The sequence below is a fragment of the Brienomyrus brachyistius genome, chromosome 1 (genome assembly GCF_023856365.1).
Source record: "Brienomyrus brachyistius isolate T26 chromosome 1, BBRACH_0.4, whole genome shotgun sequence".
Lineage (NCBI taxonomy): Eukaryota > Metazoa > Chordata > Actinopteri > Osteoglossiformes > Mormyridae > Brienomyrus > Brienomyrus brachyistius.
The window spans coordinates 49,967,200-50,111,378 of record NC_064533.1 but is presented as its reverse complement, the minus strand read 5'-3'; the positions used below and the strand labels follow the sequence as shown (position 1 = coordinate 50,111,378).

Here is a 144,179-nt window from a genome sequence, read left to right as displayed (position 1 = left end):
TAAATAGGACATATTTTCCCAGAAATCCATTCATTTTGAGTCTACCTTGGGTTGAGGAGCATAATGGAAACTGTCACACTGCATTTATATCCACTTAGAGGTGTTGTAAAGTGCTCACTGAGCGCGGTTTTCAGCACTTGTTATTTAGGGGATATAAGTCACGGTAATTGATTTTACTTTGGATTTTACCAGTTTATCGGAACTACTGGTTCAGATTTATTTGAGGGAAATTAATTTCTTGGTATTAGCTGTTTCACATATTCTTGGAATGAGGAACATTTTTATTTTTTTTTGAAGACAACGACAAAGTACCCTTCACTGGAGTGTGCTGCCATAGAATGTTCCAGCAAGTCAGGATCTCTGTTCGAGGCCATTCTGAACTCTTTGACAGTTATTAGCAGATATTATGCATTTTCCTGGTGAAAATCTAATGCAGTCCCAAACATTAGGGATATTAATGATGATTACAATCTCCAATGACCTTTCAGGAAAGAACTTTAACAACTAAAAATGAGAAAGTTTTGTAGTCATGATATAGCACTAAAATTGTGATGCCTTTGCAGTTTAGTGGTACTTGAGTTGAAACTAGAATACTGTAGGTTCAAGGCCAACATTGACAGAAGTTTCTATGATGTATTGACAGATACAGGTCAAGACATTGTCCTGCTGAACAATATTTACTTTCTATGCATTAGTCAGTCAGATGCAGCTGTTGTTTTTGTGTTTGTAGTGAAAATACCCCGTGTTCCTTCTATCTCAAAATATACTAATTAATACTTTTGGACCAGGCGAAACCTTCAGCTTTTCAAGCTGTACCATGATTAACTTTTCAGGTAGCCAAATGGAAACATGGCATTTGTATCTAAACAGCAGCTGTTCTTTCAGTAGTTCCATGGCCATAGGATAACATTGGGCTGGAGCTTCGTTTGGTGCCATTTAGTTTTCCTTATTGGTTTGGATTCACTGTCATGTTGCCAAGGCTAATTGGTGGTCTGAATTTGACGGCGCTTACCGCATTTAACCTAGTGGCTCTTGGAAATTAGGGGCTTTTCCTCAGCATTTCATAACCTTTCAAAATGTCGTATGAAAATACTAAACTATAGCAGTAACACGCATTATTTTCTATACATATTTTGATTTGATTTATTCATTTAATAAGATCCTAATAAAGACATGGCTGTCATTAACTGCTATGAGTTTATTAAACAAACACATCATGTTTTTGCTTGTTTGGATTTAATTAGATCCAAATCTAACAGCGGCAGCACATTCGCTTTGTCCCAAATGCATCATTTTGATGGCAGCGCCAGTTTCATTTGCCTTGCCTTCGTGCATCTTTATTTGTGACCCTAAAGCTATTTGTGAAACACAGAGTCAAAAGGGGATTTAATTTGCTGAAATAACTCGCTAATAGAGTTTAATGAGCTGTGGTTTGGCATGATGATGTCTTCTGATGCTTGCTTGCAAAGTAAAGTGGTGACCCCCTCCCCCCATACCTCCCACCTGAACCAGCATGCTAGGTACTGATCCGAGAGAGGGAAACGATTGGGTGCATTGGACTATGGCTGCAAAATGTGAGATTGTAATGCTGGCAATGCAGGCCACATAAAGGGTAAGGGACAGCCATATTATCTACAAGCTTGGACACTATTATCACTGGGGGATGAACAAGGGTTAGATTATGCTTGAGTAATTTTCATTTTTAATCTGTATGTTTGTATGTGTGTATAATAAATGTGGGTAATGGAAATTTGCAATCACAGTGTGAATGTGCTCACAGCTTTAGCAAATTCCTCTGGTCAGATAAGGTGTCAAAAGTCAAAAGTCTGCTGAATCAGTTCTGCAGTGCTTGTGGAGAAGTTTAAATGAAGTCGATTGAAAGATTGATTTGTTTCAAATACACTTTTTATTATGTGATTTGTAATATTGCTATTCGGAGCATTTTGACGATAATCATTTTAATTGTTTTTTTTTTTTTTTTTTTCCTTTCCTAGCAGTGGCGTTAGATTAATTATTTGATGAATGTTTCACTTCATTACATATTTGAATTAATGTCTATGTGACTGGCTGTCTATGAATTGTTTGACACATTAAAATGTGTCGTACTTTATTTGTTAGGTGAACAAAAACTTTTCTTGTGTTCCCGTTTTTTTGCTTTTAACTTCACATTATCACTGGTTTTAGGTCCAATATGACGGACGAGGCATTTGTGTAGACGTGCTCAAAATTAACGCTCGATAATGTCGCCGTTATCTAAACATAGTTTATTTCATTGTATCAGTATTTCTAATCCAGACAGATCCTACCACGCCGTGTAATTCCCTGATAAATAAATCTATGATAAATCCACACCCCAATAATTTAGGAATATAGTTCAGAATTTAAAATCTTTTTTTTCACAATCATAGTACACCTGGCATGGCTAGTCACAGAGGACCTAGTTACGCGAGTCTCCATCAGCAAGCAAAATACCAAAGCTAACATCTTCTTCTAACATCAAAAGTGTAAGACAAGCATACAGTGTAAGACAAGCGTGCAATATTAGCAGCGTGCAGTGCACGCAAGGGAGCCAGGTCGATAAGCCTAGTCTCCGACTTGTTTTTGCCGAAACACCCATCTAGCCAGGATGCTGATAATAACAGACATTGCAGCTAGGTTGCACCCTGTAATTCTACTTGATGGAGGCTAATGACGTTGCGAGACTCCATCAGTGACATCTCAGTGTTAGCTTTATGGATCCTGTCTGCATCAGCGCACCATTATCGCCCGGCTGTCATCATTAACATGGTCCTGGAGATGGACAGCGGGCGTGCCCCATCCAAACACATCAGCCCGCCTGAATTATTTAGCCCTTGGTCTCCTCAGGATGTTTGGAAAATTGAACAAGGGGGGGTTTATGCTATGAGGAAGGGAGCGTCTGGGTGTACCTCAGGAACCTTTCCGGCTGAGCAAATAGTTTAAGGACACCGTCATGCCAGCTACTCAACAGCCTGTGTCTTGTTATTAAAAGCATCAGCGGGAGGGGGGGGGGGGGGGGGTGTGCGCGGGTCAGAGGAAGGTTAGGGGCATCTGTATGCAGAGCTTAACCTCTTTACAAGGAAGGAGATCAGTCCTGAGCATCGAAAAGACACAGTGGCACAAAGAGGCGACATGAAAAAAGGCTGCAGGATAGACAGCGGGTATCTAAACAGGTTGACTCTTCAGACGCGTTCATCTAGATCTGCAGGGCTCATGAATGGGAAGCACGGCCCACTGTCTTAGGAAAATAGGAATTTTATATATATACCGTGATGTGCATTTAATTTCTGGCTGCTCACGTCAGACATCAGGAACCACATTTTATTTTTGAAAGGCAATATCTAGAGAAAATCCTTCAGTAAAGGAAATACTTTGAGCATTGAAGTAAGAGATGTGTAATGAAGCATATTTGGCAGCTTTCCAAAGGTATAATATGGCACGAATTTGCGCCTGATTCGAGTTAGGAGTGGCCCAGGGTATTTTCACTTACCAAGGATCTGAGGAGCTCCCATCTGCCTTCCGGGTTGGGAAGAAGCTCACTGTGCCAGAGTGGGCTGTAGCGGCCGCTAGCACGGACCATACAAAGCTGGTTTGCAGCCAGCAGTGCCTGGCGTGGGCGTACAGGGGCCAGGATTATGGCCGCCGCATGCTGGGGAGAAGACCCCATGGTTTATAACTAAGGTGCAAGTCCTCTTGTAAATTCCACTACTGACCTAATAGAAGAGCTGGATACCCACAATGACCTTAAACGGCTAAACTGTTTAACTAGTAAACTGGGGAAATATGTTGATGTTGTCATATTGAGCTGCAGAGGTACAATGTAAAACTGAGCTGCAGAACAACAGCAATTAGCATGAAAGGCCAAGATTTTTTAAATCGCGATGTTCAAACTCCTTATATCCCTAGAGGCTGACCAGTTATGTTTCCAACATAAACAGATTTTAGACGTTAGAAAGGCATCTGTAACTAAATGAAAAATTATGAAAATTATGAAAATACTGCTTAGAAAATTTAGTCGTATCGAAATGGCTTCCAGCGGCACCATATTTTATATACAAAAGGAGGGAAAAAACCTTGAGAGAGAGAGAGATCTGAAGGCTGCAACACATACAGTTTAGTCTTCAAATGAGATTGTGTCTACACCTTTCCATACATCACCCTGATGGCCACAGCCATGACAGCGAGCAGCTTGGCATCTGCATCAGCTTCCAATAAAATGCTGTCCTGACCCCTGTCACCTTGCTTCGCATTTACACAGTGCGCAGGTGGGGGGGTGTGGCGGATCTGAGCGGCCGCCTGTCATCACCCCACCGTAATCGCTGCCTTATTTATGGTTCCTACCTACAGCCTCAATTGATGGCTGATTTCTCATCAGTCCAGTTTCCCTGCTTCTTGGGCATGCAGTACCGCGCAAGATCCTTCTGCCAAAATGTTTAAAGCTGTGCACATGAGTAGTAAGTGTATTTGCTGAGAAATATAAGACACAGTTTAACAATTTAGAACATATGCAAATTAAGCGTAACACAATAAACACTAACAGGTTCTCCAAAAGGTTGCTAATTTCTTGTCGGAGGTCTAGAAGGAGACTACTTCAGGTCCCAAAACACTTCCCAGGGGCACCCCAGTCATTCCATGTACTCTTACACCACCATCTACGTTTAAGCACCAGCTCAGTTAATTCACTTAATTAGTTAAATAATTCAATGAGGTATTGATTAGGCAAACAAGGGATGTGAATGGTCAAGTGAAGTACATCGGTGTACATGCAGTACCACAGTGACTTTCTGGGAGGGTTTGAAATGGTTAGACTGGCACAGTTTGACCGACATAATATCATAATTTCACATCAACATTAAGATCATTCGAGCATCATTTTCTTTGACTGCCTAAGACTTCTGCACAGTACTGTACACCTTACCTTCCGGGCCAAACTGTGTATCTCAATTATGAAACAGGAGCCTGAACATCTCAAATACGCAGAGAGACGGAGGTAGAGATGGAGAGATACATTATTCAGGTGATGTTTACACGTGATTTATTATTGTGGCTGGACTAATAATTTAATGGTTGTGCACATATATCAGCTTTAAAGTATTTCTGCCATGTTGTCATCTGCGAATGACACATGATTGATCATGGAAGTTGACGGTTTGGCCCCGGGGAGAGAAGTACTTTAAGGTCTTGCTTATAAAAACATTAATCACAGGACATTGCTCTGAAACAGAGATGTAAAGTGTCAGGTTTCACCTTCCAAAGCCTTCATTCTAGGTATGTTCTATTATTATCATGACTCTGAGAAGCCTGCAATTAAAAAAAAAAAAAAACAATTCGTAAGTCGTAATGAGGTTATTAGATTGTGCTGTGTGTGTTTGCATTTACAAGCTATGCTGGTAAATCACCCCTTCCTGCTTTTTGTAATAACGGCAGCCTGATGTGTACCACAGCGGGCGTGTTCATCTTTTACCCATCAGTGGTGATTTACCGCGTTCTGATCCAGCACGTCAGTGGGAGGAGACACTGTCCTCCTAGACCATGACAGTGGAGTTGATCATGAAATTAAGGCTGGCAAAATGGAATAACGACCATGTTGCCATAGCGTTAGTGTATTTGGTGGATTCTTTTTATCCAAAGCAGAGTACAATTGAAAGAGTCAGACAGTGTCTGGAGGTTAACAGCCTTGTTCAAGGGCCCAATGGAGAAACCTCTCTGCTGGCCACAGGACTTGAACCAATAACCTTTTGCTTACAAAAGTACAGCCAAACCTGCTGAGCCACACATCACCCCCAACAAACATATTCAAAATCACACAGCACTGGCATTAATGCTCCCCCCCAGACCCTGAGCTGAGGGGGCCCTGAGGGCCCCTTAAGTGCTCGTCTCCACCCTGTGGCTTCATTACTTACCACAAACACTTTCTATAAGCCACCCCCTGGAGCCTTGGGTCCTTTATAATGCAGTCAAACGCGGTCGGATTTGAGGATGAGCTGTCGGTTATCAGATGCAGCATCCCTGACTAAAACCAGATTCATTTTCCTCCTCGCAGTGGATCATAAACAGGTGACAATTGAAATGTGCATTAAATCAGATGCAGGGAAACGAGTCTGCCGATATTGTTTTCCTTTGGCCCTCTGGTTCAGGCTGGGCCAAACACAAACAGTCTAGCTTCCGCTGTGTATCTTCTGCATACTCCTTAATTTATGTGGCCGTCTGCCGTTTTTGCATTTAACCTCGCGAACCCATCTGGAATTGCTTCTCTAGGAATCCGCTGGCTCTAAATTATTTTTGTGAAATGTAAGCCCAGAGTAATCAAAACATAATTCTGAAAGAAAGTCTTTTTTTTTTGGTTTGTGAAGTGTCCCATGGAAGAATGGCAGCAAGTGAGGTGTGAAACTCGCACACTGCTGTGAAGGATTTTGCTGTACGAGTCGTCCAAAGCGAATGGGATTAAGCTACATAAAGGCTAAATGAAACGATCTCGTTATCTGGCTGATAATGTATCTTGACTTGTGGGTCATGGCAGTTTTGTACAATTTACACACGTCACCCATATCAGTGCAGGTAAATCTTCCCACTTGCATCGATTAATTGTGAATTGATGTGTCCCTGTAGCCTTGCTTAATCCACAATGGGCAAGAAACTGAGAATCAGTATCCTGAAAGTCAAGTCATTTTAAATAGGGTCATTAGTATGCAACGCTGTTTAAGAGAAGGTGAACACCTGATTCGGCAGAAGATTCAGCCACAAAACTACCTGTACCTTACTGCCAAAAGAAAAATACAAAGGGTTTGCAGTACACATTCCCAGGACTGGCTTGATATTAGAAAAGAGAGTTCAAGGTGCATATTAGAGAACTTACACATTGATATTGATAATTGTGTTTAAATCACCATATAATAAAGCATGTCTAGTAGATGGTTTATAATGGTTGTGTTGAGATGTTTAAATAAGCCACTAGGCAAACTGCCAGTTTGATTTCAGTGATAAGTGATGTGTAATGCAATATAACTCAACTTGGCATGAGAACAGTGCAAAGTCCTTGACAGTTTAATGAAACAGATGCTAAGTCAATAAGAGCAGTAGTATCACAGGTTTCCAGTATTAGCTTAAGTTTTTACTGATAGGTGTCACCAGTATAATAATTACAAAAAAAAATCATTTACTAAAATGTCAAGTGATCTCATTATGTTTCCATGGAAAGAGTTTACGCTAAGGCTTGCGCTAAAGCCTCCAGGACATGGTATGCCTGAGAGAGATAATATTTAGTTCATTAATTTTTCAGTGCTTGTTTTCATGTTACGGTTCATTAGTAACAGGGGCAAACACGCTAAATGGAAGGCGTCAGAGGAACTCCAGTCATCTAATTTGAAACATGGGCACATCCCATTAGCTTAATTAATCACCAAACTGCAGGCTGTCCTCAGGTACACCTTCTTAGCTGTTTCGTCTTCAGATGGATGTGATCACGCTCACACAGCCTCCTCTGTTATCAAATAAATGATCTCCTCCTGCCAGCATTGGGAATGTTGATGGTAAACTCCTAGCTTATTTTCCTGGCTCCCATTCGCATCATGTTAAAGGAAATTTGTGATTTAAGACGCTTGTCCAGGTAATTTCCAAGTTCAAATGAAATCCATTTATTGGTGATAAAGTGTAATTATGGTGAACTGAGAGTAATATGTGTTTTTTATATTCAGTGACTTCCAGGAAATTTTCAAAGTACAACATCGAACTCAATAAAGTGGAATTTCTGTAGGTAACTAGCTAAATGTGTTTTTAAATAACTCATTGGCTTCTGCAAGAGACTTTTACATGAGTAACGTTTTTTTTTTATACATATATATATATATTTTTTATAAGACGGACTACAAGGATGGAACTTTTTATTCGTGGTCTATCCTAAATGTCTTTAACATTTCTGAAATAAATCCATGTTACTAAAATTGTACATTTTTGCAAGTGTTTTCTTGGGAGAGCCACAGTCAGGAAAATGACGCATGATCTTTGATTGACACTTTATTAATGGGATCAGCGAGTTACAAGGCAGCCATTGATGCTGCATCTTTGACATCCAAACCAAGCATGTGCCGAAATGGCAGTAAGAAGGGAACCAACCTTAATATTTCAGTTAACCATTGGACCACTGGACTCCTCTGTTGCCAGTGTTGATAGGCAGATTTGACATACTTCGGAATCAGCCAATGGGCTTTGGGGCTTCTAACTACCAGGCTGCAGTATATGACAGTCACATTACGATTTTCCTACCATTTTGGAAATTACAGACGTAAATCTGTGTGCATGTATGTAATAACCTTACTATGCCCTCGTAGTCAGAGGTACCCAATTCCACTCCTTGTGGATTTTCATACCATCTAAGCACTTAAGCACGTGGCTGAACTAATTATTTCCCTAACTGAACTAATTTTGCCTTCTTTCCTACCACTGAGACAATTTAAACGGCTGACAAATCTGAACATATTCCGCCTCCCTCTCCCCCCTGCATCGTTCCGGGGCTACAGATGGGGGAATCCATGGTGCGTCTCGAAAACCAAAATGGATTTGCGCATTTGTATACGTGCAGTAAATGCTTTGCCTGGTAATACTTAGCCTCGACAACTACTCAGGATCTAAAAGGGTGGTATATTAATAATGTGATGGTTTAGACAATATATTTATTAGTCTTTGTAAAGGTTTAGGCTTAGGCATAGCTTGTTGACTTGATGACATTGCCTCCTGGTTCTGGGGGTGTAGATTTCAGTCCAGCTTCATAACTGAAAGAGTTCTGCTCCTCCTAGTATATTTGACTGTATTTGCCTTCTGGGTACATGAGTTACCTTTCACAAACTGGCGACCCCAAAACACCCTACAATGGACTGACACCTTAAGAAGCAGTTACGTCATAGAAATGTTTCTGCTTTGGTCATACTCATTCAAACATCCATCTTCTTGGATTCATGAGTATTGATGTGTGCTGTTAGTTTGTACATATCTTCCATTTTCGGTTTGAGCTTGCTGGTTTCCACTGTAATGTTCATTATTTCCCAAATGATAATTTTGTCAATACCGATAATTAAAAGTGAGTTAGATGAGTTAACTCAGAATATACACCAGCAAAACACGAAGCCCCTGACTGACTACTTTCTGATATACTGCTGTCATACTTTTCAGTCATTTTTCTTTACTTTGGATCTTTGATACAGCCGTACAAGCTTATTTTGATGATACAATGTATTTTTGTCACCCTACTTTACTCAACACAAAGACTCCGGAGAAAACTTTGGACAACTCCAGTCCTGACTAAGCCACTCCCTGTGGCAATCGTGACGTCTGAGTAAAATTCAGCTGGGAGCACTTGTCTCACATCCTCAGCCTTAATAAGAAAGAATTTCTGCTGTGTTAATTTAACAAATCACATTGACTCAATCAGATCAGAACGATGGGATACAATAGGGGAAAGAATAGTTAATTTACACAAAAATAACATTTCTGCTTGGTAAACTCACAGTTGATGCAGGAGATTTCTGAACTCAGTTGGCCTGACATTTTAAAAAAAGGCTTTAAAATTACAATTGAGCCGCGTGGTGCTGCATTCAGCCCAAATTGGCTTCATGGTGGCTTACTGTTTCCGAGGTTATCAGTGGCAGTATTATTCAAATGATTGGCTGCACACATATCTAATATAGAAGAATTCACTGCGTAGAGCATTTTCTTTATTTTTAGTTCCAAAACACCCACACTGTGTAAGTAAGTTTAGAGATGTACAGGGTTTAGGGTGGGAGGAGGGGTGTTAGATTTTGGAAGCAAGCTGCAGCCATAAGGAAAAACAATGGTGACCGCGCTAAACACGCATTCCGACACGTTCTTATCTGACATTGTCCACCCAGCTTCAGATTCAACGTACAGTGAGCATGACGTGCTTTCAGCTCAAGAAGACAAGATCGTTCTCTGGCAACTAGACTACGACTATGGTGGAGCATGTGAATAGAGACTTTCTTGAAATGGATATACATGCTGTTGTTTTTAAGTGGGTACATATGCGCTCTTTCGATTTACACTTTGGCTCGTACAGGATCAATGTGACGATAGCTACTCGTTTGGGCATGCTTCTGTTAGCCAACTCGACAGTTTTCAGGCCAAGAGGAACCCGACCTCGCTTCATGGGAATTACCTTGTTTCATTGTACTGCACAAGCCATAACGTAGAAAGCAAAAGAGGGGGCACTGCAATGTGTAATTAAATTTAACCCCCGGAAGGGGAGAGTGAGTTGTATGATGATGGCCCTTGCTAGGTTCCGTACAATCTACTGGTAGGATTTAATTTGCAGAGTCGACGTCGGCCGCAGTTAATGAAATATCGCCTGGTCGTAATAGCACTTGATTGCTGAAGCTTTTAGTATTTTGGCCTATTTAAAAATGTCGAATTTCAATTGGCGAGACGTGATTAACATCGCAGATGTATGGAAATATTGCCATTGATTGTGTTTGTCACTTGAGACGTCGGCCTGCATTTTGCTCTTTGTATGTAGCTCTAAAATTGGCCTCTAAATACATATTTACGAAAATCCACATGCAGAGATTTGTGCCGTAGACCTATAAATAATTGCATATTAAAAGCTGAGTGGTGAACTGCTTTGACTAGAAATTATCTAGGTAAATTTTTGCAATATGCATAAGAATAGTCTTCATATACATCAAATTTGCACTGGTAACGCTACAAATGAATATATGTCAGAGCTTAAAGAATATTTTGTTTGTCCTTACAGCAGGGGCGCCGCTAGCAATTTTGGGCCCTATGACAAAATATGAGGTTGGGCCCCCCTACCACACCCATTCAGATCTCTGGGGGCCCCTAAAGGGCATGGGCCCTTAGAATTGTCCCAACTTTCCCCCCCTTAGCGGTGCCCCTGCCTTACAGTATGGAGATGGACTGCATGCACAAATTATCTTTAAAGACTCTTTAACATTTTATGTATCTAGCAGACCCTTTTAGCCAAAGCATCGTGCATTTTCTGGGAAAGTCGGGCCTTTGGAGCAGTTGGAGGTTAAGAGTCCTGCTTAAGGCCCCAATGGGAAAATCCCTTTAGGGACCCTTGGGATACAAACCAGTGCCCTGACCCACTGATCCACACACAGGCTCAACCCTTGCTCTCCATGGTCCATCCTTTCCCATGCCTCAGGCTGGTACCACCAAGCCTGCTTTTATTGGTCAAAACAGCAGTGTTTCTCTAAACTATTTTCTTATTTTATTGCCTGTATGGACAGTTGATGATAAGCAGAAGAAAAAAGAAACTATGAACACCTAAATAAACATTAGCTCATTAATTTTCTGATTAATTTCCTTTTTTTTTTCTCTCAGACATGAAAAAGGGAATTATGGGTTTTTATTAGCTATTATGCTGGCTATTGTATGCTTAGTGCATCTCTTCCACAGTGAAGAATTATACCTTCAGCATTGTTCATAATCTGACCGAAACTAAAGTCCATACTGTAATTATGAACTCTCGTAAGGAAAAAAGATTAATATAAGTTTTTGTTTCACATGTTTCTCTGGAGATATGAGACATTTATCACTAGATGTGTAGCAATGGGATTTTGCCAAGTAAATACTTGAGAGATTCCATGAAAAGTTCCTGGTCAGCGCTGGAATGTTCTTGATACTTGGGCTTTATTTATACGGTATATACAACAAACAACGCAGTACTTTTTTGCTGAAAGCTTAAGTTTGACGTGATGAAGCCAAACATTTCAGCGCATTTTAAGTTGCTGCTCCTGAGATTCTGTGTAGAGAGAAAAAAAAACATGCTTTATTATTGCAAATTATCACTGTCTGGAGCATGCTTTAAAGCTGCACAAATGTGCAATCAGCATTAACGGATCTGGAGTGACGTTACACTCCGCATCTGGCGTTCTCGTTCGCGGGGCACCGCGGTTCATCAGTAACAGAGAAGGAGCGTGGTATCAGCTCTGCAAGCCGGCCTGAAACATTACTGGCATTATTCCTAAAGGCTAACACTTACGTCTCAGACTCACAGAATAATAATTCCCGTTCAGTTCTTCAAGGGAAAAATACACTTGCACGCATATTCCCTCCAGAGAAGGTTTTTAATCTAAGCTGAGCCAGACCCAGAACTTGTTTCCTTATCTCTGCATTGCAAAGATCAGGTTAAAAATGATTTAACACTCTGACTAACAAAAGACTCTACGTTCACTGAGACGTATTAAACTTACAATCGGCCAGCATTAGTACACTACAGGACGGAGGTTATAAGAAATTGGGAATACATATCACTGTAATTACACAGACAGAGGAGATGCTTACCTGCTCTATAAATCATTGTGATTTGCTCATAATAAGCTCTTAGCCAAGACTTTTGCAATTATCTTTTGTATTTAAGAGAAAAACTGATGGAATAACAAGCCACATATGCTAAAGCTAGATTTTGTATCGCAGTATTTTGAAGCATGCATGAATATAGCTGTATATTCTAAATTTTAATGCTGTACTTTAGCCTCTCTTTTGGCCATATTTGATTTCAGTAGAAGGTGGAAAGTTCCAGTAATGGTATATGTTTGTGTTTAAAGGGTTATAACAGGATTATGTATATGAAAGCTGTGTGGTCAGTAATGGGAGGTGTTAAATGCCAAAAATTTTTCCAGTGGTAAAATGGTAATTCTCTATCTGACATGCTACTTGTGTTTAAAGGGTGGATATCTCAGCAGGATTTTGTTTACAGACCGGGGGTGTCACTGGGGCTGTTTTGGGGAAACTGCATTTTCATTGCAATTATAAGCCCTAGTAAATGTGTAGCCCCCCCTTCTCACAAAGCTCTAGTGAAGCTCCTGGAAGACACTGTCTCAAGTCTGGATAGTTCTGAGTATCCTTTGCCCGAAAGACAGAATTTAAATGAATAATCGCTTCAGTAATCACCATTTAGCATTTTCAGCTAAAGTTCTACCTGGAGCAAATTACAATTTCAATTGTGACATCAGATAATCGTTAGTGTTCTAGAAGTCTCACATGTGTGTGTGTGTGTGTGTGTGTCTGTGTGTGTGTTTCACATTGCTGGCACTGCATTCTCCAGGATGGCCCCTCCCTCCCTGTTTATGAACACTGCATCATTCTCTTTAGTTGGCAGGTCAGGGGGAGTCCTCACATTATGGACCTTGATGACAACCACAGTGTGGGGGAAAAAAAGAGATCGGGGCAGTTAATTCAGATAAATGGCAGGCACCTCCTTTCCTCTACCCTCTGCTGCCAACTGGCTCGCGAATCGCTCTGAAAATAGGCTTGGGTGATGGAAACGCTGCTCTGCTGTTTTTACGCCCATGATAACGTTTTGACTAACTATCTCAAAACTGATTAGTAGCTCAGCGGTCGCAGCTGTGCTAAATCGATATTCCCAGGCCCGCTGCGAGGAAGGAAATCAATTATTGTTTAAATACTAGCCGGCTCCAAAACTCAGGAATCAATAGAGGAGATGTATTACATTGTAGAGATTCTCCACCCCCCTCTTGCTTTTTTATGAAGGAAGAAGAAATTGCCATCTGCCATGGACCATACTTGCGGACATACGACCTGTGGTGTGGTCGTGATGGTCCCCACCGGTAGGAGGGGTCTGCTCTCCATGTAATCGCGACAATTTGCCGTGTGGCACATCTACGGGTTACAGCATCCCTCAGCTGGTTTGTGGGCCATCGCAGGTTGACGTCTCGCCCCAGCGAGTTACAGTTGTGCTGAACTTGTCCAAGACCGGAAAGGCCTGCTCAATATGTGACCGTGTAGTTTTCACTCATGTTGTAACCACTGAAGGACTCAAGGCTAAAAAGCTGGTGGATAAAAAAATCAAAAGAATACAAGGATTTAATACGAGGCCATATGAGAGCTGAAAGTCAGAAGTTTTGTGGGCTTCGGTGATGATGTTACTGCTTTTCATTGGTGAGATTGTGATAATTAGTTTACTTCATTTAATTTGCTGGTATTTAATACATTTCACATGGAATTACACTTTTTTTTTTATTATAGACTGTGAGTTATAGTCACAAAGTTCAGGGAAAAATAGTCACACTGGATTTTTCAATCGTGTAATATTTGCCTTGAGTTCAGAGGTTCAGATGAAATGCTGTATTGTTTTGTTTTTGGATCAATGATGTACTCAAGCAATTTTTAAAAAAACACAGATCATGGCGGGGTCACGAAGCATTTTCCTGTGGACTAACTGTGTGTCTTGGGCCTTATCGTCTTGCTTTCTTTTAACTTTTCCTCTAGTCTGCTCCACTCCCGTACATAATCATCTGTTCAGCCTGTGAGACCTGCAGATGTTGAGGTTTCACAAGAATGATGAATGATCATTATCGATATTCCATCTTCTGCTCCGCTCAGCAGGGGCACCCATAAGGGGAGAGAAAGGATAAGATTGTCAGGGGCCCACACACTGCGGGGGGAATATAAGTGTGTGAAAATGGCTGACGGTTTGGGGGGGGGGGGGGGGTCAGCCATGTCTTTGTGCAGCCCTGCCACACAAAAACTCGCCGGCGAAACCTCGCTCCAACCAAAGCCCAACAATCAACAATCAACTCCTGTCGGCTCCAGGTGAAAATTCGCGGTCTAACACAACAGCAGGGCTATGTGGATAAATGACATACAGCCCAGTCACAGAGCTCAGTTTCACCAGTTAGCTTCTCTGCCCATTCGACATGTTCAATTGGCCAAAACGATGCCTACAGGGACCAACCGCGTCCGACTGTGTCACACACTCCAGCGCCACAGGCAGTTGCTGACTTTCGCCAACAGACCCCCAGCTTACGATGGCCCAAAAGTCTACTTGATGTGTTCCAGGCTTAAATAAATCCACATCCGCTCTGGAGAAGCAAAGGATATTAAATGAAAGGGATATTAATCGGAGCAAGCATGGAACTGGACAGGGCCACAAGGGCATCGCAGTAGGTAGATGGGATACGGGTGTACCCTGAGCAGATACTCCTCAATGTGCTCTGTTAATCTGTCCGTCCTCAACAACCCAGTAAAGTGAGGCTTAGTTTACTTTTAGCATCCCTGGTGCAGACTTCTGAAGAAGCATCCAGTAACATTGTGTGTGTTGTATAATGCAGTGCATTCATTTTTCCTGCCTTTTTTTCCCTCTCGGGAGGCTGGTTTTGAAGGATGCAGTGTCATGATAAAAATCACACGTAGGCTGAGCAGGGATAAGTGCATCTCTTGGTTAAGAGCAGAGAACTAATCAGTCTTTCAGTGCCTGGGAGTGCATTTACAGATCCTAACTGTATTTTCACTGCATGTATTTTCACTGAAAACACGGTTGTAGAGAAGCTATAATTTTATCTTAGTGTTTAGTGTTGTCACTTTCAGAAGGTTGTCTCAAATCAGCAAAGGTCCAATTGTTGATTGTCACTGTCATTAGCAGGACCATCCATCTTTTATTTACTTCGATGAATAACTGTGATCCATGATCAATGAATCATCGATGTGGGTGTTTTTCTTTAAAATAAGTATTAAATTAATATTTTTATTTCTTTGATACAAGGATATGGTGTGTCTTCCCCTGGTTTACTTATGTCTATATGCTACATTTTTGTGGACTTTTTAAAATTCTTATTAAAATACAGATGAACATCTGATTTACTTCTGGTTGGAATAGACTACATAGCTAAAATGACAAATCTAACGACAGTACTAATGTCAAAGAATCTCATTAAGCCTTTTATTATGATGCAAATAATGTCCCATGCAATTTCTCATTAAAATGCCCAAAAGATATTTTTTTACATGTGTATTAGTTAACCCATAATGACTGTAGCTCTGCCCCATATTCTTTGACCTCACCACTTATTTTGCGCCTGACGAAGTAACCGCTTAACAAAAAATAGAGTAGGAATTAACAACAACCTAAAACTGTCTATATATATGAAGGTACTAGAAGATAAACTCCATTTTGTGGCTGAAGAATATCTTTTTGGTAATTATAATGGTTATTGATGCAAATTCTTTGACTAATGAATGAAATCTTGAATTTTGGTGCATAGTTTTATCAGGAGGGAAAGTGGATTGTGGGGGGGTGGGGCGGGAGGGCAAATGATCAGGTGCCGAAATCTGTAGTCTGTAACTGTCGTCTAATGTAGTGCTATTTGTGTACTGAGACTCACTCCGGCGTTTCGTCTTCCCTGTAACTGGGCCCTGGTGCTGACAGACAGCCCCCCTGCATGAGGTCTAATGAGGTGGGCGTCGCCTGCAGGAGAGATACAGGCCTGCGGCAGCCTGTTCCCCTGCACCAATCACAGCCGGAAATGTAATGACAGAGACAGCAGGATCGCAGACAGGTCCGTCTTCTCCAAGAGGCGTGAGAGCATTTGGAGGGTGGCTTTACGGAGGCACCTTCACTCCAGCCAGAAGCTTCTCAGCTGAGCCTCAAATGGGAGGTTTGTTGGGGAAAAAAATGAATGTTAAAAATGAATGTTAAAAATGAATGCACCCTGATTATATTTAAATATATAAATGCATTTTTAATTACCTGCTTGTGTTTCTTTCACTTACCTGAAATAGTTTTCAGTTGATTAAAAATATACATATACTTTTAAATTATTTTCCTTTTAAAAGTACTGTAGGCCAGAATACATAACTGAATATTGCCTATTTCCTCTATAAGGATTTTTTACAAAATATAATTATACTTATACTATAGAATTATAATTTTACTTAACGTATTGCTCTGTTAAGCTGTTTTAATGTGGCTGTACTTAATACTTAATACAAATCTATTTTCCAAATAGTCCACCTCTCCTTATAAGGTTTTCACTGCAGTTTTAATGAACACTTCAAGCCACACAAACGCGTGGGTGGTCCAGTATAATACAACAACTGATATCTTAGTCATTTTTCAACAAAAATCTACATGCAGAGTTACCTTCAAGTGCAATGAATGCTGAATTATATGAACAAAAATGATATTTTGATACTAGAGAACCAGAATAATAATTGGCATTTGTATGCGGCGAGGCTATATGGGCTTTTATCACAGTAATTACCAAGCCAATCAAAGCCATTCAAAGTTCTGTACAGAGCTTGTCAGGCATTGGACTTAACACAATAACACTGGCTTGGTCATCATAGAGTTATGGGTCTATGATCAGGGTGCCTGAAGGGAGCTCATGATAAATGCTGATAAACGCTTGATTCTTTTGTTCTGTTTAACATTTGGTGATTGCATTTATAATAGAAAGAAAAAAAGTCCCACATTTTGTAATCTTTTATCAAGTTTTTATGGATCACTCTGCAGTAACTTCAAATATAGAGTAGATACAAAACAACTTAATTATATTTTTATTTTGTGCTTGAACTGCGTCTAACTCACCGTCACTGATACGTTGAGAAAATAAGCCGAACGCTTTGGACTGACTGATTAATACTGTCAATGACCAACTGTGTCTTTTTCTTAAGCCAGTTGTAACGTAGAGAGATTTTGCCTATAAAATCATATGTTAAGTGATGGCAAAGTAAAAAATTCTTGGTACACAAAATATCTACCTTGTAAGCATCTTGTGCGAAGTGAAGGTTCAGGGTTGATTTCGGTAATCGGAAGCGTATTGGAGCTCGCTGGGTTAAATTGTTCCAGTGTAAACAGTGGCCTCTGCACCTTACCACAAATATTCGGTTGTTTGGCAGCATTCTGCAGAGTCCAGCAGCAGGAAATCAAACTGGCGTCATTCCAGTGAGGGCTGAAGAGTTTAAAACAGCCAGGGAATGTGAGGATACCTTCTGTATGGATGTTCTTTCCTTGTCTGGCAGGTGCTTGTGACTTTATGATGAGGGTGGAGGTACCGTCAGCACACATCAATGTGCCTTCACATCCTGCCAGGACTAATGCTGAAAACTGCTGAAAGTGACCAGAATATTTGGGATGAAAAAGACTACAGACTTCACATTTTTCATGACAATATACACTTTTATCAGCTCTTTAATGTTTTATGTATTATTGATATTTCCTTCACCAAGCAGAGGTTAAGCGTTGTACTGATGCACCGTAATACCTGGTAGCTTGATAGAATTATACTATTAAAGTATAACAAGGGAGGCAAATTTAGAGGTGAGATCCTTCAATCATGTAGGCTTCCATCCTGCAGACATCCATCATGAAGGCTGGCATCAGATACTACAGCAAACTCTCAGTTGGTATCATTTACATCACCAAGAATTCCTGGCTTGACCTTTTCTGTCACCATTGTGAAGAATCCTTTAAAAACAATTATTACATTATTAAAACAATTTGTTGTGAAACTAAAACAATTTAAAGTAGAGGTTAATAAAAGCCTAGGTTAGCATTTCAAGTGGTGCCGTTTAGATTTACTTTGTTTTTTCCTCCTTCTTGTTCAGGTTTAGTCCTATTCAGTTTCTGAACATGGGCTGTGGATTAATTCGGTTCTCCAGTCGCAGGCCACGGCGGTGCACGGTTCCATTTCGCGGCTGCATCTACATTTTCACCTTCACAGCTGCCTTCCAGGTCAAGGGCCGGGAATGTCAGTGTTTATTAACAGGGTTTAAGATGGAGAATGACAGAAGGCCGCTCTTCCTGATGATGACGCCTTATTGCTTTTTGCGACCCACTCCACGCTCATGCATATTTATGACGCGGTGTCTGCACGTCAAGGTAAGAGTATCAGTCTGGGCTCAGGGCTGAGAAAGACAGACCTTCATTCTGCTCTGCTGTATGAAAAATTCCAGGAGAAGCACTACCCTTCATACTTGGAGGTGTACAGAAGGAATGATGTCACTGAAATGCGATTGTTAGAGAACAAGATGAAATGTAGGGAGTCACATAACACGTATATCCGTAACGTAGTTCTCCATGTCTTTGGCAAAATTTCCCATAATCCATAGAGTCTCATTACCACGTATTAGAGTAACTGGAAAGTGTGGTGTAATAAAACACTAATCAATTTGTAAGACTTGTACTTTTGCATGTATTAAATGCTAATAGTCAACAAATCCCCTAGAGTGGGCTGGGATTTTAAAGGGCAGAACAGACACGGTCATTTACATGATTAATTGTGGCCATTCAAGTGGACTGACCATTAGATGCTAAATTGATGCTAAATGCATTAATATTTGATGTACCGGGGTCAAGTGCCTGTCAACTATTGCCTTTTGGCGGTAATGGTAAATAGGAGAAGTTAAATATACATGTGCAATCGGAGACAGAACTGCTGTTTTGCTGTAAACGATCGATGAACACGAGCGTCCCAAACACACCTCTACGTAGCTGAACTAGAATCAACATGAAAGGTACGTCTGTGCCCCTCGCACTGTGCATTTAGGAAGTTAGCTGGTCTGTTTGGGGGCTGTTTGTCTGTATGCTTCGCAGGGGCTGTAGTCCCAGACTTTTTACACTAGGCTGCTGGTTCACATCCTTTGATCTCACTTGTAAATTCACATGCCCCCCACCCCCCCCACACACATTGTCCTTGCATTGTCATTCAGAGTGATGAGATGACCCCGTTATTATGCTGTTGAGGTACATTGATTTTGATTGCCCCCCCCCCCCAACACACACACACACATCGTACTGTAGATTGTTCTTTTGGGCCCCTTAAGATTCAGGATGTACCATAATTCCCAGAATTCATACACCGTGCCCTCCAGGCTGGCGATATTTGGTTTGTCAGATATTAGGATTAATTTAAGGCCTGGTGGCCAGAATGCATGCAAGCGCCTCTGTTTTGCATTATTTTCACTGTGGGATGTAATCTGTTAAATATACTGGAAACCCCCTCCCTCCCTTCAAAGCTGGAATGCAGGAATTAATCATCCTGGCTGCTCAGCTTTTGGAAGGGCTGATTATTCAGCTGTGAGGAGGGACACTCTAAGGTGAGAATTGTGGGTAAATCATTGTTTAAGAGCCGCCATAATACCATTGCAATATGCTCTTATTGAAATGATGTGCAGATTAGTATTATCCCGGATCTTGTTTCCATAATGAAATAGCACCATGCTGTTTTTTTTCTTTGTTCTTTAAAACCTTATTAAACTCTGACCGCTATGTGGAAAATGCCATTGGAGGTCTACAGTGCGAACCACATGCTGATAAATACAGGGAGTGTGATTTACAAGTAAGCAGATTTAACAGCATGGGCTAACCGGTTTAATCTAACGCCAGTGACTTGCTCTGGATTTTGCAAATGGCAATCTGAAGGAAACTTGCCCGTGTTTGTGGCTTATCCATCGTCCTGCCTGTTTAAAATGATCAGGCACACTAATAATGAATAGGAAAAATACGGAAAACAATATGATCAAACTTAGCAATTGAAACGGCAAACACAAAAACACATGAAAGCAGGGAGCTGGACTATCTAGCCATTTTCCTTTGGGGTTTAAATGCCAAACCATTATGTATATTTCTAGTGAAGGAAAGTTTTGGTCCAGTCAAGTCAAGTAGGTCTTTAATGTCATTTTAAACATAGACAGTTAAAAACGTAACAGTGTTTCTCTCGGACCACATAAATTAACACAAGATTAACACGTAACCTACCAACGGAGAGTGCATAGTGTGTAATCTGTGTAAAGATTGCAGGATAGTGCAAAAACATCAGGAGAGCTGACATCGATGAGTATGAACACTGCAGTAAATCCAGTACTGATAAGGTGCAATTAGGTTGGCCCATGAGGTAGCATTAAAATATATAAATAGTAAATGCAAATGGAAAATTGTAGAACTTGATTTTCAATTAAACCGGAATTCTTGTGCCAAGTTGTGATGTTCGGCTGCCAGAGTAGTATTTCCTACCCAATAAAATTGGTGCTTAGGATAGAGAAGGCTTGTCAATAGAGACGGATGCTCTCTCTGGTCTGGAGTTTAAAGCATGGCATGAATTAGGCCTCTCCTCTGTTCCTTTGTGATGCCCGCCTGTGATACAGGATCAGTGCACTGAGAGAAGTTTGTTAGAAGTTGTGTCCATTTATTTTTTTGTGACTTTTACATTTAACTTAAAATTAAATGGAACACTGGCTGAAACTCTTCGCAAGTGTAATTATGGAGGGTAGGTACATAGCTGTTATATGCTAGCACTGCTGAAGAACAAGATGAAGGATTTTAATTTATTCTGCTCTATAAACTCCTACTAAAAATAGCCAGCAAATTACTCACCTGCTGTTAAGGGGGGGGGGGGGGGAGGGGCGGACGCGTAGTAATAAAATAACTCTATTGGTTGGATTTAGATGTGATTCAGTCACTTTCATAGACATGTGTTTGGCACAGTGGGCCTCTCTTCCTGAGATTTTCCGGAACAGTCTTTTGTTTACAAACCTTGTGTTGAACAGAAGCTGTTTTCCTCTCAGCGGCCCTGAACTCTCTGAGAAGCATTTAGTACTGGAGGCAGTGAAAGATGTTCAACAAATAGGAAACAGCTATCCACTCAGGAAAAGGTACATATCAAACTAAAATTTCAATTCAATTTTCAGTTCAATTTTATTTGTATAGTGCATTTTCACAACATTACATTGTCTCAAAGCGCTTTACATTTTCCCTGCCTAAAGCCCCAAGTGAGCAAACCAAAGGTGACAGTGGCAAGGAAAAACTCCCTAGAAGGAAGAAACCTTGAGAGGAACCAGACTTAAAGGGGGAGCCCATCTTCCAGGGGCCAGCAGAGGAAGTCAAATGAACAAGATGGCGAAATCCTAATTTACAGAGTCAAGATTTTTAAGATTTGAGTTTCAATGCAGGGGGTAAGCAGGTGATGGCATGCAGATGCTGGTGCTGCTTCGGATGGCAGGATGAATGGTGATAAATGGTGGTACATCAGCAGGGCAGGCAGTAGAAACATCACAGGCAGAAGGATAGGCAAGCCTGAAGGACGTTACAGGTAGTAGGGACATCGCAAGCAGCAGGGTAAGCAGGATATCTTGATTTTTTTGGGTCTCCAGGCAGCACACCCCAGGAGGGGGATGGATAAAAAGTGCATTAGCCAAAGGAGGGGAGACTAGAGGTAGTGCAAACATTTAGGTGAGTGCAATATGTAAGCTCTTGCAGATATGGCTATGGCAGCATAAGTAGGAGGGAGAGGCAGGTGGGAACGCAGGCATGGGGAGTCCCTGAACGTCAGCACTCCAATTCCACAAGGGGGTGTGAAACTAGAGTGACAGCACTGACAGTTCAGTTCATTCAAAGCCAATGGCACTGATCCCCACCCAGCTCTACATCCCACGCTGCAGGTCTAACTGGGAGTGAGCAGTTAGCTAGAGTCCCTATAAGCTAGACTAAAGAAGTGTGCTTTTAGTCTACACTTGAATATTAAGAGTGAGCCTGAATTTCACACATCCGCTGGAAGACTATTTCACAACTGAGGAGCTCCGTAAGAGAACGTTCTGCAACCTTTCAGTTCTTTCTACTCTAGGTGCTGATAAATATCCCGCTGCTTGAGATCAAAGCAGGGGAGGAAGGTTGTAAGAGACATGCACAGCTAAGTCGAGCTACCGTTGTAGCTCGACTATGCTATTTAATCGGACTACTGTCCCAGTATACATGCACGGGAGTGGAATCAATTTATTGATGGAAGTATGTCTGATTCCACTACAATAGGTGATGATTTGGCTCCTTTAACTTTTCCGGTTGACCTATCAAGGCACAGACATAAAAAAATTATTAAATGAATAATAATAACAGTGGCATGGACAAATGATGTGATACAAGCTTTAATTGCGATCTGGACGAAAGAACAGATACAACAAGATCTGGGTAGCATAACAAGAAATAAAGTATTTTGTATGATATACTATGACAGCACGGTCCTGTCACATTTCAAATATTGCAATTTGTTTTTGTTTTAATAAATATTGGGGTATTTATTGATTATGATTGCCATGGAGAACGCGTGCAGCGCTCATTTAAAAGCAGCAGAGGTTAACGTTAAACTGATTTTTAAACATGTACTACATAATCTTGAAAAGGAATAATCATTAAAATTGCAAAACTTGCTACATTTTTTTTCCTGTGACAGAGTAATAATTTTTTTTGCAAGACTTAAACTGCCGGCTCTATAATATCCGTACCAAACTGAAGGTAAGAAAAAACCTGATCTTAATCTAGCTGACTAGTGATGTAAGAATTGCATGTCATAGTTCATAACATAGTTCCGCTACATTATGATGTCATTTGGCACCGGTACCGGTTTTCACTCCAGTGGAAAACCGATATCATGAAGTACCGTACTTTTGACACATTTTACTTATGTTAAATCAGTTAATTGGACAGTTTTACAGCGCTGTGATTTTATACATGATGTACGTCCTCTTCTATGTTCCAAGCTTCTTCTGTATACTGACTTCTGTTACTGCCGGTGTTCTGTCGAGTTGAGGTACTTTGTCGAGTTAGGATATCATAGTGCTAATCGATAGCCCTAACGCTAACCCCTCAAAAAACCCTAAAACCCTTACCCTAACCCGAACCCCTAAAACCTAACCCTAATCCCAAGATGGTGGAACTGCACATGCCCAGAAAGGCTCGATAGCAAGTCTAGGTAGGTAGCTCAATTGGTCAGAACACCAGTTCAATGCCCAGGGGGGAAACTATGGAGCATGTAGCCAGTTTTAGTCCGACTGAACGTATACATGTGAGAGTAAATCGACACCCAATCGTATTGGGTGTCTTAATCCGAGGTAGAGAAATTCGATTTAGTACAATTTCAATATATGTATTTTAAAAGTCCGGTTTTAGTCGGACTAACACAATACAGCGTAATCCGTTTATAGTGATCACGCCTGTCTGGATAAAATTGATCACTATAAGTGGATTATCGTTATAAACAATTCTTTTCCCTTTTTCTTTTTGTCTCAGGCAGATTACCATCTAATTGACATTTGTATATTTATTATATAAATATAAGGTAATAAAATGGACAGTGTTGCTATTTACAGAATTTTATTGACTCTTTCAAAAGGCTTTTCAAATTACGTAACTCTACAAATTAAATTGTTGAACTGTGTATAATTCAAATATGCTATAATACTGTAGCACCGGCAGGATCTGCATGTCCTGGCATGCCTCGCGAGCACATGTATATAGCCCCGTGTATGTCTTATATATAACCTCTGTTTGTATTTTTTAGTGTAGATACTTCTTATACTAAAGTATGTATCCGGTTGTTGCCTGTGCCTTTGACTGTGGTTGTATTTGGTTTGCGCCTCCTCCTCGCGTGTCTTAGCCATTGTTTGCATTGTGTGTGTGCATTACTATCTTTAGTGTCGCTTCCCCATGTTTCCATGTCATTGACGGCTTTCGCGTTATCGTTGCTTGTTGTGGGCTCCCTTTAAGGAGTAACATAAAGAACAACTTGGTGTCAGTCTGCCTCTAGTCGTTTTCATTCGCCGTTGCCTTGATTCCTCGGGCTACATCGGACGCTTCAATACAGTGCAATATTGTACAGAAAATATAGCTTATTACAGATTTGCTGCTGCATCTCGTTAGCTTGTTTTTGGTGGTTTATCATAAGCATTGATGAGTTTATTTTCCTCATTGGGAGAAAATTACTTTCTTTTTCTCGTCATGTTTTCTGTGCATGCAGCATTAAACTCAGGCAGCTATCCATAAGCAGACAGATTGCTGAAAGGCAAATGATTATGAAAGTAAAGTTATCAAAAAAAGGCTTATCGTACTTTTAATTTTTTTTCCGTATGTTGTCATTTATAAATAGACCCAAAATGAACACTGTAAGCAGACTACCTTATTACTATAAGCAAATGAACAGTATTTGTATAAGAATGATTCTGTCCAGAGCACTTTGATCCGTATAAGCAGTTGATCACTATAAGTGGGTTCCACTGTAATTAGATTTTCTTAGTGTGCATGTAAATGTACTGAGTGATGTGTTTTACTGAAATGCAAGACTGGAAGTTTGACTCAAGTTTTATTGTACACCAGTTGTTATTTTCATATATGTTTTGAAACTGCAAATAAAGGCCAGCAGAACAGAAAGTTTTTCTGCTCAAATTGAAATATTTCAGTTCTTGTGCATTTCACAGAGGAATTCACTTTACAGGCCTCTTTGAATTATTCTGAGAACTAAACATTTTATGAACAAGAAAGCAAGTATTAGGTTGCCCAGGAACCAGGAGAGAAGGGAGCCACTCTACATTTCAAACAATTTTCTATGTTAGGATAATGCACAAAGAGACACTGAAGAGTTATTTAATAATCATGCAATACGAGCAACAGGCTAATGGTCTTCAACTCATACTGTGTGTTCATATGTTTACTGCATAGTCTTATCACATGTCTAAGAAAATATCTGATTTGTGAGCAGTTCAAATCGATAATGTGCTTCTGAATATCTGGGTATGAGTCCAATGCATAATGAGGTATAGATTTAACATGGAAAGCACATAATTTAGTTCCTCTTTTGAGTGTTTTTTTAAAGCTCGTTTCCTGCCACATCCTGTTTCACTTTTTCATTTTTGTGCTCTTTGCTCTCCGATGTTGTTGATGATAGGGATGAGTCAGCGGCCACTCTAGGGTACAGACAGCAGCATATTACTACTAAGAAATGCACAAGCACAACACACATACACCTTAAAACCAAATTTCAGCCTCGAACAGTCTTTATAATGACCTCAGCCCTGCATTGTCTGCTGCCTTTGTTTCTTAAAACCTCAACGGAACAAAACCTTTTCATATAATACATATTAAGATGTTTTTAGAATTCTCATATTTCACATATTCTTTACATTTTTTGCAGTGCTGTGGTTATATATATATATATATATATATATATATATATATATATATATATATATATACAAAGTGTATATAAAAATATGACTGAAGTAGCATAAAAGAATAGTTTTGGTGCATATTTCTTATGGGAACGATGGCTGGAAGTCTTCAAAGTACCTACGTTGTGTCAGCATCACTTAGAAACGGGAACACGCTGTACCGTAGCTGACTTTGAGTAATAATACTCCAACACACACAAACTTAATTTGCCTTTGCTTTTGTTTTGTTTGGTGTCGTGTTTCCCCTGGGCTATTTGAAATGGGTCTAAGCTATCATTATAATTTAATCAGCCATTTATAGTCTTTGAGGTGTTTGTCTGGTGGGAACAAAAATAAAAAAGTAGATATTATGCTGGTGATTGGATGAAAAAAGTCAGCTAGGAAACTATAGTGTTGTAAGTATGGTTGGGGTTAAACCTGTAATACACCAGCGTGAGTCACAGCACTGATGAATAAACCTTAGCGCTGTGCCATCAATCAGTGATAAACAAACAAAATTGCACTAAGGTGCCGCAAATCAGATACGGGCTAGACGCTCTCTGTCGCGGCTGATACGTTTTTGCCCAACGTGTTCCGTTAACTCCCATGGGGAATTAGCAAAATAATCAAGACCTAGGATCTTAACGGTACCCTCATAAATAATGCAAATTTAGCGTTTAATGTGCCTGACAGGTGGTGCTAGCTCTGCAGAAAGCCGGCCCTTGGAAAGGATGTCCGATCATCAGCAGCATCCCTCCGGAGTGCCATAAATTGACAGGAGCGGGAGACGTCGCAGGATATATGACGTGATGGTGACGGACGATTGCGATTAATAATGTCTAGGCAGTGGCTCTAGCTGATAAGTAAATAAGTTAGTAAATTAACCTGCCATGCATGGGGACCTTCGTCAATACTGTGAAAATAATGTTGAGGCAGGAATAAACCATTTCCAATAAATACTTCATTTACTTTCCTTTTTTTGGGCTAGAATCTTTTGTGTCCAGATATATGCATTTCAGCAAAAATATGCAATGTTAATGATAGCAGAACTGCCTTCACTCACTTATTTTGTGGCATTACAGGATGTTTGTTATGCTCAAGCTGAATTTAAATATTATATCCCAAACTACATACCATATCCTAATATTCCTTCTGACCTGAAAAAATTAAATATTCTAAAGTGTTTGACCTTATTATAGGTGATGTTAATTCCCAGAACAAAATGTAGATACCTGCATTATAGGTACAAAAAACTGATAAGGTCTCCCTGCAGGTCTTACATGAAACACTGCATAAGGCTTCTCCCTCTTCCAAAGCTCTCTAGAAGATGTGCCATCTCACGGCACATGGAGGAGGAAGTCCTGGTGTCACCAACTACCAGGCCCATGTGACCAATATGACCAATCAGAGCGCTTCTCAAGTGCTGCATTGTTGCTAAAAAGCTCGCAGGTTGTACAGCTGAGACAGGTGTCGGGGCAGACTGTATTATTACTCTTGTTTTCCTGTCATGCAGAGCAATGATAACAAGCTATTAATGCCTCAAGCCTGAATAACCCAGTGTGGAAACAGGTCTGAGACTTCGGCAAGGATCCTGTCTTTGTGGAATTCTACATGCCGGAGTTATGCTGCTGTAGCCGAATGCCCCTGTCCCTTTAACACAGCGTTGCGAAAGATGGTTTATGTTTTATTTATGTTTTGTTGATTTTTATCTTCTGCAAACAAAAGGGCACACTCAGGTTTTCAATGTATTGCTTTGAAATTGAGTAGTGACTTTAAAATTGCTATCTCGGAATAAAATTTCCTTCTAGTCAGGGTGATTTTTGGTCCTTTCTACTTCACAGTGGCATGTGATGTGCAAATCTGCCAAATAGACTCTATTACATTGATTTTACAAAGTTCTTTAAATATGCCTTTATGGCTTTTTAATTGGTACAGATGCAGGACTACCATGATCAGTGTGAGTCCACATGGTATTGCTCAAGCTGTCAAATTATTTCATTTTGGCGGTATTTTAATATGGAAAACTCCTGTGATATGTTTAATTGTTCTTGAAAAATGGAACAGGACATAACACAGATTGATGACACAGAAATGGTGTATTATGGTATAATTTGTACAGTTTTTTACTATAGTAACATTGGAATCTGTAGTGGTAATGTCAGCCCAGGTCACGGCAGGGGCTTGGATGCCCTGTGGAATTCAGGGGGCCCAGCACTTTACAGGGGCCCTTGAATATGTAAAATTATAAAATTAACTAACTGGAGTGACCCAAGGTGACATTTTGTCAGTATGCCCATAATTTCTAGCTACGCCCAAAATATCAGCAGTTTACCTTATCAACAATCAATATTTTGTGGAAAATAGCTTACATGATGTGATTTATTAGACAATCATTTTTATATCAAAAATATAAAGACAAGATCCCATACCCTGACCAACTTGTTAAGGGACCAGAAAGTGGTTTTATTCAGGCAGAAAGGATATGTGTTAAAACCCCCTCTAAGCATGTTCTAGGTTCTGTGAAACTGAAAAAAGGAATGATCCTTCTTGAAACGATGGAATTCTTGGGTGTGGGATGTCCCCACAGGACTCCACTGTCACATGTGAGAACACCGAGATGTACAGTAATGCTCTTAAAGGCTGCCTTCTTCTTTGAGGAGCCTCATGCCTTTTCCTGCCACCGTATCACTCAACGCCTTGTTAAATTTGATACCTGGCATTTATTTTGGTTCCTTGTGGGTCTTTTCACAAATCTAGCCTCTCCTTCTGCAGCCGCTGTCCTGTAGACTCCTGACATAGGCTGAAGATGCGATTGAAGCGCTTGACTACTGTATTTTTATCACTACTCCGAAATGTTCTATATACCATATTGCTACTATACTTTTGGTATACGTAAGTTTGTTTAAAGCATGAACAATGGTTTTATATATTTACATAATTTAATTAAAATCTCTGAATATATTCATTTGGTAAGCGTGCCCCCCGCCGAGCTGTTTGTAGAGGACTCTAATTGATGCCTAGTTTGCATTTCTTGGATATTGGCAGCTGCATGATATTTTCTTTAACTAAATGGTTTACCCAGTTGTCTATTTGCATGAAATTATTTTTGAGAATAAACCTTATCCAAAGTATCCATTCATTTTTAATAACAGCTTAACTAGTTGAGGCTGCAGTGAGCCTATACCAGCACAAGATAGGATTTATCCCGGAGGAGAAGCCCATCTCCCACAGAGAAGTCATACAGGGAGGACAGAGCAGAGTAATTTATTCACATATGGGAGCAGAGCCGAGTACCACGCAAAATCCGGGGAACAGGAGGTGCATGCACGACTGCTAAGCCACCAGGGTCCCTTAAAAACAAGGGGAAAACAAGATGGACCTCAAAATATTGTTTGGTGGAAAAAAGGTACATAAACAGGGTTGGAAATTAATCTCACCCATTTGTAAGTACAAAAAAGTTAAACCTTAACCCGCTGTCTGATTTAAAAAATTGCAAGTTAGACTACATTGTCAAGGTCAGTGCCTGTCTGGCTGTCTCCCATCTGCCCTTTCCCTGTTTGCCCGTTTGTTCTCACCCTTGTGTGTTTTCTCTATTTCCTGGGTTGCTGCCAGGCTCTATGGGCTGAGCACATGGCTTGGAGGCTAGTGTCTTTTGTCGTGAGTTTGAGTCTAGTCTAATCTTTTGTTTCATTTTTGATTTTCCTAGCATCTGGGATTGTTTATCTAGGTCTTTACTTTGTGTTTCTGTTTTTGGTCAACCCTGCCCATGCCCTGTTTAGTCATATCCTGCTGTGTTCCTAGTGCAGTTAGCCCTCAATGTTTGATAAAGTTTTCCTAGTCTCCGCTGCTTGTTAATTGTAATATGCCCCACCTGTTCCTTGTTGCCCTTATGATTGGTTAATTGAGTTATGATTCCCACTTGTCCTGCATCATCATTTTCAGTTCCTTGTTAGTTCATTGTGGCTGATTCCCTTTGTTGCTTTAGCTGATACCCTGTGATGTTTTGCTGTTTCACTTTTAGCAGTATTCCATGTTAGTGTTCCCTGTTATGTATTGTAGTTTACCCGAGTACCTCCTTGCCTTTATTATTGTGTTCCTGGTGTTGCTCCCTGCCTTGATTTCTGTTTTATCCTTTATTTTCTGGTTAGCTCTTAGTTTAGCTAATACAACCCATTTGTTGGAGCCTCTTCGTGGATCATTCCCTTCTTTAAACATGCCCCACCATAACGTTATTTTTTTACTGAGTCAGATTAGTTAGCCAGTAGCAAAAATTCTTAAGAGCCACCCCTGAATCTAAACTTGTAAAAGTGTATTTACTTGACCTGTATTTATAGTGCCATGTCCAGTATTGCTGTTTGACTTTACAGATTGCTTGAGTCCCTGATTCTCAGGGACTTCCTTTACAGTAGAGCGATGATTTTGAAGAACTTCATTTAACCAGAAGGTTGATTATATGGGAGGATGGTGCCAGTCTAGAGCAAACCCTGTAAATCCCACCATATCGAGTTCAGGAGCAAATCAAGGTCTAAAATCAGTTTAATATTTTGTGCTAAAAATGTCCTTCGGTGGCTCCATGGTCCGCAGGAGGTGGGCTGGGGTTACCGGGCTGGTGCTCAGCTTGGTGGGGGGCAGTGAAAAAACAAAGCACTGGCCAAAGGCTGCCCCCCTGGCTCCCTCTTGGCCATGGCAGTGACAGAAAACAGGGATAAAGACTGTGCATTCTTCCCCTTTCACTGCTTGCGTGCCTGGGACGAGAAATCGATAGCGCGGATGTCAGTGGCTGCTTCACAGTCAGGGTGCCTCTCCGCTTAAATGTTTGTCTGTTTTACTCAATGACATTTGTCCACAAAACTATTACCTACCGGGAATGGGGACCGAGAGTGAAACTATTATCCACCGGGAATGGATTGCAAACACGAGATGAATGCACCGGCAGTCCCGGCATTGTTTACACTTACAGATGGATTTCTGATAGCGTGGAAATGCTTTTTCTGCTGTGTCAAAGGCACATCCATCGCTGCCAGGATCCGCACTTTTTTATTACCACATCTGATGCAAAGCTGGCTTTCACTCCATCTTGTTTTATCCCTCCATCTTTTCGACCGACCGCCGTTTTCGGGGGCACCTGGGAGAAGAGCCACCTCCTCCCATCCCTGTGATAAAGGAGTGCTTTCATGTCTGATACGTGGCAAAGGTTATCATGGCAGGGATGACATTGTTTATGACACGTGCCTGACAATAACAAAGCGGTCTGTCCTGAAACAGCAAGCAAATGTGAATCTCGCACCGGCCACATAGGGCGAGGTTTGATAGGGACGGCAAGTGGGTACGACCGCATGTGTTTTGCTTAGAGTCCGATCTTCCTGTGCTTATGTAAACTAAATAATATGCCATATTCTGAAGCCAGACAAACAGCTCATCACCTGCTCTAGCATTAGCGACACGCTAAATCTCATCTGCTGTCCCCAGACCTGCTGATGCGACGACAGCAGGAAAGCTAACAGGACAGAGAAGGCGAAGCCTGGTATAACGCAAAAGCCGTAACAAAGAGAAGACCCGTCATGTGATAAATGCTTTTAGTCACTGTTAACGTGTGTGAAAATTATTATTATAATGAGAAAATTAAACCGACGTTAAGTCTACAAAAGCTCAGTTTTTATGTTAATGTGCCGTGCATTTCAGAATGATGAGTTATTCTAATATTTAGCTGGGATTAATTAGACGGTTCCCAATTCTTACATTTCATAACAAAAACATCAGCGTATCCGGAGGTGGAGAAGACCCCAGCTCGTTTTTCGTGTTACAGCACCTTTTCCCACCATATGGCTTCTCGTTACAACGTGATTGTACATGAACCTCATCTTATCATATTCCATACATCTGTAGCATGTGCATTCGGTGTAAAACTGGCCTGGTTATTTGGGCTGTTGTTGTTGTTTTAAGCCGCCCCTGACCAATTACACAAATAGGCTGGATTATCTGGAATTTTCACCATCATTACTTTCAATATGACACATTTCAAAACCCTCTCATGTTCTCCTCCATGTCGATTCTTTTCTGTGTGTAATGATGCTTATGGAACCAGTCCATTACTCAAAGGCCTGGTTCTCTCTCTTATTTTTGAGTGGAGGGGCAAGAACAGAAGACTGCAGTTTAGCGGAGCGGACAGTCCGTAACTCAACATCACTCACCTGGTTTCAGGCAGGGTGTAAACAGAAATGAAAGCCTTCTCCTCCTCTGTAAATGTTCCCATGGATTTCTCTGTCTCCCCCATTACCTGTGTCACTACAAACCCCTCTGCTCGTCTCCCAAGGGACAACTGCTCCTCACGATATAACACTTCTGATTTTAACCCCCGATGAGCTCAGCCATTCCGCCTCGAGGCGCAGTGGGGACTAGCTAAGACCTCACCAAGTTGCGCTCGCTTTCTAAATTGCTACCTGTTCTTCTGCGCTGCCCAGATAATGCAACGTATTTAGTTTTTATTAGTGTGACATCTCTGATGTAAGGGAAGTGAATCAGACAATTATTTTGAATAATTATATGATAATTATTTCTGTGTAATTGCCTGATTATATGCATATTTTCTTTTTACCTTTGATTTCTGCCATTTTGTACTTTTTCTACTTTCTTTCTTTTTTTTTTGTCCTTGGTCACTTTGGGAGCACCAATAAAACACCGTTGCACAACAGTGCTTCTTGTGACTAAGCCGTTTGTGTTAGACAAGGGGTTCTAGCCAAGTCGCTCAGTCACCCCTAAGAATTAGTGATGACACTTCTACTTGGGCAATGCTGAAAGCTGTTTTTGGAAATTTAGCCTGCGCTAACTTTAGCTTGCATGTTTCATTTAATTCAAAACAGAGTGGATTGAAATGTATTACTAATAAAAATGTCTCATATGTGACGTACTGTATGGGTTAGTATGTACTGTATGGGTTAGTATGTACTGTATGGGTTAGTAGGTTCTGCTTCTGGAGTCTGGGGGCCCACTGTGAGAGGTCCTCCAAAGGCTAGCTGAAGTAATCTGGCAGTGAAGATGATTCGACCTTTTGAATATGCATTGCTGCGTAGACTTCTTTCAAGTTTGTCTTTTTTTCATGTTTACTAAACGATTGACGTAACTTCTGCTTGGCTAAGGTATGCAGGGTGGCCAGATATTTTACTCTGAAACACTGGGGGATGATTTGTGCTGTTTGGGTCCAGGTTATGGTGCTTGGCCAAAATCCTATTTGCAGTGAAGAATGATGTTGGATCCTTTTAATGGTCTTTCCTCAAATTTTTTCTATTAATGCCATTTCTGTTTGCCTGAATCCGTGCCAAATTAATCTGTCCTACAAATAATATTTATTACATCTGTTTACCTCCTGTATTGATGAGAAAAGTATGTATATGAAATAAGCCCCTCCCCCCAATAAGTGATCGCCATTCCTTAACTGAACCCATTCAAGTCTCTCTTGGACGTCTCGGGGATGCGTGTTTGGCAGACCCTCTTTGGCAAGCATCCTTTCAACAGCTGGAATCAAATAACTCGCAAGTGAAATCAAGGGATCTATAATGCAGCAGGTACTTAATGTTGAGGATTATCTTTAGTCCAATCCTCTATGTTTATTATTATCTAGCAAGTTAAATGATTGCTGGGTTTACAGGTTTAGTAAGGGCCTACTTTTTTTTATCAGGATAAATATATATGTATGTAACCCAACATACTCAAGGCACAATCAATCCCACATTTACTTAGCCAGAGTTTTTCAAAGTGGTCCTAGGGGCAACCCAAACGGTCCATGTTCTTTCTTCCCTCCCAGCGACTCACCGATGTTGAGAAACACTGGGGTTAGCTGAGATCATGCCCTGTGTCACTTTATTGGGTCAGCCAAGCTCTCACAGAAGATTACAGAGATCTGCAATGGAACAATCCTTCTGCATATTTGCATTTTATTTTATTTAGTAGATGCTGTCACCCAAAATGAAGGACATTTTACAAATGCAGGATCAGACTGTCTGTGGAGCATTTGGGGGGAGGGGGTTGGTGGTGGTGGTTATGGGCCTTGCATAGGGACCCAACAGTGGAATAACAGTGAAATAGTTGAGATTTGAACTAGTGACCCGTTGATCACAAGCACCAGACCCCAACACACTGAGCCAAACACATTGGTGGAAAGTTGGGTGTTTCCTGAAACTATTTACGATGTAAGGATTCCTTTGGCGTCCTCAGTGACCTTGTGCATAATCTCATTAGGTGGTTGCATTCTGCTCATATAATGGCTCCATCCTATTCACAAACTACATGATGTAGGAGACCATATTTCATTAGAATAGAGTCACTCCTAAATGATCCATCACAATAGATGGGAGTTGCATTTTATAGGCTGTAAGTTTCAAAGACATAGATCTCTTGTTCATTTTAAATTATTACCGAAACTTGCGGAACGATAAATAAAAGTGTTATGTTACACAGAGGAACTGCCATGACATTAAGAGAATTAATTTGTTTTCAATGGATCAAATGGATGTCTAGATTGACAGTCACCAATGTGTCAGCATGAATATAGAAAGTCTTATCATAGTGAAGCACACTAAGTGTAATAATCAGACCAGCACTTGGTATTCTGTAAATGAATAACAGTTTGTGCTGGTGCATTGTGGGTTGTTACCAAACTGCATTAAAGAAACCATGAGCGGATAAGCCAATGACCTGTGGAAAAAGTTTTTGAGTATGGGCCTCTTATAAGTCTAATCAGCTATTTCCAGAATTGCAGCAATATTAAAGTGTAAGAAACTAGAAGGACTGCATTGACTGTACAGGGATGACCTTATTTGTGCTTCCGTAAAGGGTCAGTAAGTGTGTTTGACAGTAGAAATTTACCAGTGGCTGCAGAGCAACGATAAACGAAAGTTGCAGGACGGCGTGTAGTTTAAAGCTTGCAGTCAGTCTCCGTGCACTTTAAGCATGATCCCAGGCCTCTCATTCTCTAATACCAATAGGAAAAGAAAGGTCAAAGTGTTTTTTTATAAGAAAAATAACTGTGAAAGCTGGCATAATCCCGAAATCTCTATAATGTGTTGTACCCCTGGGCGCCCGGTGCCATCAAAGAGAGGGGTGGTTAATGTTTCCATCTGAAAGTGGCTGCTGCTCAGACATGCCCAGCAGCTGCATCCTGTCCGGTCTTTCTCCCTATTCCTGAATGCTAGCATTTAATACGGGCTGCAAAGTGAAAATGAAGACCTAGCATCCACGGAGCTGGTTCTGGGGCTCCACTGAAAATATCACTCCTCCCCTCCAGCCCTCTTAAATAAATAGCTAGAAAGTAGAATCCAAAGATCATAGCTAACTAGGTGGTCAGAAAAGGATTACTATATTTGGTAAGACAAAAATGGGGAAGTGTCCTGGGATCAGAGTTTTAATGAGTTTTCACATTCACTGACCAATCAGGAAGTGATTCTTTCATGAATATTAATGAATTTTAGCATTCATCGGCCAATCAGTACACTGTCACGCCCACAGGGGCGGAACCCACCAGGTGCGTCGCAGCGATCCTCATTGACAAGCAGTCAAAAGACACAGACAAACCGGAGGACGCTGCGAAGTATTGTGCCAATGTCTTTGAGCCTTACTAAGCGTTTTCTTGTCTCTCGTCTCCCTGAATTCCTGTACCTGTTACGTCCGCCCTGTGTGTTTACCTTGCCTTCTCCTCACCCTCTTCCCAGACCCGTTCCCGAACCTGACCCGTCTCCTCTCCCGCTGAGTCCGGCACGTCCTGTTACCGCTTCCCCGTGTGCTCCTGTCCCGTGTCTCCGTGTTGGACGGATTCCCTGGCTTCTGACCCCTGCTTTCGGACCACGACCAATCTCTCAGCCTATTCCCTTTGGACCTGACGCTTCAGTGCTCTCATTAAATCTCGCTGCGATTCGCATTTCTAGATCCCTGTCCTTCTTCCTCGGCCGGTGTCACATACACCACCCTGTAAAATGAAAATCCACATCCGGGGAAACTCAGACGTATGATAGGTCAGCAGAACATGCCGCTCTAGCATTTCGTAACTTTTGTGTTTGTGTTTGTGTCCAACAGGAGGCCTTATGCAAAAGTAGTAAACATTTCTTTTCTGGGGAAAATGGCGTGAAGGGAAAGTTGTTGGCAGTTGGAAGCTGGCAAGCTTCAGTACTTAAAAAAATGATATTTTGAGATTGTATGATTTATTGTAGTTTTCTATCAGTGTATCACTTTCTACTGCTTTGCGGTCATTCTTCTGGCACTGTTTGTAGTTGTTATGTATGTAACAGACAAGCAACATGATGCATATGGTTGGAGAACCTCAAATAATATCCTACCTAGAACTCGTGCTAGTGCAATGAGTGGTGAAAAATTGCATGGTTAGTAATTCATTTTTATGGTGCACTGTATAACAATCATTTAACGGTGTTTAGTTAGATCTGAGTTCTTGAGTAAAGGGAAATCTGTATCATGGAAATAATGAGGCCATGATATTGATTTAAGTAATTAAGATGGCTTGAAGTATTGAATTATCAAAAGTGGGTAAACTGCAGCTAATGACCCAATACTGGTATCCGTAGAAACCATAGATTGCTGCTATCAAATACTATGTAAAGTTTATGTTCAAAATAACATAATGCATCAACTAGAGATAAGCCTGTCTTTTTACACTCAACTATAATCACCTAATGAGAGATTAATAAAGATAGGTTCATATTTCTCCCTTCTTCAAAGTAATAATTACTCTGTGGGGTAATGGACCTCAACTTTACGTTGATTTGACCCTTGGTTTAGAAAGAATAGAATTCCAGGAAAATTGTTCTGCAAATGTTCAGGAAGGTAGCTATTCACATGCCCCAATCAGCAGCTGGGGGATTAATATTCCCTTCTACTTATCGGGCTCTAGGGCTTTGACTTTTCCAATCGCAGGTTTCCTCGATGAAGGTCAGCCTTTCACTTGTGCCCCTCTGCAGTAGGTACCGATGAAGGTGTATGGAGATTATGAATTTAACAGCAGGGTTTATGACTCTTGGATTTTTATTCCTGGTTATACCTTTTACTGGGGGGAGTCACAGGAACCCTTGATTTTTGGAAAAGTGCACAAGAGACCGAGAATTGGAGGTGCGGTATTTTCAAGATTTTACAGTGCATTGTCATACGCATAGTAAACACTGAATGAAAACCTTACTCTGCGTGTCTTTCATTATTGTATGTATATAATTTTATGTTCAGGATGTTTTAAATGTAGAATACATGTCCCCAGTGCGCTATCTAGAAGGACATGTGAGAGGGAAAGTCCGCCCCTATTTTAAATCACCTTTTATGTTGATTTTTCTTTTCCCATATTTAGGTTTACAGCAGCTGTGAGATGATCTGTCGATGTGATCTTAAAAATTTCAAGCAGTGAATAGGAACAGCTTTGCTTCAGTATCCTTCCCCGCAGTGTGTCTGTCAAATTTTGCTGAGAGGTTAACGGCAAATAACATTCTCAATAGCCTTGGGGGGGGGGACAGACGGGGGGGACTGGATGAGCCTGCTTTATGCTGAGTGAAAAATCTTCATTCTCTGCAGCTCTCAGCCCCACGCGTGTGATTTTTTAACGGGCTGTCCGCTCTGTCCAGGTTAAACGCTTGACAGTGACCCGCTGATGAAAAATTACAATGAGTCCTTGTTTATCCCTGCACGTTTACGAGCACGTGTTGGCTATGGTGATACAGCACCAGTGTTACACCACTGCAGGGATCTCTCAGCTTCAGGCTTTGCTAAGGTTATACCCCGACCTCATTATTCCCTGCCTGGTGATTCTGACTTCTGTAGAGGCCAGCCGGGGGAGGGGGGGATAGGGGGTGGATCATGTAGTGCATAGAGGGTGAAAGGATCACTGATTACTGTACTCAACACAGGACAGGCTCTTTTCTCAGAGTGTCCTGAGTGAGCAGGTTTCTGCTTTTCTGGCCGGAAGGTGATTGGAGTCACATGGACACCGGGGGGTCGAATCAGTGCACCTTTCATGTCTTTGCGTATCTAATCAAGGCCCCAACAATCCGAGGGAAAATGCGCAGTGCAGGTCCAGAATGAGTAGTTGTACTGACCTTGCATCTTTACCATCCGGCTTGATTCCTGTCTCTTTCTGTCCCCTTGGGGTCGAAACGATTGCTATTGTTGCCTAATGGCATCTTCAGCTACCGATGCACCCTCCTTTGGTGGTGGTATATTTTTTGAACGTGAAGGACTTTTTTTTTTTCCACGACAGACATCGAAAACAAGAAAGTGCATTTGCATGCGATTTCCTCACAAAAACAGTGAGGTCGTCGTTTCTATGTCATCATCCTCCTGGTCATGATTCACTATTTCTTTTATGAGTAGTAATATATCACGTTCAAGGTGATCATCCTCTGTGGAAGTTTTTACTTGTCAGGCGTAACATTGGGGGATTTTGGCATACCACGTTATTTCAAATGTTCTTTTAAAAAAAAAAAAAAAAATATATATATATATATATATATATATATATATATATATATATATATTCCCTGCAGCATCCCCCCTTGGCGGAGGACTGCTTTATTTTTAATTTCCATTAAAAAAAAAAAACAAAGAAAAATAAAATGAAAATAATAATAATATAGAAATAAAACAATAATGACCGGGAACAACAAGAACAGTAACAGCAATAGCAACATAGATGACAACTGCAGCTGCAACCGTGATACGACAAAAACAATAGCAACATTGACCACAACATAATACAAATTATTATCAAGCATGTATGTATGCCCCTACCTTTGTATGTGTGCACTACTGGCTATGTGTGTGGGGTAGAGATTAGTGTGGATCTATACCTATATATGTATGTATTTATGCGTGTGTAATGATTTGTTATTTTAGAAATCAAGGCTCTAAGTATTACGATGCAATCTAATAATAATGTACATTAATATCACATTTGCTGGATTAGGCTTAAATGTGAAGCATGTTGAAAATATTTTGAACATTTATATGCTTATTAAAGAGGAATCTCTTTTTTAAGGTACCAAACTGTGACCCTGAGGAACCTTCATAACTTATGTCTGCATGAGGCTGAATGATACAAATTGGTTACACACACCATGTGTCACATTTGTGTGGCTGCAGAGTGCAGTGGGTGACATCGTGTTTAAAGACAAATACTTACAAACCAGTGGTTTAAAGCCAATTCAGATTCTTGCATTCGTAACCTTTAGCAGAAGACTTAACCTTCATTTGTCGAGTAAACATGTCTGGATACATGTTTAAAAATGGTATGTGGATTTGGGTAAAACTGTCAATAAGCAATCAAATTATAAGTGCTCATTTTAGCTTGAATGAATCCTTTAATTTATTTTGATTTGCTGAGGTCATTTTATCATGCAGTTTTGAAGGTGGTGAGAAAGGCGGTATGAAGCAAACAGCAAACAAGCCGTATTCTGCATTATATCTTGGCTTTTTTGAGGTACTTCCTGCCATTAACTTAAGATGCTGTTCAAGAAGGCTGATAAGTATAATAAATCCAGCTGAAACTGCCTGATTAGCTGGTGTTACGAAATGCAGTACGCAGTGAGCCACTGAAAGATGCGTGCTAAATATGTTAGTTTTCACTGGAACGTTCCCTTGTTCCGTGTCACAGTCCGAGACGTGTGGACTTTGGCACTTTATTGTATTATTGTTCTAGACACATTTTTGATTGCGCACGTGCTGTGCTGATAGAATATAGTATCTTTCATAATACTGTATTCATTCAAACTAATACTGTTTCTGCTTTTGTCGAATTCCCTGTATGTTGTCTTGCCCTGTAATGTTATATTGTGGCTCTTGTGTTCATCTTGCACTCTGTCCCTCTTTGCTTTCCTAGGACTCTGTATAGTTCAGTCCTGCCTTCACTTATGTAGTCTTGTGTTGCTTCTGTTTTTGTTCTTTGTGTAGCATTATAGTCCTGGAGGAACAATGATTCATTGCACTCTGTATTGTGCATATGGCTGAAATGACAATACACCTACTTGACTTGACTTGACTTGGAGAGAGGTTTAGATTCTGGGCACAGCCAAAAAGCTCATCTGTTTTTCGTGATCAGTCATTCTTTGGTGTAGTTAATGCTTCAGACAACAATGGATAAAGCAAGTGTGTGTGTTTTGAGAACATGTAGAATTTGAACTACCTGCAGAGTGTGGCTGTCTTCCAATATTGGTTTGTGGCTATTAGAAAGTGCTGGAAGGGGAAGCAGGTTGAAATTCTCCATTGTGAACATCTCCGTATCTAGAAAATTGTGCGTCTGTGTGTGCTTGAGTTTATCCTCTTAAATGCCCAATTTTTTTAACTGTTAGTTAAAGTCTATCAGTTCTGAGTGGAGGTCAAAGCAGACTATGTAAAGCTATCATGTAATAATTCTCCTTCCACACTGTGCATTTTGTGTGTTGGCGTAGGATTAGCTGCACATTTTAAAACTGCTTTAAACTGAAATGTAAGTTACTGTTTGTTGTTTTTTTTGCATGTAAATGTTTTCTACAGTAGTCATCAAAATCAAGAATTGCGTGGCTACAAGCTTTGCTCATTGTGGAATATATTTTTTGCATGAAGCTTTTACGTACAGTAAATCTGTAATCTGGTAACGAACAGAAAGCCCCATCATTAATTTATCGGTAATTCATTTTGTAATAACAGGAAATGTTGTTATTATCATATTAAATATGATATTATATATCATATTAAACTGATCATAATCAATGATATTGAAGGGTAATTGACAGAGGTTTCCCAGCTTCCTAACCCAATAATGGTTGCATCAAAGCATAAACCAACCATGTCGTAATCGGACGGACGAAAAACTCCAGCTCTTCTTCCAACTTATTGCTAAATTACTTGTGATAATTAGTGGAACAGACATTAAAAGAAATTGCTGATAATGCAACCTTAATAATCTCATGATGTGCTCTGTGCCTAATGTGCTTTATATTTCTAAGCATTGCATGAATGACCCTCTTCGAATCGCATATGTCACTTTCTGTTTTGTGAAACACACATCTTCAGCAGAGCGGACTTGTTTTTCTGTAAAGGTTGGCCTATTTTGAAATGTAGGATAGGAAATTCGCCAGCATGAACTGAGTTAAATGACAATGTCAACTGGAAACTTGGCTGTAGGCAACCTAGTTCCTGTTGCAGTAACACTTATTTCCAGCTGAGCTGCGGGGCTATAAGAAAAGTACCCTGGTGATTAGCGTGTCCACAGATTGTGAGGTCAGCTGTGTTTCTTTTAGATCGAGCAAGAGTTTGTCACTATGCAACATTTAATGACGCATCCAGACTGCCCAGGTTTTGCCGTTCCATGGCATGAAATGTGATGCCTCATACTCACTTATTTACTTCCACTCCTCTTTATCCCAGGGACATTTAAAAAGAATTTTTGACAGTACAGTTAACTATCTTAGAATATTCCCTTCTATACTGTACATTCAGCCAACCATTATGGGTCATTGTACTTGTTAAAGGCCTTGGGAAGGTCTTCTGTTTAAGGACTCAAGTTTTAGGAAACATCACTACTAATCTGTCTATTTAGTTTTGGTTTACGCCTACAGTCACTAATAACAATATGAAATGTGAGTATTAATGCACTTGAAATCGCAAAACTGAAGTTCTATTGTAATGTATTTATGTATTTCTATGTAGACAGATCAGCTAATTTGCAGTGATCGTTTGTATAGTCCTTTGTAAAATAAAATACAATAGCCATTGTGTTTTTCTGCTGTTTATAATCCATAGGACACATACTGATATAAAACCCATTTTCTGCATTTCATCTTTTTGTTAAAACACATTCTGTCTGAAATTTATTGTTGAAATCCATTGTATATACTTCCCGCTATTTATAAAAGCCTTTCATGCTTAATTATTGTTTGATTTCAATGATATAAGCAAACATTCAAAAAGTAAGGTACTGCAATGATTCAAATGTTCTCATACATTTTCATAAATTTTCTGTTATCCATTTTTCCCTTCAGTGATGTGACAGACTCATAGAGTCAAAGGAACCGGATCATAGTTTTTTAAATCATGTTTTGACATCTCTGAGATTTAGGGATCTGAAGTTTGGAGCAGTTTACTTGGCCTGTGGACAAACAGGTAGGCTGAGCGGATCTCTGTCTTGTTTTAATGACTGTTTCTCTTATCACTTTGATGTGACAGCCGTGAAACTCCTTAGCCATGCATTATAACTAAATTCTTATATTCCCTTTTGTTTTGGCTAAAGCCTGAAAAGAATACTGAACCTGTCATTTGCAAAATAAGGCCTTCGTGTTGGATTAGCTCACAAATGCTGAGGCAGTTTTCCAACCTGTGAAAAAGTCAGCCTAACTGACAAGTTATATGAAGTGGAGGGATGAACCTTAAGTCTACAGAGGTAACAATGGTAGCAGAGGACTCTACTGAGCTTTCAGTTTCCGTTTTTTGAAATCCATTGGCGTGCTTCCACTACCGGCCATGAGTTTGTTTGTCCTTTCAGAAATGCCGTCAAAAAAAATCAATGCTTCATCCAGAGTCACAAGGTTTGATGGAAGCTATGGCTTCCCTCAAAACAATAGGACTGAATAACTCCTTTTTGAATGTTCAAGATCCTTTTCTGTAGGACTTCAGTGAGCTATGTCAGTAACAGTGATGCTGATGCTAGTGACATACCATAGACTACGTGAAGGAATACGAAATAAAGCTGTAAACATTAATTGCTCAAAACCCACTTGGCTTGCATTATTGTGACTGATAGTAGACACTCGTTGTGGGTAACCCCCCACCCCCCCCTGGACCCGATAATCTAATGCATAGACACCAAACTTTGCAATTTTGTGTGTTTTGATTCTTTACCGTTGAGTCAGTCCTAGTGAGTAGCCCTGGAAAACTATTTTCAGACCTTTTCTAATGCTTTTTAGCCAGCTGAACATGAACTTCCACGCCCCTCAATGTCTGACCTCAGGCATGGCGGCGTGTGACTCCTTCAAGAACTACAAAGACTGACATCGGGTGCTTATCTGCAGCCAGAAGCCTGGTAAATGGCAGACATTTCAATCTCCCATATACGCTGGGCAGATCGCGCACACAATATGGTCAGATACAGTGAAATATGTCTTTTTCAAAAATCTGCCGTATTGAGCAGATTTATTATTCTTTATGTCAAGCCACTGAAGAACCTACTGACATTTTTGAATTCTGGTACCAATTGGTATAAATTTCTCACTTTCTACCCCTATTCTGGAGGATTAACGTAGGAAATACCTCTTCTATCAGTTATTGCGGCAAACTAAAGATGACTTTGGAAAAATGGCAAAAAGAAAGAAATCATCTTGGCATGGAGATCATTATGCCATGACAACTGAAGAGGCATTAACCTAAAACGCTGGTGATAAAATTGGATTTCGAAAAGTGCCGTGTCTTATGAGGGGTGTAAAAAATGACCAACTGGAAACAGACTGATTTTCATTAGTTGTGTCATTTAGTACCAGTGAACCGTGAAGATGGCTAAGTGATATTATGTTAACCTTCTGATTTACATCTAAAGTGAAGATTAAATACAATTTGAGGATTTGCATATGCTCTGAACTGTTTCTCGGTAGTTAGTGGCAGACAGGAACTGCTTGGAGACTGGTTCTGGACTGAATTCTTGTCAGTGATCTTCATGCTACATGATCAGGGGTGGCGCTAAGTGCGATCCACTTCTGAGATGGGAAATATATTACAATACCAAAATAAATCTTAAGCAGCACTTAAAATGGGATTCAATTTTGCACATCCATGCATGGGCTGTTGTCTCCAGTGTAAAAGCTGCAAAATTTCTGGCCTTCTGCAGATGTGATGTTTAATTTGAAGTCGACCTGAAGATTTCTGTCCTGTGACAGGTAAGAGTTTTCCTCACCAGGAAGTTGGGCGGGAAGGGTAATGTACCGCATGTGATTGACTCCCTACCAGTCAGTGGCCCATTCACAGACGCAAGACTTCTTCCTAATTTAGTTCTCCTTCTAATTAAGCATTATTATCCAACACAGCGGGCAGTACCTAGGAGATAATTGTCCACAGTGACAGCTAAATGCCCCAATCTGGAGCAGAATCTGGAGAAGCCGGTAAAGGTCAAGCATCATAATATATTCTGCTGATCTAATTAATGGTACCATTTGTCAAGAAATCTATTATTTTATGTCCCTGGAAAGTTATTTTACATCCATGGAAGTTTCAACAACCCCCCCACCCCACCCAGGATGAAATGGTTCTTTTTTATGGAAAAATATGCAGATGGCCGTTATCAGATTCAAAGGGCATTCTTGCCACTTCACTGGAAATCTAATTTTGTGATTTTTTTGTGTGTATGTCTATTATACGGTGAATGGAGGGATTTAACAAAAAATTCTGTAAAGGACACTTATCTGACGAAAGTAGTAACATATTGTTGGAATAGATTTTAGGACTTGCTCCTTTAACTTAACTTATAGATCCACTAATATTTAGCCTGATACTTCACGGTGTTTTCTGAAGTTCCTTATGTTGCAGCAAAGTGATGGTGGATTGTGCTAAAGAGACACAGAGTTTTTATGTATGGTTTGTTTAAAGGGGATGAAATAAATCTGTTGTGAAAAAATGAAAAAGCTATCGTTGGGGATAGGGTCACGGATCTTTAGAAAACCATTTCATTTCTGTGATAATCAATGTGCAGAGTGCATTTAATAAAACATTTCAGTTAGCTGAGTCTGCAAACTGGCTATTTTATGGGTAATTTGTAATAATACCCAGAAATACTGGCCTCCGAACCCAGGGCCATGTTTAACACAATTAACAAAACTTTTTTCATGACACAAGGAAAGCAACTGCTTACCAAAAAAGGATCACACTTTCTGTCCGAAGGAGAGATTAAAAAAATGAGAAATTCTAACACTGTGGCTCTGAATTATTAACCATTAAATGCAAGTGTCCTGTTTGAGATTCAGGCTGCTATTTCTTGAGAAGCTGCCATTCGTCCTCCTTTGTCTTTTTGTACTACTACAATTTCAGCTTGCTGGCGTTAGCAGCATGGAGCATACAGTGCATATGAAAACAGAGGCTTACTGTAGTCCATTAATACGTAATAAACAGTGTGAGTTTTATGTCACTACAACAATTTAACAGCCCCCCCCCCGACATGTCTGCTCCCATGGTTTGATTCCTGAAGTGACACTCAGTCAGAGGCTGAATTATTGATCCTCCCAGACTGATCAGCGTGCAGAGGATACCACAGACTGAGATGATTTATGCAAGCTGTAATGTATATTGGGACATAAACTGCTCCCGTGGGTCTGTGTTCTCCAGTCGTTACATCTTCTTGCCGCCATACATATGGAAGCCACCACAGAACTCATGCCTGTTCTTATCTTCTGTGCCCGAGAGCTGAATGCCTCCATGAACGTCTTCAGCATGACCTCCTTGCGACATTCCCATTTCGCTGTTTAATGCGATGCTGTGTATTGGGTTTCCCCAAAGTAAAACAGTGTCATCACATTTGAGGCCATTGTGATGCGATCGTATACATATGTATATATTTGGTCTCTTTGGGGTACAGGAACCTGTTTAAAATATAATAAGCAATATATTTAGCTCTTTATCACTCAGAACTTGCAGTCTTCATCCTGATCTCAAAAAGTGCAGCTCAGGCGTGATAGTTGTGATCTTGTGTCCTGATGGTACATGAAATGCTGAATAGAGGTGTGTGGTTATGGGGTAAGTAGAGGCCTCCTGTCACTCAAGTTTCAGTTTTTTTTGCTACATGTGTTCTGAGGAGGAATGCATGTGAGAGTGAATGGTGTGTGAGTGTGCCCTGCGATGGGCTGGTCCCCCATCCTGGGTTGTTCCCTGCCTCGTGCCCATTGCTTCCGGGATAGGCTCCGGACCCTCCGCGACCCAGTAGGACAAGTGGTTTGGAAAATGGATGGATGGATGTTCTGAGGATCACAGGGAAATTCCGGTGCCATAGCTGCAGGGTAGGGGGCTGGTGCATGGGGGCAGGGGCACTGTAAAGGGGGAGACAGTTTGGGCCCCAAAATATGATATATGCTTTCGTGGGCCCCAAAATATCTAACGACATCCGTGCATGGGGAGACAACAGGATAATCAGTAATGCAATACAAGACAGTGCAAGTGAAAATGGTGTGATATGTGAATGAGTAATCAGTACAGTAAGTAAGTCATTAATATTTGCAATGGGCATAATGTTTGATGCACTACTGTATAATACAGAAACACCACAGAACAGTACAGAAGCTTGCAGTTTCCGCAGCTCCTATTCGAGACATTTTCTTGTGCTTAAAATGGGCTCTACAAAATGAAACTATAAAATGGTCCAAGCCAGAAGACTATAAATCGCGGAGACAAATATTTGGGTTGTACATGGCTGGTATTCCGTGTGAAACATTTTCCCATGTTTTGTGTGTTGGAACAGTTCAAAATGCTGGGAAGGTTAGATGTCAGGTCAACATTGATATGTCAATAGATAAGTAAGTTTTCCCTCATGTTTTTGTGTTACTTGAGAGGCCGACTGTTACCGCTCAGATCCCAGACAGCATGTCTTTCGAAGACAGGATTCTAGCAACATTTGAAGACTTTATTTGGAGATGTGAAATCAGTAGCTAAGTCCCGCATTTAGAAAGGTTTTCCAATGTGAAATGCAACCACTTTCTGCTGATTGTTTTTCCTCTTCTACAACGTAAATAATAACAATTTCATTATTTATGGTTGATTATAACCTCCCAAACGACCAGTTATATTTTCACTGTCTATTTTTTTCTTTTAGTTGATCTTAATCCACTTTTTCCGCTGTCCACTTTCACGTCGCGTTAATGAACACAAGTGTTCTCCTCACGTTGTGGTCCACTGTCATTTCGTCTCATGTGGAAGGCACTGTAACTTCCACATGAACCCTGGATGGAATTTATTTTTTATAAAAGCAGCTTTTAGAATGAAAGTGTATTTATTATTTAGAAGAAACTCGTCGAAACTCCGCATGAGCGGTTTTGTCAAAAGAGGTTCAGCCGTGACATTTGAGTTTTTCTGGTTAAGAGGAAAAAGCTTTTCTTGCGATGAAGGATCTTATCGACAAAGGAGAAAGACAATTAGAAGAATGCAGGTAAACTACTGGTCTGAGTTGTGAAGGTTGTCTTCATTGTTGTGGCATGCTGCCGATTCCTTTTGCTGTGTGTGTGTTTCTTGGTGTGTAATTATATTTTAGATTTTAGATTAAAATTCAGTTTTCACTTTGAAAGCAACAGCCACGCTACCCTGCAAATGTACTTGAGTAAGTGCAGAAGACGAAGATGAGGTCAATAAAGAGAGCTGATTATATGGTCCATGTAACGTCTGTCACTTAATCAATATATTTCATTGAAATGGCTCCTTTTTAAATACGTTGTCAGGAAGGACAGAACAAAGTGCTGCAAAGAGAACGAGTGAAACCCATGGCCTCCTGTTGAGAAGGAAAGATATAAGGATGCATTTGACTATATGTCGTCTGCACGCAGGTTCTGCTAACTTAGCTATGATCTCCTGACTTTACTTACAAGCTAACTGCAGAATGGGGGTTGACGAGATGCCAGCAAGTAAGGACCAGCCAAGAGACGCTTGACATTCATCCTTTATGACCTCTATGTGGGAGGACGGCAGGAGAGGCAGAGAACAGTGGGATTTCCACACCTACGTAACTGTCAAATGAAATATTTAAATCTCTAGCCCGCGGCCCATCCGCAGGTTAGATATAAGTGGAAGGCGTCTTCAGGTAGGCTTTTAAAATGAGCACGGCTGTGGGGGGGGTATCTCCCCTGGAGATGTGGCAGAGTAGTCACTACACTTCTGGCACGCGCCTGAGCGAGAGGGCAGCAGGGGGCGCTGGAGTCGCGGGGGAGCAGTCACGCCGGCCAGACTTCACGAGGAGTCCGGCGTCCTCGTTAAAGGGCACCAGCATGTGGAAGCCCGCAGAGTCCGAGTGGCCAGGCCCGAGAAGGTAAGTAGAGGCCATCTTTCACAGTCAGAAGACAAAGGACACGTCTGCGGTCGCTGTGTTTGCTGCGTCACTATTCCCCAGTTGTTTAAATTTACATTTATTCATTAGACACTTTTGTCTAATGTGACGTACAAGTGAGGATAATAGCACATTATTAAGAGGAGTCAACTAGGCATAAGTGTGACTCAGTACAGTTGTAAGCAGCATTGGGGCAAGAGCTACATAAATACCACTAACAGTTGTTCACCTCAGACAGCAGGTCTGGCTAAGTGTCTGGGTGACAGAGCAAAGCTTTTCTCTCGTATATTTCTTCACCACATTAATGACAAAACAGAAACACCAGCAATGCACGATCCCATTTTGTAGGTCAATACAAGATCGCCTCAGTGAACCATCCTCTCGTTACCAAATGTATCGCGGCCCTTGGTAATTCCTATTGTATGAGATGTTGAATCCCTGTCCTCAGGGGGATCCTCTCTGGAGGGCCGTGATATTACCATCTCGAGTGATCTTCTGTGTGTGAGATGTTAAATCAGTCTGGAGTGATCACCGATCTCATCGTGCGACATTTGACCTGAGTATTGAACAATATGCTGCCGTCACATTCAAGAGGGATTCAGTAAATGGATTTTTAGGAGCTAAAAAAAAATACTCCATAGCCATTCTCAATCTCTATATCTTCCCCACACATTTCTTGCCTCTAGGTGCCGTCCGTGACATGCAAAGCATGACAGGCTCTGTCAGAACTCCTGACTCTGCCATTTGAATAAACAGAGAGGTGTGTTTACATGGCATTCATTCCTCTATTTCAGTGTTTCCCAACCCAGTCCTTGAGGACTTGCAGACAGTCCAAGTTTTTGCTCCTGGTAAGCAAAAACATGGACTGTGTAGAAGTCCCCGAGATCCACACTGGCAACCACCGCTCTACTCTTACAGTATTTAGCCTTTTTTCTTATTCTGACATATTTTAATTTAGTTCAAACACATAATGGAAAATTACACCAATTTATGTAATAAGCCAACTTATTAGTATTTTTTTCAGAGGGAAAACAACAGCATATTAATTTGCTGCTATTACACTAATGAAGAAAATGTAAATTAGAATTCATTAAAAAACATTATTTGCCATTCAGATTATGTGAGTTGATTTTATCTGCAACTCAAGGCGTTGAACAGGAAGCGATAAAAAAAAACTTGCTGCCTCATCGTTGGGGAGAGTTCAATTCAACACGGCGTGTCACGTTACATAAACGCAGACAGGGTGCTGCTTTCAGAAGACTTCTGCTTTCAGACCAAATCAGTGTAGGCTTTCACACCAAATGTGTGCCTGCATTCTCACAGATACCGATACCACAGAATCGCACATAAAGAAGCAAATCTGCCAAGTCGTTAGCATCTCGAAGGTGTCTGGGGCCGTAGTGAGAGGAGTAAGGCCGTATGAGTCAATCTGTGAAAGAGGGCTTTATGGACGCACTAAGTCAATGAGCGATTTAAGTTGTTGGAGTCATGGATTTGGAAGAGACCACGCAGGTGCTGTGACATGACAGGCAGGTAAAATTATGTGATATGAATCATGTTGAGCATCGTTCCGGGAGGTCTCTGTTCCCTGGTGCAGAGGAGGTTTGCAGAGCGAGACGTGACAGGATGCAAATTTTAGAAATGACATTTCCACGAGGACCTGCTTACCTGCACTGGCGGGATGACTCCCAGAGTTTTCCTTTCGGCCACATTCTCCTGAGGGAACTATTTGTGAAGTGTAAATATTGCTGAGAATTATGAAAAGGTCGTGTTTGTCCAGTACCGTTAGAAGGTAAAGTTCAGTCTTGACCTGCGTTCAGATGTTAGCTGAAGTAGCAGATCCTTTCCTGTGGTTTCTTCCTGTTCTGTTGTTGATTTATAACAGGAAGTATCCTGGTGGATAAGGTCACAGGCTTGTAAAGTTACGTTTGCTGGCTTGATCTTTAAAGTGGAGCCTTGCTGAAGGGCACTCGTGCAAGGTACTTAGCCTGAGTTGCCTAAGTGAGATACTGAGCTCCCATTTACTTATAAATGTATTTAAAACCAGTTCATTTGGAGAAAAACAAACTAGCACATAAGCAACAGGAAAGTCATTAAACTATTACAAATGTTCTCCCCATAGGCTTCCTACAGTCATTTGTCTGTTTACTGCTGACATAAAACATATTTTTAAGAGCAGTTCTCCACTTTGATGTGGATATCAGATCTCGTCGTGCTCTAGGAGATTCTTCAAACTTGATATTAACGTATCTAAGCACTTCTATTGTGGCTTGATGATGCCGTGTATGACCCAAATGTCCTTAGTCCTTGGAGCCGTGCTTTATGTCTGTATCTTTCATTCAAATAACGTTTATCTGGTTGGCTCTTGGCCCAGCAAGAATATTGAATATTCATTGTCAATAGCTTTTGTTCATTCCTTTGGGAGGACCGGGCCTATAAATTGGCTTTTGCAGCCCTTGTTCTCTCTTATTCTCCTCTGAATAGCCATTAACCTAAACGGTCACACTGATTGACAGTGGCCGCGCTCAACTTCTAAAATATGTCCATTTATGTTAAGGCACAAATGAGTTCAAGGGTCTTGTATTCTCACATTGGCTTGCAGACTTGATGTATTGAATGTTTTGTGCTTATTTCAGCTCCTAGCAACATGTAAAGCTGAGCAGGTGGAATACCTACGAGACAAAGCACGAGGGTTATTCAGAATCAAGGTCTTTAAAATGCAAGAGTTATACGAAAAGCGTTTCGTTTCATTTGTATTTGGTGAAATTCTGACGGTAAATTCTAAGTAAGGAAATTGTAGCTTAGCTGCTTATTCTTATCAGATATTTTCAAATTGTTTCAAGACAGGGTTACATAGAACATCTCATGCAATATAGGGCACAAGACGAGGGTAGATGCTGAACAGGATGCCGTCATACTGTATGACGTACAGGCACACACACACACACACACACACAATGGGAAATTTGGAGATGCCAGTTAGCCTCAAAGACTGTGGAAAAAATCCAGTGTGACACAAAAAAAACATGCAAACCCCACAGAGACAGAATAGAGGTGGGATTCGAACCTCGAGCCTTGGACGTGTGCATTAATAGGAATACTGGAGGGGCAGGGATACCCTGGCAGATTCATGGGGGTCTGTACTTTATAGGGGAAAATCTGTCTACCATGGGGACCAAACAGAGGACCCAGGCTGATATTTTGTCAGAAGCTCCAAAATTGCAGGCTCTGCCCTTTGCACTAACCGCAGAATGACTGGGCCACCCTCACCTGCTTTCAGAAACTCTCAGATGGTTATACTTATGTGTACATAGATATTTAATGGCTGTTTTGTGGAAAACAACTCAAAGGGAAAGGGAACAAAGTAAACAAATAGGCTATTGCTGCTTCCAGTGGATTCTGTCAAGCCCAAGAGTTTCCAATGATATTGCTTAAGGTCGGACATCCTGCTCATTTAAATATCAGTCTCTAGTCCTGCTTTACTCACATTATTGCTCTCCCTTGAGAAACACGTTTCTATTGCAAAATTTTCTTCTTTCAGTGCACCGAGTAAAATGTTAATATACGCACTCATTGGCCATTGATGACTGACAGAACTCTCTGATTGCAAAATTTTTCTTACCTAACTCTGAGATACAAAAAAAGGTAAAATGTTAACTAAAAAAGAAATTTAAAAACATTTTAAAAATTAAAACAGTAAAAAAAAAAAAAACCTGAAATTAAAAACATGAATTAAACATTCATTTGAAGACTGCAGTGTGGAAGAAAATGCTTGGTGTGATGTGTGATGCCACGTGGAGTGAATGACGTGTCCTGCGTGCTGCAGTCCTTGGTGCCTTTAATCCATTGCTCTGCCTCGCATTGAAACAATAACCCTTAATTGATGATGATGAGGGACAAAGAGTAGGCGGATGCTAGGGACAATATATAGAGTCATGGAGGCGGGGGGCAGGTTTTGCTGGAGCAGGATAGAAATCATGCCCACTATTCAGATAACTGGAGAGATGATGTACGTAATTTCATTCAAGACACTAAAGTGAGGAGCTTTTGAAACAGAGTGATTAAAGACGCAGTGCCAATCAGGGACATGAGCAGGCCACTGAAGTCCTGGTAGAACAATCCATTCATGTTCCTTTTGAAGCACCTGGTATCTTAAACGTAGACCGTGTTTATACTGTTAATGAAATTCCTTTCCTCGGATCACTCAGCCTCGATGAACCAATCCAGAGCCAGCTTGGTAATAACCGGGACAATTCATCATGTTTTCATCACAGGGTGGGAGGTAACTACGGAGCCAAATTGCAGGTGGTTCCAAATTCCAAAGCCGGCCCTTTACTGCTAGTGTTATGGAATCCATATTCTTCTGGAAATGGATTGGGGAAAATCTTAGGAATCATGTATATCTGCATCATAATTAATTTAAATTAAAAATGTGTTTACCATAATTACTAAACAAATACTGAATAAGACAAGATGTTTGCCTGTAAAGAATTAAATCAAAGCTGTTCTGAACTAAACAGAAGCTGAAAACTTAATCTGAAGCGACTCTGCACTGAATTCTTTGTATCTTTGTATTTTCATGTGGTTTTGATGTGGTTTTTGCTTGTGGGTACAGGGAAATTCAAATCAAGCTTGTTACTGAGATTCTGTTCAAGCAAGATGGCCCCAGTACTCCAGACAATAAAATGAAATGGTCTCTGTCATTGACATGAACTGTAATTTTCAGCTTTTCGTATGGATACTGATGCAGGTGATGCAAATTTGTGACATGCAGGTATCACCTCCAGTAGCTCGAATTTTGGCAGATGACTTGTCAAAGCCAGTTTACAGCAGTTAGAAAAAGCACTTAAGCACAGCTAAGAACTACCTAGACGTTGTGGGAAGGAGGGAGGGACATTGTTGAGCATACTGTAAAATGAGAAAATAATCACAATTCAGCCATTTCAATAATTATCTAATTTCCCACTTAGACCACATGCTGGTGTACTTTATATGACAGTGGCATAAAATATATATTTATTTATTCCTGGATTTGCAATATCAGTGCAATGTTGTTTTGCCTTCTGCAAGGTTGACTTTCCTGTGCAGTTATACCAGACATTATAGAAGTAATTGTTTTATTTAAATAAAAAGAGATGGTTATACAGTCATGCCTGCGGTTCACCTACGCAGTGGCCTACGAATAATTTGGTTCGCGACCAAAAAATTTGTGAAAAAAAAAATGCATTGGATCGCGTACAAAATTTGGTCGACAAATTCCTCGAACAGATTCATTTTCTATACCAATGTAGCACTGGCGGGCTGCATGTCCCAGCATGCCCCGCGTGCAATTCTAAATAGTCCTTGTCTTGTGTGTATTCGGCCCTCATCCTCGGGTATATTTAGCGGGTGTAAATCTTCCACTATGTGTGCATCTTGCAGTTTTGTGTCTGACAGCCTTGTGTTGCCCTTCTGTGTATTCAGTTCTGTGCTCGTTGGGTGCCTGTTGTGGTCATTTTAAGGACTGTTAATAATTAGTATGATTTCTCCATGAGTCTCCATGTCTCTCTGCTCCAGCGATGCCTCGGTCTGCCCGTCGACACACTATATCGTGTTTGTCTTTAAAATTTTTACTATAAAAACCAGGAAATTAATTAACAAAAAAATATTATTTGGTAGTCTTGTGAACGAATTAATCGAATTTCAATGCTTTCTTATGGTTACAATTACCTTGGTTCACGTACAAATTGATTCGCGACCACTTTCCTGGAACGAACTGTGTTCGTGAATCGCAGGCACCACTGTAACGGGAAAAAAACCGCTAAGATAAATTTTGTATGTTGTAATGATAATGATACAGCATTAGCTGCTGATTATATGTTGAACAAATTGTGCATATATGATTATCTAAAATGTGATCGGTCTGTAGATTTCAGCAGCTGAGATACCGCTTGGAAACTGACTTGTTCTAAAGCCTATAAGCGACTCACATCTCTGTCACTTAACCGTCGTCTTGATGTGTGAATGCGTCTCTGACGTCAGTCAACGGTATAACACCCACCTCAGTGCAGGCACTGAACCTATTTTCACGTTAATTTCCTCATCCATCTGCATTTTGATTTGCAGCTTCGAATGAATAAGGCTCAAAAGTGATTTTGTGATAATATGTCATCCAGGGAATTTTGTGGGTGCCACTGTTGCGAGCCTGTAGAGGTTGGGGTGTCCGATGCTACCCCTGAGATATTTTTGTGTGTGTGTTTGTGGGAGGGAGGGACTGCATGTTCTCCCCATGTTACATGGGCTTTTTGTGGGTGTTCCGGTTTTCTACAGCAGTCCAAAAGCATGGAATTACATAAATTGGCATCTCAAAATAGCCCGTGGTGTGAGCGTGTGTGTGCTCTGCAATGGGCTAGCTTCCCATCCACCTCATGGCAACCATGTAGCACATGAATGGACGGATGTATGTGTAGATGCAGGGGCCAATGGACAGCTGCCCAGGGTGGCATCTTCTGAAGGGGCACCAACCTCCTCGTCACTGCCAAAGGTCAGCAACTTTTACCCCCCCCCCCCCACCCCGGAAATAAACAACTTTTCCAAAGAGGCATCATCTACAGCAAAGTATACTTATACCTTATTATGTACGCTTATAAAAATTATTACACTTGAAAATGCCAAGAAAGGATCAACAGGCAGAAGCAATGACATTTTGAACATTTATTTTGAAATTGTCTAAATGATTTATTTTTTGGGGGGGAAAGAATTGGAACTTTATCCAATGTACATGTCTGTGCGATATGTTTTTCATTTCATTTGCTGTGAATTATGTTGTATATTGCTTACTGAGTTTTTAAAGGTGTTAGAAAGCCCAAGGCCAGTTAGTGACATTTAACTAAGCCAGCGCTAAATGCTAAATCTGTGTACACTGCAGAAAGAGATTATTTCGGTAGATGTGTGGACACAGTTCCACAGAGGAAGCCCAACAACGGGAACAAATACAAATATCCGCCGTGCAGCTCTAGAGTCGCATCTACAGCCTGAGGGTTTCTCTTTGTTTTCTCCTTGTTTTTGCCTTGCAGTAGATAACTGTTGTGGTGCGTTATGCATAATCTATATGAAAAATATAAAAATCTGTAGAATTAGATTATACTTAATTCTCTCAATGGAATTGCATAATGTCATATATTGTAACGTTTGATGACATCATTTAACTCCCCTCTTGATTCTCACCCCCCTCCATCCCCCCCACTCCTACCCCCAGCCCGGCCCACAAGAAAAGAAATATTACTGCTTCCACTGTCTTTCCGTAAACATTACAGCTGCCCCTGGGGATCACCTTTTAAAAGGATGAGTAGTCAATAGGAGTGCCCCCAGGAAGGGCTGTTCAGTGTGCATTATGCTCCTGGTGAAAATCAAACCTTGGGGTGACCCAAAATCTTACAGATTTTTAAAACACACACAAGCCAAAGCATATTTCTCGCTTTAACTCCTTGCAGGGTCTGGCAGTCAGTAGAAAGCCAGGGTGAGTAGGGGTGAGTGGGGCTTTAGGGTGAGTGGGGCTTTAGGGTGAGTCGGGCTTTAGGGTGAGTGGGGGTTTTAGGGTGAGTGGGGCTTTAGGGTGAGTGGGGCTTTAGGGTGAGTGGGGCTTTAGGGTGAGTCGGGCTTTAGGGTGAGTGGGGCTTTAGGGTGAGTCGGGCTTTAGGGTGAGTCGGGCTTTAGGGTGAGTGGGGCTTTAGGGTGAGTCGGGCTTTTAGGGTGAGTGGGGGTTTTAGGGTGAGTGGGGCTTTAGGGTGAGTGGGGCTTTAGGGTGAGTCGGGCTTTAGGGTGAGTCGGGCTTTAGGGTGAGTCGGGCTTTAACTTTCCATCATAAGCCAGGGCTCCATTTACAGAATGTTTATTTCCTCGTGTATATTCAGGTCTTGATTCACACTTTTATAAAAAGCCAAAATAAACAATATTCAGTCTGCCAGGTTTGTGAGTTTGTTTTTTTTTCCTGATTGTGGCATCACTACGAAATGTATCCAATTAAAAAGCTGCAATCTGTATACGCCATTTGCTTTTCAATCGATAACAGCGTTTTGTTTTCGAAATGCTTTCCCAGAGTTCCGAAACAGGTCTATTAGGAATAGGAGAGCACTTATAGCTGCTTCGCCGTTTTAATAAACTGCCCTTTGCTCACTCCAGTCCTATAGACAGCTACCTGTCATTTTCTGTGATGGCAGAGAATGGCTGTTTTTAATGGATTCGTATCACTCATCATACGTCATCTTTTCCAGAAAAAAAAAAATCTGCATTTATAAGCTTTTACCGCCTTAACAAGTGGCATCAGATGGATCACACGTACAGAGATGAGAAATTCACTTTTGAAATAACCTTCTGCATAAATGACCCCACCCCCATGTATCGAGCATGACTAATCCTAATGAGAGAATAAACTGTGTATTGGAACGAATCCTTTAATATTTTTTAGTGTATTTACAAAACTTTTTTTTTTTTTTGCTCACGGAATATACCGTATATGAGAATCGACACAGTAAGAGATTAGAATCAATATATTTATTTCAACACGTCCGGCATCATCTGCTTACAAATTAGGTGTCCACTAATTTAAATTCGAGCTGGAGCCTTGCTATGCTACCATTAATTCCTGATAAGAAAGGACCGTTGTAGTGCCATCCTTAATCTCTGACACATGCTTTTACGTGATCAATAGGCTTCTACTTTTTTATCCCACCCACCCCCCAAAAAAGAGGAGATTGATTGGTAAGAGTTGTCTGATACTCATTTCCAGTTCCCTCGCTCCTCATTATTGTTTCAATTAGTCACTCGCTGGGGATCAGGGTGCTTTGGGGAGGGGGGGGGGTGTAGATGTTAAGAATTACGACCACCTTTCTGCCAGGGTGGGAGGAGGGGAGTGGCTCGAACAAGTGAATTAACCGGCAACAGTTATATGGGAAGTGGTGGGACGAGGAGAAAGTTCTACCCCCCCCCCCCCCCCTTTTTCTTTCCCAGTGAGAAGGTAATATTCACAACGTTGCATGCTCATGAATTATTAAGCAGCCCCTCATCCACCCACTGCATGCTGGACCTGCGAGATGCTGTGTTTCCATGCGTGGGTCAGAAGACGCCTGTCTGTATTCCTTTGGACAGCTGTGCTGGTCCTGAAAAGCCAGGCTGCGCGTGCTGCTCGGAGAAGGTTCCGGAGGAGTGGCAGCAGAAGCGGCGGCATCTGTGTCCGGCCGTGGAGGAAGCAGCGGAATCATCCAGAGCACTGCTCCCACTCCTGCTCCTTTTTTTCTCTTCTCTCTCTCTCTCTCTCTCTCTCTCTCTCTCTCTCTCTTTCTCCCTCTCTCATCTCCCTCTCTCTTTCTGGAGTTGAGATTTGCTCCGGAGACAGACAAGCTGCGAGAGTGAGGGCACTCGCAGGAGCAGGGTTGGATCGCGGTTGTCACGGAGCGCAGACCTGGCTGCCCACATGCCGATCGAATTTGTGTGCAAGATCAAGTTTGCAGAGGAGGATGAGAAGCCGACGGGCAAGCAGGAGGGGGACAGGGAGAGTCTGATCGAGGAGAGCTGCAGCCCCCCGGTGAGGGACCTGGCTGGCTTCGCCAACTCCTGCTCCCTGCATGGGATTAACCACATCTTCGTCACCGGCCGTCTTGGCATCCGGCAGACCCTGTGGGCACTGGCCTTCCTCGTGTCGCTGGTCTTCTTCCTGTACCAATCAGCGAAGTGCGCCATCTCGTACCTGGAGCACCCGCATGTCACGGCGGTGAACGAGGAGGCGAGCCAGGAGATGGTGTTCCCCGCCGTCACCATCTGCAACATCAACCGCTTCCGATTCTCCGCGCTGACGGACGCCGACATCTACCACCTGGCCAGCCTGATGGGGCTGCCGCCCAAAAATAAGGAAGGCCACAAGCCCACAGACCTGAAGTACCCTGCCCCTGACATGCAGGACATCTTCAACAGGACGGGCCACCAGCTGGAGGAGATGCTCAAGAGCTGCAACTTCAGTGGACAGAACTGCTCCGTGAAGGACTTCACCGTGGTGAGTGTTGCCAAAGTAATTCAGACTTCTCCTCTGAGTTTTAACCAAGAGAGCTGTCAACATAACAAATAACTTTCACCAAGCATTTAAGAAGTAAATTTCAGCTTAATAATAAAACAACTTCAAAGTTTCCTTCTGTATAAACTGAATTCTGAAATTCCGCCAGGGAATTTCACAAGAGAAATCGAGTTCCTGTTCAAAAGCGCCAGGTCTCACATAAAGGCATTTATCTTGACGCGTCTCAGCAAAAGGATCTGCGTATTTTTGAAGATTTATGTGCTAAGATGGGGAAATTATAAGCCGTATTTGGGAAATCTTTAATAAGGTTGATGATGTAAAAGCAGCCGTGCGGAATAGCTGCTGCAGCAGATGAGGAAGGCAGAGTCGTGTTCACTTTTCCCAGGCAAACAGTGCTTTAATGCTGCCGTCAGTGTCAGGGGCTTGTAGAGTGTGTGGTGTTTAAAAAAAAATAAAATAATAACCACTTTCTAGCTATTTTCACAGAACCACAGCCCCGTTGAGCTGCCGCATGGTGTTATTCCGGGAAAAATGCTCTCCCATCACTGATTATGTTCTCCCCATTACTAGGATTAAAAAAAAAATAACTACCACAGGTCTCGAATTGGCCAAATAAACAACCTTCAACTCCGACGTGTCCAGACAGGAATGTCATGAGTGTCTTACATACTCTTTATCGGAAGGTGCAAGCCAAATCCACAGCTACATTTTCCCTACTTGAAACAGCACAAGACCGGAGGCAATTTGCATCGAGATAAGCCTCACCGTAAGACCTTTCTGAAAGTTGCCTCTGTAATCAGAATTATTAGGGGTAACTTTGATCAGCCATTTGCAACAGAAAAGAAAGAAAATTTGACTAATTTTTCTTTCCTTTTTGAATCTGTCAGACTTTTTTTTTTTTCCTCTGTAATCGCAGTTATCTTCAAAGCATCAGCAGCGAGGGGGAAAAAAGTGCTTTTCTGCACATCGTAACATTGTAATTTTTAATCCAACAACGACAAATGTCACCTACTACAGGGACATCAAACAATAGATGGCGAATGCGGCAGCTATTAAAATTTAATTATGCAAAGTTGTTTTGAAGCTAGAACAAAGCTTCCTTTTAATGAAAACTGTTTCTTCTGTCCTGACAGACAAGTTCTTTATTTGTGCGATAAATGATGAGCTCTAGAAATTGTTTGTCCCACGTTTGCTATTAAGCCTCATGTACTTCCTGGGGATCAGAAATAGCTTCATTATGGATTAAGATCTTCTGAAAGTCTTTCAGACCCCCCCCCCCCCCCCCCCCCCCACACACACACACACACACACACACACACACACAAACATTCCCCATTCCTCTCCTTTGGTATGTGATACTGTGGGATTGTCAATGTCCAACAAACGTCGAATCACGTCCCTTACCAAATCGTAATTTTCTTCACGACTGATGGTAGAGCAACTGAGGCCGGTTGGAGACGACGGAGGACGTGGGGAAGACGGTTCAGTCTGAACTTCACACCGCCCTCAGCGTTTTCCAAATGTTCAGAAAACCATAGGACTCTTCCACGGCTCAGTGTTACAGGATGACCATTAAACACCATGAGACGGAATGGCAACTGAATGTCAATTACAGTATAGACCAGACTGTAGATAGGCAGGTTGGCGATTTGACAGTGAACTGGTGGTTTGCAGACTGAATCAGCTATTGGCTACTTTTACTTTTTACTCTGAGGATGCAAACATGGATCTTGCATAAGTTTTCATCCAAAATGCGTTAATTACATTCAAATAGATGAGCAGTTCAACATTCCATATGATGTGAAGTTTTGTGTACTTTTAGTGTATTAGAGTGCTGATGTCGTTCATATGATGAAACGTTTTGGAGAAAACGTCCATCCATCCATTTTGTGTAAATGCTGGTCCTGTGCAGGGTCGCAGGGGGTCCGGAGCCTGTCCCAGAAGGTAAGGGGGGGCATGGCAGGGAACAACCCAGGATGGGGTGCCAACCCATCGCAGGGCACACTCACACACCATTCACTCACGCATGCACACTCACGGGCAATTTGGTGACTCCAGTCAGCAAGCTTTTGGACTGTGGGGGGTTAACCGGAGTACCGGGAGGAAACCCCACAATGACACGGGAAGAACATGCAAACTCCACACACAAAGAGCCATGGCATGAAGTAACGGTGTTACCCACTGTGCCACCCCTAGTAGAGAAGTTTTATCTTTTAATTAATGGTAATTGTAAAGGAATCTCTCCATCAGGCTAATTCATTATTGTGGTATTACACATACTATTGAACAAGCATAACCACATCCTCCAATCTGCTACAGAGTTCATTCTATTTTATAATAATACTGCTTGTGGTGGGAAAACAGTACTGTTCTATAAATGTAATCTATTTCATTGCCTGGTGTTTGCATGGGTGATTTCCCTCTCATTGCCACAAATACCTCAATCTAGGATGTGCTCACAATCTGCTGGATTCTCAGCACGCAGATGTTAGTGTCAGAGCATTTAGTGATATTTAAAGGCAGGCACCCTTTAAAAAGCCCCAATCATATCACGCAACCTTCCTCATTTACGTGTAGGCTGCACGCCTCTTGGGCAAGTTAATTGAGTGAAATTTGCATAAGAAATCATAAGGTTATTTCATTTTAAAATTGAATTAAGTTCTTGAAGCTGCGCTTGCTGGGTGGGATACTTTGTGTTATAGCCAGAAAATAAGCTGAATTGCTCTCCGGTAAAACAATTTTGCTTTAGGCTATAATTAAAAGTGCCAAGGTATTTTTGATGGCAATGAACAACTTGGTTACTAACTTAAATGAATAATTGCAAATTTCCCATTTTTAAATATTTGCATGTCATTCATTAGAGACCTTCGCTTCTCTGAATATTTGGGTAATTTGGCAATATTACGCGAAAAGGAGCATTTTGGGGCTGTTGGCTTATTAAGCAGATGTGTTTGCAGATGAATGAACATTTTTCTTTTAATGCGATCAGGCTTCCTTTTGCATAAATTCATGAGTTTAGCAAACAGAGGGAAAGAGACGGTGGAACCATCCATAAAATCCCGTTTAACTCTTGGATAAATGTTCCCGGCGTTGCGTCTTCTGTCAGCGTGTCCGGTCCTACTGCAGCTTTTGAGAAATTAACACCCCCTCCATCTTTTATAACCAGCGTGGGCTGCAGCTCCCAAAAACCCCCCCCCCCACCCGTGCCACATGCAAACAGGCAACCTAGTTTGTTTCACTACTGATAAGATTCCTGCCTAAAAAAGACTAAATAAATGAAAATATGACCTCTCTGCAACATCTCCATACCTTCAGCAGCCCTTTATTACCAGCTGTGTATGGGAAATGTATTTTAAGTGCTCTTAATTATCTATGTGTGTGTTCAGACTTTTGGAACATAATCCCTAAATGTTAAAGATCAGCAGATCTTGGGTGAGACTTGTTCTCCATGTGATCTGTAATTCTGACCGGAGGCCTTTGTTGTTTTGTGGTTGGGGATGCTCCCCTATGATTGTCACATGGGTATAGAAGGGTATGAATGACATCACCCCGCCCTCCCCCCGCAGAGCCCGCCCCCCCTAATTTCACCACCACCCCCACCTTCTCTTGACAGAGACGGAGGGCCTGAGACCGTGAAAGTGACTGCATTTCTGGGGGCCCGTCCAAAAAACTGGCTGTCAATTAACCTCGCAGTCCACCCTTCACCCCCCCCCCCCCACCCCACAGCATCAAGCCTCCTTGGTCCATCAGGCCACTGGACCGGTGACGCACTTGCGGCTGGCGCCCCCTGCTGTTCGGGCCACAAGTCTCAGCATGTCGCCATTCACGGTTGCTACGCAACCTTTCGTTTTCTACGCTATATCTGTGACTCAAACTCTCTCCCAGCCTGGCTGTTAACTTAGAGAAATGGGGGGTAAAAAAACATCTTTTCAAGCAACTCCCGAACTCAGAAAGGTTTGGCGTTCCGCATCGTCATTCCGAGCTCTCCGACTGAGATGATCGTCTGCACCCAAGTCCCAGCGTCTGATGAGACAGACTGGAGTGCACTTCCCCATTCCTCCTCCGCGTCGCCCTTTTCCTTAATAGCTGGCGCTACTGTGATGTGAATCACACTCGCACTATTACTCTGCGTCTCACAGAAGGAGCCTGTGCTGCTCAAGACTGCTTATTGTATTGAAAAGTGTGGGGGGTCTGTCTGGTTTATTTCCTTTGGTCACTGATGTCTTTAGCAACTGAGGAGCTGCTTCAAAATAGGCCCATTTAATGCACTGTGGCCATGCCGAGGTGGCTTCCCCAGCTGGCCCTCTGTATCCCCCCTGCAAGGGCCCCTGTGGCCCATCCTAAGATGCTTCTGCCATCGGAGTCACGTAGATTTCTGTCTGGTGAGAGTTACGCAAGGCTGCGAGTGTGTGCCATCGAGAAAGATGCCCGATAGGGGAATCAACTTTTTCTTTAACAAGCTCGTGCCCAGTTTCTGCTGAAATAGCTGCCGTTTGTTTTGCAAAGAGTAGCAAAGCAGTTTGGATTGTCAAGTAGTAGGTCTGCAATTCCTCAGAATGTGCTGTTTTTAAAAGCTCGATTTAAAAGTCAGCAAAGCCATTAAGGTTCCTCGTTAAGCCTGTTTAAATGCAGTCAATAGTATTTGCTGCAATTCTCCTGCAGTTAATGACACGTAATTTGGCTATTTGCTCTTTACTCTTTGTAGTAGATCACAATAGCTTGTCAGAGATCTTTCTGAATACATGATGATCATTAGAAAATAATACAATGATCGTTTGTCATTTTCTTATTGTTGATTTTTATATGCTGTTATTTAAGGATCCCCCGTTTTTCTGCTGAATATCTGAGCTGAGAAGATTTAAACTAAAAACACACGTAAAAAAACAAACCGTACTTGCTTTTAAAGCAAACCACGTAATGGACACGAGCTGTGTTTCCTGATCTGTGCTCCTATTTTTCCTTTACCTGCATCGGTTAATTATTTCGAAAGGTACGGCATGTTTACAATTTCAGAGGGATCACAAATGTACAAAAAATAATAATGGCCGCACTGCAATCTGCATTAAAATGAGACATAAATGTCATAGTCCATATCTACTTCCAGGAATTTTTGCATGAAGTCCTGTCCTACAGTATCTACTTGACTCTCTCCACTTTGCTTTTCATTGATCTTTTTAGGGAATTTCCATCCCTGCTGGAATTCTGGGCGTATGTGCATTATTATTATTATTGTTTTCCCATCTTCTGTTTGGAAATTTTGACATCGCTGTCATTTTGACACCATCAGCATCCTGCTTTCGACACAGCCGTGCTGTACTTCCAGTAAGCAGGGGATAAATTCAGAATCCGACCGACTTGCAGATTTATCGCAGACACGCGGATTAATTGGGCCATAGACAGTAAAAAGCCTTTAATTTAAGAATGTCACGGAATAGTAATGAGACCAAATTTACCGTGGTGGTGCTCGGTTTGTAAATCAATCAGGCAGACGTGCTGGGGTGCCCCATTCGGCGTACGTTTACTTTAGCTTGCGCTTTTATGAATCGTTGAAAAGGAAAATCAAAAATATGCACTTGGATTTCTGGCTGCCGCTTGCTGTTTGTGTTGTCCCTTGTTCCCCCGAATCCCCAGCGCCTATTCCATTATTGATGCGAGCAGTGACTGTATTAAATTGCCCTTTTGAGGATGCTTTTTCCCTCACTCGTTAATGTGGTTTTCCCCCCGTGGCCCCTCGCCAGAGCCCGGCGCCCGAGAAGCGGCCCGCGCCTCGCAGATGTTCCGCCCGCGGGAGGAGTGTTTACGTCCAACTGCACAACATTCGCCGCGGAAGCAGATCCTTAAAAACAGATTAGCAGACGGCAGGGGATTAGGGTACAGATTGCCTCGACGTGATTTTCCAGCCAGGTTGACTTACGTAGTCCATCTACCACTGCTAGAATTGTCTCCCACTTACCTGGAAGATTGTTTTGAGTCTCACTGATAAAAGTCTAGGGTGTTTTCCCACTCTTAAGTTCCAGTACATGTGGTTCATCACCAGTTTGTGTCAGCCTCCATCTGTGTGCATGAGTTCTTTAGCAACGGGCAATGGTGACTCTAGGATTTTTTAAAGTGGAAGGCATAATAAGAGCCATAATTCATATAGAGGTGCCAACCTTATTATTAGCCAATGATATGTTTTGAATCAATGAGTGATTAAGGGAGGACATTCCAGGGGCCAATCAGCTTTCAGCTGGGTCTAGTGTCCCTGTGGCCCCACCAGTGTTCTGTACTCCTCTGGCAACAGGATATAACTGACTTTAGGACACTGGAGAATGGGGATGAATGAATGAAAGTTACATTTATATTGTGCTTTTTAAGACATACAAACTTCAGTTTTACATCTCATCCAAAGGACAGCACCATTAGTACAGTACAGTGTCCCCATCACTGCACTGGGGCACTGGAATCTACACTGACCACAGGATGGGCCAACCTGTTGACCACACCAACACCTCTTACAGCACAACCCACTTTCCTAGTTGGTCTCCCACCCAAATATTGGCCAGGCCCAAACCTGCTTATCTCCAGGTGGATTATAGTAGTCTAAACTGCAAGAGGCTGATGTCACATGGGGGTGACTTGACTGTCCCTTGGCCAGCTTCCTTCCCCAATGTGAGGCTGTGATTGGCTATTCTGGTCCCATACAAGCTGACCTAGTACAGTGACCTAGGGCCAGACTAATAATTTAAACTTCAGGTAGAGGGGAAGGCTGCAAATAAAAAAATGCATGTTTAAATCCTGCTTTTGTCTGAAGGATTCATTTTTCATGGCTGTTTTATTAATTGCTATAAATTAGGGAGGAACTGGTCTCTGATTTTGTTGTAGAGCTGCAAGCGTCATTCTGCCTCGGCATTCAGCCGATATCAGCAGACCGCTTGACCTTTACTTTCAATCGAATAAATTTAAATATAATTTAAACCATCACACAGTACTTGATTACTCATCAAGCCGTTATGTCATCTAAGAACAGCGTTACTGTTATTAACACTTAAGCAGCAATGTATGCATTGGAGTCTAATGAAGAGCCTATTATTTTAACTTATATTGAAGTTCATTTGAGTACAGTAGCTTAATCATTTATCATATTGTAACGTCATATTCCACATAATTTCAAAAGTCACGTGTTTTTTCTTTCATTCCTCACATTTTAGTTTCGCTCCCTCAGAATCATGTCACAGCTACCTGCCGTGGGATCCGCCGTGATGAAACTGTTGTGAAACTGGCAGACAGCTTCCCAATGCTTTCGGAACTAAAGTACCTGGCCAGTGTTAGTCACGCTGTGTTCTGACCTGGGGAGCCAGCCGGGGTTGCATTCTGTGGAGAATCACCTTCAGCGCTGCGCCCCGTGCCTAAGCAAGTGTGCAGAGATGATGAAGGCATTTCCTTATCCCTTAACGAATGAAGATGAACAGACTTCTGCTGGCAGACTCGAGCCATCACACAGAGGTACGTTAAGCTGCGTACTGTATGTTGTCAAAGCGAGCCAAACTGTCATGAAGCAGTGAAAAATGAAGAAAATGAAAAACAAAATTCACCCGTCTATATTGCTCAACCTCAAAGGATATCAACACTTTGAGTGAAGCAAAAAAGTGCCGTTTGCCCATCCTCACCAATTCCTTCCTCATCTCTGACATTCATATGATTATACTGCTGTCCACCGAGTTAGTAAAGATGCCCCGCAATCTATGTTAATGAGACAGTTTTGTGTATTTGATTGTCAATAACTTGAAATACAGTCTTGTTCCCTAAATGCTGCTGTCACGAGCATCAACGACCCATTAAAATGAAATCACAGGGGGAACCCGGCATTCGTCGGGAAAGGCAGTCTGAAATCTGTGCTGACATTGATTCTCCAAGGAACGGGGACGTTACAGCTGTGTTAATGCACTCAGCCTGAGGAAGGGTGCCTCCTGTTTGTTCGAGACTGGGAGTTTTTTGAGGGGTTCCCGCAGGGTGTTTGGATTTTGCTCTGATCTTGGCAGAACCTGGAACTCCTTAAGTGCTTTTGGATCTTGTTCTTGAGTGTTGGTATGAAGGAACATGAGATTGATAGGTGGATCAGTTTGGTGACATTGAGGGTCCATGGTGGTGAAACAGGAGCTATGGCTTACTGGTTCCTACATCTTAGCCCATATCTATAATCACGCATCATGGGTATTGACTAAAGAACATGGCCACAAGCACCAGTGATTGAAACTTGGTATCTCTCTGTGGGGTTGCTGGATATAACAATGTAACAAGCTTGAAGATCTAGAAGGATCTGAAAACAGTGACACTGCTCTTTCAGGCCAAGAGGAGCCAACTGAGATAGGTCAAGTATCTCATGCATGCCACCTGGATGGATCCCAAAGGAGCTGTTCTGTACCACGGACACGCTGGAGGGATTTTATCTCCCAGCTGGCTTGGGAACAGTTTGGGATGCCCCATAGCAAGCTGGAGTCTGTCGCCATGGAAAAGCAGGTCTGACTTGATATGTCTGGCACACAGCCACTGCGACCCTCCCCAGCAGAGGCGGAAGGGAGGTCAGACGAAAGATGAGATGAACCTGCTTAACTGGAACACATGGCACATGAGTTATGGCCAGAAATGCAGATCACATCTCAGCACATAAATTTGGCTGCCACATCCGAAAACATAAATGATTTTTAATGATATGCTTTGCTTATGCCCAGCTATAAATAAATGCAGAATCAGATGTCATGAATTAAATCTTTGCTGTTTTTATAATTCGGAAAAACAATAGTGAAATTACTGGTTATTTATGAATTATGTAACTATGGGAAGGTGTCCGGAGACGAAGCCTCACTACAGAAGAGTGTGACCTTCCTTCCAAGCCTCTTCTCCCTCTGAATCAAAATGATTTATACAGGAAATCTATAACTGGTATAACAGAAAGTTTATACCATCACGATTTTTTTAATTAATAGTCAGATGCAACTACTGATACGACCTTAGCACATTTCTCGTAGTGACAAACTTAAAGGCTGATAATTAGGTATTATAAATGCAAACGTTGTGTGTGAATGACTTTTTTGACACAGAGACGTGATGTATTTTAATTCTAAGCTCACCATTGTTTTGCTGCATTATAAATGGCTTTTATTTTCATCAGCCTAGAAATAAATGCAGGGAAGGTACAGAAGGGGTTTCATCTCTGCAAATCATAATCTGCTCAGTTTCATTTATGGCCACATTGATAAGCACGTTATTAAAAATTAAATATGGATGTTAATTAAGCATGGCATCTTGATCATTTTCACATCTGTCCTTGACATCCTCATTGCCCAGAGAAACAGTTCATATGACTCATAGGAGAGGATCTTAGAAACCCCAGGATGGAGTGAGAGCCAAATCTTGCAACTGACTTATCGTTGGCTTTTTATCAATTTTTTTTTTTGCTGGTATGTTTACATCTTCCCTGAAAAATGAAAGTTTATGCTAGATTACCTGTTGAGTTTTTTTGAGTTGCACACAGATTATCAGTCCAGCAGAACTGGATGGGTGTAAGCGCTGCAGTCACATTTTACACCCTCTGGAGAAGGTCAAAGGCGCTCGTTTGGTACTGACTTTAACAATCAATTTTAAAAGGTCGGTCTAATGAAGTGGTGAGCGAGGTGTCTTTAACAGGCCACTTTTGGAGACAAAATCCAGATAATGGGTCAAAACCGGCCAGGCAACAGAGTGCGATGAACAGAACCTTGTCAGAAAGCTGGCAGGCAAAACGGTGATAAAGGAAATTTAAAATCAGAATCAGTAACCAGAATCAGTTCATGCAGTTAAACAGAGACGGCTCAGCCGTAAATGTACTAATCCAGCGAGGGGCAGAGGGTGTATATATGGTGTACATGTACCAATCAGCCATAACATTAAATTCACTGACAGGTGAAGTAAATAACATTGATTACCTTGTTACAATGGCAACTGTCAAGGGTGCCATTTTATATTAGAAAAGTGCACCGTCAGTTCTTGAAGTTGATGTGTTCGAAGCAGGGAAAATGGGCAAGTGTAGGGACCTCAGTGACTATGCAGTGGGTAGTACCTACCAAAAGTGCTCCAAGAAAAACCAACCGGTGAACTGGCAACAGGGTCATGGGTTCCCAAGGCTCATTGATGCACTTGGGGAGCGAAGGCTAGCCTGCCTGGTCTTATCCCACAGGAGAGGCTACTGTAGCACAAATTGCTGAAAAAGTTAATGCTGGCTATGATGGAAAGGTGTTAGAACACACAGTGTGTCACAGATTACTGCGTATGGGGCTGCATAGCCACAGTCTGCTCAGAGAGCCCATGCTGACCCCAGTCCACCATCAAAAGGGCCTACAATGGGCATGTGAGCATCAGAACTGGACCTTGGAGCAATGGAAGGGGCCTGCTCTGATTTACATTTTCTGTTACATCATATGGATGACTGGGTATGTGTGCATCGTTTACCTGGGGAGGAGATGGCACCAGGATGCACTATGGGAAGAAAGCAAGGAGGAGGACAATGTTCTGCTGGGAAACCTTGGGTCCTGGCATTAATGTGGATGTTATTTTGACACAAACCACCAACCTAAACATTGTTGCAGACCAGGTACACCCCTTCATAGCAAAGATATTTCCCAATGGCAGTGGCCTCTTTCAGCAGGATAATGCACTGTGCCACACCACAAGAATCATTCAGGAATGGTTTGAAGAACATGAAAAACAGTGGAATGTGTTGACTTGGCCTCCAAATTCCTCGGATCTTAATCGGATCCAGCATCTGTGGGATGTGCTGGGCAAACAAGTCCGATCCATGGAGGCCCCACCTCACATCTTACAGGACTTAAAGGATCTGCCGCTAACATCTTGGTGTCAGATCAATCAGGAAAGGACACCTTCAGTTACACTCAGCTGGGCAGAGTGTAAATCTTGGCCTGGAGCAAAGATAGGGACATAACACTGACATAACAGTTGAATTGATCCACTCTGTTAATATTTTACCTAAAGCAGTCATCCAGTGCAACTTACCACTTATGTGTTGCTGTAAGGAAGTGTTCACCTTGTTATGTTAACCTCTGCATATCTGTTAAGACATGAACAAGTGCAACAAAAACACTCAGAAACCCCCAAACTCTGGGCCTTCAGACCAGTTCGAGAGTCTCCCATGATGATCTAATGTCTTCTGCCAACCCTTTTATAGAATAGCCTTTCAATTATATAGACATACATTCAGTTATAATACGTATTTTTATGCAATAAACATTACACTCCCTTTATTTGGCTGGCATTTGTACTTCATAATTTGAATTAATAAACCATTTTGTCTTTTACTGTGGTTAGGGGCTAATTCAACAATCAAATTATAATTATACCTTGATTACTGAGCTGTTTTACACAGGCCATAAACATAATACAGTGATTTATAGCATGCCTGGGTTTTGCTAGAGAACTGCATCCGTAGAACTGTGTAAGAGTGGAACATTGAAGATGGGGGGGGGGGAGGTAAATAAATTACATCATACTGTTTACCCAGTTGGCCAATGGGCAACCAGTAATCGGCACAGGAGTGGGCGGGCTTTATAAGCCTGATGGAATATGAGGGCTCTGCCTGCTCACCGGTACATGGCTCATGACTCAGAAGTGTTCAGATCTCCAACTGGCTGAGTGTTACACTATGCTCCTCACTCTGTACTGTTACAAACACTCTGCAGAAACCAGCAGAGGATAGGACAAGCACAGGAAGACTGGACAACTGTCAGGGTCATGGCTGGTTGGTTCAGGACTATACTCTGTAAACAAAGCCACACGCCTAAATGTATTCTGGGAGTGATTTTCACACACGCTCCGCTCTCTCCGTGCCTGTTTCTCATTTATCCTGCTGCCTGTAGTAACGGAACGAGAGACGAGTGTTAATGAGATGACTGCGGTTCAGTATTGCACAGCTCTAATGTGGACTGGTCAGACCACAGGTCTGCTCAATCTGACCGGCTCAGACATCGAGTTCCCTGTGCCCCCTGAAGAAGGGCCTCTTTCTCCCATGCCGTCTTTTTTCCTTGATTCGTATTTCTATAGTTTTCAGGGTGTCCAATGCCCAATTTAATCATACTGTAATATCTGAGTATCATGTACAGCTCTGGAAAGAAATATGAGACCAGAGCAACATATATATTTTCATTTATTTCTCAGTTTATGGGAATACGACTGTAAAATATTGCAGCGCCCAGCAGGCCGAGGTATCGCAAGAGCAGCAAAGGAGGAGGAGACTTGCTTGCCGGGAAGAACATGCTCTTTTATTACAGTCCTTATAAGGACTATAACAGACACCCAATGAGTACCAGACCAAACACAATAACAGAAACACAAGGAAGTCATACGCCAAACTGTAAGGTACACACAAGGTGGGAGATTTATACAAAGCTATGGAGGGTGCACATAAGACACAGGCAAACATACAAGCCACAATCGGGAAATATAAGTATTAACTATAACAATACAACAGGAATGCAAGGGCTATTTACAGTGACATAGACGGGGCTATTTACACAGCCTGCAAGCATGCTGGGATGTGCAGATCTCACCGGCGCTACAATATATAATTTTTGTAAACTCCAGCCTGGCTTTTCCCTACTTCTCATTGATGAAGGGCTTCTTCCTTGCTTTATGGATCTTCAGTCCTGCCTCTCAGAGCCCATTACGAATTGTACCAGTAGCAGTGCACTTCACATCGCTTAATGTTTCCCATGCTTTTTGAAGGTCACTTGAGGTCATCCTCTGAGTTATGAGGCACTGTCGGATAAGTTGATGGTCATCTCAGGATTTATAAAGTTGCTTCTGCCCTCTACCTGGCTGGTTTTTGGTTACAGCCAGTGCCTCCTGCTTCATCTTTTTCTTGTGTACTACTGTCTTAGAAACTTTGAGCCTGGAAGCAGCCTGGACGCACTCATTTGTTGTATAGCTGGCTTACAAGAAGGGTGAAAATATTGCATTAATTAGCTCACACTGGGTACAAGGAGATGCTACCAGATTATCTGCTACTAGTTAATGAAACTTGGACAACTTGGACTTGAGTTTAACTCAAACAGCGAAATGGCATCCATTAGGAATGAACCAGGTCTCCGTTATGTGGATTTATGTGTGATAAGATTTGGAGGAACGAACTTCTAGGAGAATGGAACCTCTAAACCAAGGAAGTAAAATGTCCACTGTCTCACTGGGCATTTCATTTAAAGTGAAAGCCATGCTGCAATGCTGCAAGTTCCACTTGTAGCTGAATGTTAAATCTTTTCCCGTCATTAATATCAGCTTTCGGCAGTGGCACCCAGTGTGTTTGGCAGGGAGTGTGACATTTTGGGAGACTGCTGTTTCCAGTGTGAAACATTACGTAATATATAAACCTCATATTCATTTGGCAGGAAAGGACTGAAACCTTTCCTGGAAATAAAACTTTTTAAGTGCAGTTTACATGTGGCGTGCAGAAGTACTTCAATTTATCTGCTGTTTGCAGGTTTATGTCGGACGGTTAGATTGCTTGTTTCATGTTATTTTTGACAGCCATGTTCAACTGAAAAAAGCTTACCCAGAAGCTGAACTCAGACCTTAACGTATCTATTTTGTAATGTTATTTTTCATGGTTATTATTGTCTATAATGTCTAACTCAAAGAAGAGGAGAGTTCAAGCTAGCTAATTTGAACGTGGTTTAACAGTATGCTATTAAAACTGCAGCTGAACAAATCCATCATTATTTAAGAGTTGCAGAATTTGGTTCATCTTACAACTATATTTAATGCACACGGAATGGCTAAAAACATGAGGAAATGAGCTGTGAAAATATAACTTCACTTAGAAAGTCGGAAAAGGTCACCTATAAGGAGACCCTTCTTTTAATTGGGGAGCTGGGATAGGGAGATGTGTTGGTTGAAACAATATGTCTGGATATTGCATAAATAAAAAAAATGCCAAGAATAGTATAGGGCAGCGTTTCCCAATTCAGGACCCACAGAGGGAGCAAAAACCTGGAGCGGCTGTAAGTTCCCAAGGATCGGATTAGGAAACACTGGTGTAGAGTCTGCATTTGAATTCATAAGACAGGCTTGAGATAATGGACCAACTTTGATTAGGTCACCTGCCTGTTCAGAATCTAAGAAGAAAGAAAATAATGATAAAATACCAGGCAGGAAATAAACATGCATTTTAAATGCCAGAACAGCAATGTGTGTTAATGCACCGTGTGCCCTGGGAATAAGCACGGCCCTTGAAAGCTTGCCAACGCAAGTTGCTGAAGTTCTGCTTTTCTGAATTTCCTTCAGTTGTGTCTTCGGATAATGTTGCAAACTCACTGGAGAACAAGCAGAAATGGCCGTACAACCTAATGAGCGCATGACGAAATTCAAGGATGATGCTGCAGTGAAAATTTTAAAAAGGACAAGCTTGCAGAGATTGAACATATGTTTATACAAACAGCTACAGTATGTTAGTTGTCCATCCAGGCAATGATATACCAGGTATAAAAATAGTAATGAAGGGTTACTGTGGCTTGTGTCGGGGGTGTGGTTATAATGTTTACAAAAGTTAAATACTTGATATTTTTAAAAGCTAAACTGCTTAAATGTAGATTCCTGTTGCTGTACTATTAAATTAAACACAGCATAATCAAAATCAACAATTGTACATGTCAGATCATGTTTGGAAAGGGCGCTCAATTGCTGTATTGTTAAATTATCAGAAATTTGGAAATTTCATGTCGATGAATGAGTGTGTTCATCACCTGTAACAAAAAAGCTTTAACCCATGAGGCCTGCTGGTGAGTGTAAGCATCACAGATTGTCATTACATCTGTATACATGGCTTCCCAGTGGAATTAAGATCACATGGCCTAAGATCGGCCAATCATACACCAGTGCTTGGCAATAACCCCGTAGGGCTCAGCATTCCAGGATGATGCATTGGAAACGACTTGATACGCTGACAGCTTTCAGTCATGTTGAGTGTTTCCACCTGTGAAACAGTAATCTGTCCAATGATTTTTATACATTCTGCAAATTTTTGTGTGTGTCGTCTTGAGCTATCATTGTAGCCAGAACTTTGAGAAATACCCTGTGTCACTTAGAGATGGCTACTGGAGAAAGATGTCTGTCTCATACCTTCTTTTTATTTTATTAACACAGTCACTAACTTCATCAAAACCTCAAATAAAGACACTGCAAGAAAAAGCATGAACAGTTTCTTAGGGGTAGTTTTTATTCCTTATTCCTTTAGTCCTACGTGAACGTGTTTTTGGATTTAATTTACTTAAGCTAATTGCTGCGTTAAATATCTGTGTGCTGGATTATTGGTGAATGGAAAACTGCAGTTAGAAATGAACGTGTCCCTTCATGTTCTGCAGGATTCTGTCACGGGGACTATTTGTACTGTGTGTGGACGTCACCACATTTTGGGTAGGAATACAGTTACAGACACTTGACAGGTTTCGCGCTAATTTAATTCTCTAGGAATCTCAGAGTTTTTGCTGAATTATAAATCCTGTGGCTCAAACACAGCCTAGCTGTCATTAATGTGCTGCCTGAGGAGATGCACTCATATTCCCAAGGGCTGATGCACCAAATCCCAGGAGAAGCTAGTATAAAGTAGCTGTAATGATTCATGTCAAGGCCCAGGAGTGATCCACAGCCACTTATAATATAGCACTGAAACTCAGTCCAAACTCGTAAATTGAAAATACAGGGGGAAAGAGTCGTATTTGTGTCGGGACAGAGTACAACCAAAATCACTTTCCAAAAAATAATGGACAAGGAGCTGTTGGAGATAAGCTTGCAATGCTCACAGCAAGCTAACGTGTGTTGTGTTTATGTCCTGTTTATGTACACAGGAAGTAAATTCCAGGTGAGTTCAATAAACAAGTGATGTGGTTCAGGGAAAGGTAACTGGTTCAGTGGATCTGGGCTGGATTCTGCGTCCAGCTGATTATTTGGTGGATTGACAGCACCTCCTTCTCTTAAGGCATCACCTGATGCCCTGTACAACCTAAGGCCACGGTGCCTTGGGGCAGGATGGTCCCGATGAAAATCTACTATGAGATACAGGTCCAGCATATCCCAGTTCCGGACCCATAGATGATTGCTCTTGAGGACCATAGCTCACCCAGTCCACCAGATACTGGAGCTGTCTGAGGCAGCACTGGGAATCTAACAGGGCTTGGGTGGAGACTGATAGTCTTAAGGAGAAAGATATGGAAAAGAGGAGGTATCCAATACTTTGGTGGCAAATGGAAATAATAAGTTTTAATGTGATGTATTTTAAATGTGCCAATATGCCAGTGACATTATTTTGTTTGATTACTTGCCTAAAGAAAGGAGCAAACTCCAAAACCTGGTTCATCTCCTCGGCTGGGTGTGGCTCTGGCCAGTCACAAGCAGCTTCTGCTTTCTTTTCGTCCATTTTTATTGCCTGCACACACGGGACATAACCTAGAAAAAAAATCAGCAGATCTGTGAAATTCACTGTTTTCTGCTTCAGCATAAAGCTGATGTTGTCTTAAACATTGTTGGATTGCTTGATTGCACATGTTTACAATACTCAGCCAGCATTGAAGAGCAAACCAATATATCTTCTATATAAATGATGACAAACCTGTTCTGGGAAGAACTTGTTCATGAAAGACTACAATACACTGGCCAGACCATATGACATATGCATACTCGTGATGCCCCTTAATGGTAGTAAAGTCGGACTTCCAATCCTTATCCTTGAAAGTACAAATTAGACTTAAATTAGATTAGAACATTTTGAACGATGAATCTGGCCCTTCTGACTTGTTCTGGGATTAGAGGCAGGTGGTAGCAAAATTTGACGGTGGCATCATTCAAGGCTGTGCAAGAACAGAAGCCTCAGTCCTTCTTTTACACAGAAAAGAAACTGGAGGCTGTAGGTGATGTGGAGGGTCTGGCAACCCATTTTCTGGTGTCCCTTTGATGTATTCGTGTAGGGCATAGTCTTCAAGATGAGACAGAGGGTAAATCTTACTCTGTAGGAGGTGTGCCCCAGACAGAAGATCTATCACATAGCCCGAGGAGCGATGAGGAGGAAGGACAGATGACTTCTCCTTATCGAACACGTCCTGAAATGAATGGTACTCTAGGGATGTGGGACCTTATCCATAAAAGATCTGGGCTGGATCTCGGTTCCGTGGCAAGATTCGCTGTTGGACTTGACAGTAGCTTGAATCAATCCTGAAAATTTGTTAGCTTGGAAAAGAGATCAGGGTCAAACAGTCCCTAGAGCAATGGCAGGTTAAGGACCTTTCTCATGGGCCCAACAATGAAATGACTCAGCTGACTCTGAGATCTGTACTAACAATGTTCCATTTTTGTTGCTAACGCACTGAGATACACAACACCCACACAGATTGGAGAGTATTGCATAGGATTCTTCTGTGAATTTGTAAAACGTTTTTTTTCTATTTTATTTCTGTGTTATTATTCAACTGTGGTGATTTTAACTTTGGCTGATATAGGAGTAACTTTAAGTATCGATCCATCAAAATGCAATTTGGAATTTTGCAGTCCTCAGTAACTCTAACCCTTGCCTTGCACTCATTTTCTGTGGAAGAACCAGTGGGAAAAGTAAAATCCAGAGGTAATTGAGTAAACTGTGAAGCGGGTTTGACCACATCTGCTCAGCAAAATGAAAAGAAAAAAACATTAAAATTGTAGGGGTTGCGTTACGATAAGCCCAATCTCAGGACTGAAAAGATTCTAGACCATCGATTCAGCTGGTACCTGTCAAACTCAAAGCTTGTTTCTTAAACTGGTTTTAGGGTATTTCTCCTTGGACTTCTAAGTAGGCTTTTTTTGTGGCATGTACTGGGGGTGTGCAGTCACGGTTAAGTCATGGTTAATTTCAGCTGTTTGCACAGAGGTGTATCAGTTAAATAAAATAATTTGCCATAGATATGTTAAAAGTCAGGGTTCAAGTGTTAATACTTGGTGGAGAATGACATGCGTGTGAGTGAAGTTCCCATAATGCCTTGCTTCGTAATATATGTTTGCTTTCAAATACCGTTCACGTGCCTTTGCAGGTGCTACCAGCACGTCTCCAGCATCGTTGTACAATGACATGTCGGGCAGCCTCTAATCCCCACATGTTCTCTGGGTCTCTGTCATTCTGGTGGATCACAAGTGTCAATGCAGACTATAGTGCCATCTATCCACATTGTGACAGTTCTTCAACCCAGACTGGAACAGAAACATTTCACTTTTCGAACTGTTGAAAAACAACTTTCTACTATTTAGGCCTAACAACTTCTATGTTTTAAATTGATTTTTTTTTTCATTCTTTTTTTAATTACATAGAAAATGTGTAGGATAAGAATATGATTACATTACAGGCAGAAAGACATGATTTGCATATACATACAGTAAGGGAAATAATTATTTAACCCTGTGCTGAATTCTTAGGTTGACCCATTAATAAAGAAATGAGAAGTCTATAACTTCACTGGTAGGTTTATTTTAACATCAGAAGATAGACTTTCAACAAAACAACAAGAAAAAGTCATTATGTATCAGGTGCAGATCAATTTGTCATTTATCTAGGGAAATAAGTATTTGATCCCTTGGAACATATGCTATAGTACTTGGTGGAGTAGCCATTGTTTGCAAGCACAGCTGTCAGACCTTTCCTGTAGATGGTCACTAGATTTGCATCCAGGTCACCCTTCTTTGCAGACCTCCTCCAAATCTCTAAGGTTTTTAGGCTGTCACTTGGATCCATGAACCTTGAGTTCCCTCTATAGGTTTTCTTTGAGATTAAGGTCCAGACACTGGCTAGGGTGCTCCATGACCTAAATGTGCTTCTTCTTGAACTTCTCCTTTGTTGCTTTGGCCAGAAAGGGTCGTTGTCTTGCTGGAAGACCCAACCACAATGCATTTTCAGTGCCCTGGAAGGAAGTTCTCATCCAAGATTTTACGATACATGGCCCTGTTCATCTTTCCTTCGATGCGGTGCAGCCGTCCTGCACCCTTGGCAGAAAGACACCCCCAGGGCATAATGCATCCACCTCTGTGTTTGACAGTAGGGATGGTGTTCCTGGGGTTATAGTCAGCATTCCTTTTCCTTACAAACATGGCGAGTAGAGTTGATGCCAAACAGCTTGATTTTGGTCTCATCTGACCACATCACATTCTTCCAAGCCTCACTGGAATTATTCAGGTGTCCACTGGCATACTTCAGATGGGCCTGAACATGGGCCCTCTTGAGCAGAGGTACTTAGCAAGCACTGCAGGATTTCAAACCGTAACAGCAGGGTGTGTTACCGATAGTTTTCATGGTGACTGTGGTCCCTGCTGCTTTGGTATCATTAGCGAGCTCCTCCCGTGTAGTTCTGGGGTTAGTCCTCACCGTTCTTAAGATCATTGATGCCACACAAGATGAGATCTTCCTTGGGGCCCCAGACCGCAGGTAATTGACAGTTTTTGTGTCTTTCTTCCATTTGTGGATTATTGCTCCAACAGTTGTCACTCTCTCCCCAAGCTGCTTGCTGATGGTCATGTAGCCCATTCCACCTTTGTGAAGGTCAACAATCTACTCTCTGAAGTCCATAGACAGCTCTTTGGTATTAATAGTATTAAACAGGTTAGTGACCCAAGTATGCTATTTATCAAAGTAATGCCATTAAATGACAATGATGGCTTGGCATCTGTTAATACTTAATTAAGTACTACTTGTTCTGTGTTAGTGCACATGTACTTGACCTAATTTCTTGCTGGCTTGGAGGGGATCAAATAATTATTTCCCTAGATAAATGACAAATTGATCTGTACCTGTTACATAATGACTCAAATATTTTTTTCCCTCAATGTAGCTGTTGTTACATGTAAACAAAAGATTGTTGTAATCCTTTGGACATACACTCCTGGAGTATATGTCCTGACCTCACTTGACATACCCAGCTATAAAGTACATTTTCTTTTTAATTGACTACCTAAAAGAGTGAGGGAGGGTTTTGCCCTTCATCTCTTATCTACACAGCCATCTGTCTTGTGAGATTATATGGAATTCAGATTCTTCCCCTACATTTAATCTTCCTGATTACACAAGGTGTAGGAGCTGTCCATCTTCCTCATAGGTAGTGGGGTGCAGATGCCAAGCAGGAGAGGTGTGTGTGTGTGTGGGGGGGGGGGGGGTTATGGGATTAATCCGTGCACTGTGAGAAATTAGGCTCGCTCTTCCCTCGCCTCTCCCCCAAGCCTTTGATCAAGCTCCGGCGTGATTAGAGTCTGACCCTGACATGACAGGACTGAGAATTTGTAAAAGAAGCAGGGAGACCTTGTCAGATCTGGCTGGCAGATTCTGAAAGAAGGGATGGGGAAATATTCCAGAGTTGGTCATTCTCCTTCCTTGTTGCCTTGTGGGTAATAATGGTTTCATGTATTCATTTTATTCTGGAAAAAAATGCAGTGTATAATGACCTGACATTTCTTTTTTTTTACAAGCTAGGCATCTCATGATTTGAATATAAAGTGAGATCGTGTTTGATTTAATGCACAAAGTTGCAGTAAAGCGATAGTGGAGCACACTTAAAGTACAGCATTCTGCATGCAAAGACATACTTATTTAAGTATTAAAATGGGTTTTAAGAATGATCGATGGTTATAAATGCTCAGCTCTATGTACTTTAGATGGCATGACTGAACTTACCAATTCGGTGATCCCTCACGCTTGTGCAGTGTCATCAGATCATAGTATATTCTAACAGTAAGAAAAAGGCACAGCAAACAGAGTAGCTTTGCTGGTAAAATGCACTCAACACAAATCACATTGTGGAAACTAACCAGCCTCTACTGCCTTGCCAGCCTCTTCATCAGCGGTGTGTGCAAACCTTTAAACCCACTATAAATAACTATTTACATGTGTTGCATTGCTACAAGCACCACAAATTGAGAAAGTCGCAATAAAGTAAGAAAATAACTGCCTAGCACAAGTAACTCTACTAAATATCATTAAGTGTTCCATTCTCAGCATGCTTTTTACTACCAGGAAGTTACAGCCCCTTAGGGACAGGGTTCATAGAATATATACAACATTCCTACCGACCAAGGTCCTGTCTCTTCAGCAAGTGCGGAGCTTTAAGTTTCACAATAAACCGACGTGGCTCAGCCATTGGCCTGGCAGAATCCGCGAATGCCCGGTCTCCATGTATTAGTTTAAATCTAATGCAACTTATCGGCTTTGCAGTGGAAGAGTTGTGGAGATTAGCAGGCGAGTCGAAGGCTGACGGCTCCATATTTGATTTGGTATCTCCCACTAAATTTGGAGGTGCCCCAAATGCCTTAATGCCCGTCAGGATCTCTTTAATGTATACTTCATCCCAGGATATTTCAATTTCCTTAACCCGCATAACCCTGGCCCCAGCTGGTAATCTCCATTGGTAATGAGATCTGCACTGTCTTCTCCTCCCCCCTCTCCTGCCAGTAGAAGCCGCCCTCTGCTGAGTCACGCTCCACTTTCCTGTGGCTGTTTTGAGCTGCGTTTAGAGCATAAAGGTCAGAGTATAGATTTGCAAACAGCACAGCTTTGTAATTACTGATCTGGTCTGTGTCTAGGCCAAGGAAAAGCCAGGAACGGTGATACAAATGATGACTTATCTCTGCATGTCAAGTGTGACGTCTCTCTCGCGGGAGTCAACGTTTCTGGCTGGGACCCAGTTTTACCTTTAGCTATTTTGCAAGCCACGTTTAAGCTGTGACAGTGACAGGATTTTTGGGAAGTCTAGAAAATGCTGGGTGCGGTACTTGCAAGAATAATACAAACTGAGCCCTAACTGAAGTTACTTTTGATTTCTTGCCGTTCAGAGCTCAGGAGGCGTGGCAGAAGCAATCCGAAGTCCATTCAAGCAACCAATCAGAAATAACGGTGCTATTCGGTGTTTTAATAGTAAGATGAAAATCCCATCTGCAGCATGCAATACTGGCCTTGAGCTGCATACTTTCCATAAACATTAGTTGTGCAAATTGAATATATCCATAAAACCCATGGATCCAGGTGAACGGGAAGTGCTGCATATCTGAGCTATTTTTTATCTAGGTGTAATGACCCTGAGAACACTTTCAGCCTTGCCTTAAATTTAAAAAATGTTCAAGTAACACAAAACATATTAGGCCATAAAAGTATGCTGTAAGCACGGCTTTGCTTTCTCTATAAAGACCACGATGCGTTTATGTTTTGGGCTGATTTTAAGATTTTGATAATAAATCTTGATTTGGTGGTGCATCAGGTGGTGTGCTATCATTTAATTCTGTGATGTAGCAGTGAGTGACGTACAGCTGTTTGAAATCACACCCTTTGATAATTGGCATGATTGGATTGAAGAGAAGTGCCTGTGTAAGTGCAGAACGGGTGTTGCAGCCACCCATTGTCATTTGGCAAAACCCAGAGTATTGGATGGTTACGTCATGCTTGCAGGTGTGCAGATGTCTACTGGATTGGTGTCATGCCAGATCGGGAGGACGTGGCTTAAGTGGGAGGCTTTGAGGATTACATATGGTGAGCACCATATGACCTCCACATGGTTCTTCTGCAGATCCCGGTCACGGCTGTAAATATGTGAGGATGCCTTAAAATGTTCTTCAAAAATTGCTTCGGGAAGAATGTCTACATCGGTAAATAACACGATCTGTTTTCAAATCCATTTGGTACAAGGCTTTGTTCCTTTATGGTGGTTATATCGTACGTTAATTATTCTTCTTGTGCAGTTTTGGTGGAGACATTAAACTCTACAAACTAATGAATAAAAATGTGTTTTTATTTCCAACCCAGATGTAAGGTCAAAATCCTACCACGAGAGAGCTTAAAAGCGGCTACTGCAGTCATTCAGCTGCCTTATTGTCAATATATTCTCAGAATGGAAAACTCAATCGATTTCTCTGAATTTGCAATGTGGATTTTTGTGAAGCAAGGAACGAATCAAGCAAAATCACTGGTCTTACTAGCTGCTGTGTACTGCGTTGGTACTAAACTACTAATAATAACTTCAACATGAAAAATCTTTCAGGATATGGAATTTCTATGTATTGAAGTTCATAGCATGTTTTGCCTGCTCTGAACGTTCCTTCATGGAGGTGGATTTTTTTCTGTTTATGAAAATAAGAACTATTTAGAATTTTAGAGAGTGTGGTTTTTATGGAAGCCAAAGGCGACTTCTGTCGGCCATGAAAATAAAGACGATGGAGGGATGAAGAGGTGGCCCTCTATTGCAAACAAATCATAGACATGTTCAGTCTATATTATTCTACCCAGCTCTTCATGATAACATGGTGACACACCATGTTTTGTCCACAGCCAACCATAACACAAAACTAATGTTAGGTGCCTCTGTAGGTAGTCAGTCAAAGTCTCTTCCCAGCAAGCCATTTCTCCCACTCCAAACTGATCATTTTCTTTCTAATATCCCACCATGGCCTCATGGGGTTTGATCAATGCTGTTGAAAACTGCAAACGGTTCATTCTGACTGAAAGCAGCTGGGAGAAGCAAAACATAGTAAATTGACAAAAGCAGGAGGGAGGCCTGGTTTCCTGACAGTTTGGAGCAATTTCCATCTCTGATAAATTAGCAATTCAATGTACGATCCGGGGGTTACCATTGTTTATCTCGGTGCCCAGTATGAGGAGGACTCATATTATACTCTGCAGTTTTCTTCATATGCCACTTGTCATTACTAGTAGCTTCAAAAAACTCAATGCACAATCATATATAACAGACTATGTGTTGTGAAATGTCTTGCGAATGTCATTTGTGATATTATTCTAGTGCCTTTCAACAGTAACAGGGTATCATAAAAAGTATAATTATTTGCTAAACATACTTTGGATTCATAATGTTTTACAGTTTTAATCTTTTTTATCAATCTAAATTGCTACGATCCCCAGTCTTCCTGGACAGCACTGTGTAGAATGTTCAATGGATTAGTGCAAAGTATTATGCATGCACATCACATTGGGTGTGAAAGATGGACAAATCATTTATGTAATTAGGCTTGACTCCCATAAATTACCCTTATTACAAATTTTACCTGAATTTTTGTGTTCAGGAATTCCAGCATTTAAGCATTTCACATTAAATTTTTCCAAGTGTCCAAGAAATCTGCATGCCAGTGTCGCGGCGCTGGGCTGAGATTTTGGGGGAACGAGCCCTTAAGATACCGACTTCGCCACCCAGGGAAATATTTCCTAAGCTAAATAAAACTGCAAAAAAGGCACTCAGGTCCGTTATACAAGAGACGTGCCTCCACATACAATCTTTTATTAACAATCACAGTAATAAAACACCATCCACAATAAAAGATAAGTGACTTTAGGGCTGGTGCACATGGGATGAGAGGTTCAGCAATCAGGCAAAAGATGGCATCCTGGAACAAAGCACTACAATTCCCATACACACATGCAAATCCGGTGTCCTATAGCTGCACACAGCACAAAACACCCCACATCCCTGGTGGTGTACCAACCCAACAAAACCAATCTTAAAACAACAACAAAAAACCCTCACTTCATAAAGTTAATGCTGGAAGAACCAGCTAAGAGGGTAATTGCCGTCAACTAATTCCCTCATTCACAGTACAGTAAAAGAGGCATAACAGCAGCAATGGCCAGGCAGTCAAGCAACCTGTAATAAAGCAAGCAAGCAGTCGCAATAGTAGAGCAGGCAAAACAGCAGTACTTAATGGCATTTCATGTCTTCCCAACCAACCGGATAAACACTATCTCCCATCTGCCTTGCCAACCGCCGCTTACCAGACAGTATCTTCAAACGAATCCATCGTATGCAGACCTGTGACCATAGCAGAAGTCAGGTAACCGGAAGGGCAACATGCCAGCGTTGGGTCCCCAGCCAACCGCTGCCAACTTTTATAGGGTGCCCACCTCTAAATACAATAATCATCCTGCATATTTAAAGGTACAGCTACCCAAAATGGCCATTTTGCCCCCCCAGGGAATTACATGGTGGATTTATGTAAAAAGCAATTTTTTTCTAGATAGGACCACAGACCAGTCACTCTATTAAAATATTCACAGCTTTCACAAATGCCATAGAGTTAGTGAGAGTCTAAAATTGCATTACCTCTTACTAAATGGCTGTATTCTCTTTCTGGTAGAACTTGGTTAATTAAGCATTCCTGAATGTAAATAACATTCGGTGTATAAGTATTATTAAATGTTTGCTGGCTATCCACAATACAGTTTTGAAACTGCTATTATTTTCCTCCAGACACTCACCTCTAATGGGGAATTCTACCTGAATTTGGAAATCTCATATGTTGACTCTCATGTTTACAGTCTATGCCAAGTAACATATTTTGTGTCGGTAAGCAATAAAATGAGCATTTTTATGTTACGCCTCCTGCCACACATATTGCTGACAGTTTCATTCATTCCCACTGAGCATTTACTCATCATCCAGCCTACTTATTACCTTTTCATAATACCACGGATTCATGGGAAAATGTGAATTAGAAACCATGAGAAGGTCATCGAGGTGCTTTCCCTTAATGTGAATTTTGCCATATAGCAAAGCCATTTAACTGCTATAGCCTTTTGAGGAAAAATTAAAGGTTTTCTGTTAATAATGAGGGGGGATTTCTTTCAGGAAATACAAGCCACAGTTTACTGTGAAATATACCTTAATGTTCTCTAAGACGGAATTGCATTAATAAGGTTGCTTATATTTCTAGAAGGTCAATTATATGTTTAGAATGAAGTATTTCTATGGAGAATGGTTATGCTAACTTCAATGCTGAAATTCGTTGTCCTGTTGACTTTCTTCTGATATGTGATTTTGGCTTCAGTTCACATTGAATCACAATTCACACTCAACTCAACACCAGCTGAGTCCTGATATATACACCAATATGATGTGTAAATGTATGTCTGTTTCATTCATTATTTTTCACCTGGAAATATCTGGGCTGGGCCTATAGCCTGCTTTTATCATCATGGAGTCTAGCTCAACATCAGTCTGGTTTTTTCCATGTTAAACTGTCTTAAGAGGATAGTGGATCAATAATCCTAATTAGCACTTCACAAGCACATCAGATTTTAAGATTTTTCTCAAGCTTACTAATCAATTGGCTGTTTGAAGTGTCCTTGTAATAGTGTTACAATAATTTTCAGTCAGCTAGCTGCTAATTATGTTAATTTTCCCTCTTAAAGGCACCTCAGAGAGTACAAGTGCAGTGCGAATTATTTCTAAAGAAAGGTATTGATCAGCTGAAACAGTGTTATACGTTCTGAATTTAATGTATGGTTTTACAATCAAATCAAATTCAGAAAAATAAACATGGTTCTTTTAAGTACATGAGAGCTTGGATTTTTCATTATATTGCTGCAACTGTTTCTTCAGCAGTTGGAAAATAGCGTTAAAAACGGAAACTGCTCATTTGCGTTATTAAAACGTGACAGGTTTAAACGATTTTTTTTTTTTATAAAGTTTCGTTACCTTCTTTGTTTTCGTTTTTACAAGCCTTGATGTGCAGTAACAGTGACAGCTTGCACTCCCACTTCTCCGGTTTCTACTCCTAATTATGTAAATAATCTCCCAGTCTCCTGTATCCCTGGGATCACGGGGCTGCACTGGGGCTTCGGAAGGTTAATGACAGTCTGAAGTGTGAACAGCTAAGCGGCCCCTTCCAGGAGTGGCATGGGCATTTCCCCATGTACGTACCATACGCAGGTAGTGGTTGTTTTTCGCTGCATAGTGGATAGTGCCCCCCCCGCCCCCGGTTTCCCTGCGTCTGCTGCGTGGCCCCATTTCTGCCTCTTCTCGTACATTTCTAGTAAGGCTTCTAACTACCGGTTTCTTTTTCCCTGTTCGGTTTTCACATAAATGGGTACATATACGGGTGCATGAATGTTTATATGCAATGTTGAACATAGATAACATATATATTCCCCTGCTGATATTGAATCATCCAGAGCCGGATCCAGACATGGGCTGTGGTTCCATTTGCCTCGGAGGTCAGTTGGCGCTGGGAATGACACCATCAACCACGTTGTAGAAATACAAGTCGGAAAGCCATTTAACAATACCAACGCTGGCCAGGTTCATTGTTGGCCATTGTTACCAATACCAGTACTATGTTTATTACCAATTTAATGAGACATACATAAGACATAAATGCTAATAAACAGTATATAATGGGGGGGGGATTACTTGTGTTGCGCAGAGAAATTTTCCTGGAAAGGGGCCCTCCCAAAAGGTAGATCTGATCAAGGAATCGTCAGTTACTAGCGATTTTAACACAATATGTACATGTAGGCTCTATGACCCTGACTTGGAGAACAAATTAAGAGATGGATGGATATATGTAGATATAAGGATGTATGTGACATACATTCTATTTGTTCAACCTGTTATTGAATCATTAGCTACCAGTGAGTCTGACAGCCATTCTCTTCCCTCTTCCATTTTCGCTATGAGTACATAATCCAGGCGACAGCGTTTGACATACATCCTGTAGATAAAGTCTGTGATTTTATTACACGGATGGCAACAGTTGTCCTCCTCCATGTTTCGCTGAGACAATGAAAGGATCTGCTTCTGTTTGCTGGTCAAGAAAGTGCCGGTAGAATTGGTAGAATATTTTCAGTAGGAGGGCTACTGTGTCACCATGGCAAAGGAAAAACCCACTTGTGCAAAGTCACAACAGAGGAAATGAGTGGGATTCAGGAAATGGGCCCCACTGGAGCTGCTTTAACAGTGTTTGGGAACAATATTCTTCAAAGCTTTGGAGAATAATTTATCACCCAAGACTTTATTAAAACTGATATCGAACATCTATTTGTAAGCCACCTAGGTATTTTATTTCACGGGTGCTTACAGAAGATCGTTTATTTTACCTAATGCTACTTTATTATAAAACGTAGTTCTAAAAACATTTCTTAGCACCATATTCTGTAATTAAGGGTTCCCCAATTCTGGTTCTGGAGAGCCAGAACCCAACAGAGTTTGCAGATTTCCCTGCTCAGACACACCTGTAATCCTGGTAATTAGCTGATTAAGGTATGATTGAGCAGAGGAATCTGCAAACTGTGTTGGGTTCTGGCTCTCCGGAACCAGAATTGGGGAACCCTGCTGTAATTGTTCAGCAAATATGTTATTTATGATGCTGAAAACATGTTTTTTTTTTTATTGTAACTGTTTATTTTCCTGTTTCATGGTTCACTGCTTGTAATTTGCATACCCATATAAAAAGATGCCGGGAAGACACCAAAGAAGTGTGATCACATTTTCTGAGACACCTCCTTTGTCGCAGTTTCTAAACTTTCTAAAAATCATTTATGTTGCTGTAATGGTCACTTTAAATCTGGCCCATGTTCCTCAACAACTGTTTCCTCTTATTTCTGCAATGAAACAGGATTCCTGCACAATCTGGAAAAGAATGAACAGTGTTGGGGAAGTTACTCATAGAAGTAATCCATTAAAGACAGAGGTGGAAAGATCTGGAAAATACAAATCCAGACTAAAGCTTTGTTTCAACAAACCAGTTGAGTCCCAGTTACAGAGTACACCACCTCTGTCTGTAATGAATTACTCTTGTGAATAACTTCCTCAACACTGTGTATGAAAATATGATTTCAATATTTTCCACATTGGGATATCTATGGAAAAAGAAAAGGAAGTAGGGAAATATTTTGGTCTTTCCAGACTATTGACAAAAATAGGCCTATTATATTCTAAAAAAAATCTGTATCTATCTATTAATATTTTTGGTGAAATTACCAACATGAGCCAGGTGCCAGCAACACGATTATGCACGGAGTGTACGCTGGAGACAGCAACCCAAACGAAGTAGTGGGAATGTGTCTGCACGTTCGATTACTCTCCAGCGAGAAATATCGACGTAGGTTGCTTTGCAAATTGCAATGCTCACAAGGGGGAAATGCAAGTTTTCCCAAATGTAAACGGAAAGCGATATGTAAAGCTGTTCAACATTACGAACGCAGGCGAGCCGTCCGCCCCCCCGGTGGGCAGAAGCTTTGTCGTGCAGTCACAGCCAATAGCAAATCACTCCCAGAGATGCATCTTCTGAAGGGGTGCCAACCCCCCCACCGCACCCCCAGATATCCTTTACCAACACCGTACAGTCTGTAAAGTATGGAAATTTTAAATAGAAAGTGTTTAGGAACCCTGTTGAACGTTAAAGGTTCTAATTTATAAATTGGTGAAGATACTCAAAATTAATATAAACATATAATATTACTTAAAAAGAGTAGCTACATTTAAAAAATTATACTTATTTTAGCTTGTTTTTTTTTTACTTTTTAAATTTAAGGTAAAACCAGTGTGTTTTTACCCTTTATGAGTGACAGGTGAAATTTTGGCCAAAAACAAACCTATCATCCATCCATCCATCCATCCATCATCTTCTGCTTAATCTGAGGTTGGGTTGCGGGGGCAGCAGTCTCAGCAGGGAGGCCCAGACTTCCCTCTCTCCAGCCACTTCATCCAGCTCCTCTGGGGGGATCCCGAGGCGTTCCCAGGCCAGCCAAGAGACATAGTCCCTCCAGCATGTCCTGGGTCTTCCCTGGGGCCTCCTCCCAGTGGGACATGCCTGGAACACCTCACCAGGGAGGCGTCCAGGAGGCATCCTAATCAGATGCACCTCATCTGGCTCCTCTCAATGCGGAGGAGCAGCGGCTCTATTCTGAGTCCCTCCCGAATGATCCTCACCCTATCTCTAAGGGAAAGCCCAGCCACCCTGTGGAGGAAACTCATTTCGGCCGCTTGCACCCGCGATCTCATTCTTTCGGTCACTAGCCATAGCTCATGACCATAGGTGAGGGTAGATTGACTGGTAAATCGAGAGCTTCGCCTTTTGGCTCAGCTCTCTCTTCACCATGACAGACCGATGCAGCGCCCGCATGACTGCTGACGCCACACCGATCCGCCTGTTGACCTCCCGTTCCATCGTTCCCCCACTCCCCCAACAAGACCCCGAGATACTTAAACTTCTCCACTTGGGGGAGGATCCCATCCCCAACCTAGAAAGAGCATTCTACCCTTTTCTGCCTGAGAACCATGGTCTCGGATTTGGAGGTGCTGATTCTCATCCCAGCTGCTTCACACTCGGCTGCGAACTGTCCCAGTGAGAGCCGAAGGTCACGGTCCGATGAAGCCAACAGAACCACATCATCTGCAAAAAGCAGAGACCTAATCCTGAGGCCACCAAACCGGACACCCTCAACGCCCTGGCTGCGCCTAGAAATTCTGTCCATAAAAACTATGAACAGAATCGGTGACAAAGGGCAGCCCTGACGGAGTCCAACCCTCACCGGAAATGAGTATGACTTATTGCCGCCCATGCGGACCAGGCTCTGGCACCGGTCATACAGGGACCAAACCACCCTTAAAAGGAAGCCCGGTACCCCATATTCCCGGAGCACTCCCCACAGAACTCCCCGAGGGACGCGGTCGAATGCCTTCTCCAAGTCCACAAAACACATGTAGACTGGTCAGGCAAACTCCCATGAACCCTCCAAAACCCTGCTGAGAGTATAGCGCTGGTCCACTGTTCCAGGGAAAACCACACTGCTCCTCCTGAATCCGAGGTTTGACAATCCAGTGGACCTTCCTCTCCAGGACCCCCGAATAGACCTTACCAGGGAGGCTGAGGAGTGTGATACCCCTATAGTTGGAGCACACCCTCCGGTCCCCTTTCGTAAAGATGGGGACCACCACCCCGGTCTGCCAGTCCAGGGGCACTGCTCCCGATGTCCACGCGATGCCGCAGATGCATGTCAACCAGGACAGCCCTGCAACATCCAGAGCCTTGAGGAACTCAGGGTGAATCTCATCCACCCCTGGGGCCCGGCCACCAAGGAGCTTTTTAACCACCTCAGCGACCTCCGCCCCAGAGATAGGCGAGTCCACCCCCAAGTCCCCACACTCTGCTTCCATATCGGAAGGCGTGTCGATGGGATTGAGGAGGTCTTCGAAGTATTCCTTCCACCGACCCAAAACGTCCCGAGTTAAGGTCAGCAGCGCACCATCCCCACTATAAACAGTGTTGATGTTGCACCACTTTCCCGCCCTGAGCTGCCGGATGGTGGACCAGAATCTCCTCGATGCCATCCGGAAGTCGTTTACCATGGCCTCGCCAAACTCCTCCCAAACCAGAGTTTTTGCCTCAGCAACCGCCAAAGCCGCATCCTGCTTGGCCTGCCGGTAGCTATCAGCTGCGTTTGGAGTCCCACAGGCCAAAAAGGCTCGATAGGACTCCTTCTTCAGCTTGACGGCATCCCTCACCACCGGTGTCCACCAGCGGGTTTGGGGATTGCCGCCGTGACAGGCACGGGCCACCTTACGGCTGGTCAGCCGCCTCCACAATGGAGGCGCGGAAAATGGCCCATTTGGACTCAATGTCCCCCACCTCCCCTGGGATATGGGAGAAGTTCTGCCGGAGGTAGGAGTTGAAACTCCTTCTGACAGGGGGTTCCGCCAGATGTTCCCAGCAGACCCTCACTACACGCTTGGGCCTGCTAGGCCTGGCCGTCTTCCTCCCCCACCAGTGGAGCCAACCCACCACCAGGTAGTGATCAGTTGACAACTCCGCCCCTCTTTTCACCCAAGTGTCCAAGACATGCGGCCGCAAGTCCGAAGACACGACTACGAAGTCGATCATCGAACTGCGGCCTAGGGTGTCCTGGTGCCAAGTGTACATATGGACACCCTTATGTTTGAACATGGTGTTCATTATGGACAATCCATGACGAGAACAGAAGGACAATAACAAAGCACCGCTCGGGTTCAGATCAGAGGGGCCGTTCCTCCCAATCACGCCCCTCCAGGTCTCACTGTCATTGCCCACATGAGCATTGAAGTCCCCCAGCAGAACAAGAGAGTCCCCAGGAGGAGCGCTCTCCAACACCCCTTCCAAGGACTCCAAAAAGGGTGGGTATTCTGAACTGCCGTTTGGCGCATAAGCGCAAACAACAGTCAGGACCCGTCCCCCCACCCGAAGGCGAAGGGAGGCTACCCTCCCGTCCACTGCGGTAAACCCCAATGTACAGTACAGGCACCCAGCCAGGGGGCAATAAGTATGCCCACCCCCGCTCGGCGCCTCTCCCAGCGGGCAACTCCAGAGTTGAAAAGGGTCCAACCCCCCTCAAGAAGACGAAACGTCACAACCTCGCGCACCAGCTCAGGCTCCTTTCCCATCAGAGAGGTGACATTCCATGTCCCTAGAGCTTGCTTCTGCAGCCGAGGATCGGACCGCCAAGGTCCCTGCCTTTGGCCGCCACCCAACTCATATCGCACCCGACCCCTATGGCCCCTCCCATGTGTGGTGAGCTCATTGGAGGGGGGACCCATGTGCCTTGTTAGGGCTGTGTCCGACCAGGCCCCTTGGGTGTAGGCCTGGCCACCAGGCGCTTGCCATCAAGCCCCACCCCCAGGCCAGGCTCCGGGGGGGGGGCCCCGGTGACCCGTGTCCGGGCAAGGGAAACCGTGAATCCAAAATCTTTTTCTTCATAAGGAAAAGAATTTTTTTCGTGTGGTTCCTCACCCAGGACCTTTTTGCCTTGGGTGACCCTACCAGGGGCATAAAACCCCAGACAACATAGCTCCTGAGATCACTGGAACACACAAACCCCTCCACCACGATAAGGTGTCGGCTCCAGGAGAGGCAAACCTATCATTGTATTTTTATTACACCATTATACAGTATGTGTCACATCAAGTCTTAAATATACTGCTGACTCTCTCTTTCCCTTTAAAGAAATCAAAATAGCGCATAATAAGGCACATTTACATTTTGGTCTGAAATATATGCATATACTCACATTGATTCAAAGGATCAGATTCATCATCTTTAAATGAAAATGTTCATTGAAATTTAATTGAAAATGCAATGTACATTTTTAGTGGTAGCATTCTGAAATGCTAATGAGGGCCACGTTTTCCTTGTTTCACGATTATTTTCTGGGCCGAGCTGTCTTCATCCTGACACTGCTTCCAGAAGGAAATGAATTAAGTTTTTAATTCAGCCTTATGGGTGACAGAAATTGATTTATTTGCAGCATGCCTGCCTCTTGATTAAAGTGACTTTGGATAAACAAACGCTGCAGGCTTCCGGCAAACAGCATTACCGCAAGCGCGTCCGTGCCACACCGGGATGTGGATGGACCCGAAATCAGGAAATAGTAGAGGCACTGATCGATCATGAAAACGCAAGGTTGACTTTAATTAAGAATCACTCTGGAGTGCTCTGGTAGATGCAGAGGCCTGTGGTTCACCAGAGAGAGTTTCAGTGTCCGGTGAGGTCTGCGGGAATATAAAACAATTTCTTGGGTTCTTCTTCATTTTACCACTAATGAAATCAGGGTTATATTAGGGAATACTGCCAAAGCATGAGACAGAAACTCAGGCTACTGCACCTAGATGGAGTAAACAGCCTTTGTGTTGGTTGGTTTATTTTTTTTGACCTACTACAGGAAATGCATGCTCTCTTTGGCTTGAGTTCAACCTATCAGTTAGATGAAGTGTCTCAGTGAATGTTTTGAGCAAGACCATCATCATCATCCTCGTGGAGATGAAGAATTCCTCTCTGCCATTCTGTCTCACCTTTCAGTACTGCCCCCACCCTCTCATATCTTCATCACCCCTCCCCTACCAGGGTCATGACCAGAGATGTTCTACAATAGCAATTGGCCCCATAAGGATCTGATGGGTGATTTGCCTAATGGTGACCTTCGTCATATGTGGTGTTCCTCTGTGGTGTCTGAATAAACTCTCTGGATTTCTCATGATAGGGTCATTCGTAGTGGTTAATACTGAATTGATATGGGCTGTTCCCAGGTTAAGAACAACCGACTTACTAACAACTCGTACCAACAAACACATTGACATAAAGCCTATTATAATAAACATTTGTGTTAAATATAATGATTTGTAATAACAAACACACGTACAGACGCTCCTCTATTTACGAATGAGATACATTCCGAACAGCTGTTCGTAACTTGAAATGTTTGTAAGTCGTCATTCAACATCATTTTAAGGGTATAAGCAAGTACAAAGACCTAGGATGCTGGGAGTACGCACGCTACACTGGGAGTACGCACGCTACTCTGCTGCGTGGCGGGAGTAGCGGCCAGGAGTCATACTAGGCGGAATTGGCGTGCAGAAAAAAAAATTATGTTGCGGACAGGAAACAATAAACACAATTTGGACTTACAGTCCTCTTTGTTTGTATGTCTGAAAGTTCGTAAGTTGAAGGTTCGTAACTAGAGGAGCGTCTGTAGTGCTTTGTGATGCTCATGAAAACATAGTGCAGCTTCAGGTACAGTAGCATATGTAGTTTCCTTTATTGTTAATGTATTTTTATCATCATTATTATTTTTAGAAAAAATTATTATGTACGGTATTACTATAGTTCCAACAGAATTTACTTAAAACCAGACTTAGGGAATGGATCTCGGTCGTAACCTGGGGGCTGCCTGTGCAAAATTACTGTGCAAATTTTTTTTTTTCATACATAAACCTGAATCAGCCACCAATACGTTAATATTTATAAAGTCTTGGCATTACACCTCTGAACTGGGATAACAGGCTTTGTTGGGTTCTGCATCTTTAGACATGCTTTAGACATAAAATGATAAATTATATCTTTATGATATAATTTAATTATCCAAAACTAACCTCACGAAGCAACTACATTTAATTTCAGTACTTAGCCTGTGGGATCGGCTTATCTCTATGATTAATTTCGTATGGGATTTGTGATATTATACAGGCAGATGTCAACAGTTGTCTGTTACGACATGCTGCTGTTATATAGCATCATATCAGAACAGTGATTTTATAATTTTAGATCTATTGTTCAAACAATGCACCTATTTTATATCTGAAATGTATTACTTTATGTCAGACTTTGGTACATTTTTGTGTCTAGTATAACTGTTCATTGCATATTCATATTTTGGCAACTGATATGTGGTGGTGCTGTGGAATATTCTGAAATATTCTATGGGATATTGCTAACTGCAACACATGCCACAGCCCCAGGAATACAGATGACTGATGAATACTTGCTCATTCAAGCATAGTCGCACATTATATTCTTTCCCTACCAAGTAAACACCATTTATTGATACTGCATAAAATGCCATAAATTCTGCTATTCCAAATGTTTCACTTGCACTCTGGTATTAGGGTTGATCTTCTACGCCCAGCATAAATTGAAACTACAAGCACATGCAAAAATCATTGGTAGATCTGATGTAAGCTTAGAAATTACATTTACAGTGCTTAATAAAATGTCTTCCATAGCATAATTTCCACACATAAATAAGTTCATATTTATGTGGCATGTAGCCAGTCGTAGCTGTGTAACATAATATTGGCATGTTTCACAATTTACATGTCATGCAAAACTCACAGACCATTTCCAACAAGGCCATGCCCATTGTGTCTGTACAAGGAGGCCACATCTTGGGTCTGGAAGCACTTCTGAAGACCAATACGAGAGGAGAGCTTGGGGGATTGTGAACAGAGCATAATTGTGGATTCTTGTGTGGTGGATACTTCAGAAAAAATAAGGGAAGAAAATCTCTTTGGAAAGTACTTGAAAACCTGAAGGGCAGGTATTAGTCTGCAGCAGAGGACAGACATACGTCACCATGGCAGACTGAGGTTCAGCGTGGATTGTGAGCATTTTGTATCAGTGAAAAAGGTCCAATTTTTTTCTCTCTTCCTTAGCTGGATGCCTTAGCCGGATGGCTGTGTACAAACCACTCATAGCACATAGAACATCCATTTGCTGGTCTAGTGATGCAGAAAGAGTCCTACAGGCAATGGATGAGCTTTATATGCTCTGATAAATCTTACTCAAACATGCTCTCTCTTCAAAAAAATAAAAAAATAGAAGTTCTGTGTACTTGTGTGGCAACAGCCCATGGTCAGACCTGTGTGGGTCTAGTTTGCATCCTGCATCTCACAAAGTAATACAACTGCCCTACTGACAGGGGGCGCTATCTTCCAGGACCCCACTCCAACATGACACATCGACTGTGTGTCTCTCAATCCACTCTATCATGAATTTTCCCCTCCATAACCCTATTACTATGTCTAATAATGCAATCCACAAGTCGATTTTTAGTTCCATTTAAGCTAATTGAGTTAATTAGGCTTGTTCATGCTGTTGATTTTATTCCAATCTGTATTTTAAAATATATGGACATTTTTAAAAACTGCCAGTTGTTTATTTTTCTCGTATTTCTACATAAAAATATGAAATCAGAGATTTTTTTTTAGTTCTATGTCTGTAAACATAAAATTTATGTGAAGTCCATCCATGTAAAAACTGAATTTAAGGCTGAATTCATGATAACAGTCCTTTAAGAGGTACAGCTGATTTGGCTCACAGTCCCTGAAGGAATCTTGCCAGTCATGTTTGACTTTTTTTTTGAAAATTACTTCTTAAATGAGATAGTCTTTTTTCTTAATGCTAAATTATGTTATTATTTTTTTCTTTTTTAAAATCCCTAACTGAGATTAATTACAATTTACCAAATTTTAGTTGGGGGGGGAATGACATGATTCATTCAATCAGCGGCTCAAATGAGGCTAATTAATTACGATCTCAGCCAGGAAAAATCAGCGTACATGTAGGATCATCAAAACTACCATTGAGAATCTTTGCAATATGCCATCTGTGGCACCTAAAATAGTTTGGGTCCATTTTGAACCCATAATTAATTTTCTTTCACTTATCCATATTTGAAATTCTTTGACTGATATTTGCACAAAAGTATCTCCACGGTGCAGAAATACTCCGTTTGGCTACATTCCAAAATAGTTTTAGATTTAGTTACAGAAGATGTTTTATTATAAACGAGGTTTCCCAGCATTTTTAGGTTGTGGCATTTAGGTGTGAACTCATTAGCAGCCTTGCAGTGCATTGTGGTCCGCAGAAGGGTGCATGAACAGCTGTAAACAGGATACGCTTAGTAATGGTGTCTAATGTAAGTAATTTAAATGATTAATAATAGAGTGATAGAGAGAAATAACATTCAAAAGTGAGGACTGATTGATTATGGATTTCACGAAAGAGCGCAATTAGTAGGTTATAGGTTTGATGCTTCATGTATAGCGGCAGGGTGTTTGTTCCAGCAGAATGGCAGTGGGGGATGGGTGGCGGGGCAGGTCAGAGCACTAAGCGCTACATGTGCTTCTTCCATACTTTTCTGTCATCCACAGCCCAGGTTGTCCCCCCAGATCCCTGTCACAGAGGGACAGACAGACACAGATCCCTGTCACAGTGACAGAGAGGTGAATATGAAACAAAGGCTTTAATGATAAGCTATTCTTGCACAGCTCAAACACCGCGCTTGAAGCAGGGTCTCTACAGGAGTGAAAAGAGTCACATGGCCCTTCCTGTAAGGGCCTGTAACGAATGGCAGATTTATAAAGGGTAAGACAACTTTGGTTTGAAGTCTCCACCCAGATGTTTTTTTCTCAGATATTGAACTTGTGTGATTAATGCACTTTTTCTTTGAGAATATAGAATTTAACAGTCTCTAACTCATGGCTGTCCACTGGTATATATGTGTGATGTATATCTCTGCTTATCCAGTACAGGATCACAGCAGCCTACTCCAGGCAATGCACTATGGGAAATTTACAGATAATTCACCTAACAATACATCTTAGGGCTGCATGAGGAAAAGTGTATCTGGAAGGATCCTACACAATGCAGGGGGAACATGCAAACGCCACACAGAGCAGGGGTGAGAATCAAACCCCCAGCTGGGGAGGGGTAAGACAGCAATGCTACTAAATGAGCCGCCATGCAATGTACATGCATGTTGAAAATAAATATGTAGGAGGATGTTTGCCTTCTACCGGATAGCTGTAGGCACATCTAAGGAAGTCAATCAGGCTAAGGGAAGGGGCAGTGTGTGGCTCAGTGGGCTAAGCCTCTGTGTCTGTGATTGGATGGTCACCAGTTGAAGCTTCAGCAGAATAATCACATCCATGGGCCCTTGACGTTTAACCCAGGATACCAAGCCTGTGCTGTGACTCCTAAGTTTACACTCACCTGTACAGGTATGTGTGTCTTCAAAACCATGCCTGAAGCAGAAGGGTATTGTAGTAGCCTGTCATCTCGCAATACATTAGAGGAGTGTAATGGGGCATATCTTCCTGCAAGCTCCTCCCTATTTTCAAATTGCCAATCAGCTGGCACCACATGGGAGGACAAAGCACTGATAGGAGGAATGACACAACTCTAATTGCTGGAAGCCAGTTACTGGCAAGCTTCTGCCAGAGCTGATGAAGCTGTGCACTACAGGCAGCTGAAGAATAAATCACAGTTTATTCCTTCTCTCACTGTTCAGAACAAAAAAGCCTATTCATTTCCCCCAGTCAATCAATCCGTCTGCATCAATAGCTTATGTTCACATTAACAAAACAGAGCCAGCTCGCCTCTGCATTTCAGCGAAATGCGGACAAGGTATCTATGAATGCTTGGAGTGTGATGTGCAGCACTTAAAAACAGAATAGTGAGAACCACAGGCCACCAAGCAGCTGGGTCTGTGCTGGGCCCTCACACACCATGCAGTAATGAAGAGTGTTATAATAGTAACTCGATGACCTTTTCTCTGTGGCTTTTTGAGCCTTGCATGCTGCTGCTAATTTAACATTTGCTCTTGGCCAATGGGAGGCATCTGAGGTGGTCGGCGAGAGAACAGAGAGAGGCAGTCGGCGTCCAGGAGAACGCGGCAAAGGTCATTGATTCATCGGTTTCTATTCAAGCCTCTATGCTGTGATGACATAAAAAAAAAAAAAAAACAACATAAAAAAGTGAGCAGATGCTCATGCATATTCCTGATTCTGTAGAAACATCTTTCACAATATTTTCCCATGCAACCCCCGCAGTTCCTCTTCTCTTACAATCATCTCAATTTAAACCCCATACAATCCTAATCAGCAGTTTTGCATTTAATAATATGTATTGTGGCAGCAGAACTGCAAAATGTAAATAATATCATATATTTATAAAGGGAACTGTAAATAACGCTAAAATTCAGATTGTTTTAGATTATTTACAGATTTAATTCTATCAGTTTAACACCATAGTAGAATACTAATAAAAAAACAACTAAATACAATACCTAAATGTAGAATTTGAAGGATTTTATCTATTGTATCTGATGCGTTGTTTCATACTGGAGAGATTTCACTATTTAAGTAGTTTGATATAAGCTAAAGTCCTTGTTTATGTATACAATAGTGTCTTCATATGCACTTTACAGTCATTGTTATTTATATACATATATAAACAAACAATCTATATATATATATATATATATATATATATATATATATATATATATATATATATGTAATGTGTTATACGAACAAAGAGAGCACCGATAATTCTCTTATTGAGAAGAGGCTCAAAGTAGATGGTGCGCAATATTTGTGAAGCTGTGGAAGGTCTTATTAAATGTGTTTAGTTTCCTTAACATTACACTTTCACATTTGCTACAGAATTATAAACAGTCAATACCTTTTGAAGTTGCTGTTTGAAGGCAAGAACATCAAAATGTTTTGTTGTGCTTAAAAAAAAATCCATGATTGATGGTTATTTTCCAGTGCCTGCAATTTTTCTTTATAAAATCGATAGCAGTTTACCAGCCACAGCTGGAGGCCTCATTTCCAGTATCGTCTCATTGGCCTCCTCGCAAGCAAATTTGTAGCGGACGTTATCTTCTGGTATTTATTAAATGAAAGGCGGAAGGCGACAGAGCTGCCCCTTAATGAACCTGCTTTCATGGTACATTTTCCATGGGCTACTGTGTTAATGTTGCCTTTGGGTGCATCATTATCTGCAGAACGCACTGTGCTGGTGCGGACGGAACGTCTTTGTAAGACTAGGCCTCTGCCAATGGTCATACGATCCACAATTTCCAATCCCAGCATACAGGAATATCAAAAGGCATTCATCTAAGCAATTACTTTTTCAAATGTTCTTTATTATTTATGCCTATTACATTCTTTTTTTTTTTGCACATCTAAATCCATAACAACCTGATGTCAAAATGATATGAAATGTATTACTTGTCAGAACTTTATTCACTGTGTTCATTTGCTTGGCTGAAAAAAAAAGTTTCTTTTCTCCATAAAATTTCAAGCTAGCCTGACAATGCTGTTTCTTATGGGAATTTTTGGACAGCAGATCACATTTTTACAATATTCCTCATATCAAGATCACATGCGGATAATATGTAAAATTTATTGTGCATGTAGACATATATACAGAAAATACATACAAATAAAAAACTTCCTCTTTTTTTTCCAGTGGGGCAATCAGGTATTGGAAGGAGTGAAAGATCCAATGATTACGTTAAACCAGAGGATATTTACACTGATTTTGTGCTACTTCACAGTTTGTTTTCATCCTGAATGTCATTGTTTTCAGTAGCCTATAGATATAAAAACCTTTCTGTCATGATTAGGGCAACATATCAGCCTTTCATCTTCTTTATAATATGACCTTTTCTTTAAATTGGCTGGAATCAGAGTACACCGAACAATTATTTTTTAATACTCAAAACATGATCCTCCATTCATTATTTCTCTCATGACTAATGATACAAAGTACAATACATCAATGCATGTCCGCTGTCATGGCAACAGCCGTGCGGCTTTCTGTTGTTCATCATTAAAAGTGTTTTTGACCATGCTGCGGTATTCATTGGTTTCTGAAGGTGCAGTTCGGTTATTAGCCTCTGGGTCATTTAGGGCAAATCCTTAATTCTGACTGTTACCTCAATGACCAAAGTTTCTTTCGTGATTGTGGGGAAGCTGAGAGAATAAAACGAGAGAAGCGACTACAACGTGCAAAAGACACGGACCCGAGTCTTTCATTCAGCGCAGAAGACTCAGTGCTTCCTGTGTTATTTCATCGTAGGTTATGCATGTGAGGTGTCTGACACTGGATGGCGCCTTGATGGAATCTGAGGGAGATGTTACACCCTGTTGTGTTTTATTTATTTGCCTGAGTTATTTTCCTTTCTTGGACAGGAGATGGGGCTGACTCTGGGATGAGGTCAGGCTGGAGATGCTATTAGTTACAGTATGCTGTGACCCCAACTGCTAGACATGCCTAAGAAATGCAGAATTATGCTTTTTGAACTAGCAGTGTTCACGTGGGGGTCTCCAGAAGTCAGGTCGGATTCTTTGTATTCTGGTGCGGGGACCATGCCAATATGAATGCAGATCAGGCAAACATATTTAAGGCTCCCCTCTAAGCAAGTGCAGGGCAGCAGGGAAGCTCTGAAGACAGTGGTTCATAGCATCCAAAAAAACGATTCTGTGAGTCAGGCCAAAGCGTGAGGGTGTCCAGTGGAAATCAATAAAGCCGGGGCTGTGTGACTAGTTCACAGTGTCACCCTCAGACAGGATAGTAGTCATCTCCACGTCGTTTCCCCTCTTTGTGGTCTCTATGTACCACCTTCTGAGACAGACCTGTCACCGGTGCTGGCGGAGGTAACAATGCACTGGGTATTCGTACGTAGGCAGTACAAAGGCCCACCATCCTTAATCTGAATCAGTGGCAGCAGTTCAGTATGAAGCTTCCTGGAATCCTGACTCCACAGGAAGGAGGTGTTCCATTTCCCTCACTTATTTCAACAAAAGCGGGAGGAAAACTGAAGGAAAATCTTTCCTAGTGCAGTATAAAAGCAGCGCATTATAAAACAGAGAAATCGTTCTAAAAGCACTTAAAGCCAGTATGTTTTAAGGAACCAAATGCATAATAATGTAAAACAAATTTAAACAGTTGTTTAAATGTATCATTTTTAAGCCTTAAAAGCTACAGTATAGATGAGAATAGTAAATTGTTTTAAACTATGCATACTAATGGGTGTTCGGATAATACATTTAAGATAAATTTTATGAAAATATCACTGGTAAATATGGATGCAAGCAATCATGAAATGAAAGGTGGTAGAGCCTCTTATGGCTGTTGTTGCTATTGCCTGAAAATAACGTACGGCTGGCTATAGCTATTAGCTATGGGGGGGGGGGGGGGGGTTGTCATGGACACCGCTTCATTGTGTCATTTCTTTCATTGTGTAACTGAACTTTGTTGGAACAAAACAGCCCTGAAACACCCTGGGCAAAGACTCTGATTGTATATTTGGAAATGTTTTACAGTGCAGTAACTCCAATTTTTCCACTTTATCTAAATATTTTAATCGATAAAAGCATCAGTTCTGGAGGCTGAGGGCTCAGGTGTAAGTCAATAGAATTCATTTTGACTGGTTTCCGCTATAACATGCTGTAGCCTAAATGAATCTAAACTCTTCAATATACAGTGTACAAGAGGGCTTATATGGGGGTGTCTCTATCAGATTCTAGGTTTTATTGTCTATTGTCCATTCTGTCAGCTATCAATGGCCCAAGCCGCATTTTCTGGTTTGATTTGGCAGGCCTCCGCTAAATACACATCGCCTGATCGCATTTTGTATTTTATCGACGCCAGCGCCTCCCCAGGGAGACTCGCACAGGGAGCCCAGCATGAGTTTGTTCCTGAGAATGCATGCTTCCTCACGGCCCCCGGAACAAGCCTGCGTGATTCTCTTTGCTGATGTTAACCATTGCGCAGGTCCAAACCGCCTTTCCGTGGGCCAACATATGCTTTGTACATTTCAAGCTAACGTGTTTTTATGGAATGCTAATTACTGACGTTATCTGTAATTCTGAGGTCTGATCAGCCTATTTGTTAAATCTCAGAAGATTATAAAATACAGATGAACTACCACCTTAACAACATCCATGAAAATAATTCCAATAATAACTAAACAATTTAACAAGGTATAGTAAGACATTATCTTGAAAATCCTTAACATGAATAACAAACAGACATTGATTTCATAGGAATTTTTTTGCTATTTATTCATTAAGATGGAATCAAGATTTACTCATATATATTTTTTTTTAAATATTCTGTGAAGTCAACAGTTAATTTATAAAATGAGCAGAACATTACATATGGCTGAACGTCACATACAGGAACGTCAAGGGTGAATTAAAGGGCATGACTTGGTTCATTTATAATATAACATGGCTTAAGGAGTCATTTGGGCTGCATTTTACCTGAGGAGCGAAACAAGATGATTATGACTTATTGATTTACAAACACAGAATGTTTAAAAGTTACTAGCACAGCGCTAATGTATTGAATGTTGGTTTATAATACTCTTATATTGCTCAGATGAATAATGAATCTTTGTGTTCAGGAAGAAAAAAAAAATTAAAGAAAGCTGTCAGTCAAGTGTTCCCATGCCGTAAACAGTAGTGACAGGAGAAATGAGGCCTGTAAACCTACAATTGTTGGGATAATTGTGTGCAGTCAATCATAGACTGGTTTTATCACACTTTCCCCTGGTGTCTTGTGGTTCCCATTGGGTTACACTGAGCAGTGACTGACAGTGCGCCCCGTGGTTCCGCCCACAATGGGTTTCTGAACCTCATTTCTTCCATCAGCAGTATTTTTTCCTAATCGGAGGCAAAAGTTTATGTTCATACTTGACCGCATTCACGTCTAGCTAGATGACAGCCTCATGACAGCTGCAATCTTTGTATTGATGCCATCTCCTGGGATTGGAGCTTAATAGCCGGTGAAATCCCATGATCGCTTAATACACCTGTCATTAGCTGTTGCCATGGCGTTAACAATGCTAGTGGGCCCGTGTGCCAAAAGAACCAAAAGAAATAAAACACAATGGAGGGAGGGTGAGTTAGATGCCCTGGTTCTAAAGTTAAAAATGTAATTGTAGTCCCTTAATAGAATATACAATTTCTGCAATAACGGACTCTGCCCCAACACTTTGACCGCACTGTCTCACTCTGTTTCAGTTGTTTTACAAAGCATTTGACTTTAATACAACCAAACAAGTCAGACAACTGGGTTAGGACCTTCGTGAGTCAATGGAATGTTATCTTTAAGAGACTTGTTAAAAAAATAATTTAAAAAATAGGCAGCCCTGTGTAGAAATAGATTTTCTGGTAATTGTGTTTTTAGCTGGAGGCCGGAGACGGAGGATCACATAGCCATTTGGGCAAACCGTTTATTTCACAGCATCAAAGGGAATAACTTCCAATTTCAAAATGATGTTATATTTTTTTTGTCATTTAAAGGTTTGTGTGAGATAAGGACACCCTGTTCCATATGTTACACATACACTTTGACACGTTCTTACGCCTTCCTGCATCTCAGAAAAAGGTAATATGCACATAATTACATATTACCAAATGCAAATAAGTAATAGTAATTTAGTGAAGTTAGCATTTAATTAACGTTTATCACAGTACTATTACAGTTTAACAACTTGCTTTGAATAATTCTGTGTGTTTGGTAGTGGTTGGTCAGTTTTAGAGTGGAGTTTTTGTCAGTTTGAATTGTACATTGTATGTTAATTTATCTGATGCTTTCCTGGTGAGTTAACTCAGCGGGGTAAGACACCTTTTAAAGAGTCCTTTAGGGTTATTTTGAAGTATTAATAGAGACCATCTGGAAAGGGATGGTAGAGACCGCATTTCAGTCCACACGGGTGAACAAGGCACAGCCAAGTGTCTGACCCTTAGAAAGACAGGTACTGAAATAACTTCATTAAGTCATTATTCTCTGTGCTGAGCTAATTAATGAGGCTGTTGGGGACAATATTGAAGTGACATCTAGTCTGGCATGTTGTAATGGCTATGAAATGAGCTTCTCCCTTCGCCTTGGTTGGCTGCGATGTTCATGTAGTGTATCGCAGCCGTCATATTAGCGCCAATAGGGGGCACCCCACTCTGGTGAGAATGATGTTTTCTCTGGGAATATCTGTTTTATAGAGGCTGTCAATATCCAGATGATGCATATTAAGCCTCGAAGTGAACTTAATCAGCTTTTTCTGGGCTCCCACTTTGACAAATGTAGGGGATTTAAATTAAAGCTTTTCAACGTGGCGTTGTAATTAAATATTCTTTAATTAGCAAAGGCATAGCGATGCTGACATTCCCACCTGTTCATATTGCTCTGTAATAATTACACGGGTGGCTATAGTGTAGCACCTGCTGTGGGGAGGCCTCACAAAGCCAGACACGACCCTGGAGGATGGTGTACATTGATATTCAACCACATGACAGAACAAGAAAGAGCTGTCCAGTTCCGCATCGGCGCGGTGTAGCTTGGCTTTCTGCAGTCGCTGTGGTCGGTTTCGGGGAAACTCAACAGGGAGTTTGAGGGCTAGAGGCCAGTTTACCTGCAGGCCATAATCCTGTCCCCCCCCCCCCCCCCACCCACCACATTCTTTGGAGGATAAATGAACAGCTGCGGTGCAGGGTTTGGCGGGGGGGCAGGCAGGCTGCCGAGAAGGAGTGTCACAGCATGATATGATACCTACCCAACACCTCTACGTATAAAACAGCTGGATTGACACCTCCCCATTCTCTCATTTTATTTCACATCCTGTTTCGCTACTACATTTGCCAGCACATATCAGTTCACATGTCATGCTGGGGAAATTGCTTTTCAGTCTTTTAGGGTTTCTCTTTTAAGTTTTTGCGAAACAACCCCAAACAGGCATTTGTAAACGATTTAGGCAGCAATAGTTTTTTTTTTTCTTTCCTTCAATCAAAGAATCTTTTATTTTAACGGACAAATAAGTCCAGACAGTTCCACTGTTCCCTTTGTTCTGGCAAACGGGTCTGAAATGAAAGGAACCGATTAAAGGAGTAACACGGTAATCCGCAGATTCGGATAAAACGATCTTGGTTTTTTCTCTCTCTCTCTCTACTGCTTTTAATAACTTTGAGGTTTCAGTTGAATATTTCAGTTGTTCGTGTTCAAAGGGAAATAGGGCGCCAGCAGCATCAATAAACTTGGATGTGATTCTGCTGTCCTCCACCCCGAAGCTACACAGCAGAAACGATTCGTGCTTTATTTATTTATTTATTTATTTATCTATCTCACCCGACTGCAGCTACTGCAATGAATTGCAAGATATCGGGCTAATAGGTCCCCTTCGATCGCAGCCGGTTCCATGGCTTTGAATCGTGCCGATCTTTGGGAAATGTGTCCTGTGCTAAAGTGTCACGTTTTAAATAATACATTTGCCCGGCATATTCAGGTGTACATGCCTTTGTAATTTGGATACCATCCATTTAATATTTATGGGAAGGATTTAGGGCTAGTATTTTCATTAAAAATATGAGAGCTGACCTACAAATTGTCTGGGAGCTTCACGAGCTGATCAAGAAGTAATTTAGGATTCAAGTAGCCTGTTCAAATATCGCATCCTGTTTGACAAAAACAGAACATATAATTTTCCAAATGTCGACCACTAAATTGATTGTCATTTTCAGGAATACAGAAGAATATTTGAAGAATGTCAAGGTTAACAAATAAAGTGTCTCACGTTTGCCTCGTCACAACATAAACAAAAACAGCTTCAAACTGTAATGTTTATCTCTCAGATTCCTTGGATAATCATTCCTTGGTTGCCTAAGAGACAAGAATGTGGATGCCCTTTGGCGTTCACAACAACACCATGCCCCCAGCTCATTAGCATAGACTTTCATTCCACTATGGGTGCCTTCGATAAGGGGGCATGCCATGACATTCCAGTGATCCAGAAAATTGCTGCGGAGCCAGCCTTGAAATTAGTTTAAATTGCTGAATCAAAAAAATGTTATCCCCAGTACCGACAAGGCCGGTGTGAGTCCCTCCACCTCTAATCCCTGGTGAAAAGTTGTCAGGGATCATGTATCGTACCACCCAGTTGATAAGGGTGGGGGTGGAGTTTGAGTTGCCCATGACTGTAAAACACACGTCTGCCCATGGAATATAGCTAGAGAGGGTCTAGGGAGATTTGGCAGAGGGGGGGGATGAGGGAATGACGACTCATGGTCTGGTTTTTAATTTGAGGTCTCGAGCTTTGACCGTTATCTACTAGGGCTTTGGGCCTTTAATCTAAGATCGGCTCTGTTACGCAAGCCAATTTCACGTTCCTCTGTTAGCGGTTTGTCAGTGCACACCAGCCCATCTCGTTCTACAGCCCCAGAGCCAAATGGCAGGGGGTAATTTATTGGTAGTCATGTTTCGCTTCACATGAGTTTAACTTAGATTTAAAATCGATTAACGTTACATAGAAGCACAGAACTGAGCGAAGCTTAAAATAATCCATAGAAGACTAAACAACAGGGTGGAATACAAAGGATATCGTTCTGGTATTTCCAAACATACTTCTAAATGCTTTCCACTTACATATTTCTCAAGATATCTTGCATTCGCATGCAGGAGAAAAGTTCCTTTTGAAAGGGCAACTGTTTGAAATTTCTTTTTTTTTTATCATTCCCGTCACAGAGTGCCTGCGATAACAGATGGCATTTAATCTTCCAGATTGATGGCACGTTTTTACACTGCTTCAACTTTTCTTCCCTTTGCACAAAACTTTTTTTCTTCTTTTTGCTTTTTTTCACATATCCCTATCAAAATACCAGCTGTAATACTTTTAAGTTTAAAAACCTTGATTCTTGAATGGAGTGCCTCGCTTTTCTTAAGTATAAATCTAAATTTAAAATGCCATCTGACGACTAGTATTATGCTAAATTGGGTCAAACTCTTGTTACCCTAAAGGGTCATTTGATCATTTGTTGTTTATGTGAGAAAAATCCAGCAAAAAAGTTGCTTAATCATGAACGTCAATGAGCATTTGGAAATGATTTATATGCCGTCCAATCTTCATCATGAAAGTTGCACTATTTGAAGTCTTTACAATTTGAAGTCTTTACAATTTGAAGTCTTTACAGGTTGATTTGTTAGTTGTCATTTTGTTTCATTTTTCCTATTTGTTCACTTGCACTGTGAGGCCACTTTGTCCCAGGATAAAATAACATCTCCTAGGTCAAACAACATACAGTCTGAAGCTATTTGTGTGTATTTTATTATTATTATTATTACTATTATTTGCTATCTACGATTCTAGTAAAGCCGAGTTCAGGCATTGACATGTTTCTGCAGTTCCCTTATCACCAACCGCGCTTCCCACCGCTAAAACTGTTCCATGCCATTTCCTCTGGGGAAATTAAAAACATATTGTGCACAGTTTTAGTGCAAGTCGCAGGCTCCCACAGGAGGGATACCTCTTAATTTTTTAATAAAGGAGACTTTGCCAGGTGTGTCCATTTAAAGAACAAGGGACTATAGTTTAATTAAACTGGGCTTTAGGACAGCCATATATATGTGTTTGTACTTTTCCTTTCATGTTGTGAGCGGATAAGGTTGGGGCTGAGGTCAAGAAATATAGGCCATTAACAGGAAAGAAAATAGTAGCATGTCTGACCATTTGGGTTTAAAACCCAATGCTGCTCTAGAAAGTTCTCCAGTAGTTTGTGAGTTATGAGGCAGTTTTGAACATGAAGCCATTAACACCTCAGTTGTGTTATTTTTTTATTTCTTGGAAGGCCTGAGCTCTGACCGTCTGAGGTTCCCTTTTTAACCCCAGAAAGGCCAAGCATGCTGTCCTTCCCTGACAGTCCTGATCCTGAGTCAGCATTCACTTGGGGTTTGACAGGAAAATAGGATTCGGCAGAATGCAAAAAAAAAAAAAAAAACTGCTTTAAACTCCTCCATCTCCAGCTTTTTCTCCCCAGGCTACTTGTGCTCACATAAAAGAACCTGCAAAACGAATATGTTAATTGGATCAAAGCTTCCCCCCGCGTGCCCTTTTGTAAGTTGTGATACGCATGATCTGCATTTACATGTTTTAACAGACGCCTTCATCCAAAGTCATGTACAAGTCAGGAAAAGTTGGTGTCAGGCAGTAGGATAAAGGGCCCAACGATGATATGAGGATTTAAACCCACAACCCCCAGCCCAACTCAGAACCATAACCTGCTAAACTACACCCTGCCCTATACAGAAAGCTTTGTAGTGATAAGGCAGTTACCACACAATTATTTGTGCCAATGCATGATGTATAAATATTTACACTTGTGCTATCAGCAAAAGGTAACTCAAATCCAAATATTAGGTTATAATTTCATCAGTAATATTTTTTGATGGAGGCCTTAGAGAATTTGAGATACCTGTTAGTAACAGCACAGGTGTTAATATTTATGCATCTGCAGTACATACAAATCTATTAGATTACATTCATATAAAGTAGTTGAATGAAGACGGCCCCTTGTTTTGGTCTCTGTAAAAGGAGAAATGAGTGATGTTTGGCAGGCCATTGAAATTTCTTTCCTGTAGCATGACAAGTAGGTTGCTTGAGTGTTATATTGGTTTTATACTTTATACTTGAGCGACATGGTGGCTCAGTGGGTGATGCTGTGGCCTCATACCTACAGGACTGTGCTTTTCAGTCCCCCTGTGTTTGTGTGAAGTCTGAGTGGAAGCATGCATTCCTCATGTTTTGCTGGTGTCCAAAGACAAACAGTTTAGAAGTTATTCTTAGCAGAGAAAAATACGAAGTACAAATAAAAGTAGAAATTTGTGCCTTTGAGGGTGCAACTACTTGTCACTGGGGCTGTACCCTCAAAGGTCTGCAAGCTTTACCCTAGCTGTAGGTAAGTATACTTTTTAGTCTAATCTAAGGTACAGAAACTGACTATGAGGAACAATACCACTGGGGGAAAATTATTGTTTTTTGTTACATGGGAAACAAAACTCACACACAGTACTTCAAGATGAATCCTTTAATAATCCCTTCATGGAACCAAAGAGTTTATGTTTTTGTGCAAGTTGATGTATAAACTGCAGTATATGCAACATCAGGGCAGGTGACCTGCAAAATAACATCAGTCTTAATTTTTCAGGTTTTGCAGGTGAAGCACTGTTTTCATGGAGACTTTTGCAGTTGAAGCATTGCTTTCTCCAAGGGTTTTGCAGTTGAAGCACTGCTTTCTCCAAGGGTTTTGCAGTTGAAACACCGCATTCTCCAAGGGTTTTGCAGTTGAAGCACCGCTTTCTTCAAGGGTTTTGCAGTTGAAGCACCGCTTTCTCCAAGGGTTTTGCAGTTGAAGCACCGCTTTCTCCAAGGGTTTTGCAGTTGAAGCACTGCTTTTGCAGGTTAAGCACTGCTTTTGTTGAGCGTTTTGCAGTTGAAGCACTGCTTTTGCAAAGGGCTTTGCAGGTTAAGCACTGCTTTTGTTGAGCATTTTGCAGTTGAAGCACTGCTTTTGCGAAGGGCTTTGCAGGTTAAGCACTGCTTTTGTTGAGCGTTTTACAGTTGAAGCACTGCTTTTGCTGAGGGTGCCTACGAACATGTGACGGGCTATATTACAGGAGAAGGTGTGTCCCTGTGCATCAAAACACTTCCCGGCTGACTTCATTGGCTGTTCACTAAGAAACGGTCAAAGAAAATGCATTTTCCTATAAAAGATAGATCCCATGCAGAAAGTCCACTGCGGGAAGCTTCATATTGATGTGTTGGCTTTATTACTATGCCTGTCCTGATAAAGTTTTTTATTCTTAACACTCTTTGCAGGACTTTGCATGGGCTCATTACTCATTCAGAAAGAAAGTACATGCTGCAGAGAAGGGTTTGCTTCAAATACACATCTGATAATTGACAAGAGTAGAAAGAAAATCGAATGCTAATGTGGCTACAAAAATTCTTGTGTTCAAGCTTTGAGTGCAGCAAAGGAAAGTACGATTCTTACACGAATCGAAATCCATAATTATTACAATTCAGCTTCATACCTCAACTTACAAGGCCAGGGATATGAGCACATTTTTAGATGAATGATCTCACAATTTTCTCTACCAGGATGTTCGGCACCGCTGGTTTCAAAAGTGGCCCATCAGGCAGGGTTATGGGAAGAGAATCGGAGTGTGAGAGCTATAGGAGGAGGACACGGCTTCTTGCGAAATCATCAGCCATTGCTCTGACAAGGACCCCGTTGACACTTGCAAACTGTCAGCCATCAGTTTCAGGTCTGGAAGAGCCCTCAGGGGAATTGGGCCAATGAGGCACCACTGGGGTCTGAGGGCTTTAGTGCGTCTGCATGTGTGTCTGCTTCCTTTGTAAATCTTCAGAGGCAGCTCTGTCTAACATCTCAAGCCCCCCCCCCCCCCCCCCCCCCCATCTCCACACCATGAACCAATACAAACACACAAAAACATTCCTAGTGTTTGTATTCAGTGTAGAGAAACATTAACTTCATAGTGTGGAGAAAACGTTACTTTTTAATAGGAAACATTGAAAATTGTTTTTCTAAAAAAAAAAAATGCATTATTTATTGATTATAATGTATAACTGCAAGCTCTATGAACGTATACTTAGTGCTCCTGCACAAAAAGAAGAGTATGTAAAAATGGATGTTTAACAGGAGGTTAAACATTATCTGTTAAGATTATATGACCTGTCAGTTGCTGTTACAATTCTTTCCATCCACAGACATCTGTGCATCCTTAAAAGAGCCCTCTGAAAGCACTCTTTAAGTGTGGAACCCCAGACAGATTGCCATGTACGATATTATGTAAATGCTCTTTACTTAATACTTGCCTTTCATCTGAGGGACTTGTATGTTCTGTACAGAATTAAATATTTAACAGTAATGTATGCATTTGCCAGTGCAAGGAAAAAATGCATACTTAAAAACTATTCGGTTTATCTGCCGTAATGACTCAAATTTTTCACTATTTGCCCATAAATGTTTGCACCCAATTAATAGTCTTCCACATAAAAAGGCAAATGCTGATTAACACAAATTCTTTAAAAAATAATGCATTATTTGTATTAAATTCTTTATTTTATATTGCAGAACTTGTGTCCAGGACTTTTTAAATTCAGTTAAAGGTTGTGACTTTAGTAGATGGAGTTAGAGGTCAGATGAAGAAGATACCTTCTTCAAGGAGAAAGCACGATCTGTTATCAGACTGCTTTTGACACCAACTGCAACAGGAAATAATTGGATAGACTTTGGCCAGAAGGGCTACATCCTATATTAATACAACAACAGGATATGATTATATTTTCCCTTTCATTTTGAAAAAATTTAATACAGGGCTTGAACTGCTGCCTTGAGTTCATTTCAAAGTGATATTTTCTCAATCAAAAAAAACAAGTATCTAAAAAAAAAAAAAGAACAACATCGGCATGAGGGCAAGGTGAGTGACTAGTGTCTAAATTTGATTTGCCTTGATATTTATTAATCTAAATAAATTGGAAACCTCCAGAATACTTTTTTAATTCACAGAGAATCATTTTTGGCCTCTTTAATATCATCGGAGTTACACAGACTAAAAGGTTAACTTGCAGGAAATTAATTTCAGATTGTAAATGAGAGATAATCAGGTGCTTTGATGGAAAAGGATCATAAATGTTATTGCTGATCGTTTCTGAGGAGGGAAACGCAAGATATTCATGCAAGAACCTGAGCTGCTATGTATCTAATAGTCACCTTAATTAAACAGGAAGTAACGCTTTATATAAAACAACCACTGGTTCTGGGTTGTCTTACTATACCGATATTAATATGGCAGAGATGTAACGTTTGAAATACGTGAAATAAATTATTCGGTTCCTATGACTGCCACGTGAACAGGTGTGTGATGATAATTTGTTTACATTTTTTATAAAGACCATTTAAAAAATCCGTCATGTTTATCTTTGGGTAACTTTTAACTTTCCACTCATCCTGGTCAGTGTCTCCTGGAGCCGCTTGCAGGTAGTGCAGAGGCAGCCCACCAGACAATCTCAGGTCACATATTTGCAAAATCATGCTGTACAATAACCCCGAACCCTGGGAGTAATAGTGGTATCCATTCAGCCACTAACTCACCCTGTATTGTGATAATTTTAAATATTATATACAAATAGCATAATGTCTGATTCATAGATATTTTTTATACAAATCACTGCCTCTTCATAATGTATGTTATCAAAGAGCTACTCAAGTTCTTCAGGGAGACCTCTAATCTGGATCAAGGAACTCTTTGTATCACCATGCACCATCCCTGATCCGCCTCACATTCACCTCATTCCCCAGTGAGTGTGCAAACATCACCCCAGGCAGGTTCCGGGTTTTAAAGGATGCTCGATTCCCAGCATTCCCCGGGGGGTCGTGGGATGACTGAAATGCGAGCATGTGAGCAAAATCTGCAGCTGGTTATACCTCAGCTTCACTCCATATCTAACATTTGCACAAAGATGGAGGAAGAAGACTTACTGCACAGGGGAATTCTCCATCTGCCTGTGAAGTCATCATGGCAACATTCAGAACACCCTCCTGATGAAAATATATATATATATTTGTAATGGCCATGCAGATTACACTGTGAGGCTTGACTGGATTCTGCTGTGTGGGGCTGGTGACCACATAAACGATGCCTGGGAATGCCATGCATATCCTGGGTTGCTCCCGTCAGAATCAGTGTCTGGCAGTTAGCTAGTGCACATGTGCAACATCTGCGATGGTGGCCCTAGTCAGGGATGTATTGACAGGACACTGATGTATGTGTGTTCGCGATCTGTGAACAACAAGGCTAAGCTATATAACTATGCACAGTACTGTGCAAAATTTTAGACACTCAAAAAAAATGTTTAACGCAATTTATTTGGGTATTAAGTACGCATTTCCTTAGAACGAAAAATGTAATTTAACATAAGAATATATGAAAATTATGAGTAACACCTTAAAAACTAGTAAAAATGTCTTCAGTTCTCCAAAAAGTTACTGATATTTTCTTGGATAGCTAGATGAACACCACTTCAGTTCCCAAACTTCTCCTCAGTGATACCTGAACCATTCTATGTATTTATTAAATTTCACCACCAGCGTGCTTAATTAATTACCTTAGTTAGTTAAAAAACTGAACGAGATATTGAATAGATATAAGAGATGGGCTAGTGGTCAGGTCACAAAACACACAAGTGTGTTGTATGGTTGCTGGAAATAACAGGGTTATTTTAGCAGAGGTTTTGAAATGGCTAAGCTGACACACTTTGCCAGGCGTAACAGCATAGTTTTACACCAACATGACAGTTAAACATTTTTTTTTGCCTGCCTAAGACTTTTGCACAGTACTGTATATACATGTATATCATGTATAACACATGAGCTTTATAAGCACTAATTTGGTACCATGCTAACATTTCATATGACATACTATTACTGTACATTTTATTTGTTATAGTTGTAAAAACTGTGTATATCTTTGCTTCTTGCTCCACCTGGTGAATGACAAAAGTGTTACATGGTTCACTCTGGGCTACTGATAAATTTATGCAAATAGAAAATGATTATGCATAAAGTAACCCTACTTAATTTGAAGACATATTTGCTTATAATTATTTACCGAACCAAACAGCTGATAGATCCATGCAGACTTGGAAATAAGCAAATGGGTGGAATTTAATATTTAACATTAAAAATTTGTTCACCTTGGTTGGTGTGATTGTATTGATATCTGCATGTTGACGTACAGAAATATAAAGTATTCTTTTGTATGTTTAAACCTTGTTTTAATGAATATTCCCTTTGAAGTGTTTGCCAAGAGAGTCAGATAAAACAAATATATTCAACATTAAACTTAATACTGAGTTATGCATGAGGCGCGTGAACGCGATCGCTGATGAGATTTAAATACGTGAGCAGAAGAAGGAAAGTCTTTAAGGAAGACGCTGGCGTTTCACGTTTGCGGAGTCAAGATCCGTGCATAGCTGTAAGAGATTAAAAATATTCAAACAGTGGCACGAGTGAATCCTCCCTCCTTTGGTTCGTCCGGCCTTGGAAACTCCATAAAGTCAGACAATGATAGGAAGTAGAAAGACAGTTCAATCTCAGTCTGGGAGGATGTTACAAAACATATAATATAAACAAAAATATCATATAAGCAGCGTGCCTCTGAAAAGGAGTGAAAACACTGCCAAATGTAAAGGATGAAATGTTCATGATACATAACTTGTAAACAGCCCAATTTGACTGGAAGTAAGAAAGGAAATGATATCCTTTGCCACAGTTCATTTAATGTTCACAAAATGTATTTGAAAGTTGAGAAACAATGGGTGTATTACTTTACGTTTGTATGTAAACAGTGATAATGGGTTTTTATAGTTTCAAATTACAGTCGTTTTTTCCACAACGTGGCATACGATCCAGAAAGTGGGGTCAGCCGGGCCCCAGAGTAGGTGGCGGTTAAGGGCCTTGCTAAAGCTCCTGACAGTGACATCACTCTGCCAGTCCTGGGATTTGAGCTGGTGACCTTCTGATCACAGGCACAGAGTCCTAACCTGCTGAGCCACATGCTGCCCCCATGGTGAAATCCATTAATGTCTGTTAAGATGGAGTTTAGGTCTTGTGAGGTGGTTTTTTTTTCCAAGTGAAAATGGAGTCTTGTGTAAGTGTTACGGGACATTGCTATTTAGGTCTGTTGTGCTCCCCGTGCTTGCATGTGGACTTAACACCGGCCTCTGGGGACTGGTCCCTCTCTCCCTCCCCCACTTACCCTTGAGATCTGTAGCCTTTGGGATAGGGTGGTAAGGCATGCGGTGGGTGAGATGTCGTGTTGAGGATTTGACCGCTACCGGGGACAAATAGCATGTAGCCGCTTCAGCTCAGCGGCCGCACATTCGGAGGGGGGGGGGCTTTTACGTGCCACTATCCACTTTACGACCCAGTCAAGAAGCCTCAGGGTAGGGTCCAGAACTTTAGTAACCATGGTGAAGTCTTTGGCTGATGGTGAAATGAATTACAAGCACTTGCAGATAGTACAGGGGTTAAAGGGCTTACATTTTCAATCAGAAGAGGTTGCTGGCTCAGCCCCCAGGAGGGGCCTGCTGGTATACCCTTAAGCAAAGTGCTCAGCCGCTTTGGTTTCTAGCTTCTAAACTGTATACAGTGGAAGTTGCTTTGGCTAAAATGGTACCCTTACAAAGTAAAAACCCAAACACATACTGCATGGTCATAGAAAGCCAAAATTACGGGAGACGAATAAAGTCATTTACATTGCAAATTCAAGTTTCATTCAAAGCCCCCTACGAAAGTTCAGAAGCGACACCCAATAAAAATCATGTGATACGTGGCCTACTGGGAGACACTTGTATGCATAAGCCACAGTGAACAACACAGAACCATTTTAAGACCTATAATTCTTGGTCTGCATTCACACCACACATAAAGGTGCTGTGTGTTTTTGGAGACCCAAAAGGAGAATCGGAGTCATGCTTAATCTCCGAGCACAATGACTGTACCAGGGAATTTTTTTTCTGATGGTGGTGATGTTATGCATAGAAATACAGCATAAATACAGCTGATCATAAACACGATCACTAGGGATATGTGAGGTTACGCAGATAAATACCGAGACTTACAAGCAGAATGAAAACTTCAGAGAGAAAAGACAGATAATCACTGTGCTGGGACAATACAGTTAGAGAGCATCTGCGCAGATGGCTGAAGAGAGACACATGAGGTTATGGAAACCTGGAAGGAAGGACCGCGGAGTTGAGGAAAATTGCGTCCTGGCTGGTCATATCAAGGAGATAATAAATAAAATATGCACAATGGTTTGTGTTGAAGTTGCTGAGCTTCTGAGTTTCAGAAAGAGTTTGTTTCATTTCTAAAGGGAACTACCACCATTTCTGTTCTAATACGTCAAATGTTTATTTGTAATAATGTATATTTTTAATTTAGCGACTACCATCGTAAAAACATCTTCTCATTTTCTGCATGACCGATGCATAAAATAATTACAGATGTAAATTTAAACAGACATGAAATTTTTGTCTGTTTCGTTCGTGTTTTTTTTTTTTCTCCTTTACTCACGTTCTAATTTTCATCGAGCTTTATTGATTCCTCCCCATCTCCATGGACTGTGAAATTTGGCCACGGATCATTAGGCTTGAACCATTGCGTGGCTGCCAACGTCGGGATGCGTCTCGATGGACGGCCCGTCCGTCTGATTTATAAAGCCGTTAGCCAGCTACACAATGTGTCTCGGGCCTTATCGAGTCCCGCACATGCCATTGCTAATGGATGTGAGCTGCCAATCAGCATCCCGCTGGTGTGGCCAACCCTCCACACTCCCCCATCAGTAATGAATTTCTCTCTGCCCTGTGTACAAATGAAAACACTTTCGGTGACATAAAGCCGGGCAATAAAGAGGAAATGGATGTTCCCTGGGGTGGTACCCACACTGAAGTCTTTTTAAAGGGGCGTCGAGCGACGGGCTGCCTGGCGTTACCCGGGCGACGTCTCTTAAAAGTGGAAGCTTAAGGAGTTTCACTTACCGGCATAGGTATTTAAAGTGGAGAAGAGGGAAGGACAACGCAGTCTGGGAACTGCCAAATAACTCTTAATGGCCAGACATTAAGCCCAATTAAAGTTGGGAGCCAGAAGGGGAAAGATTTATGCAAATGAACTGTGGTCCGGCATCTTTCCAAACGATGCTTAGCTCTGAGGACCCCCGGCGCATGTTAATGCATCCGTTGTGCCATTAATGCAGCAGCTCTCGTTAGGGGGGCCTTTCTGGTTCCCACTGACGCCCCCCTGCTGATCTCACCTGTAAATACACGACCTAAAGTCATTGAATGTTAAGTTAACATTAAATATTCCCATTGGTGTCAGTTTGATGCATTATTAACAAATAAATTAATTAATAATCAGGTACCATACTTACAGGAACTAATCTCACTTACAGGAACTAATCTCAATCGCACCCACCATCTGTTGGACACTGATGCATGAGATCAATACATATGGCATTCATCTGTTCTGATTTATATGATGGACGACATTTACTTAGCTGCAGAGTTTATAACTGAGTGAATAGCATGAGATCGGTGAGGCAACTATTTTCCTCACTGTACACAAACAGAAGAAATAACTTGGATTCAGCGTGATAGAGAGATATAATGCATCGAAAACGATCCACTTTGCATTGGCAGTGCGCCTGGGGATAGCACCCTCAAGCATATTATTGCCATAATGGTGCAAACATACTCTCAGTTTTAATTTTTGACACCTTCCAGAAACTGGCGAGAACCAGAGTTTTATCCTCGCTGACTTCAGGTGAGAGGTCTTACGAGGGAAAATGGGTCCATCAATCAGACAGCCTTGTCACAGAGGGCCCTAGAGATGAGAAATCTGGGAGGAGGCTCTCTCCAGCTACACCAATCTTGGCTAAGCCACTCTGTGCCACTGGCTGGGGGTCAGACCCTCTCAGGGTGTCCCGCTGACAAGAGTAAGGGCCCAGGTTTCACTCGGGAGATTGATTTTGGGCTTTATTGCTTTCGTCTAAGTATTTCATGGGTTCAGTACTTTTCAGGGTCATGACCCGTCATCAGAACTGCAAGGCAGAAGGTCGTTATCGCCACAATGGAGCCGTATTTGACATAATCTGTGCTAGTTCCCTTCAGAGCTATACCGTGTTAAGATTAAAGAGATTAAAACACAGCTAATTAATAGCTCCTATCTTAGAAGCCCGCTTCATGCACTGCAGCCTCTGCTGTATCTTTGACATTACTGTTCTCGCCTGCATAACTGCTAAATCTCTTCCACGTGGCAAGCAGAAAAGATTTTTAAACCATTTTTTTTTTTTAACTCATACTTTCTAGCTGCACTACAAACAATCATAAAATATTACGGATTAGCAAACCTGGTTCGGTCAAAGGCTAGGAAGTGATTTGTTTTCTTCTTGTCAGTGGTAAAAGGTTCAGGCCAGAATATAACAAAATATGTATTTTGAATTACACCATAGCTGGAAGCAAATTGAAGGCTACGGGCAGAGAGAATCTTGCAGCCAGAGCTAAATTGTAGCGCACACCTGACGCGCTACAGTCTACTTTGATTCAGTTTAGCATCAGTACTCATGTGGTCCCCAAATGAAGGTTTACGCAGTGGATTGTTTGTCCTCGACTTCAGAGGGATCGTGAAGGTCTGCTGCATTGTCTAGATGGAGGGCAGTTTAAGTATGGGCTGCTCCAGCTCTCCAAGCTCCTGACATTCATTTGGGATTTTATTTTTAGTGAGCTCACTTTGAAGACCTGCAAGTCCACTTCAATGACTGCCTCGTTGTTTTGAAGCTTGCAAAGCTCGAGTAACAGTGTTCCCTCAACAACAATCACATACCAAGCAATAACAGACACACTGAGGAATATCACATATACCTTTTATAATTGAAAGAATTTCATTGCTTTTTTTTCCCAACAGCCAAATAATTGGATAGTCTTTTTCAGGTTTTTACCATAGAAAAGGGGTTTTGTTTTTTTGTCGTTCCGTTTAAGCTGCAATAAGGTACAACCTTTTTATCCAAATATATTTAATACGTAGTACCAGTACGGTTTTACATGTTAATGAAATGTCGGTAACACTTAAGGCCATGTTTTTAGTTATTTATAAACACATTCATAACAAATAATAATGAATTCATAAAACATTATAAACACAGATATAAATATTTATCAAAAGGCATAACACATTATATCCATGTGTGTTATTCATCATGAATGCTTTATGAAGGCATATCTATAATGCACTATAGATACCTTTATAGTCAGGGGGGCACATAACTGGCACGCCAGTATGCATTCACTTTTAAGAACGACACGTGCAACAATCGATTGTGAAAGCACAAATGCGTACTTATTTTATGTGCATTTGCACTGCTATGACATATATATAGCATATAAAGATTAAAATACGTTATAATTTGTTTTAATACCAGTACAAATGCACATAAAATAAGTAGTGTTATCAAAATGTCTTCTGTTCATTACAATGCACTGGTAACAGAATAAAAAAAATGAACTGCCTTAAAATGTCATCCATCCATCCATTTTCCAAACCATTTATCCTACTGGGTCACGGGGGGTCCGGAGCCTATCCCAGAGGCAATGGGCACGAGGCAGGGAACAACCCAGGATGGGGGGCCAGCCCATCGCAGGGCACACTCACACACCATTCACTCACACATGCACACCTATGAGCAATTTAGCGACTTCAACTAGCCTCAGCATGTCTTTGGACTGTGGGGGGGAAACCGGAGTACCCAGAGGAAACCCCACGATGACATGGGGAGAACATGCAAACTCCACACACATGTAACCCAGGCGGAGACTCGAACCCGGGTCCCAGAGGTATGAGGCAACAGTGCTAACCACTGCACCACCATGCCGCCCCTTAAAATGTCATATTTACCTGAATTACAAATGATACACACATAGAATTTTCTTGTCAGTATTTTATTGCAAACTCATAGTAACTTTATAGTAAGTTTTCAAAGCAGTTATTTGTTTGCAGATAATTAAATTCAAGTTGTATTTAGTGTCTTAGCTGTTCACAGGAATTCAGTAGGAGTAGCTAAATAACGGCAAATGTGCTGGGAAGCTGTTCAATAAAGCTGATCGTATTATTATTATTGAATTAACGTGTGTAAAGGGCCATTGTTTCTGAGTGTGTTCAGGCCTCAGTCTTTCGTGGAAATCAGTTCAAGCGTCTGTGTAATAGAGTGAGAAGCACGTCAAAGTCATCTGATCCTCTAACCCACTGCCAGCTGTCGAGGAGCATTTTGTGAATATTTTGTGCCTCATTGACCTCACGTTATCAGAAAAGAGAGACAGACAGTGGAGAATGTGCCAGTACCTTTACTCATTACTTTTGTCAGGGAAATGTTTCCAGTTATATTGCATTAGAATGTATCCTCTTCTTAATATGCATTAATTTATCTACTGTGTGGCACGACACATCACTCCCGTCAACATTCTTAACATTATCTGCAATTTTAGCCACAGTAGCCTCTCTGCCGCTTTGTACCAGACGCGATGACCTTCGTTCATATCTCGCTTTGATGAGTACTGGCCACCCGACACAGTGGTCTGTGGTTTCTCTCTCCCCGGAGCACCCAGTAGATACTCACCCCACACGCCTCATAGCTTCAGAGATACTCTGACCCTTATCAAAGTCGCTCAGGTCTTTACTCCTGCACTTTTCTTTTGAATTCAACACGTCAGCTATGAGTCCGGAATGCTGGCTTACTGTCAAATATATGCCCGACCGTGACATGCGCTGTTTTTAAGAAGATAGGCAATGTTATTCACATCATATGGGGGTGGTCATAATGTTTTTGGCTCATGAGTGTGTGCGTGTGTATGTACATTTGTGTATTACATATATATTATATGTATGTATGTGTGCGTGTGTGTGTGTGTGTGGTATATTTGAACTTAATAGAGAGTCACAGACAGTAATACTGTATAGAGGTTCTGGTCTGTTGTAGATTCTTTTTACTTTTCATCAGATTAAACTTGGGGGAGCTATTGAGTTTAATAATGATAAAGTTAAACGAAATTAATTATGAAGTTATTAAATTATTAGTTTAGCATTTTAGGGTGATCAAATAAGCAAACAGGACACATCATACTGTAAAAACTAATGGATTTCTCAAACTAGGTTAAATTTGAACAAATGAAAAAATAACTATATCTTATGCACTTTTTCCTGAAACTCAGAATCTCAGAACACGCTGAATAATCAGTAAAAATATGTGCTTGGTTTAATCGCTCCTGGCTGTTACACAATGAATGTGAAGAGTTTGGATCGGTTTACCTCCAAAATGATTGATATCCCTCGTTTTAAAAAGGTTCCCAATATATCTGGCTCAGGAATGATAGCAGTAATTAATATTTGATATGGTCAGTAACAGATGTAAGCTTTGCGAAAATATGAATATGTGAATGTACATTAAATACATATTTTATGCAGTTCTGTATAATGATGTTTAACAATGTAGCCATTTATCTCCACTGAGGACTTCTATGTATAAAGGGATCCAGCAATTTAAACAGATACTCTGAGACATATATAATAAAGTGTAGCCTCTCACATGGTTTCTCCCTCAGTTCTTACTCCAGATTAGTCATTCAGTGTTCTGTATCCCAGAATGAGCCATTTACAACCCGCCTGAGACTGGGAACTGCTCTGAAACGCTTAATGCCAGCCACATGCTTTCTTTAAGCATGGCCAGCGACACAGGGAGGAGCTAAAGCCATTTAATGTGACACCTGTCTGACCGCTGGCAAGAAAAGTGCCTCACGGGTCAGGGGGAGGTACTTATATGACGTCCAATCAAGATCCCCCGGCATGCCTCGAACCTGCAACCGTGCAGGTTATGTTTCACCGTTGCAGAAATCCCAGATTGAGATGAGATGTAGCGAAAGACCCTTCATTGCTTCGGCTGCTTGTGAATCTGCAGATATTCCCCCATTGACTTTGGCATGATGGATATTTTTGCTTCGTGAAAATCTATACAAGGTGTTCTTTGGGAATGTGATACACAGCACTGAAGAATGAACTCAGCGCTGAAGGTAGCGGTAACCAGGGTGATAAATTTCAAGATTGGTAATAAGTCTTCGTCTGCACTATTTCAACCAGCTACAGCTGACTTCACTTTGCTTTACAGTGTTGACAGCTTTATTACACACCTCCGCCCCTGAACTGCACTCATCTTTTCCATCTGTTTCTCCCTGCTTCTGATCACGTGCACTGTTACACCGTTACACTGTTACAATATTATACCTCCCTGACTCAGACATAACAGCCATTTTCAGGCTCTTTCTAGGGGTCTCAACCTAAAATAACCCAGGGGCTAGAAACGTCAATAGACCACTTGAGTCTTTTTTTAAAAGATATACGGATCGCTTACAAAACACCGGAGTTAGAATTTGTCAAATACTGATTAGTTTTTTATTCTCTGTGGAAACCGAATTATTGATCAGCAGGCTGGATTTAACGATAATTAAAAAACATTTTGGGCCTGTTCTTTGAGTCCCCTGTTCTGCAGACTGTATCATAACCTTAAAAGTTACCATAATGAAATGCTTCAAATTAGAAATTTATACTGTAGATCAGTGTTTCCCAGCCTGGTACTCAGGGAGCCACCGTCGGTCCCCATTTATGCTCCCTCCCAGCTCCCAAAACTACAGGTCCCCAAAGGCCAAATTGGGAAACGCTGTTGATTTATTTTGTGCTCCTGATTGAACAGAGCATTTATTTTGCTAAACGATTCCAGGTCTACACGTGGTATGGGAAGTGCTACACGTTTAACGGGAACAAGACTGCATCTAAGAGAACAAAGCAAGGAGGAATGGGGAACGGGTTGGAGATCATGCTGGATATTCAGCAGGATGAATATCTGCCCATTTGGAAAGAGACAAGTAAGTTCCACAATTGAATTCAAATCCTCTGCACACAAGTCGCATGGGATATCACTGGATATCTAGGGAAATGCAAATGTTGTACCTGTTTTGGAGCCCGTTGCATGTCTCTCTCATCTGGAAGATGAGACCTCGTTGGAAGCAGGCATCCGAGTTCAGATCCACAGTCAGGACGAGCCCCCGTACATCCACCAGCTAGGATTTGGGGTCTCCCCTGGCTTCCAGACCTTCGTGTCATGTCAGGAGCAGAGGGTAGGTCCTGTCATTACCCTTCCCTCCCCAACCTGGCCCCTACCCATCTAGGCATGGGTCCTGATCTGCACTGTGTCTCCCAGCTGACCTACCTGCCCCAGCCCTGGGGGAACTGTCGCTCCACGCAGGACCAGATGATCCCGGGCTATGACACCTACAGCATCAGCGCATGCCGGCTGAGCTGCGAGACGCAGGAGGTGCAGCGGCAGTGTCAGTGTCGCATGGTTCACATGCCAGGTGCCTGTCCCCCCCCCCCCCTCGATAAGTCACTGACTTATCATCGCTGTCACTCTCTCCCACATCCAATGTCTCACTCCATTGGCCATCACTCATTCAGGGGCCCGGACCCTATCTCTCACTCATCTTTATCCGTCACTTATCCCCCTGTCCCTGCACATCACCCACCTGTCTTTGTCTCTCTCTCACCTCTCTCTGTTACTCATCGCAGTCCATCATCAGTCTTCCCAGCTCTGTCAATAATAATCTGTGAATATCACTATACATAGGGGTAACATGCCTCATTAAGCTACACACACTGCTGACATATATTAGTATGTATAATTAAGCTCACAGTCAAACAACAGCAGCAGAATGAGTGATTGTATAGGAGAGGTTAATAACCTCCCACTTCATAGACACCATCTTTCCAACAAGTCAGTTCACCACATTTCTGCCCCGCTAGAGCTATTCTGGTTAACTACAAGTGAGGTGATTGTGAAGGTCAAAACGTTTGGGAGCAAGATCATGTGTGAACTGGTAGGACACCCAGGCTCACAGATAGGGGCCTGATCACCCATCATCATTACCCAGCCTGAATGGCAGCAAATACCCCCAACGACTATCCAAAGGAATGCTTTCCCATAAAAGTACAGACTACTTTAGCAACAAAGAGTGTACCAATTTCATATTAATACCCTTGATTTCAGATTTAGATGTCAGACAACCTGGGGTCCACATATTTTTGGCCATATAGTGTATGTTAAAAACATTTTGCTTGATACAGATGACAAAAAAAAACTGTATTCCCAAAGCACTGTCTTTGATACTCAAGTTTACTTTTCCCATATCTGTCGCGGAATTGATGCGCTACAGCAGAAATAAATTCAAGGTTATTCTGTGATGTGACCCTAGCATCCTGTACAAATGAATAAAAAATTGAACATGTTCCGAGTGACCACCTCTCACGTATGTCTCATTCATTCATAATGTTTTCACATCTTCTGTTTAGGAAATTCTGATATCTGCCCTCCCAGCAAAATCATGTGTGTAGACACAGCACTAGGTAAGACAAGCTTTTTGACTTCTTTATAAAAGCTCTCAGTCCCAGCTGACCCTTCCGTGCAATAACCAAAATTCTCCTGTGGGTGATACGGAACTGTGATTCTTACCTTTGCCACGAAGTTGAGTCCCAGAGGAACTGAAAGACAACGTGCCTGTCTGCATGTTGGATGTAGGGGGGGGTGTTTTGTGCCTCTCCTTCTCCATCTGTTCATTCAGATTGCTTTGAAATCACCATTGATTGATGAGATATTTCAGAGGCAGCATGCCCCTTTATATCGTGCAGAGCACGGCTGCGGAGTCAATCCTCTAACTTTACATTATTGCAAAAGGAATCCGTTGATTTCTGTATTAGATGAGAAATGTATCAGTACAATTATGATCTTCGGGTCTAATAAGCCAGAAATTTAATTAATTTTCCAAAAGGAAACTGACCTCATTAGATGACTGATCCAAATCTAGGTATATCACGAGAGTATTCCATTGTCTATATTTCACTGTAGCTATTGCGTTCTCTTTTCAAGAAATGGGAATGAATTCTTTATTTTGAGGGATAATTATTTAGAGTATTATTTTAATACATGTAATGCATTTTTTCCTTTAGTTTATGGATCAGCTCCCCTGCATACAGATGAGATCATTATGGAGATCATAATTGACCGTGTTTGTATTTCAGCAGCCTATTCTCAAATCCGCCTTTCTGTTTTCTCCCCTCTAAATTGAATTTTCTCATGGAGACAGGAGAAAGTGAGCGATTCACGTGGATGCTTGTGTGGGGGGGGCATGCGTGTGTGTGTGTGTGTGTGTGTGTTTGTTTCCCCTTGAATGCGACGGCGCATGCAGCACATTCCACAGACACCCTGTGCGTTACACCCCACAGCTGCGCTGCAGAAGAGCGAGTCTTGCGCCTGTGACACCCCGTGTAATCTGACTCGTTACGGCAAGGAGCTCTCCATGGTGAAGATACCCAGCAAGGGCTCTGCGCGGTATCTCTCCCGCAAGTACGACAAGTCGGAGGACTACATAAGGTAACCAGCTGGACGCCGGAAATGCAGCCACCTGCAATGCTTTGATATACAAGCCATGAGGTGAGCTGCCCTCCAACCCTGAAGTTCACAAATTTAATATCTCTTAGCCTGTATGTCTATTTATCTGCAGGCAGTGTAAAGGGCAGCACAAGGACACAGGGGTAGGCTTTCGGGCTTTTCATCTGCAACAGTGGGTAACCCAGGCTAAGGGCTAATGATGCCCAGCTGGTTTGTGTTAGCGGAACTGATGAACAGGGCTCTGAAAGCAGCTGGGTAGAAGGAGAGTGGTCAGTGGCAGAGGAGAGGAGCAGGGGGCCTCGCAGGTCTGCCTTCTGAGATGCCTGTAGCATGAAAGAGGACCCCATTTGTTTCATCCCTACGATTTTTCTTTACGTTTCGTTCTCGCCTTGAAAGGCTACGTTTTATGCCTCTGCTGCCCACTAGCAACCCTCTAAAAGCCAGAATATGTATACACAAAACTTTAAAATTAGAATAAGGAAAGATTTTTCTTCCCAGCTTTCCTTTTTTTAAAAAGCTTCAATTGTAATTTTGATGGAAATGCATTTTATAACTGCAGGGCAGCACCCAGTTCTCTTGGTATGATGGGAAGAGGATGAAATTAAAAACACAATTCAGCACAACGTTATTAAAAAGATGTTTTGGTGTTGTTGCTCGATTACTATAACAAAAGGATCCCTGCTTTTAATCTTTTTTTATTGAGCTCATTTTAATAATACCTTGCAGGTAATTATGTGCGCAAAATTGATTATTCATTAAGAAAATCAAAACTAAAGGCTATATGCTTATGGTTAGTGGTCATCAATATATTTAATATTTTTCAAATTACAGAGACAACTTTCTTGTTTTGGATATTTTCTTTGAAGCCCTGAACTATGAAACCATTGAACAAAAGAAAGCCTATGATGTGGCTGGATTGTTAGGTGGGTTTTACTGCGTTTTATTACATAATAAATGACAAAATAAATTATCAGTATCTGGAGTTTCGTTTCTAACTATTTGGATGTATAAAGTACATGTTTAGCATTTAGAAAGCATTCTGTATCTTTAAGAAAACCTTGTTTAGCGATAAATTGGTATTCCATTGGCTGGACATCGCCCCCTGCAGGCCCCACCCACAATGCATCCTCTCTGTTTCCTGTCAGGTGACATTGGTGGCCAGATGGGACTGTTCATCGGGGCCAGTGTTCTGACAATCTTAGAAGTGCTCGATTACATCTATGAGGTATATTCGCATGCTCAGGCTCGAAGATGTGATACTTATTCAGAGTAGTTAAAACATTTCTGATATTTTCCACATACTGTACATTTGCATTTTCCTAAATTCAAAGCCACCGCGGTACATGTGGCACACATCAGCATCTCTGGTTATGGAGTGAGTAGATTACATAGTGTGACATGTGATACCTCATACACACTTTCTTAACCCCCCCATACACGCACACACCAGGTTATGAAGGACCGGATACAGCGCTTGCTGAAGCCACCTAAGAAGGAACAGAATAAGCAGCAGATGGGCAGCGTGGCCACAGTGCGGCTGGACGATATGAAAGCCGCGGTGAGCGGGGTTGCCTTGGATAACCTGGTATTCTGGGATAATGGGAACATTCTGGAAGAAAACTACTAAACTGTCACTGATACGATTACACTGGAATGACTCACACTTTGTGCAGGTGCAATCGTCCTCGTAAACTTCGCTTAGTGAGCGCCCTCTCGCTTAAATAAAAAATAAATAAAAAAAAGATTACTTGTAATTCAAATTTATCGTCCTTTCCTCATGCGAGCGACTGATTTCTCGTTTGACGTGGCCTGCTCGTAAATTACTCACGGAGGCTCTCAATCTGCAGTAAACAGCCGCCTCACGATTCACCACGGTCCCGGAATAAGCGAGCCAGTTCCCATGTGGCCAAGCATACGGGCAGTTAATAAGCGGACTTCCGCAGGTGTCTCCGTAGCTAATGTCTCCTTATTACCCATGAACACTTGCTCATTGCCTCCCTTCTCATCTGCATGTACTTATTTCCAGTTTTGCTGTAATAAATGCATTCAATTTTTACGCCCCCAAAATGCACGCACCATGATAAAAATACTCTTTAAATAGTGTATTCTCCTTTATTTTCATTCAAATCAGACACCCCAGTAAACGTTTAGCCTCCTTGTTTTATTAATCTCCAATGAAGCTCCTGGGTAAATTTAATCCAGAGCAGCATTATTTTTTACCCTGTAATAATACTGGAGCATTTTGAGCTTCCATGATAAAACATATCAACTCTGCCACCAATACTTACTGTCTGCTATCGGTTCATGAAGGACTGAGCTATTTATTTATTTATTTTGCGGCTGCCAGGACCCCAGCGAAATGCCAAGGAGTCACACAGAGGGGGCGACCTTCCCGACCACGATCCTTCCCAACCATCACCACCACGCTCAGCACAGTGTCTTTGAGGACTTCGCCTGCTAGGGCCGTCCCCACCACGAGGTGGTGGAAGTGCTCTTTCTGCGCGGAGTTGGGGGCGCAGTGACGGACGCCGGGCTCTCAGCTTTACCCTCTCGCTGTCCACCAGTGAAAGCTACAGCCAAAGTCAAACGGCCAACCTGTGCTGCCAACAGACTTTGAGTTCAAAGGCGCAGCGTAAATGTCAGTGTTGTCCTGCTGGAGACTAAGGCCTCTCCCTGTTCTCCTCCTTCGGGAAGCTCTCCTCTTGTTATCCTAATATTTCTATACTGACCATTTTGCTAAATGCCCACTTAGGAGAAACCACTCAAGGACTGCATGTGATGTAGACCCAGTTTGTACTAAGAAAGAAAATGATAACCTGAAGTCGGGCACTTTTTTTTTTCCCAACAGTGGGTATTCCCGTAATATATCATACTGTACTTCATTTGACAATATCCCTCTGTGTACATCTATCTCTGCAGAGTTCGCTGAACGGTAGACAGCACAAGAATAGCAACACGTAGCACCAAATCTACAACAGGCACAGACATTTCATTTCTTTTAACTACGGAATTTTTGTAATGTTAATTGTTTATATAAAATTAAAACCTCATTCAGAATGAAGCAGAGCTTCTGATTGCTGCTGCCAATAGATTTGACCAAGTAAAGGGTCATTCTGTCACAAATCTTCCTTTGTCTTTCCCATGCAAAGGGACGTGTGGAGTAGTACTGTGATGGTTTTTGAGCATCAATTTAGTCTCTTTGCCATTCGCCAGCTAGGGGTCGATGTGCATGTAGGTTTTTTATTGATCTTTGAGGGGAAAAACATGCTGAGAGCAGTGACAATTATAAATATTACAAGCAAATGTACACACACACACGCATAAACACTTTCTGGCTTACTAAAATCGTCTCCTATGTTACTGGATGAAATAATAACTGGTCTGTTACAAAACCAATATGTCCCCAGTTCTCTGATGGGACAGAAGGTTTTCCTGAAGTAATATCATGACCCCTGTAATTTACATATCTACCCACTTTGATCTAGCCGCCCCCACCCTCATTATTATCTCTACATTGAGCCTCCATGGACTCCCTTGTGAACCAGTATATATAGGCCTCCACGGGTCATTGGCTTGTGGAATTCTTCTGTGATTGGTGGTCCTAAGCCAGCAGTGGCCATTAGATGGCCAAAGAGCACATTTGCCTTGATCTGATTGGCTGGGATCCAGTATGGGGGTCAATGTAGATGAATCTGAGTCAAACATCCTCATTGGCCTAAACCTTTTGATACAAACAGTCTAGTGTTCCATTCAGTCATCGGCTCTTTGGATTCTTAAGTTACTCTATTATTTCATATATCTACACATAGCTGTTATTCTTAGTTTTGCTATATTAGTAATGATCAGAACCACTCTACCACATTAAAACATCATAATTGAATCATAGGTGAATTTAAGCAAGTGTCTTATGTGCACCATGGTAAATACATACAGCAAATCCTTTTCCAATAATCAGGAACTGCACATGGCTATTAAAATTCTAAATCAAGCTTCTGAATGGTTATCCACCAATAATCATGTACACTCTATGCATAGTATCATACCATATCATAACCTATTATAACAGGTATATAATCATAAAAAAATCATAGCAAGTAATGTGGATATTTTCCCCCCCTAAATTATGTATTCATTATTCCGCCTTCTTAAAGAAGAAGAACAATGGAGAGTGCATCGTTTATGGTGGAGGATTCCGTATCGGGAGGGAAGAAGCATTGGACAGGAAATCCTAAACAAAAAGAGGTGATATCGTAATCCTGGAACTTACTGGAAAGGAAAAAAAACGAAACATTTTGTACATAAGACTACTGTTGTACCTGATTTTTGTTTAGTTTGAAAACGTTTTATAAATGTAATGGGAATTATAATTCAGTAATATAATTAAAAGTCAGATTAATAAAGGGAATGTCTATAGGGTGTTTGTACTTTGAGTCGCATGTTTTTTCTGTAGATGTCTTCGCATAAAAATATGTACAGAAAAGTGCGAGATGCACGCAACGACAGTGCCTTTCCGCATACTATAATCTGTAGTATTTGTGCTGTGCACGTTCCCCGCTGCATGGTGGCTGTGCCAACTACACCAAACTCCTGAGCCTCTATTTTGATGATCTGATGCAAATCATAAAGCGCAAAGGCGGAACTAACAGTTATGGGCGTGTCCAAATCTATTTTGTATTTTGATGGCGGAAAAAACAGACTTCGGGGCAGCGCAAGGCAGAATGATGTTGTCCTAATTCTCTTAATTATTCAGAGGCGTGTTTTGGGGGGGTTCACGCTATGAACCAATCGGAATGGCGTGTCACCTCATCTTTAAAAAGGTAGCGGCAAATGTTCCATTGTGGATTGCTATTAAAACGACGTGTTTATCCAGCGAATAAGATCGCTTTTCGGCAGAGGAAATGGACGTGCTCGTGCGCGAAGTGAAAATTCACGAGTATGCAGTATCATCTACGGGAGCACCACTATTCCACGGAAGCCTTTCAATGTGAAGTACGCGTGGGATGAGATAGCAGCAAGTGTGTGCGTTTTCTGGCATCACCAGATCATCCAAGCAGTGCTGAAAGATGTAGACTACACACACACACACAAACACACAGGGAGAGCATGCAAACTCATAATAACATCCCAGAATTTATTTGTAAGACTTCAGTTTGTTAAATAAACTTCATTCCATTAAGAAAACAGCTTTAAAAGACAATATGAACAATAAATCAACTTAATTACAGCTGACCTACAATGGTGTGGTTGTTATCTTGTCCAGAGATCCAAAGATCCCATTATGGGATCTTTCTTTCATGTTCAATCTGATTCTAAATAAGCTTTTAGCATGAAATCCCTTACTGAAATCTGATAGATCCTATGGGAAGGTGATCGTACGTAAACAACAACCCCCCCGAAGATTTCAAAACCTGAAGATAAAGTGTTAGTGGGAAAGATCAGTAACTGGGATATTACAGAAGGGATTCAGCTAACAAACAACCGGACATCCTGAAGTTCTGACTGTCAATGAGGTTCTTTACGTCATCAAGACAGCACACCATAAAACACATTTTGCCCTCACAATGCCGTTTTCCCTTAGACAATACAGCAACTTCAGAAGCTATTTTAAAGGTAGATTTCTTAATTCCTGATTTCCTTTCTGACACACAATAATGTCTGGAATTAAGTGAGATCATATTTTCGCAAAAATATTAGGAATGTCAATGCTTAAAAAAAAATCAGTTCTGGTAACAACCTGTAGACTTTCCTTAGAAATAATACAAGACAATACTCTATATAGTGTTGCTCTATATTTCTGTACCATTTTTTTGTGCATTACATCATATATATTAACACACATATTAGCACACATAATACACATAAAACTGTTTACATGCCAGTATTTGAAATTTTAACATTCACAAACAGATATAAATTTGACAAGTAGGGGGAAAATATTACAAAAAGACTTCTATTATAAACTAATTATGGTCCAGGTTCCACCAGAGTGGAGGAAAAATTCCATTCTTGTAATACGACTGACATCTAAAGGCAGAACTGGGTTCTGTTGATGAATTTGAATTTCTAGTTTGCATTAACATTCAATATGGTGGTCTTAAAGACCTGTCTTTTAAACCATTAGATCAATAAGCATATCAAGATGAATCACTTCATGAGAGCAAACATCTCATAAAAAACTGAGTGTAATTAATCAAAATAGGTGAACATTCTGGATAAATACGTAAAAAAAAAAAAAATCACTATCCATAATTTGTAAGGAACAATTTAATTTTAAAAAAGTTGTACAGATACAGCAAGCTTCCCCACAAATTGCTTTTTACTTCAGTATGCAGGTTTGATGAGCAAAATTTCTATCTACATATGGTCAGATAGGAACACTCTGCATATTCGTGACTCTCTGGTACTAGTTGCTGCAGAAGAGAGAAGGTCTGGATATGAGAACAGACCCTGAACCACAGAAAAAACACAATGCGTGTTCACTCCTCACACTCCTCACACGTCCCACTTCTCTTTGATCTGGCTGCATTTGCGAACATCTGCAAAGTTGCTTTTCTTCGAGCCTGATTCACAGCAGAGCAAACATCCACTATGATATCATTAGGGCAGGACAATCCTGTGCCTTTGTATTAACCTCCCGTTTGACATCTTGAATTCCAAGACTTCAAATAGTCTCTCTCACTGTCATTTTTTTTTATAAACGTTATTATAATGGTCCAATTCTTGGACTTACAAAGCCTGTCATGGTCCTATTTCAATATGTAAATTCAGTACAAAAATAGCACAAATTACTGGATATTTAATACATTTGTGTGGAATATAAAACTAAACAGATGGAAGCAATTTTGTAAGGCTTTGAAATCTCATTAGGAGGGGGGCAGAGGGGGGTTACAGTAGGTGCAGTGTTTAACACAGTGCGGCCTAATAAAACAGGATGATGATCTCATCCTTCACAGGTTTCTAAGACACTCTACCAGCACTAGTAAAGTATAAAAGTAATTTTCATTTGGTACACCTATACAAGTGCACACAGTTTGTCTTACAGTTCAAAACTCAACTAAAATCTATTTCCAGTGTACAAATACATAACATTTATATGAACAGTTTACTTATAAACTGTAAACCTTATCAATGTGCCTTCTGTAAATTCTCACAACATTCTTAATAACAACAATATGAAAACACCATCACCGTTAACAAGACGAAACACAGCATTAGATGTTGTAGTCATCTAATCTAAGTGTATCTCTGAATTCCTAATGAATTCACATGGATCATTTCTTTGAATGAATTATTTCATTCTTGTCAGATATGTTGTATCACATGCTATCCTGATAAATACAATGTCAAGCACTAAATATTCAGTTCCATTATTTTGACTAAATATTTACATACCAGGAAAGGCTAATTTGCTTGTAAAGTAGCTGATCTCTGCCTCTATATAATTACATGATTGAAAAATATAAATTTTTTAATTTTGTCCAATCAGAGTGGAAAATAACAGCAACGTCTTCACTTGACACACTGGACAACTGCAATTTAAAAAGGAAACAATAGCTACCCTGTTAAATTAATAAAGAAAAAAACAGCCACCTTTATAGTATCTGCTCTGCTGTGCAAAAATTGGTTCGGCGTAGTATAACCATCAGGTTGAACTCCAACAATGAGGGTGTACTTGAATTTCGCCTCTTTCCACAAGTGTCAAGCAGACTCCAGCAACAGCACACAATACTGCCAGAGCTGACAGCTCATTTGGGCTCTAGTGCATATACATTGTGACTTGTAATGCACATAATTCTTCCTAATGGGCTTGTGCTTCAAAACGCCACTTTGTCTGAAATACGAGGCAGATCTCAGAATTTTCTATGACAGCCACTCCTGCTCCACATCTTCTACAAGGCAATTCTGCCAATACTTAAGCAATACTAAAATATTCCATTTGTAATCCATACCTAACTATGTTATGAGTGAGTACTCATAGTGCATAATAAAGTAGTGATTGTTTAAATGGATGTCATCACCTGTTATTTGAAAAGAGCAGATTCATATTATTAAAGCCTGGAACTGTTGCTCTGAACAGCAAAGTCATTTGTGAAATGTGTCAAAAAAGGGGGACTGAATAAAGCCAGTCAATAGGCAATAGCTTGACATGGCAGAGCAAGTAGCCAAATGCTCACGTACCTCAATTAAAATTCTCTCTACATACCAGCTTGTTCTTGTCATGAGAGTATGGCATCCCTTCAGAAATGTGCTGTATTTTTAAACTCTAAAACCAAGTACTGTGACCCTGACCAGAAAAAGCAATGAGCAAATGAGTCATGAAAAACAGAGTTAGTGTAGTAAAAACTAGAGAAATTCTGCTATTTCTTTTCAGTTTTTGACTTCTGGTCAAGTGCTGTTGCCCCGCTGCAGTTCAAACAGCATGGTGGCCAGCTGGAAGTGAGAACCCAAATTGTTCAGGTTACTCTGCACACACCTGCTGTACATCTCCTCGCCAAGATGTCGGTCACACTTCTGGTGCCGGTAGCTTTGACGCAAGTTGGGCTCAACTGCCCGAAACACATGCAACTTGGAATAATTAAGGAACATGTCATACAAGTCCAAAGTGTCGAGGAGGTCTTCGTTCTCCTGAACATCAGGGGCCATGCTGCTGCGCGCAGCCATGTAGTCAGAGTTGTAGAAACATGCCTCGTCGAAGATGTTGCGGTCAAAGTAGCCAGAGTCTTTGACCAGGTCAATGGTGAATGGAGGATGCTTGTTGTGGAAGGCGATATCAGGGTTGTAACCTTGGAAGTGGATCGGAAAGAAGACCTGCCAGTTGCTGATAGAGTTCAACCTACAGTGACTCAGGAACTCAGAGTTTATATTAGTGTTGACACTGGCAATGAACAACAATGTATCAACTGGGAGCTTCTTCGAAATTACGTCCACGATTTTAATTTGAGAGAGGTTGTCTGCCCTAACACTAACCCATGGGATTTTTTCCCTGGGATACTCTTGCTCGTAGGCAACAATCTTTGCTTTAATATTGGCAAAAATATCATATTTTTCAATCTGTTGTGCTTCCAGGGGGTTATAGATGAAGAGTAAAGTTAAAATGGCATTCTCAGACCTTTCAAAGCAAAATTTGACATACAGATCAAGAAACCGGGAGGCATAGTCAAGGTCATGAACAGTCATCGGAAGTACTATGTGAACTTGTGCAGCTTCTGAGACAAAAGGCATGGGTACGATTTCAACTTTACTCAACGGGCGCAGAAGGTGAACCCGTTTCATGATAGAGCAACTCCTTCCCTTTTCACTGACCACCTCAAGTTGCAGGTCCAGTGTGTATTCCATGCCTCTTGTGGGGTCAAACCGTCTGTACCCATTTACAAGTTGCTGCTTTTTCAGCTGTAGTATGGGTTTGTACTTCTTGTTTAGCTCCTCCATGGCAACCTCAATGATATCAGTGATGTCCAATTTATTGATCCCACGTAGCTCACATTTAGGTGACCCATCAGCACAAAAATACAACTCATTTTCAGTGAAGTATTCCCATTTCAAGACCTCAAAATGAGTCTTTGGTTCAAAGGGTGGGTTTACCCCTGTCGGCCATTGAGTGCTCTTATCACCTTCAAAGGCCACTTCACTGATATTTTTTATTTCTGCCTGTGTAGAGATGAACAGTTTCCTATGTTACTTTAATGCATCAATAAAGTACTACTAAAAATTACAAGAAATAGAAGGGTTTTCTGCAAAATGCAAAGCCACACAGAATTTTAAAGGAAGGGGGATATTGGAAGCTACAGACCATTAATGCTACTATGTGCTTGCCAAAACAACATGAATGCGCAATTCTGTGGCATCATGGTAAAAGAGCATTATACAGTCTCGCAAGAATCTGGGATCCATGTGTCAATAAGGTTATCCCTTAATTTTACAACTAATTTAGCATAATCTTCACCACACAAGTGGGCACCACTGCAGAAAGTTCCGAAAATAGTTCATGGGACTGAAGCGGAATTATTATCCAATGAAAATTAAAAAAAAATAAATTGACTAGCTATTGAATATATACCCCCTGGTAACCATTTAGATCATATCATACTTCCTGCTGTTCAGAAGTCCATTACCTTCCCTCACCCAGCCTTACCCTGTTTATGTACAGCAACCAAGCTGCATGATCAACTACTCTGAATTAAAATCTGATACTACCAATCCACATGGGCACCAGAGTTCACATCTTTGACTTAACGGCCCCTACATTATAGTTTTGGAAAATACAACTCCACCCAATGTTGTGCTTTGACAGATCTGCTCTTTGTCTAAGATTTACATAAAAATGAACAGGTACCTACGAATGCGTTCATGATATTTAGTAAGCATGTCACACTGTTTGCCCTAAAGTCTTTTTCCAGAACCTCAAAGGAGAAGGAAGAGTTGCTGATGTTGAGCAGCTTACCTGCAATTTCTCTATTTCTTGGTAGGTTCTCTGCAACTCGATCTCAGTGAACATCTTGTGTAATCTGTACATCAGTTCAGGATCGGATACTGGATGCACAGCGATGATGTTTTTGAAGTGTAAATTGTCCCAAATATTTAGATCCAATTTTTTTCCCATTTTATAATGATAATACGCAAGACCCTAAGAAACATAATGATTAATCAAAAAAGACAAAGATTTTTAAAGCATGCTAAGGCAATTGAACATAGATGCATGGTTTCTGAATTCATTAAGATAAACTCAGAAAAGCCTAATCTGGTAGTCAATACTTTAACTTAATTATAGTTTTTGACATCACAAGGGGACATGATGGAAGCTAAGAATCTACCAACCTGAACTAAGTAGGTAAGCACTTGTAAGTAGTAAAAAGCTAATTGTCTGAATTATTTGTTTTACTATTTGAAAGGGCCATTAGCCAAGACAGTCACTAAAAACAAAAGACAAAAAAGCCTTACCTCATGTTCATCAACACAGTTGATTTTTAGATGATTAACAATGCATCTCCCAAGCCACTCATCAGGTCTGCTGCTCAAAATGTCATTCTGACAGTTCTCTAGGAAAGGAATTAGCTGAAGCAGTAAGGATCGGGACAGGAGATACCCATAACCTCCACGGCAGTATGTTCCCTTGACTTTCCCACCGATTAATTCCTGAGGGTGGCCCATGTAGAGGTTGAGATTCATGCTCAGGTGTCCGATGAGAGCTTTGAGGTGGCCTGCCTCTGTGTACGTGTCATCCTGGCTGAAGTAGAACCAGTCATACATGTCGTTGTATTTCTCAAGAACATACCTGACGGTTTGGAACATGTTCCTAACGTGGCGCTCGTCACCATGGGTGACCACTGTCATGCCGAGTGGGATCCTGTGATTGAGGGTCCCTGTAAAGAAGACCACCGCATCCAGGTGGTGGCTGATTGTCTGGTTCACGGCCACCCCCAGCGTGCTGATTGTGTCCTCGGATGTCAGGACGCCCACAAAGAGGCGCTCATATATCCTCAGCTCAGTGCTGATATACCTAGTCCTGGAAGAACAAAGCATAACCACATTCTATGCAATCTCCTAGTGTTCTTTATATGTACAATACAATTATTTATCTAGCAAATGCTTTCAAGTGATCAGAGAGCAGAGTCAGACAGTCCATGGAACAACTGAGGTTGGGCCTTTGACAAAGGCCCTTAATGAAAACACCACAATGGTATTTTAACTCACAACCGTCGCACCACTTGACAGTCTTAACCAACAAAGCCACACACTGCCCTCACTGTAATCTCAACAACTGGATTCCCTTATAAAAAGGCTGATCTGACAAACATCCTTAAGAAAGCCTTTCAATGGGGACAATTGAGGTTAAATGATTGAATGACATTGAAGCAAACATGTTCAGACAACTCCATGTCGAATTAATTAGTTAAGAGCTGAAAGCTGATTTTCAGCAAAGCAAAAGGTCAAGAAAACAACCTAAAAATGTAATTAACTGTACCGTTCTCACACAAACACACTGAAATTGTCACGCCCGGCTCGTCCGCTCCTCCTGTGTGCCACGCCCCCTGCTTACCCACGTGTGTTTCCCGAATTGTACCCAGCTGTTTCCGTTTGCTGTCATTCAGTCTGGTGTATTTAAGTCCTGGTCTCCCCAGTTTGCTTTGTCTGTCATTGATGTTAGTGGCGTTACATGTCTCCTGCTCCCCGTTACCTCATTAAACCCCCGTTATCCCGCTTGCCTGCCTGCTCCTTCCACGCCCTACCGCACGATCGCCACTTACCTCCGCGACCGGTCGTGACAGAATGACAGACCACAAAAAGAAAAGGAAGCAGCAGAGGAAAGGGATCCCAGAGGAGCCTGAGATCCGCCTGGGAGCCTGCTCGCTCTCCAGGCTTTGGCTAACGAGCGAGGATGAGGAGAAGGAACCCTTGCCACTGTGGGAACCAGAGCCGGTCGCCACGGAGCTGCCACCACCGCTCGAGCGGACTTTCTTCCGGCCCGAGCGGTTGGCGAACAAGGGGGCCGGCGCCGTACGGGAAGCCATCCCGCGAGTACCCCGGTGTCTTAAAGGGGCCACGACCATCTCGCCGCCTGCGGCAGCGGCGCCCCCGCAGGAGGTCATTGCTACGCCCATTGTCCTCGCCACCCAGTTCTTCACCCTCCAGGGATTATACTGGAGGGTGATGGATGAACTGGCCGAGCAGAGTTCGCCAGAAGTGGACCAGCTCGCCATGCAGCTGAGGGAAGGGTTCGCCGCGTTCACTCCCGCCTCTCCTCCAGCCGACCTGGAGAGATTGACTGAGGATCTCCGGAGGCTGATCCAGCTCCAGAGAGCGACGGACCCCGCTCCCGAGCGACCACCGCTGCCGGCGGACCCCGCTCCCGAGCGACCACCGCTGCCGGCGGACCCCGCTCCCGCGCAGCCGCCGTTGCCGGCGGACCCCGCTCCCGTGCAGCCGCCGCCGCCTGCTGCAGCTCCCGGGCCGGCGCCCTCACTGCAGCTCCCGGGCCGGCGCCCCCACTGCAGCAACCTGCAGCTCCCGGGCCGGCGCCCCCACTGCAGCAACCTGCAGCTCCCGGGCAGGCGCCCCCACTGCAGCCAGCTCCTGTTCCTGACCGCGCTCCTGTTCCTGACCGCGCTCCTGTTCCTGACCGCGCTCCTGTTCCTGACCGCGCTCCTGTTCCTGACCGCGCTCCTGTTCCTGTCCAGGCGCCCCCACTGCAGCAACCTGCAGCTCCCAGGCCGGCGCCCCCACAGCCTGACCATGTTCCTGTCCAGGCGCCCCCACTGCAGCCACCTGCAGCTCCCGGGCCGGCGCCCCCACTGCAGCCACCTGCAGCTCCTGACCGCGCTCCTGTCCCTTCTCCCCCAGTGACAGTTTCTCCCTCGCCCCGGCGAACTCGACCCCGACCTGGGGTCATGTCTGTGTCCCGTAAAGGGAGGGGACACAGACGCAGGGCTGGGGTCCCGCCCGCCCTGCCCCCTGGCTCGCCCTGCCTCGCCTGCGCTGGGGCTCGGTTGGCGCCTGCGGGTCCTGGCCCTCCGGGTCGGCTGTCGCCTGCGGGTCCCTCTCCGGTGCCTCGTCGCCCTGCCTCACTCCCCTCTCCGGGTCCTGGTCGGTCGCCTGGGGGTTCCCCGACAGCGGCTCCTCGGTCGCCTGCGGGGCCCCTACCTCCGGCCCTCCCCCGGACATCGCCGCCTGCTGCGGCTCCCCCCTCCTCCGGGCCTTCGCCATGGGCCCCTCCTGCTCCCTCGTCCCCTTCCCCGGTGCTCCCTCCTGCTCCTTCCCTGGCCCCTCCGCGGGTCCCTCGCCCTGTCTCCTCCGGCCGCCTGCGGCCCCTCCGGCTGCCGCCCGTCGCCCGCTGGGGCTCCCACGGGCTCCCCTTTGTTCCCCCGCCTTCTCTCCCTTCTCTCCTGCCCTGGTCCCTCCTTTGTTTGCTCCTCCTCCCGTCTTTCCTCCTTTCTCCGTTCCTCGTTCCTTTGTTCCTCCCGTCTCTGCTCCTCGTGTTCCTCCTTCTCCCTCTGGGTTCCCTCCGTTCACTCCCGGTCCTTTTGTCCCGCCTGTTCCCTCTGTGTCCCCTTTTCTGGTCTGTTTGTCTGCTTTTCCTGTCCTGTGTCAGGTCTTGTCCTGGCTTCTGCCTTTGTGTCAGTTTTGCCTGTCTGTCTTGTTCCCTGTCCCTCGTTGATGGTTTTGGTTCTTGTTTTTCAGGTTTTGGTTCCCTGGTCTCGTCCCGTCCTTCGCCTCCTCCCGGGCGCGCCCGGTGCAGCGCGCCTTTGGGGGGGGGTTCTGTCACGCCCGGCTCGTCCGCTCCTCCTGTGTGCCACGCCCCCTGCTTACCCACGTGTGTTTCCCGAATTGTACCCAGCTGTTTCCGTTTGCTGTCATTCAGTCTGGTGTATTTAAGTCCTGGTCTCCCCAGTTTGCTTTGTCTGTCATTGATGTTAGTGGCGTTACATGTCTCCTGCTTCCCGTTACCTCATTAAACCCCCGTTATCCCGCTTGCCTGCCTGCTCCTTCCACGCCCTACCGCACGATCGCCGCTTACCTCCGCGACCGGTCGTGACAGAAATAAGCATGCGCACTTTGTCAGACATTTTCAGATAAGGAATTAACATCACAAATAACTTTTAGACTGGGGCACTATTAAAGAAAACTTTAACTGAAGGCACAAGGGGCAAGAAATTGTTACGCCATTATGTGAAAATACAACGTATGACTATAATCAAAGTAGGAAGACAAGAAAAACTCTTGTTACAGTAGGTATTTACAGATGGGAGATGAGCGATATTCAAATTAAATGTATATTAAAATATGTATTTAATTACTTTGAGCATTTTGTATTTTTTCTGGACAGAAAAATTATGTCTTTTATAACAAAATACTTTGAGAAATAGTATTTTATGCATTAAAATGTATCAAATACTTAATATTATATATATATATATACTTAATTTATTAATAATAATAATATTTATTTGTTTGTTTATTAATTTATTTTTGTTATTTTAAGGCTCTTCATCACCAGGCTTACAGACTTTCAAATATAGCTTATCACCGTCTTCGGCTAGATGCAAATAAATCATGTGACACATCCTGTTAGGGCCCCAGACGCTCGTTGTAAACTTCGTTTCCCATGACCAGTAATCCAAACAAAGAAGCTGCTTTGGTGCTCAAGGCAAATTGCCTTAAGGTAAAGAATACTCTCAGATATCGCTCACTGAATGTCAATATAGCAACAGATAAATAAAGCAATTAGCAAACAGCAGTGCTGTACTCTAGAACTTGTGAATTAACTTGCCAGCCTGATCATTTAAACAGGCTTGCCCAGGCAGTAGCACCCTGTGGTTTGTAGTATATGGGAGACTTAGGCCTTGTCCACACATACGCGGGTATTTTTTAAAAACGTAGCTTTTTCTGTGCGTTTGGCCTTTCCTCCACAGCCAAACGGTGTTTTCGCTCGCCACACACAGCATATTATTTACATAAATAACAGGCCAGCTATTTAAGAAAATACAACAGGTGCTTGGCTTACCTATATGAAATGTAAAATATATATAAATATATAATATATTACTGCCTCGTGCCCATTGCTTTCAGGATAGGCTCCGGACCCCCCCCCCCCCCCCCCCCCGACCCAGTAGGACAAGCGGGTTGGAAATTGATGGATGAATATAATATATTAGTATATATGAAAAACGTTTCTTCTTTGAGTTTCCGCATATTCTGCAACCTACTGTAAGATAAAGGCGGAAATTAACTCTTTATGATCATTTAAGAAAGCATTAGTGTGCCGCCCCTGTCAGCCATGCTACTAATTATGTGGGAAAAATCCATCCATCCATTTTCCAAACCGCTTATCCTACTGGGTCTCAGGGGGTCTGGAGCCTATCCCGGAATCAATGGGCACAAGGCAGGGAACAACCCAGGATGGGGGCCCAGCCCATCGCAGGGCACACTCACACACCATTCACTCCACACACATGTGACCCAGGCGGAGACTCGAACCCGGGTCCAGAGGTGTGAGGCAACAGTGCTAATCACCGCACCACCATGCCGCCTCCTGTGGGAAACACAGAGTATAAAATTAAGGGTGTAACGATTCTGAAACCGAAACTGCAATACATTTAGAATCTCATAAACACCCCCCAACCCACTGCAGCAGGTGCAGCCTGTTCAGCTCTCATTACATTAATAAATGTAACAAAAGACGTCTTTCGCAATTATTACTATGACACATGTAAACAGCAGAATTATTCTGTTTAAAGTTAAAGCAAGTATATATTGTATTATTTTTGTATTACACATTACTAGGGCTGTAACAGTATACTATTCGATGTGTACTGTTGCTATTTTGTGTATTTTAGTATTTTCCAATTACTTGTATTTTAATTATACATTTTCTCACACCCGTATTTTGTTACATTTGAAGAGCAAGTATTTGTAACAAGATACTTTTTGATACAACTTTTTGATGTTTATGTGCTCATCTCTGTTACACATTTAGCATAATACAAACACATACGTTCGATATTTCATATGTCAGCTGTTTGGAAACCAAAGTAAATAGGAAGTAACATTCCTGGCTAATGAAAATAGCTCTCAATGGAGTTACCCGACTGGGACTGGCTGGCTCATTGACACATGCAGTATTGCTCGCTAGAAAGAATTTCTAGTAGTTATGCAAGAATGAAGGGTGGGGGGTGGTAAAGCTACGCAAGAGACTAATCTGCGCTACTAGTAATACTGAAACATCGTCCTCTTCGGTTATAGAACCAATGCCAGTCAAAGCCCCTGTGGTGCCCTAGATAAGCTCCACCAGCGGTGTCCCCCCGCCCCGCCGGTTCCCCTAGTGGATTGACACGCACTGTATACAGGAGCAAGAGTGTTTGCTTTCCACTATATTTCTTATTATGTGCACAGTAATGAGAATTCTTCACGCTGAGGTGATAAACAGGTATATGTATTTACCACAACCCAAATCAAAACACATTTTACACGAGGGACACACTAGAAAGTGCATCGTAGGCTACCGTAATTGCTATTATAAGTGCATGAAGTGATGTTATTTAATATCTAATGATGTACCTTTATTACACACATGGAAGAGATGTTTCATATAACATTTGCCATACAATTTTTTACATTTTAATGATCGGTGATTCTGAAATGGGCCATTTCAGTACTTTTTGGCATGCTGTGTTGTGCTGTTGAGCTTTTCCACCTCAGCGAAACAGAAAACTTAAGACGCACCTGCTGCTTTTACCAGCGACAAAAAATTCTGAGGCAAAAGTCACTATAAAAGACATGGCACGTCAATACGTAGTGGAAACGACAAAGCGCTTGTCATCCCAAATATCTTTAACATTTTTACATAAAACCTCTACCACCTCAGTAACAATTTATAGAGCTTTCAGACCGTAAGAATGCACAGCAAAAATAAGATCAACAGAGTATTTTACAAAATCAACAGCATTCAGCTGAATGCAGGACACAGGAGGAAGCAGATGCTGGTCCCGCAGTAATAAAATATACATAAAGTACTCTAGATCATCTTAAGATTATTTATTTATGAGTAGCAGTCACCGTCTTCATCTATACTGCCTAATTCGCCTCACTGTTTAAATTTCCATATAGTGCAACAATTATAAAAAATATACGTGACAATGTAGCGTTGCTGGGTCCCGGGAATTAATTAATGCATTAATTAATGCTAAAAAACGAAACAAATATATTATGCAGGCATGTTCAAACCACCGCTCATTGTCGTAACACACATTGCATTTTCTGCAAGAAACTCATACGTGCAACTGAAGTATAGGGGTATGAAGTTTTAAAGTGTCCGTCTCATTGTGGCTTCATGCATTTTCTTACGTTGCTACTTTGAATGGATGCTGATCCTCGGAAACACTGTTTCGCAGTTTCCCCCCCCCCCAGTATAAATATTCTTTTTTGCCTTACGGTTAACATGTCCTATTTAAACTTACATAGACCAAATGACCCCTCTTGTCAGTGAAAAGCTTATTCATAAATGCCACAGGTAGTTTTTCAGGTAAGCATATGGTAGGAAATCCGTAGATTAAAATTAAGAACATACATAAAAACATAGTCTCACAGTTACACGTTTTTTCCCCCAAATTCAATCAATGACACCTTGACGGAAACATTTTGTTACCTCATATAAAGCGCAGAATTGCACTTTCCACAAATAATGTTTAGAAGGAAACTACTCGTATCAAAGACCTACTTGTTTTTGTAATTTAAGTCGAACAATTATTATGCTACTAAAGCGTTCTAAGTAGGCTACAATACCGGACGAATAAGCTATATTCCTGACGTTTATAAAAATACGTTTGGTACTGTTTGTTATGTTTGGGTTCTTACCTGAAAAGTTTCTTTGGTTCACTTTGTCTAGCTGGTATGTAGGGTATAATCCTGGGTATAAAATCATCTTCGGTCTCCCCATTCTCATGTCTGGCGATCGGAACTGAATTTGGTTTTCTAGCGCCGTCCAGATCGCCCCCCTGACCTAAAATAGCCTCATTTCCCGACTTCTCATGGAAATCGCAGGGATCTTTCCCCAGTGACACGCTCAGTAAACTCAAGGTAAATCCTAAGGAGACGCCAATAGCTACTTGCGCGACCGGCCTCAGGAGAGACAACATGGAGAATTTCATTGCTTTACATCGACCCCAGCTCTCGCTGTAAAATCGGAAAGAGCTGGTCAGATCAAGGGGGGGGGGAAAGTTTACAGTCTATGTACTGTTTGCTAGCAATCGAGACATTAATTCAAGCTTTATTCTAAGACGTGTCAGTGGTCCTTGCTCCTCCTACATACACGCTAACGTCAGAGTCCATCCACTGTTTATCCTTTTTATCGTTTATTTTGCTCGATCCGTGCAGAATCATAGACTAGCTCATTTTTTGGCTCCCAAGCTCATAGTATATAGGCTAATTTAAAGTATTGTTACAACCACAAGGTTATGTACGCATTTTATCATAATTTAAGATATACACATTCCTATATAAAATGGCTTTTTTATCGTTGAAAATTATTTATAAAATACGCAGATTTGTTATAGACATATAAATTCACGAAAACAAGTGTCCCTTCAGTCCATATAGGCCTACTATGCTACTATGTTTGTGTAATGGTTTCTTGTGTAAACATTCCTCTAGCGTATTTAAAAATAAACGACTTTTAAACTTTTTATTTGTAGTGTGCGTAAATTAATTTTTCATAATCGACCATAATATTTTGCCAATTAAGCCCCTTACCTCCCTTCCCAGTCAGGTGGATTATGAATAAACAGATTCAAGACATCTAATTGCACAAATGACCTCTCTTCTGCAATAAGGCTTTGATAGTTTTTGGGCAAGTATTAGGCCTAACCATTCAAAAAAAAAAAAAAAAATACATACACAAAACATAAGATTTGTTTGTTTTTATTCCTTATGCCTTTTTGTTTTATGTCCAATTTGGACATTGGGATGGCATCTATGTTTTAATACCGTCAGTCTGTTCAGATATGCTGTGGTTTACGGTATTTTACAAAATGTTATTCTGGTAGGCCTGTGTCCCAATAAATGCAGGGATGCAATCAGAACGCTGCCTGCTCAAGTTGCAGGATAAAATTGCACGTTTCTACAGAAAACTGGAATTTGTAAGAGGAAACTTAACAAAATAAGTATTGAAATGTTCCCTCTTCTACGCCAGAAACTTATAGCACCCAGTGCCTCTGCAGACAGTGTTCGACGTATAACGTAACATTGTCGCACCTGAAAGAATGAATTCATTTACTCTTGCCCAGAGCTGGACAGTCTTCATCTAAACTGGATCAGAAAATCGTTTGTGTCAAGAACTGATGATGAGAGTCTTAATTTGATGTCACAAGAGGAATTAATTTAAATTACCAATGATTGAAGTTTGAAATGCAATTTTCTGCCAATCCCTGGCCAGAAATTTGGCGTAATCTGAGACACAAATACCCAGAGAAAAGGTCATCCAATGGCTCTTGCCCTTTGCAACATCATACCTGTGAGAGGCCAAGGTTTTCTACATTGAAAGTACTGAAAATAGAAAACAGTGCATGTCTACATGTGGAGAATTCTAGGTTGTCCCCAAGACTGCCACCCAGAGTGGACAAGCTATGCAAGAATAATTTATTTTTCGTTTGTTTGTTTATTTTATTTTGATTACTTTTTGTTGTGAGCAGTCTGATTTGTATAAAGTGCCATGTTTTATATAGCGGTTTCAGAGAATGGATGGATGGATCGACATGCACCTAACAGGTTTATACAGTGGTCTATAAAATAGGCACATGTTCTATGTGAGCCACTTGTCAGTCTTTTCTAAGGGGGTGGGTAGTGGGTCCTCTGCCTTTAGCAAGTTACATAGGGGGCCTTGTCATGAAAAAGTAGGGAAGCCCTGTTCTAGTACACAAAATGGGCGGTTCCTACTCCTGTTGCGGGCTCCTGCAAACAAGATCTATAGCATCTGGTGTAATAGACTGACTAAAATGAATTTTACTTGATTTCCGAGTCGTCTTGATACTATATAAGATTATTTGAAAGCATCATAATAAATTCTACCTGACTCTTGATTTAACT

The 144,179-nt window shown here is 41.7% G+C and overlaps 2 protein-coding genes and 1 long non-coding RNA gene across 4 annotated transcripts; 1 reads left to right on the top strand and 2 right to left on the bottom strand.

Annotated features, from left to right (window-relative positions):
* Positions 1–56,899: 56,899 nt before the first annotated feature.
* Positions 56,900–128,006, top strand: asic4a (acid-sensing (proton-gated) ion channel family member 4a). Its single transcript, XM_049012744.1, has 10 exons — positions 56,900–57,806; positions 120,885–121,029; positions 121,154–121,281; positions 121,365–121,518; positions 122,510–122,563; positions 123,440–123,587; positions 124,437–124,528; positions 124,751–124,830; positions 125,056–125,163; positions 125,953–128,006. Exons 1-10 carry the CDS (start codon positions 57,231–57,233, stop codon positions 126,064–126,066), a joined length of 1,599 nt encoding a protein of 532 aa, XP_048868701.1. The 5' UTR covers positions 56,900–57,230; the 3' UTR covers positions 126,067–128,006.
* LOC125741640 (uncharacterized) lies at positions 78,212–79,211 on the bottom strand. The gene is made up of 3 exons (XR_007397827.1): positions 78,912–79,211; positions 78,520–78,570; positions 78,212–78,263 (listed from the first exon to the last, which is right to left on the bottom strand). It is a non-coding gene; the product is annotated as an uncharacterized LOC125741640 (long non-coding RNA).
* Positions 128,007–128,735: 729 nt separating the features above from the next.
* On the bottom strand, positions 128,736–142,264 carry chpfa (chondroitin polymerizing factor a). Of its 2 annotated transcripts, XM_049012739.1 has the most exons (5): positions 141,954–142,264; positions 134,729–135,108; positions 134,544–134,641; positions 134,047–134,229; positions 128,736–133,253 (listed from the first exon to the last, which is right to left on the bottom strand). In XM_049012739.1, exons 1-5 carry the CDS (start codon positions 142,244–142,246, stop codon positions 131,991–131,993), a joined length of 2,217 nt encoding a protein of 738 aa, XP_048868696.1. In that variant the 5' UTR covers positions 142,247–142,264; the 3' UTR covers positions 128,736–131,990. The 2 variants fall into 2 exon arrangements, with proteins under 2 accessions (XP_048868696.1, XP_048868695.1); XM_049012738.1 differs by having other exon boundaries at positions 134,544–135,108.
* Between the last annotated feature and the right edge of the window lie 1,915 nt (positions 142,265–144,179).

Excerpts from the sequence above, each read along its gene's own strand:
- asic4a (XM_049012744.1), top strand. The coding sequence starts at position 57,231 with ATGCCGATCGAATTTGTGTGCAAGATCAAGTTTGCAGAGGAGGATGAG. Across the intron at positions 121,030-121,153 it reads GCCCATTTGGAAAGAGACAA|ATGAGACCTCGTTGGAAGCA; the intron begins GTAAGTTCCACA and ends CTCATCTGGAAG. Across the intron at positions 121,282-121,364 it reads TGTCATGTCAGGAGCAGAGG|CTGACCTACCTGCCCCAGCC; the intron begins GTAGGTCCTGTC and ends TGTGTCTCCCAG.
- chpfa (XM_049012738.1), bottom strand. The coding sequence starts at position 142,246 with ATGAAATTCTCCATGTTGTCTCTCCTGAGGCCGGTCGCGCAAGTAGCT. Across the intron at positions 135,109-141,953 it reads GAACCAAAGAAACTTTTCAG|GACTAGGTATATCAGCACTG; the intron begins GTAAGAACCCAA and ends TTGTTCTTCCAG. Across the intron at positions 134,230-134,543 it reads ACTGTGTTGATGAACATGAG|GGTCTTGCGTATTATCATTA; the intron begins GTAAGGCTTTTT and ends TATGTTTCTTAG.